The sequence below is a fragment of the Telopea speciosissima genome, chromosome 10, assembly GCF_018873765.1.
Source record: "Telopea speciosissima isolate NSW1024214 ecotype Mountain lineage chromosome 10, Tspe_v1, whole genome shotgun sequence".
In the NCBI taxonomy this organism is placed as follows: domain Eukaryota; kingdom Viridiplantae; phylum Streptophyta; class Magnoliopsida; order Proteales; family Proteaceae; genus Telopea; species Telopea speciosissima.
The window spans coordinates 51981916-52124966 of NC_057925.1; the positions used below are offsets into that span (position 1 = coordinate 51981916).

General features: G+C 40.0%; 11 protein-coding genes, 1 non-coding gene and 1 pseudogene across 12 annotated transcripts; 6 read left to right on the forward strand and 7 right to left on the reverse strand.

Moving 5' to 3' along the window:
- Window positions 1–2887: 2887 nt before the first annotated feature.
- On the reverse strand, window positions 2888–4773 carry LOC122644012 (mogroside IE synthase-like). The gene is made up of 2 exons (XM_043837604.1): window positions 4114–4773; window positions 2888–3641 (listed from the first exon to the last, which is right to left on the reverse strand). The coding sequence occupies exons 1-2, from the start codon at window positions 4771–4773 to the stop codon at window positions 2910–2912; spliced, it is 1392 nt and encodes a 463-aa protein (XP_043693539.1). The 3' UTR covers window positions 2888–2909.
- An 8695-nt stretch (window positions 4774–13468) lies between these two features.
- Window positions 13469–15370, reverse strand: LOC122644008 (mogroside IE synthase-like). The gene is made up of 2 exons (XM_043837601.1): window positions 14704–15370; window positions 13469–14239 (listed from the first exon to the last, which is right to left on the reverse strand). Exons 1-2 carry the CDS (start codon window positions 15361–15363, stop codon window positions 13508–13510), a joined length of 1392 nt encoding a protein of 463 aa, XP_043693536.1. The 5' UTR covers window positions 15364–15370; the 3' UTR covers window positions 13469–13507.
- Window positions 13469–25813, reverse strand: LOC122644013 (mogroside IE synthase-like). The gene is made up of 3 exons (XM_043837605.1): window positions 25143–25813; window positions 23570–24242; window positions 13469–13556 (listed from the first exon to the last, which is right to left on the reverse strand). Exons 1-3 carry the CDS (start codon window positions 25785–25787, stop codon window positions 13528–13530), a joined length of 1347 nt encoding a protein of 448 aa, XP_043693540.1. The 5' UTR covers window positions 25788–25813; the 3' UTR covers window positions 13469–13527.
- A 1943-nt stretch (window positions 25814–27756) lies between these two features.
- LOC122643715 (sister chromatid cohesion 1 protein 1-like) lies at window positions 27757–39198 on the reverse strand. Its single transcript, XM_043837305.1, has 20 exons — window positions 38979–39198; window positions 37396–37474; window positions 33545–33603; window positions 33430–33474; window positions 33314–33333; window positions 33126–33202; window positions 32743–32827; window positions 31653–31728; window positions 31462–31540; window positions 31200–31312; window positions 29943–29998; window positions 29694–29846; window positions 29436–29643; window positions 29269–29360; window positions 28936–29182; window positions 28726–28810; window positions 28481–28620; window positions 28309–28393; window positions 28070–28182; window positions 27757–27959 (listed from the first exon to the last, which is right to left on the reverse strand). The coding sequence occupies exons 1-20, from the start codon at window positions 39196–39198 to the stop codon at window positions 27877–27879; spliced, it is 2115 nt and encodes a 704-aa protein (XP_043693240.1). The 3' UTR covers window positions 27757–27876.
- A 5380-nt stretch (window positions 39199–44578) lies between these two features.
- LOC122642841 (rho-N domain-containing protein 1, chloroplastic-like) lies at window positions 44579–49846 on the reverse strand. The gene is made up of 3 exons (XM_043836443.1): window positions 49706–49846; window positions 44709–45841; window positions 44579–44661 (listed from the first exon to the last, which is right to left on the reverse strand). The coding sequence occupies exons 1-2, from the start codon at window positions 49746–49748 to the stop codon at window positions 44709–44711; spliced, it is 1176 nt and encodes a 391-aa protein (XP_043692378.1). The 5' UTR covers window positions 49749–49846; the 3' UTR covers window positions 44579–44661.
- A 9459-nt stretch (window positions 49847–59305) lies between these two features.
- LOC122643092 lies at window positions 59306–74074 on the reverse strand. The gene is made up of 5 exons (XM_043836727.1): window positions 73948–74074; window positions 66660–66832; window positions 61056–61239; window positions 59826–59932; window positions 59306–59699 (listed from the first exon to the last, which is right to left on the reverse strand). Exons 1-5 carry the CDS (start codon window positions 74017–74019, stop codon window positions 59618–59620), a joined length of 618 nt encoding a protein of 205 aa, XP_043692662.1. The 5' UTR covers window positions 74020–74074; the 3' UTR covers window positions 59306–59617.
- Window positions 74075–80859: 6785 nt separating this feature from the next.
- LOC122642417 (mediator of RNA polymerase II transcription subunit 10b-like) lies at window positions 80860–104687 on the forward strand. Its single transcript, XM_043835876.1, has 5 exons — window positions 80860–81107; window positions 81245–81325; window positions 81467–81569; window positions 95816–95905; window positions 104222–104687. The coding sequence occupies exons 1-5, from the start codon at window positions 80881–80883 to the stop codon at window positions 104291–104293; spliced, it is 573 nt and encodes a 190-aa protein (XP_043691811.1). The 5' UTR covers window positions 80860–80880; the 3' UTR covers window positions 104294–104687.
- A 2599-nt stretch (window positions 104688–107286) lies between these two features.
- Window positions 107287–109376, forward strand: LOC122642416 (TOM1-like protein 2). Its single transcript, XM_043835875.1, has 3 exons — window positions 107287–107802; window positions 107913–108197; window positions 108941–109376. Exons 1-3 carry the CDS (start codon window positions 107317–107319, stop codon window positions 109259–109261), a joined length of 1092 nt encoding a protein of 363 aa, XP_043691810.1. The 5' UTR covers window positions 107287–107316; the 3' UTR covers window positions 109262–109376.
- A 10711-nt stretch (window positions 109377–120087) lies between these two features.
- Window positions 120088–120160, forward strand: TRNAR-CCG. Its single transcript has one exon. It is a non-coding gene; the product is annotated as a tRNA-Arg (tRNA).
- Window positions 120161–120580: 420 nt separating this feature from the next.
- On the forward strand, window positions 120581–122406 carry LOC122643716 (11S globulin seed storage protein Ana o 2.0101-like). The gene is made up of 4 exons (XM_043837306.1): window positions 120581–120929; window positions 121045–121334; window positions 121438–121914; window positions 122011–122406. Exons 1-4 carry the CDS (start codon window positions 120581–120583, stop codon window positions 122404–122406), a joined length of 1512 nt encoding a protein of 503 aa, XP_043693241.1.
- Window positions 122407–127114: 4708 nt separating this feature from the next.
- On the forward strand, window positions 127115–128972 carry LOC122643718 (11S globulin seed storage protein Ana o 2.0101-like). The gene is made up of 4 exons (XM_043837307.1): window positions 127115–127457; window positions 127573–127862; window positions 128002–128478; window positions 128577–128972. The coding sequence occupies exons 1-4, from the start codon at window positions 127115–127117 to the stop codon at window positions 128970–128972; spliced, it is 1506 nt and encodes a 501-aa protein (XP_043693242.1).
- An 11281-nt stretch (window positions 128973–140253) lies between these two features.
- LOC122641909 lies at window positions 140254–141235 on the forward strand. The gene is made up of 2 exons (XM_043835237.1): window positions 140254–140435; window positions 140791–141235. The coding sequence occupies exons 1-2, from the start codon at window positions 140287–140289 to the stop codon at window positions 141113–141115; spliced, it is 474 nt and encodes a 157-aa protein (XP_043691172.1). The 5' UTR covers window positions 140254–140286; the 3' UTR covers window positions 141116–141235.
- A 279-nt stretch (window positions 141236–141514) lies between these two features.
- Window positions 141515–143051, reverse strand: part of LOC122641907 — an 8527-nt pseudogene continuing 6990 nt past the window's right edge.

The window sequence follows — 143051 nt, forward strand, 5'->3', positions numbered from 1 at the left end:
ATCCGCTATTAATTTTTTGTATGAAAGAACTATTTTACTCTTGTACTAAAACATTAGAATTAGATTTACAATACTACCCCCTTCCTTCATCTTCAACATTGGTCAAGGGTAGTTTAGGAATCTAAATTTATTTAATTGGCTGACATCATCACTTAACAACATAAAACTAATGGTAGGGACTAATTTATCATATTGGGGTCTAAACCAGGAGGTGATTTGAGTTTTTTCAAAACCAGGGGGTGATCTGAGTTTTGTTTGAAAACCAAGGGGCGACATGTAATTTACCCTAAATAAATTGACAAACGCTCTCCCAATGTATGTGGAAATTTATAACTACATAGCCTGAAACTATTATGCCAGGTGTCAATTGATCGGGTTAAACTGGTTTCAAGCTAAGTAATAGGCCAAACCGAAACCAAAATGTTAAGCCAAAACGTCGATTCCAATCCGATTTGGATTAGGTTTTTATTGAGTTGAATTAACGGGCTCTTATCGGACATTATCGAGATGCTACCTATTCGGTTTCGGATTTACATATATAGATGCATTAAAAGATACTTGGAAATAATAATTATTATTACTTTTTTTTAAAGTTTATCCATTTTGGTCTAGGTTTTATATCGGTTTCAATCGGACTAGTTTCAGTTTTACTGTTGCATAAAAACCACAAATCAAACCACAAACTGTTCGGTTCAATTCTGTCTGAACCGGTCAGTTTTGATTTGTCCGATTGGTTCGGCCCAGAATTATCACCCCTGTATTATGGTGTACGTAACTGTCAATGCATGGGTGGATCCAGCGCATAGTTATTCATTCCGTTGTCAAATTACACATCATTAAGAAACCATTACCCTTTTTCCGAAACTCCAATTCTATTTTTAGCCTTGTAAAAAAAAGGTTAAAATTAATGTAAAATTCTATTTTTAGCCTTGTAAAAAGGTATTGTTGCATGTGGAAAACCTTCGTCGCCTGGTTCGCCCAAGGATGAGCCTGCAAAAATCGAGTGAGCACAAGGGAGCCGGTGTGACTCCGGCCAAGGACTCTCCGATGCAACAACGTTTCAACTTAGTGAAAAGTAAGATGAGCGTTTGAGCTCCATCCCTAGGTATTTATAGGATGAGTTTTGAGGCGGCCGAATGAGACCTTGTATGGTAAGAGTCCTTTTTTGCTAGGCTCCTCCATGTGGAGCGAAAATGAGAGTTATTCTCAGAGTTGGACTCTTAATAAGGTAAGAGTCCTTATCAGAGCATGATGCGATTCGGTTGCTAGATTGCGGCCCGATTGGTATCCCGTGATTGTTGGAATACAATGACGTGCCTCCGTGATCGTGGGGAGTCGTAGTTACTGCCTCTGGTGGGGCCTCGGCCTCGTACAGTCGTGCCTTTGAAGCTCGGTTTCGCGCTCGGCATGGATGGTGGGTGCGTTGAGCCTCAACGTGACGTTCGGCTCAGCAAGCCCATCGACGTGAGTGAGTTCGGTCAGGTATTCATCCTCGGTGGTCTTCGGCCTTATGGCCGATCGTGGTAGGCCCAACTTGGTTCTCGGTGACCTCAGTATTCGGCCTCGTGCTCGGCCGCTTCGGTGAATGGGGTGATGATCCTCCCCTTCGGTGCGTGGTATCACATGATCTGACTCGGCTCGGTCCTCGGGCTCAGCCTGAGCCAATCCACGTGTCATCTTCCGAATGGAGGGCGATTTTATGGCTAATCAAGTATCATAAGTCTTTTTGTTCTCCTTCTTCATCTTTGACATCATCGTACAAACAAAAGTACTAGAGACAATGATAGGTGAAGGTTGATTTTTTAAGAAAATTAAAAAAACAAAATTCTAAGGCCAAATGTTCTTTGTGTCGGTTGCACTCAGACACATGGGGTGGCCGAAATGACCACCCTACCCCCTGAATGGCAGGCCCATGTGTCTAGGTGCAGGCTGCACTGCGGCACAACGAACATCAACCCAAATTCTAAATAAAAGTGTTTCAGTAATTATAGGGCCAAGTGTAGGAGACTAAAAAAAATAACTTTTACGCAAAAGGTATCTATAGAAGTTATTTTATAGAAAAAACTAATGATTTTATAGTCCATGGTATCAGTCATTTTTAAAACCGATACAATATCGTTACGGTATCAGCACAGATTGGCTGTATCAAACATGTATACCCTTGAATTTTTTTTAAAAATAGATTTTTTTTTAATTACTATTTTAACCCTTGTCCGTACTGTTCGACCTATATGATATTGATCACCTCCAAAACTTTGCAGTAGTGATCCGATTCCGAAAAAATCCATTGACTGGCCGCCAAGTATGTTAGAGAGCGAGTTATAAGGGTCATGCCGTCAAGGTGCTAAAGAGAAGATAATTTTTTTTTTACAAGTTGATGATTAGGAATTTCCCTACTGTGCATGTTTGGTCGTGGTCCAATCCCAACCCACCACGTGTGTTGGGATTGTGGTGGGCTGGGATTGGACAACAACTGGGGAGGTAGAAAATTTTTTTATCCCTATAGAGTTAGTTAGTAATCTTAAATCTCCCTCTAATTGATCCAAATTAGGGTTGGGATTGGTCCAAATTTTCCATTTCAACACTCTCCTTGTAAGAATATTATTATTTTAAGCTTGCCAAAAAAAATAATTTCTACAACACTTTCACAACAGAATATAATAAATGGGAAAAAGTTCTCAGTCCTGGAGTGTGGCCTATGCCATCACTCCCATGAGTCTACCTCTCTCCTCTCCACGTGAAAAGACATCTCTGCCCCCTTATTTTGAGGAGGAGAGAGAAAGATACATGGGAGTGCTGGCGTAGGCCACACTCCTGGACAGAGAACTACTTCCCATAATAAATATTAAACCAATTTGAAAGTTCTAGTAAAAGAAACAACTACAAATTCTTCAATGAGAACAACACAATCAAGTACATAAAAGTGAAGCTACAAATTCTTCAATGTTCTTATCTGAACTTCCCCCTTCATCTACAGCTTCTTTGGCGAGCATCTTCCATCTAAAAGCATGTCTCTTAATCATTTCTCCTCTATCTCCCTGATCCATAACTTCTTTTACACATTTCTCTATTTGTTCCCTCCTAACAATCCCCTTCTCGTCCAATTTAACTCTTACTCCTACTTCCCATACATCCACCAAAAACTTTGCATTCATGGTTTGATCTGTCCATTGTGGCATCGCGATCATCGGCACCCCCAAACTCACAGCCTCGATTGTCGAATTCCATCCACAGTGAGTCATGAAACATCCTACTGCTTTGTGAGCCAACACCTCCAATTGGGAACACCATGCTACCACCAATCCTTTCTCTGAGTACTTATCCTCATCAACCAAACTCTTGGGGAGTTTGTTCTCCTCAGAATTCCTCACTACCCACAAGAAATAGTGGTTGCTAGTCCTCAAACCCCAGACTAGTTCCTCCATCTGCTCCTCTCCAAGTTCAGCAACACTCCCAAAGGATACATAGATGACAGATCCAGCTTGTCTCTTGTTTAGCCAATCCATGCAAGTCTCATTGCTTGACTCAAAAAGACTCAGACCATAATCTCTGTCATTTTCTATCCTTTTATCTAGATAAATTGATGGCACAGTTGGTCCAATTGTTTTGATTGGATATAGCTTTGACATCCATTTCAGTACCTATTGAAATTTCGCCAAGTGTTAAAGATGGAGGAAATTAAGAGAGTAATATGGAAGAGAAGATATTCTTATAAATCATGATCTCTAGCTCTGATAAGTGTAAATAATGATTTTATGTGTGAACTTACTTACAATTATGTATTATTATAGGAGAGATATAAACTGTTCTTAATTACAGGGTTGGTCCCCGCTCCCAGTCTATATAGTGGTAACAATCCCCATTATTTGCTAACCCTAGCAAGTGTTTAGAGAATGGAGCAGACAAGACTAACAAGGAGAGACGAGTATTCGAGGAGTTCTTTAACAAACGATATGAAACCGGGTATGGTTCCCATCGAATCTCTATTATTCTATATTATTTGTATTTAATGATTCATCAGGTTGATCCTACAAAATTATTCTAACATTCTAAGCAAATGAAACTACAAATTAAACATACTGTGTATTATGAGGGATAGCAAGACCTACATACCCCATCTTCCAACTTGTCGAATGTGTTAAGCAAAAGACAATCTGCTTTCTCAACATTTTTGAACTGGTTCAAAACAACATCTAGAAAAGTTGGATATGAACCCCAGTTATAGATAAAGGATGGTAGATCATGGATTCCTAGTATTGGCAATCCAGGAAGGGAAACAGTGGATCCTTCTACAGGGGTTGTCAATAGCCCTTTCTTCACATTGTAGTAGATGGCATCATTGGCACATGACTGAGTGAAGAAGGAAGCTGTGACCAAGCCAAATCGCTTGGCTACTTCTAGTGCCCAAGGTATTACAGAGTCATAGATGAGACACTTGAAAGGGGAACCAGAGCTTTCTTGTTTCTCGATTAGTTCGACTAAGCTTTGTGAACCTACGACCTCGAAACGCTCAAGATAAGCACCTGGGCTTTCAGCTTCCTTAATGCCACCTTCATCAAAGCCATCAGATATAGCTTCAACTCTAACATTATTGCTGACTTCCTTGTGTGCAGACTTGATGGTGAAGAGGGTCATGGCTAAGGTAACTTTGAGTTCCTTTGAGGCTAAACGCTTACAGAATTGCAGCATTGGGTTTATGTGGCCTTGAGCTGGAAATGGGAAAAGTATAACATGGGTTTCATCCCCTGCACCCTCTTCCTTCATTTTCTCCATCTACCTCTCTCTCTGTTAGAGCACAAGTGAAGATAATGTGAAGAAATTGAGTAGTAGCTAAATAGTCTTGACAGGATAAGAGATACTTGGCTATCAAGAAAAAGAGAGTTCTTTTGGAATTCAATTTAATGTAGTCAAAATGGTGTTGTCCCTAATAAGAACCACAAACTGTTTAAAAAACATAATTTTGAACAAGTCTTCTGGAAGGAATTGAGTTTCTTTGATGGGTATATGCATCTATCTATGTTTTTTGCTGAGTTTCTTTGATGGGTTTATGCATCTATCTATGCTTTTTGCTGCTTTAGTGAATTTGACATCACTGCCTACGTTTTCTATTGGAATCACTCACAAGTGTTTGACTATGAACTCACAGTTCCTCCATGGTCAAATAATTCAATAAACAATTCATCGTTGCTCAGTTAGTGGGGATTTTATTTATTTATTTATTTTTTTTTTTTTTGGTGTGGATGGTGAGAATGAGATGTAGGTTTTTCTTGGGGACAAAGTTAAGGAACGTGTTTTGACGAAATTTGGGGTTTGTGGTCCTCTCGCTTTCTTCCTCAGTGAATCAAATAAACAATTCTATCTTTGCTTCTCTGTAAACTCTCCAGTCTGGTCTACTAACATGTCATTTAGGTTAGGTTTGGTTGACAAGAAATGGATAAAAAAGAAAGGAAAAAATTTAATTTATTTTTTTTTTAAATTGAGGAGAGAGATAGACACATGGATCAGGATCTTCTACGGCCTAGCTGTCCGGGCAGCCTGAGCGGCGCAGACATAAGGCAATGCGCAATGACCGCCTTACCCCCACTCGGGCAAGGCGCCCGGGCAAGGGTAAGGCGGACATTGCACAACGCCTTGTGTCTGCGTCGCTCAGGCCGCTACAAGCAGTCAGATCGTAGAAGATCTGAATTGTAGACACATACATTTGGAGTGGCATGGTCCATTTGTTAGAGGATGCAAATTGAACAAAACTTGTAAGGGGTGTGTGACCTCAAAATCTTTTGAGATCACATTTTTCAACCTTACGAATGGATTTCTGTGAAAGGTTTGTGCTGCTCTGTAACATTGCATTCCATCAATTTTACAACAATTCTCATCTCTCCCTCTTGTCATTGTTCTTTCCTCTAACTTTTCGATTCCCCTTTTACAATCAATCTTACAAGGACCGAGTTTCTCTCCACCAATGATGGGATCCCATTCACTGAGGGGTGGGAGAGGACAGGAATAGGTATCGCGAGGGTATTTTGGAACATACAAAAATCCTAGAAGGGGTTTGTGAACTCTAGGATGGTGGGTGAACCGTCCATTGTAGGTGGAAGAAAACTTTGTCCTATCTTACAATGTTTGAACATTCTCAATTAACAATTTTAGGTTATAGATTCCTTTTACATTGTGTTTTCTTGGAAACAAATGTGTAGACACCAATTTTTGTCACCACCTTCGGCGATGATGACAACAGGACACGAACAGACATCGGTATCTCTCTCAAGAAGGACTCTTGTCCCTACATCTGAACCAAATCACCCTAACATCCCTAAAATGACTTATCAGACCCTTTTACTAAATGTTAAAGGAGGTACCGAAGAGTCAGAAGGGAGATAAAAACCCCAAAAGACTAAGCCCATGCGCCCAGACAGAACCCCAATACTAGAGGATCCCATTTCAGGCCCAAAAACAAAGGTAAAAAGGCATTGCGTTCCCATGGGGCCGTGGGGCTCCTTCCCAAGGCACCGTGGAGACGTGTACCTGACTTCCAAGGCGCCATGAGTGGGTGTGACATTAGCTTGCTGACGTCACCCACGACACCGTGAAAAAGTTCCCCATGGCGCCGTGGAAGATTTATCTGGCCAGGAGAGAGAAGGGGCCCCTCCCTAAGGGTGTCAATTGGGAAGGTTCCCGGTATTTGGGACGGGACGGTACCGGTACCGGCACCAAAAGTGCCAATCCCAGTACCGTCCCATTTAGTTAACGAGATCAAACCTGAATCCCAGTCCCGATTACTAGCGGGATGGGACAGTACAGGTTCTTAAACGGTTCTAGGCACTGTAGAAAAAGGGAGAAGAAGTTTGATTGTTTCTAACAAGGCGGGTTTATTAGTGTTGTGGAATTTTTTCACTATCATGAAATCTAAGTTGTCTACAGCTTTTTATAAAGCAACTTAAATTATGAAATCAAAGTTCGTACCAAAAAAAAATTATGAAATCATAGTTTTATTTCTTCAAATTCCCTAAGATCACATGTAATAAGCTTCTCATTTTTTTAAATCTAGGGAAATCCTACAAAATGGAAGAATCCCTTTGTGTTTCCTCTTTGATTTTTCCAAGCAAAACTCTATTTATCACACATGTCACATGGTAGTATGGTATGAAGTACGAAGTGCAAAAAAGAAGAACCTAGTAGATGTAGTTGGTCAAGGGAGGAGGGAGTAGCACTGTAGCAGGTTTTGTAAGGAGAGACTTCAAGCTACTACTGTTGAATTTGTTGTTCATCTTCATATTCAAAAGGCAATTAGTGGAACCCAAATGAGTCGTAATTCTTATACCCTTTCTTTTTTCTTTTCTTTTTAAAAAAAAAAAATTCTTATATACTCTTTCTTTTTAAACAGTACTAGTAGTTTCTGTACCATCCGGTACCTAATTGGTATTTCGGTACTGGTACCATTGGGAATCCCGTCCCAGAACCGTCCCGTCCCATTTATCATTCGGTACCAAAATCAGATACCAGTACTGTCCCCTTTACTAATGGGACGGTCTAGTATCGGGTTTTAGCGGGACGGTATTGGGACGGTTCTTGGTTCCGATCCCAAATTGACACCCTTACCCCTCCCTATAAATAGGAGGGTCCCCCTCCCTCATTTCTCAAGGTTTTTTGAGCCAGGGGACCCTCCACAGGTGATTTCTATCCCTTTTTTGCTCCTTTTTCCCCCTTTTCCTCCCTCTCTCTACCGTGAGTGTGTGAGTGAGTAAAGTCGTTTAGGTGGGGTAGATCCGTCGATTACCCATCCGAATTTAGAACGATTTTGCTCTTTGAATTGGTTATCCCGTCAGTGTACGGATAGCATAAAAACCCCTTTTGCAATCGTTACTCTGTCTGCATACAGATAACAAGAATCCCTTATATAGCCGTTACTCCGCCCGAAGTTTGAGTAGCAAAACCCATCTCATATAGTCCTTACTCTTTCCAACAAAAGAGAGACAAGCCAATCGTCCGTCTCCACCTGAGCCGTGAGACATCACATATTTCGCACTCGGTGCGCTTTCGTTTATTTCGTGTATTTCTTAACAGGTATCTGTATCTTTCCTTCTTATTATTTTTGGCATAATGTAGACAATTAAAGTAACTCGTTTTAGTGTACATAGTAAATGATTTTTCTTTCTTTGTCATGATTAGTGCGTCATAACTTAGCCTTACATGTTAGTATAGGATATATTATTAAGGGAGAATATTCGAAAATCAGCATCTAGTAGAAAGACCGGTTTATCCGGGCAAGGTGGGTGCCTAACACCTTCCCACCCTCGTAATCTGACTACTTACCCTGAATCTCTGATCAAACCATATGGAATCACGTAACCCTTTCCGCTGACCCCGGATGGGGCTACATCCATGGGGTCCTAGGCCCTAACCCTAGGTGGCGACTCCATTTCTTTATAAAGCATGATCCCAATCCCCATGAGGATATATCGGAACGATACACTGCTATTCATCGAAGCCAATCCTTGTCGCCAAGAGGCTGAGGAACCCTCGTCCCGAGGACCATGGTACTTACAAAATGGAAGGAACAATTTCTCTCTTCTGCTTTAAATTTCTCTCTTCATTGGTCTATTTATTTCCCCAACTGTGATTTCCTAGAGGCTAAGATTGGTAATCGTCCTTCCTGGGGGTGGAGAAGCCTGTTAGTGGGTCGTGAGGTTCTTCTTGAAGGGCTCATTTGGAGTGTAGGTGATGGATCAAATATAAAAATTTGGAAAGATAAATGGGTTCCTTCTCTTCCTCATTTCAAGCTCCAAGGTCCTAGGCCGGATGGGTGTAGAGAGGTAATGGTGGCTGATCTTATTGATCAGGCAAACAGGTGTTGGAATGTGGATCTTATCCAATCTATTTTTCAGCCAGTGGATAGGGATGCAATTCTGAAAATTTCCTTAAGTCTTTTTCAAGGTGAAGATAAGAGAAGGTGGGGGGTTACTAAAGATGGTCTAGCTCTTCTCAGTAAAATCGGCATATAAGCTGCTTTCAAAGTTGGAAGAGGAAGGTCAATCGGCTAGGGCGTCTTCGTCGAGATCTAGGCCTTGGGAGAGTATTCCTGATGCTGTTTGGAATCGTGTTTGGTCCATTCAGACGCTCCCAAAGATTAAGGCCTTTCTCTGGCGTGTTTGCAATGAAGCTATTGCCTCTGGTGTGGGTTTAAGTCATAGGAATGTTAATATTGACCCAATCTGTGTTAGATGTGGAGTCCATCAGGAGACGGGGGATCATATTCTCTTGGGTTGCTCCTTTGCCCGTTATGTGTGGTTTGGTAGTTCTCTTCAATTTTCTCCTCCGGATAACCCTTCTTTGATTGATTGGATTCGCAGTTGGGAGGTGTGGTTTAGACATGACAAGAGGCTTGCTCGTGAAGCTCTCTCTAAGGCTGCGTTCATTTGCTGGTATCTCTGGCATGCGAGGAATGAGTTATCTCTCAAATGAATTATTTGGACTCCTTCTGAAGTTCTGCAGCTTGTGGAGAAGGCCTACTTGGAGTTTTCAGGTGCAGTTAATGGTCTTGTCGTTTGTCCTCAGGATGGTGAGATTAGGATCTCTCGTAATTGTTCTCAGTGGCACACCCCTCCGATTGGTCTGATTGTGGTTAACTGTGATGCAGCTCTTATCAAGGATTCTGATAAAGGGGGGTTGGGTATTATTTTTCGAGATCACACTGGGAGGTGCCTCAAGGCTCGTTCCATCCCCCATATTCTTGGTTCGGTTATTCAGGGGGAACTGTTGGCCATTCGCCATGCCCTCAATCTTGCTCTAGATTTGGGTGTTGATAACCTTCCAGTGCAATCGGATTGCAAGGATGCTATTTTGTTCATTGAGGAGAAGAAATCACCAGATTGGGAAGTGGAAGGCCTAGTTACTGATGTTGTTAGGCTGAAATCTTCTTTTGTTTCCATTTCCTTCTCTTTCGTTTCTAGGGCTATGAATAATGTTTCGGTTGCCCTAGTCAGGAAGACCCTGTCTCTTGAGTACTTGACAGATTGGCCAAACTCCATAAGGTGGCTTCAGGAGCTTTGTGATTCTGAAGTGACTGGTTGTACTCACCCCCGTCCTCAATAAATTTCCCATTTACCAAAAAAAAAAAAAATCAAAATTTTCATTTTATGGGGGGTGGGCTGGTTAATTCGCTCTTCCCGTGTCGCGACGCCACCCAGACCTAGTTGGCAGCCTTCTTTTTCCCATTCGTTAATTAATGGCCTTAGGCCCCATTTGACAACATTTTGCGAGAATAATCCATAGTTGATCCATAGAATTATAGGTATAAATTTCTTTAAAAGTATTAATTTTTTCTATATCACTATTTATAAAAACAATTTCATTATTGATAAAGAATCTAATGGTCGAAATAGACACATCATTTGTCCATGTGATAAAAAATATGGATGTGAAAGAATGAGTTCCTGCAATAGGCATATAGGAACAATTTTACCTATGGCTCCTACCATGGGAATGTAATAACCATTCTACCTGCTGATGGTGGACTATAATAAATAAATGGGTAAATTACATGTTACCCCCTGATTTTCAAATGAAACTCTAATCACCCCCTGATTTTTAAAAAACTCAAATCACCCCCCTCTACAATAACGGTGTTAATCCGCTGTTAATTTTTTGTATGAAAGAACTATTTTACTCTTGTACTAAAACATTAGAATTAGATTTACAATACTACCCCCTTCCTTCATCTTCAACATTGGTCAAGGGTAGTTTAGGAATTTAAATTTATTTAATTGGCTGACATCATCACTTAACAACATAAAACTAATGGTAGGGACTAATTTATCATATTGGGGTCTAAACCAGGAGGTGATTTGAGTTTTTTCAAAACCAGGGGGTGATCTGAGTTTTGTTTGAAAACCAGGGGGTGACATGTAATTTACCCTAAATAAATTGACAAATGCTCTCCCAATGTATGTGGAAATTTATAACTACATAGCCTGCAACTATTATGCCAGGTGTCAATTGGTCGGGTTAAACTGGTTTCAAGCTAAGTAATAGGCCAAACCGAAACCAATTTTATTGAGTTGAATTAACGGGCTCTTATCGGACATTATCGAGATGCTACCTATTCGGTTTCGGATTTACATATAAAGTTGCATTAAAAAATACTTGGAAATAATAATTATTATTACTTTTTTTTAAAGTTTATCCATTCTGGTCTAGGTTTTATATCGGTTTCAATCGGACTAGTTTCAGTTTTACTGTTGCATAAAAACCACAAATCAAACCAAAAACTGATCGGTTCAATTCTGTCTGAACCGGTCAGTTTTGATTTGTCCGATTGGTTTAGCCCAGAATTATCACCCCTGTATTATGGTGTACGTAACTGGCAATGCATGGGTGGATCCAGCGCATAGTTATTCATTCCGTTGTCAAATTACACATCATTAAGAAACCATTACCCTTTTTCCGAAACTCCAATTCTATTTTTAGCCTTGTAAAAAAAAGGTTAAAATTAATGTGAAATTCTATTTTTAGCCTTGTAAAAAGGTATTGTTGCGTGTGGAAAACCTTCGTCGTCTGGTTCGCCCAAGGATGAGCCTGCAAAAATCGAGTGAGCACAAGGGAGCCAGTGTGACTCCGGTCAAGGACTCTCCGATGCTTAAGTTAGGTCTCCGGTGCAACAGCATTTCAACTTAGTGAAAAGTAAGATGAGCGTTTGAGCTCCATACCTAGGTATTTATAGGATGAGTTTTGAGGCAGCCGGATGAGTCCTTGTATGGTAAGAGTCCTTTTTGGCTAGGCTCCTCCATGTGAAGCGAAAATGAGAGTTATTCTCGGAGTCGGACTCTTAATAAGGTCAGAGTCCTTATCAGAGCATGATGCGATTCCGTTGCTAGATTGCAGCCCGGTTCGTATCCCATGATTGTCGGAATACAATGACGTGGCTCCGTGATCATGGGGAGTCGTAGTCACTGCCTTTGGTGGGGCCTAGGCCTCAGACGGTCGTGCCTTTGATGCTCGGCTTCGCGCTCGGCTTGGATGGTGGGTGCGTTGAGCCTCGGCATGACGTTCGGCTCGGCAAGCCCATCAGCGTGAGTGAGTTCGGTCAGGTATTCATCCTCAGTGGTCTTCGGTTGTATGGCCCATCGTGGTAGGCCCAGCTTGGTGCTTGGTCACCTCAGTATTTGGCCTCGTGCTCTGCCGCTTCGGCGAATGGGGTGATGATCCTCCCCTTCGGTGCGTGGTATCACATGATCTAACTCGGCTCGGTCCTCGGGTTCAGCCTGAGCCAATCCATGTGTCATCTTCCGAATGGAGGGTGATGTTATGGCTTATCAAGTATCATAAGTCTTTTTGTTCTCCTTCATCTTTGACATCATCGTACAAACAAAAGTACCAGAGACAATGATAGGTGAAGTTTGATTTTTTAAGAAAATTAAAAAAACAAAATTCTAAGGCCAAATGTTCTTTGTGTCGGTTGCACTCAGACACATGGGGTGGGCGAAATGACCGCCCTACCCCCTGAATGGCAGGCCCATGTGTCTAGGTGCAGGCTACACTGCGGCATAGAGAACATCAAACCAAATTCCAAATAAAAGTGTTTCAGTAATTATAAGGCCAAGTGTAGGAGACTAAAAAAAATAACTCTTATGCAAAAGGTATCTATAGAAGTTATTTTATAGGAAAAACTAATGATTTTATAGTCCATGGTATCAGTCATTTTTAAAACCGATACAATATCGTTACGGTATCAGCACAGATTGGCTGTATCAAACATGTATACCCTTGAATTTTTTTTTAAAATAGATTTTTTTTTATTACTATTTTAACCCTTGCCCGTACTGTTTGACCTATATGGTATTGATCACCTCCAAAACTTTGCAGTAGTGATCCGATTCCGATAAAATCCATTGAATGGCCGCCAAGTATAATAGAGAGCGAGTCATAAGGGTCATGCCGTCAAGGTGTTAAAGAGCAGATAATTTTTTTTTTCACAAGTTGACTATTAGGAATTTTCCTACTATGCATGTTTGGTTGTGGTCCAATCCCAACCCACCACGTGTGTTGGGATTGTGGTGGGCTGGGATTGGACAACAACTGGGTAGGCAGAAATTTTTTTTTATCCCTATAGAGTTAGTTAGTAATCTTAAATCTCCCTCTAATTGATCCAAATTAGGGTTGGGATTGGTCCAAATTTTCCATTTCACCACTCTCCTTGAAAGAATATTATTATTTTAACCTTGCCAAAAAAAAAATTTCTACAAAACTTTCACAACAGAATATAATAAATGGGAAAAAGTTCTCAGTCCTGGAGTGTGGCCTATGCCATCACTCCCATGAGTCTATCTCTCTCCTCTCCATGTGAAAAGACATCTCTGCCCCTTTATTTTGAGGAGGAGAGAGATAGACACATGGGAATGCTGGCGTAGGCCACACTCCTGGACAGAGAACTACTTCCCATAATAAATTTTAAACCAATTTGAAAGTTCTAGTAAAAGAAACAACTACAAATTCTTCAATGAGAACAACACAATCAAGCACATAAAAGTGAAGCTACAAATTCTTCAATGTTCTTATCTGAACTTCCCCCTTCATCTACAGCTTCTTTGGCGAGCATCTTCCATCTAAAAGCATTTCTCTTAATCATTTCTCCTCTTTCTCCCTGATCCATAACTTGCTTTACACATTTCTCTATCTCTTCCCTCCTAACAATCCCCTTCTCATCCAATTTAACTCTTACTCCTACTTCCCATACATCCACCAAAAACTTTGCATTCATGGTTTGATCTGTCCATTGTGGCATCGTGATCATCGGCACCCCCAAACTCACAGCCTCGATTGTCGAATTCCATCCACAGTGAGTCATGAAGCATCCTACTGCTTTGTGAGCCAACACCTCCAATTGGGAACACCATGCTACCACCAACCCTTTCTCTGAGTACTTATCCTCATCAACCAAACTCTTGGGGAGTTTGTTCTCCTCAGATTTCCTCACTATCCACAAGAAATAGTGGTTGCTACTCCTCAAACCCCAGACTAGTTCCTCCATCTGCTCCTCTCCAAGTTCAGCAACACTCCCAAAGGATACATAGATGACAGATCCGGCTTGTCTCATGTTTAGCCAATCCATGCAAGTTTCATTGCTTGACTCAAAAAGACTTAGATCATAATCTCTGTCGTCTTCTATCCTTTTATCTAGATAAATTGATGGCACAGTTGGTCCAATTGTTTTGATTGGATATAGCTTTGACATCCATTTCAGTACCTATTGAAATTTCGCCAAGTGTTAATGATGGAGGAAATTAAGAGAGTAATGTGGAAGAGAAGATATGCTTATAAATCATGATCTCTAGCTCTAATAAGTGTAAATAATGATTTTATGTGTGAACTTACTTACAATTATGTATTATTATAAGAGAGATATAAACTGTTCTTAATTACAGGGTTGGTCCCCGCTCCCAGTCTATATAGTGGTACATTATTTGCTAACCCTAGCAAATGTTTAGAGAATGGAGCAGACAAGACTAACAAGGAGAGAAGAGTATTTGAGGAGTTCTTCAACAAACGATATGAATCCGGGTATGTTTCCCATCGAATCTCTATTATTGTATATTATTTGTATTTAATGATTCATCATGTTGATCCTACAAAATTATTCTAACATTCTAAGCAAATGAAACTACAAATTAAACATACTGTGTATTATGACGGATAGCAAGACCTACATACCTCATCTTCCAACTTGTCGAATGTGTTAAGCAAAAGACAATCTGCTTTCTCAACATTTTTGAACTGGTTCAAAACAGAATCTAGAATAGTTGGATATGAACCCCAGTTATAGATGAAAGATGGTAGATCATGGATTCCTAGTATTGGCAATCCAGGTAGGGAAACAGTGGGTCCTTCTACAGGAATACTCAACAACCCTTTCTTCACATTGTAGTAGATGGCATCATTGGCACATGACTGAGTGAAGAAGGAAGCTGTGACCAAGCCAAATCGCTTGGCTACTTCTAGTGCCCAAGGTATTACAGAGTCATAGATGAGACACTTGAAAGGGGAACCAGAGCTTTCTTGTTTCTCGATTAGTTCGGCTAAGCTTTGTGAACCTACGACCTCGAAACGCTCAAGATAAGCATCTGGGCTTTCAGCTTCCTTAAAGCCACCTTCATCAAAGCCATCAGATATACCTTCAACTCTAACATTATTGCTGACTTCATTGTGTGCAGACTTGATGATGAAGAGGGTCATGGCTATGGTAACTTTGAGTCCCTTTGAGGCTAAACGTTTACAGAATTGCAGCATTGGGTTTATGTGACCTTGAGCAGGAAATGGGAAAACTAGAATATGGGTTTCATCCCCTGCACCTTCTTCCTTCATTTTCTCCATCTACCTCTCTCTCTGTTAGAGCACAAGTGAAGATAATGTGAAGAAATTGAGTGGTAGCTAAACAGTCTTGGCAGGACAAGAGATGTGCTCACTTTGGCTTTCAAGAAAAAGAGAGTTGTTTTGGAATTCAATTTTAATGTAGTCAAAATGAGTACGTTCATTGGTATCAATAAGAACCACATACTGGTTAAAGACATAATTTTGAATGGTACAAGTCTTTTGGAAGAACATGGAATTATTCCATGTTCAATGTTCAATTCCAACAAAAAAACAAAGAAAACTCTGCTTGTGAACAAAGATCATGTGCGAGGAATTCAGTTTTTTTGAGAGTCCGGGTCAGGCTCTTGTACGTGAACCTAATCTTGGGTTCTCCAGACGAATGGATTTCCACTATGATCTATTTACCGGATTACCTACATCAATTTGGATCCTCTACTGTGCGCTGCTTGTCCTGTCATCTCACACAGGCAGCACGCATTGATCGCCCTATCCACTGCCCGTGCACCCTATCTGGGTGGGGTATGACGGTCATTGCACACCTGCCTGCGTAAAGAAGCACGGCGTTGCCTTTTACCTTTTTCTTCTTTCTTCTATTCATTTTCTCTCTCTCTCTTGATTTTAGTTGTCAACATAGGCCACCTGGATTACCCAAATTGCCTTTTTCCTCTTTCTTCTCTCTCTCTTTTTTCCGATTTTGATGCATTCCGATACTGATTCTATATCAATATCAAACGTATTGGTATCGGAATCATCATTGTACCCAATATCGATCTGTATAGGTGTATCAAAAAAATTTGGAAGAGAGTCAGTATTGTCCCCAATTGAATCGTCATATTATCATGGCACTATATCGTCAAATTGCTATGGTGCTATATTTTTAAATCGCCACCATGACATCATAGCGCCAAAATTTCCACTATCGTGCTATATTGTTAAATCGCCACCATGACGCCATATGGTCAAATCGAGAGAAGGTAACCTGTTGTTGTTTGGGCATCTGGCCATGTTTTTTTCCCGCTTTAGAATGTAAAATAATTCTTGTTTTACATCTATCCATGTTTTTTTTTTGCTATTTTAGTGAGGTCAAAGAATTTGACATCACTGCCTACAATATCAATTGGAAACGCTCACAAGCGTTTGACTATGAACTCATAGCTGATATATTCATGGTTTCGCCATTTATATGAGGCTTGATAGTGTTAAGAGCAGGTAAAAAAAGAAAGAGTAAACATCTAGTACACCTCCTGAGGTTTGTTCACCTATCTTGTAATCCCCCCATTATTTAAAATCTTACTTACGGACCCATGGGACTGATGGAATACCCATTCTGTTAGGGTGAACCTATTAAGTGATAATGTCAGCAGACTATAAATTCTTAAAAGGCCAAAATAACCTTATGGTGATAGGAGTTTACCATAATACCCTTTTGGATAAATTAGAATTTATTGAAAGAAAAAATCGAGTTTGAGAGTGTTTGGCAGAGGACGGTTGCAGAGAAACCGAAAAAGAGGGCGGCAATGCCTTCAGTCTGGACGATCTTGACGCTGACAGTGATGAAGCCCATTCTTGGTGGTGAAGGTGGCGGTGGAACGTTTATGACGCCTGGAGCGGCGGTTGTAGATGAGGCGTTGAGGGTTTATTTTAAAAATGAAAATAAAAAATGCGAAGAAGAATAAGAAGGGAAAATCTATTTTGGTTCTTCTAGAGGTCAACGGCCATGGCTGGAATACGGGAGAATTGAAATGGGTTTTTTTGGTTTTTGGGTTCAGAAATGGAGATGGATTTAGGTGGTTTGGGTGGTGCTGGTGTCTCGGTGGAGGTGGGATAAGAAAAGAAAAGAAAAAAAAAAATGGATGGGAAGAGAAATGGGTTTAGATGGTTTCGGCCAAGGTAGGGAAATGGGAGATGGAAAGAAGAAATGGAGCTCACAATGGAGGAGAATCAAAAAATATATATATAAGGGAGAAGGTAGAAGAACAGGATGGTTACGGTTGGAACGGAAAAAAGGAAAATGAGATGGAATGGATCAGTCAATAGGAGAGGGTTAGGGGGTTACTAAAGAGAAAAAAGAAGTTATAGCTCATCTGCAAATCTTCCTAATAAGCAGAGAATACACAAAGTTAATAGGTGGGTATTTCGTTGGCATCTATCGTTTCATTGTCATGTAATCGTTAGAACCAACAGAGATTGGGCATTCATGCTGATTTGACTTGATTGTTGGAATACAATTTTGGGAAATATTCGATATCTCACCAGGGATTACAACTCTGCAATCAGGTTTTGATTATTGGAGTACAATTTTGCAAAATTACAGTTGATGGTTAAAACAAGGTTTGGTAATACCCCACTGCAACCCATCTCCGGTTACTTCTCATCTTTGGGCTCATCGATTTGATTGGGGGGCTTGGGAATGTTGTCCTCAAGGCACTGCGATGCGTGGGAGAAGGGGAGATAGGGCCATGCGTCCCACTGACCAACAATATGTACGCTTGCAGATTGGTCCAGAGTTCAGTGGTGGGAGAGGGCGAGGGATGGGGGGAGTGGATATCGGAGACGAAGAAGAAGGGGACAGAGGGGAATAGGGAGGAGAAAAGGAAATTACAAAATAAACCCTTATTTTAAGTAATTTATAAGTAATGTGGGAGGGTAATTAAGTCCGGTTACAATATTTTTTTATAACCGTGTTGGTTACAAACAAATTATGAAAGAAGATGTACAAAGGCTATTTTGGTCTTTTACATTGTAAAACTAATACCTAACTAACACTGTGAAGTTTATGGGTCTGTAAGTAAAGTTTTAAATAATTGAGGGACTATAAGATAGGTGAACAAACCAGGAGGTGTAGTGGATGTTTTTTTTTTTTGGTAGAAAACAAGGCTATTCATTCATGCGCGCCCAACACCAAACAAAAGAAAAGGAAATACATAAAACATATAGATGGCATGATGAACACAAGGTATGGATATACAGTATCCAAAACCAAGGAATGGAAACTGACCCAGTCGCACATGCTATTGACTGGGTTATCCAGGCTAGGGGTTGGGTCACTACCGCATCCCTAGGTAACAAGCTATAGCCTAAGATAAATTTAAACCCATGCACGAACGTGCCAAAAGGAGGGGCCCCAAATGTGCCAAATAGTCCAACATCATACTGCCCACGCGTGCCGACACACTGCCACAGTTTACTTTCAAACAAACTTGCCGAATCAGCAAAATGATGAATAATGACCGATGGCCGTAGCAGCAAGGCTGACGTTAACCTCGGTGCCACAAGCACCAGGGTGGGCAACACCTGCAAACACACAAAAAAAGAAAAAAGAAAGACCACCCATGACAAAGAGACTAGCCACTGAAACGTATACATGGAGCACAATTTTAGGCCGACAAAAAGCCTTAAACACCCACAGATTGGGCCCACCACTCCTCAAAACCAGCAAGATGGAGCCTTTGGAGACCACATTGACCTCAGCCGAGAACAAATTGCACTCAGCTGAGACCAAATTGAACTTAGCCTCATAGGACTGGTTCAACGTCAACACCAACGTCAGATTGAACTCAGCCAAGAACAAATTGCACTCAGCTGAGACCAAATTGAACTCAGTCTCATAGGGCTGGTTCAACGTCAACACCAACATCAGATTGAACTCAGCCGAGAACAAATTGCACTCAGCCAAGACCAAATTGAACTTAGCCTCATAGGGTTGGTTCAACGTCAACACCAACATCAGATTGAACTCAGCCGAGAACAAATTGCACTCAGCTGAGACCAAATTGAACTCAGTCTCATAGGGCTAGTTTCATAGGGCTGGTTCAACGTCAACACCAACATCAGATTGAACTCAGCCGAGAACAAATTGCACTCAGCTGAGACCAAATTGAACTCAGCCTCATAGGGCTGGTTCAACGTCAACACCAACATCAGATTGAACTCAGCGGAGTTCAAGCACAGGTCAATATCATCTACCAGAGCCAGGATCGAAGACTGAAACGCAGGCGCCAGCGTCATCCCAGGCGAAGTCATAAGACTCGCTGTGGTTTTCCACGGCTCTACGGTTGAAGAACCCGAGAGCGCAGGCGGAGTCGTTGCCAGAGGTCCCGATGCACAAGAGCTCGACTTCATTCTAAACGAAAGAGGTGCCTTGCACTTGATGTCCCAGAAGGTGAGGTCGCGCAGCTGGAGGTGTCGATAGGCTTGGCCTCGCTGTTCTTGTTGCCTTTGAGAAGTATGTTGTGTTTCACCCTTCGTTGTCGTCAGAGCAGATCTCGCCAATGGGATAGACGGCAGCATCATCGTCGGCGGCATCGTCTTCATCTGTGTCTTTTTCGGTGGAGGTTCCGATGATCATGGTGGAAGAGATGAACAGGGAAAAAGGGAAAAAGAAAATAACACGCACAAGGCGGAGAGTATAACACACACGGTGGCGGAGATAGGTTAACACGCACAGAGGCAGAGATTGGTTGAAGCACGGCGGCGGATCTGGAATAACCAAGCGAAACTAGCCGAGCGAAAAACAAAAAAAAAATTCTTATTGTCTTCTCATTCTCTTCTTCTTCGTCTTCTGTTTCTTCTGTTCTTCTTCAGAAAACCCTATATCTGAGAGAACATTCCCTAACCTCGAGTCGATTTGTTGAAGAAAGGGTTCTTTACATCATGGTGTAGTAGATGTTTACTAAAAAAGAAAACCATAAGAATCAAAAAGGACAAATGCCAATACTCGAAAAGTCTGGAAAACTAGGTTTCTGGGGCCCCACATTGATATGGCTCTAGGCTCTAGCTTCATAAATTCATAGACAACTTTGTAAAGTAATCATTACACTGACCAATCCAATATGATTCCCTTTGAAGAAATTGGAAGCCAATTTTCACTGCCTGAGGTCTTAAGAGAGTAGAATCATAGACAAAACCTTAATCAGATTACTATAGACACCAAATATCATCTTGAATAATGGAAGAGACTTTTGCTATTCTATCAAATCTAGCATTATACTTTTTTTTATTTTTTTTTAGTGAAAATCATTATACCGTATACGATCACCATATTGGGAGATTAGCTCAAGCCAAAGATATGTGTCACAACTATCGTCAATGTTAGAATGAATGACATCACTAATGAAATGTTTATACTTAAGAATTTTCTTTCAGGCCAAAGATGCATCATTAATTAGGGCAAGTGGCAATCCAAATGGAATCCAACTTTAATGGTCTTTTTGGTATCATTTTTGTCAATTTTTCGTTGAACTTAAGTAGGAGGTGCTTCTAACGGTACTTTTTTAGGGTAAAATGGTAAAACAATCTTTATTTTAGAAAACCTACCTGTTACCTCCATCATCCCACGGTTTTTTGCCTTTAAACTCATTCCGCCAATCTGTACTCACAAACTGTCATCCAACGGCACTCTCCCTCTCTTGTTCCCTCATCTCGCGGCTCATTATTTCGGTGATCTGCGACCTGCAACTCACTTCAAGCCTAATATCCAGATTGTTTGCATATACCAGGATGCTATTTAGTGTATTTCTATTAAGTCAATCTGCAATGGAAGGCTAAAAAAATTCTTCTTCCACACTGAAATCCTTCTCCCCATTCTTCTGGATTTTGGGTTCCAAACATTAGAAACCCTATGCCACTTCCTTTGTTAAGTTACACCTCCCTCTACTTCTCAAGGGAGGGTGGAATGTAGGGGTGCAAGTTTGGCAATATTGGCCGAATCTGCTCTGAGCCCAAATAGGCTATGGGTCAAGATATTTGGCCTTGAGGACGGATCAGGACTGAAAATTTCTAAACTTGAGTCAGGGTCAGGCCGGGCCAGGGTTGAGGCCAGCCCGATCCTATTTTAAGTTATACTTTAAAATGTATATTGATATAATATATATTATAAACTTTAAACATCACCTACATTTTGTTACATAATATATTATATATGAAGATAATAAGTCATATAATACATTTTATTATAGTATTAATTTACGAAAAATTGTCAACTTTCTCCCTAGCCCATTCCAACCCATGCATTTCCTTCCCCCTCCCCATGATCAGAGCCAATTAGGGTCAGCCTGGCCCGACTCTAAGGGCGGGTTAGAGTTGGATGTTTCAGACCCTGAGTTAGGGATGGTTCGGGCCTGGGCCCAGTTAAGGAGACTCAGGGTTAGGCTAGGGTTCTATAAAGCTCGGCCCAATCCGACCCTATTGCAGCCTTAGTGGAATGTGTCCCTAACCCATACGAGGGAAAAAAAGGAAGCTATCTTCTGAGTTCCTTTTGCCTTCTCCCACTCCTATGCAGACTCCCAAATCTGGCTTGGAAAACCTTTAAAAGAATCCCACATACGAATGAAGATTAACATAAAACAATGATCAAAACCAGGTAGGCATTCCCTTTTCCTCAACTTGAGAAACACACCCCTAATAAAAGAAAGCACAAAACAAGGGAAGAAATTAATAGCATTATCTTTGACAATTCTCATGTTCAAGGTTTAAAACCTAGTTCAATCCCTTTTCTATTCCTCAATCATCAATCTTCTTTTTCTTAAGGCTTTATCTGTACTTCTCTTCAGGTTTTCTACCACAAAAAATATCAGATTCAAAAGTTTCAGCCTGGACAAAAGCAATAGATGCAGAACTATCTTCGTTTTGGTTTTTTTCTTTTTTTTTTTTATCAATTTAAAACTCTGCCCTCCAAACTGTCCCCATTGCTCTCCTTTTCAGGGACTATCCTCATGGGGCTCAAGACACCTGTAAGGAAGGGAAACAGTATAGAGGATTAGAGTTGATTTTGGGAAAGAAGATGGGTGATGGGAGAATTTTTTTCACCCACCGGTAAAAAATATATGGGTTTTGGGCCATGACTTGGTTCCATTTGTTCAAAATTGTTATAAAAATTATGGTCAAATGTTCTTCGTGTTGGAGGTGCAGGCCGTGTCCAGACACATGGGGGTAGGCAAAATGACCACTCTACCCTCCTGAATGGTAGACCCATGTGTGGGCACAGTTTGCGCTACGACATAGAGAGCATCAACCCAAAAATTATTTACACATAGGTAATTACCGAACTTATTTTCATTCTACAATCTATTTTGTTTAGTAATTATCAAACAGTTTTTATTTTTTGATCAAAATGGTTTTCAGTAATGGATTTTTTTAAATAGGCAAAAATACAAAATGAAAAATGATACCAAAATGACCCTAAGTATCTTGAATATACCCAGTCAATTCAAATACTTTTCTTTCTAGATACTATTTTCTAGATAGGTTTGATGATACCAGCAAGGTTAGATTCCTTTACTTTGCAAAATCCTATCTGACCTTCAACTTTCAGGATATAAAATTTTGCCCAAATAAAATGAAGAAAATTAGGGTTTCCCTAAACTTTCCAAAGAAAGGAAGACATAATGGATTCTATCTTAGAAATAATAGAGATCAGAAGCTCATAAACACCAGACCAATCGATATATGAATTTTGCTTTTGTGATTTAATGAGTTCAAGCCAACCTGCAAAAGTCCCTTTTTTCCAACCTCAATCAAGATTGCGAATCAAGGATGATGATTCTCGAAAAATCCTTTCTTTAGAACTAAATTGTTTGGTCTTGTTGCTGATTTGTAAATTCCATATTTCCTTTGGTTTTGTATTTGGATTGGGTATTGGGTTTTATTTTCTAATTTTGTTTAGTCAAATCCTTTGGATGTCAAGTTCGGGGTAAGGTAGGTTATGTGCCCCTATTGTTTTTCTCATTATTTATCTTCTATCAATAAAATTTTAGGATTCGACTGGGGTACCCAGATAAGTTCCTGGTTAAATTTTTTTTTTTTTGTTAAAAAAATCTTACTCTTCCATAATTATAATATCTTTCATAGCTTATCTAAAATAGGCCAATGACATTTAAGCACCAAGTCGATCTCCCACCATCAATGGGGTGTGGTCCCCACACCATATGAATGGTGTGAGATCGACTATGGTGATTAAATGTCATTGGAGAGGATCCCATCTCAAAAAAGCTTTGGCAAAAATCATGAGGTCATTGCATAATAAATAAATAAAAAAGGCTTTTACAACAAAGTTCAGAACATAATAAATATCATGTATTTTCAATTGCCTATAAATATGAAACAACTACAAATTATTGAATGAGAACAACACAAATTATTGAATGAGAACAACACAATCAAGCACATAAAAGTGAAGCAACAAATTCTTCAATATTTTGCTCTGAACTTCCCCCTTCATCTACAGCCTCTTTGGCCAACACCTTCCATCTAAAAGCATTTTTCTTAATTTGTTCTCTTCTATCTCCCTCCATAACTTCCTTTACACATTGCTCTATCTCTTCCCTCCTTGCAATTCCCTTTTCATCCAATTTAACTCTAACTCCTACTTCCCATACATCCTCCACAAACTTTGCATTAGTGGTTTGATCTGCCAATTGCGGCATCGCGATCATCGGCACTCCCAAGCTCACAGCCTCTATTGTCGAGTTCCATCCACAGTGAGTCATGAAGCATCCTACTGCATTGTGAGCCAAAACCTCCAATTGGGAACACCATGCTACCACCAACCCCTTCTCTGACTTAGCCTCAACCAAACTCTTGGGGATCTTGTTCTCCTCAGATTTCCTTACTACCCACAAGAAATAGTGGTTGCTACTCTTCAAACCCAATGCTAGTTCCTCCATCTGCTCATCTCCAAGCTCAGCAAAACTCCCAAAGGATACATAGATGACAGATCCAGCTTCTCTCATGTTTAGCCAATCCATGTAGGTTTCCTTGCTTGGCTGAAAAAGACTTAGACCATAGTCTTTATCATCTTCTACCCGGTTGTCCAGATAAATTAATGGCATAGTTGGTCCAATTGTCTTGATTGGATATAGCTTTGACATCCATTTCAGTACCTATTCAAATTTTACCAAATAATTAGCGAAATTGAAAGCAATATTTGAGAATTCAAAGTTCCAAAACATTGATCAAAACAAAATTGGACCGAGCTTTTCTTCAATCAGGTGATTCTACGGGCTTCAGATGGCACAAGAGAGGATTAGGAGGGTATTTTTGGACTTATACTAAAACCCTATAAGGGTTTGTGAACCCTAGGATGGTGGGATGAAATTTCACCACACGAAAACTTTGTCCAACAAAATATATGTCAAACTGGATGTGAAACTGTTTGATGGTTTACCATCATAAAAATGAATATGTACTGAGAAAAAAAATTGTGCAGCCATAGATAGTTGAAAATTATTTCTTACATGACTGGAAGAAATGTAAGAAAAAAATAGAGACTTTTCCTTCATCAAGCAGTGGGAGTTCACCACATCATTCTAGGGTTCACGAACCCCTATAGTGTTTTAGTATGTTCCCAAAATACCCTCTTGATACCTTACCGCACATCTGAAGCCCCATCCCGTTGCTCAATGAAAACCCGATCCAAAAATAAATATGGAAAAGAAGATATACCGATCATATCTCTCTCATTTTACATAGTGTTTGAAAAAGGAAGGTATTCATACAAGGGAGATTCTCCCATTAATTCCGTCATCTAGCTATAGGGGGCAGGGGTGTTTATGGCATTTATGCCAATCTAACTACATTTAATGCCGATCATGCACATGCACGTAAAATTTTTTGCCTTTTTGAAATCACAGTTTTTCCTTTGAAAATTATTTTTTGGGTGATTAAAAATATATTCAGCGAAGCTCACAAATCCCCCCCCCCCCCCCCAAAAAAAAAAAAATAAGAGGAATGAAACGGGAAAACAAATTAAACCAATTATGTAGAGGGATAGCAAGACCTACCTCATCTTCCAACTTGTCGAATGTGTTAATGAGAAGACAATCTGCTTTCTCAACATTTTGGAATTGGTTCAAAACAAGTTCTAGAAAAGGTGGATATGATTCCCAATTATAGATGAAGGCTGGTAGATCATGGATTCCTAGTATTGGCAATCCAGGTAGGGAAACAGTGGGTCCTTCTACAGGAATACTCAACAACCCTTTCTTCACATTGTAGTAGATGGCATCATTGGCACATGACTGAGTGAAGAAGGAAGCTGTGACCAAGCCAAACCGCTTGGCTATTTCTAGTGCCCAAGGCATCATAGAGTCATAGATGAGGCACCTGAAAGGATAGCCAGAGCTTTCTTGTTTCTCGATTAGTTCGGCTAAGCTTTGTGGAGCCACGATTTGGAAACGTTCAAGATAAGCATATGGGCTTTCAGCTTCCTTCATGCCACCTTCATCAAAGCCATCAGATATACCCTCAACTCTAATATTGCTGACTTCATTGTGAGCAATCTTGGTGATGAAGAGAGTTGTTGCTAGGGTGACTTTAAGTCCCTTGGAGGCTAACCTCTTACAGAATTGGAGCATTGGGTTTATGTGGCCTTGAGCAGGAAATGGGAAAACTAGAACATGGGTTCCCCTGGCACCTTCTTCCTTCATTTTCGATACAGAACACACACACTCTCTCTCTCTGGTTTGCTTGTTTGTTCTTTGTTAGACTTACAAAGTATTTATAGAAGTGAAGAAAATGTGAAGAAATTGAGTTTATTTGAAGGGTATACGCTTGGTTCTACATCTTTGCATGCTTTTTGCTGCTTTAGAATGTGAAAGAAAGCATGTTGTTACATATATCCATGTTTGTTGCTGCTTTAGAATGTCAGAATTTGACATCATTGCCTACGTTATATATCAACTGGAAAAGCTCACAAGCGTTGATTTGGCATATGAGCTCACATCTGATAGATTTAAGGTTTTGCCATAGCATAAGAGCAAAAGAAAACAGTAAGTAAAATGCATTATTGATCTTAGAATGTTCAGACATTTCATCAAACACCTTGTGAGTTTGATAAATAATCATCACCATTCAGGCTCTTCCCAAATATTCTTTAATGGAGTAGTCGTGATTACTACCATGTATTTTATAGATTCAATACAGTAATTTGAGTCTCTTAATATCCAGGTGATATCTCTCTCTTCTTATTCCTCTTCTTTGAACATCTCATTTTTTTCCCCTCTTCTACTTATTTTCAAAACCGATTCCATAGTTATGATTAATTCTTGCTGGTTACTATATTTGAACTACAAATCTGAAATTCTACAGTTTATTAGATAAAATCCCAAATATGTTCCTTAGATGTGATTATCAGTTTCTGCAGAGTTTTCTAAAATTAGTAGTTCTTTAGCTTGAAATATAACAAACCTGGAAATCATCTATTAAAACCTAAACTGGTTTCCTAGATTACTTAATTCTCCTATCGTTCTTCTAAACCAATTGATAGATCTATTAATCCTCTATACTCAACCTGAAGTACTTCATTGCATGTTAACTGCTGGATTATGATTTGACTAAATTCTCTTATCATTCGTCTAATTTTTCTAAATATTGTGTCCTACACTACTGTTCCTGGTTATACTATGTTCTTTCTTCTAGAGTCGTTCTATGTCTTCAGTTTTTGATTTTTTTTTTTTTTTCAATCATATAGTAGACCTTCAGAGTTCTTAGTTTTTTGGTGTGTATTCAATTTACATCCTAGTTAAACCAATCCAGGGCAACAGCTATCTATCATGATGGTTGTGGTACACTATATCGTCTCTATAATAACCAACTAGTGGTGCAAGTTTGATAGGCGAGCCCAAGCCCACCCAAAAGCTTCAGAGCCAAGGCTAGGATAGGGTTGGGATTTCTAGACCCGGGTGCACTAGACTAGGTCAGTCCTGGGCTGAGACAGGGATTGCTCCTATGCCAAGAAAATGTAAGCACAAAAGGCGGCCCAGCACGGATCATATACACGAGGCCCGCATGTCAAGGAGGAGAGAGGGAGAGGGTACATGACACCAACAGCATGGCAATAATTTTCCTATATACAATATGGGAGGTAGTTTTTTGTCTGGGAGTATGGCCTACGCCAATGCAGAGAACGGTTCCCCATTAAACATATACATGTTTAGATTATATTTTTTTTTAATATATATATTTTGTATAGAAAATAACATGAAAATGTGGCCGAGCCTGGACCTGGTTTTAAAAAGTCCAGCCCAACCGGTTCCAGTTGTACCCTTATAGCCAATCATATCCTTTGTCCAATAACTTTCCCACATTTGTTGTAAGAACCTATCTATAACATGAAAATACAACAGTAAGATCCTGAGGTTTAAACTAAACAATGGCTTTTGGTAAATACAGTAAAAATACATGCTTGGCGAGCAAAACTTCAGTTATTGTGATTATACTCTGTTAAACATCCAAAAGAGTAATTTTGGAACAATGGAATAACCAGAGAACAGAGCACAAGCTACCCCTCTTTTAAAACTTCAACTCGTTTTGTAATGTTTACAAAATTAAGAATTTAAGACTACCCTCTCTCTCTCTCTCTCTCTCTCTCTCTCTCTCTCTCTCTCTCTCTCTCTCTCCAGTATAACTTGAATAAGTACCCCTTCTAATTTGCCGAGTAACAGAACCCAAGTGATGGAATTGTGAAAAGAAACATTGGAAGGTGATCATCTTTCACCTCTACTCTCTACTCTCTACTCACATCTTTGATCCTCTAGATATTAGGATGTCCCCATACGGTATGGTCTGCTCAACCCTAAGGAAGTCACGTGTAGCAAGAACTGCAAACAGTCATCCAACCATGTTAGTTTTATTGGTTTCTTGCAATGCATCAACACATTGCTTCTATGGATGTAATTGTAAAGGACAGAGATAGGAAGTATGTCAATACCGCATGTTTGGTAGAATAGCTGGGCAGCCTTACGTCTTTCCATTTCAAAGGCCAGGTGATTGAGAGATTCAACTTGAGGAACCCCTGGCATGTCAAAATGTGTCTTCAGATACCTGTAAACCAAATACATGACAGGCCACATATACAGTCAAATCTCCCTGATCATCATGTTCCAAACCCAAATACATCAGATATGCATAAGAAAAATCGTAAGAACAATAAAGAAGTGATCGATTTACTTCCGCATCGAATCAGTGATTTTGTCGACAGGGTGATTGACAATACGATGTTGGCTTGGAGTAGGCCCAGTTTCCACCAACAGTTCTGCAACAATAATCATTTAAGTACTCTTATCACCATTAGTCCATTACTAGTATCTGTTGCAGATATTATTGGATGAGTTAAGAGTACCATGATCTGGGGTGGGCCCATTTTCATATACTCCTGGTAGCTTGAATCCTTGTTCATCGAATGGTGCTGATGGCTCCTCTGCCACTGATTCAAGATTGCTATGGCCGTGTGATGATGAATAAGGCCTTTTTCTGCTGGACCTGTTTTTCATGAAACAAAGGTGACTAAACTAAATCTTTCTATGATCAACTTAAATCTTTGGTGGTCACACATCAAGCTGCAGGAAAGAAAATTTCTAACAAAACCTTCCAGAATGCAGTTTGAGTTCTTGGATATGTATCTGGAAATCATTTCCAGATCCAGAGCTGGGAATGGTTCCTGCATTGTTTCCTGTAATTTCATAGCATTTTCTCAATTAATCATGAGAGGACACGGGAGAAAAAAAAATTCAATGCCGTATTTGTTCTTGTAATCATGTGAAAATTTGACTTCTCTGTGGGTAGCTGAGAGAATACCAGAATTTCCTGGTGTAACGAACAGGTTGGCCTCATTTACGGGCATTTCAAAGTCCACAAGATTGATCCCTGGTGTTCCAGTACTGGAGACTTTCCATGGGAATTCATTGTTGATATGATTGGGCATTAGTTTCTCTGCGGAGACATCCCATGGCATTTTACTGTTGTTAAGGTTGCCACCTGGATTCTCCATGGGGACTTCAAATGGCTCAAAACCATCTCCACTGGGAAGATCCTTCTCCAAAGGCTTCAGAATCAAACATTATGAGAAACAGATCATTTTATATGATAAACAACCAGCCACAAAAACGAAGAATCGAATGGAGAACTTACAAATTCCATGGGGATTTGATCATCATGCGTCCTACTTGAAGGTAAAAATTGTTCTGGCAGTTGGGTTGCAGAAGTTCTTCCTGCAGGCAAGACTAGATTTTTATCATTTCGTCTGTTTCAGATCTCTAACTAATGTACTTTGAAAAGAAAATATTTGGTAGACTGACCAGAATCTGAAGCATTGGTGGTTCGAAGCTGGGTGCATCTCAGCCACAGCTCCATAAGAGGTGGAGGGTAGTGGGCTTCTTTGTTTCTCTGTCCTAATAACCCACAAAGTGCCACTGGTGGGAGGTCCATAAGGTGGGTTGTCTTCATGGTAGACCTAAGATTGACATGCTGTGACAGCATGATAACCTTGAGATCAACAGCATTTGACTATACTGCATAGAGAAGTCAAAATAACATCAGAAAGATAAGAACTGGACCTTCCTTGTTGAGATGATGTCAGAAGGGTTCTCTAGCCAAGATTGGTAAGTGTGGCCTGGGATGATGGTTTGCTCATAATCCATAACAAAGCACTTTGGTTCTTTTCTTGGTTTTCTTTTTGTTGGACCACGCTTCTGTTCATTCTGCTGGGGCTGTAACAGAATGCATATGCATTTGTAGGTTAGTAGACATTCTTCATTTTCTCATGTAATGGATACAGTGCTCAACAATGTTTCAAATCAATCAACCTGAAGAGCGTCTTCAGTACCATGAGGTTCTGGATGCTGCTCTTGGACACAAGTAGCTGCAAAAGGACTTAAAAGAAAATTACTCACACCAATCTTTACATAAAAAAGAGATGGGAATGATACAGGGATCGAGTTATTCATTAGGCTGTGATAAAGCCCTAAAGAACCAGGGTCCAGATTTCAGAGCCATTGGAGTTATTTTGGTCTAGTTTCTTTAATTTTTCCCTCAAATCCTTCTCCTCAAAAATTTTGTTTGGGAAATTTCTTTCAGGATTCCCTCGAACTCGTTTCCCGCTAGCCAAGTTGGATCTCCCCAAAATCCTTCTCTGCATGCCAAGTTGGTACTGTCTCTCCCTTAGGCAATCTCACATTCCTGCTCTCAGTTTGCAAACTTTGGCCCATCTCTTTTGGAAGGACAAGGACAATAAGGGTTGTAATTTCGGTTCTATTTTATTTTCATATGTTGTTTCAATCTAACAGACTGAATTTTAAATTTTCCATGACCTTAGATATGCTTTTTTCCTTCACTGTGGTGTAATATCTTCTATTCAATTTTCTTGGTTGGCTAAATGTGGTGTTACCTGTTTATGATAAATTGCAGCAACAATCTTCTTTTTTTTTTTTCTTTTTTCTTTTTTCTGTTAATTTATTTTCTAATTATAGTTGGTGTTATTCTACAACTTAAGAGTAAATCTATGGAAGGATGACGTAGCACAATCCACCTTTTTTTTTTTTTTTTTTTTTGGGAGGGGGGGATGTTTTCTGTGCATAAGAAAATGATTTTTTGCACTTTGGTTTCCTTTTTGTCTTTAATTTTCATACATCAGTGTCATTTAAAAATAAAAATAAAAACTGCAACAGGGAAAATTTATCTGTAAGATGAGATTTAGACCAAACATCTGCTTTCATTCTGATTTATAACTATTCAATTGGATACATCCACATCATTCTTCAGTCTTCTTCCATGCCCCTTGATTCTTTACAAGTCATGGATGAAAAAAACAAGACACCCTCTTAACAGACATAGAGCTGATCATCGCAGGATAAATTTTAAGAATTTTTCCTAAGGGAATCGAATATCAATAAGGCTATCTGCATATGAGTTCCCCATGAAAATCAGCAATTTGCAAAAGGTATGTTTCATGCCTATAGGCCTAACACAAAATTAGGTGAGTGTTAAGTGGATTAAGATCTTGATCTTTCAAAGGAAGCTGCAAACAGGGAAGGCATTGAATTTCTTATATATATATTGCTAACCTGGTTGAGGCTCCTCTTGAGGAAGTGGTGAGGAGACTAGAGTCATCGGGACTGGTGAGTGCTCTTGAGGACTTGAGTTCAATTGTGTGCATTCATCTTCTTCAATATCAAACCTGAAAAGGTTCAGCCCTGTATGGTTAATTGAAAAATAGGAATGCTCTCTAGCTGAGCAAAGAACAGAGTATATACAGAACTTGAATATGAACACCATGCATCTTTAAAAGTTGGTACTAAAACTGCACGCAGCTTATTGGTGTCCTACCGCTGAAAGTGATTATATAGATTTGCATCCATCCGGTATGAATCAAAAGGATCCAATAATGTGATGTTAATAGCATCAGCTGAAAAAGAGAATCAATGATATAGAACTTAGTATTTGAAAAAAAAAATTTGTGATGGTAATAACTTTAAAGAAAGAAAAAACACCCAGGAATGAGAAAGTATAGTAGAAACCTTGATGGTTATGTTTGGAGAGATCATCACCTTCAGCACAGTTGCTAATGTCGGGAATGTCAACTTCATCCAGTCGCTGCATGGTATGGACAAAATAACTAAATCAATAGTGGTCATTCCTAAATTGGCTTAATACGACTGGAAAAAAAAATGATCAAAATAGAAATCATTTTTCTTATTCCATAGTGATTCAAGGGGAGTTTCATTTGTGAATGAAGTTACATGACACAATTCTTATTGAAACAGAAGCAACTACAGAAGATTTCATCACAAATGTCGCAAATATAAGGAAAAGAATGACAAATACTTATCCTAGAAAAGATTTCATCACAAATATCGCAAAACAGTTCTTATTGTTATTACTTTATTCGAAAGTTGTGCAATGAATCTCTTGGTTTGGAATCACTGGATGAGTAGATGTTATAGATGATTAATCAATTTTTTTCCTATTTCTGGAGAGTTGTTAGTGTTGTCTATGATTTAAATGAAAAAGGGGTCAACAACCACAGAATCACCTTAAGGATTTCAACAAAACCCTAACTTAAATTGAGACTGTTTAATTAAATGGTTTAAGCCGAACCTGATCATTTAACCGAATAAATCGTGTAACGCTCTCAAATGTACATAAATGTGTCTATATCAAACAAAAATCGTTTACCAAAATCGAACCGCACCGAACCGTTTAAAATCGAAACATGAAACTATTCAATAAATGGTTCGATTATGGTTTCAAAATAAGATCATTTAATTAAGCGGTTTAAACCGAACCAAACCATTTAACACCCTTACTTTTTAACTATATAATCTGAGCTTTGGCAGCTAATATGGTATAACAAAATGGCATTTTAGGTGTGCAGGGAATGTTCAAGTATGTGAACAACTCACAGTCGTTCAGAAGGAATCTATTCTGTGGGATTGTTCCATCTGAATGGCTGTGAATCGTTCACGTACGTGAACATTTACCCCCTCGCATTTTAGTGGCATTCCATAAAAACACTTAAACAAAAATGAAATTAAAAATGAGTTAGATATAAAAGCAGACCATGGCATACCATATTTATCACAAAAAAAAAAAAGACACATGGCATACCATGGAAAAATGCCTATAATCCGATGGATCACCAACGCCGAGCTCCATTTCTTCGTGATGATCTGGCAGGGTGACAGCTTCGTACCTGTAAGAACAAGTAGACAGCATCTTCGTAATAATGACAGCTTAGCCGAACATTAAGCTCTATAGAAAAAGAAGACTCAAGAGATACCCTGCACAAGGTGCGCAGTCCGCATATTCGATCACCAATAACACGCTTGCTTACAGTTACTGTGAAGATTAATTGGCTAAAATACGCTGTGTGTGAAATACTGACATAAACAAAACTAAACATTGACAGGTTACGTTCTAACATGCGCCGTTCTGTAATAGACGATACTCATAACTTTTAACAGAGGAGAAGCTTAAAGCCTAAGACTTACTTGGCCTGACATTTTCCTTTGGGAAGGACGTTACGATCCGAAACGGATTTCACTTTCCATGCTTCGTTGATCTCAACCTGAGAATTTCAATTTCAGAGAGCAAATGGATTACCGGAGGTGAATAAAAGAGTAGTTCATAAAAAACTAGAGGAAGAAGAAGAAAGGAATCGGAAATCTCATGGACGTACCAGTAGACGTTGAACATCGTCTGAGAAGAACAAGATATGGAAAATCAACACTAATAAGATAAGTATGAACAGAGAAATTTAAATGCGAAATGTAAAATTAAGGAAACAAAGCTTACCGTAGAGTATCTTCACCTTCCGCTCGTAGACGATCACCACTCCACCTAAAATCACGCAGAGAAATCAAAATTGATTATAAGCCAATCATGCAAAGGTTGCCGGATAAATGCCTACCCATGAGTATGCCAGAGAGTCGGAGAGCCATCGGAACTGCCGGATTCAATATTTCTTCGCTGCAAATTGATGAAACGAAGCGAAGAGGGACAAGAAATCAAAATTGATCGATTCTAAGCAATTAAAGTCATTAAGGTGGAAATTGCAAATTAATAACACCGAGGCGAAGAGGAAAACCGAACCAGATCTTAACTAAATTGAGCTTATTAAGCTTCCTCCTGTTGATCTTGGCATGCAACGTCGCAGCCATCCTTCATTACAGAAAAAATGAAAATTCAGACCAAATCGGATCGGAGTTCCATTTTATCCAAAGAATAAAAAAGGGAAATACGAAATCAACAGAAATTACTAACCAGATCTGCCCCAGAGGAGCTTTTCTCGCTAGAAGCTGGTGAGAGTAGAACATTTTTTCGTCAGTTTCTTCTTCGTTTCTTCAAGTCAAGACAAGAACACTGAAACTAAGACTGAATCGAGCAATCGATCGAAACGTTACTTAAAAACGAAGAAACAGAGAGAGCGAGCGAGCGAGCGAAAGAGAGAGAATTGTGTTTGAAACACACCGACAGAGACAACGAAAGTGCGGAATGCGTGGGAGAAGAAAGTTCTCTGCTACTAATACTGAAAGATGTGAGCGAGTGAATAAAGTGAGAGTGAGAGACGAGATTGAGAAGTGAGGAAGCAGTGAGCACAACCAACGTGCATGGTCTATAGGACAAACGTCTCTTTCTAACAACTTCTTTCTTTCTTTCTTTCTTTTTTTTTTTTTTTTTTTTTGGGAAGAAGAAAAGAATTTAATTAATTATTAGAGGACAACGTGCATGGTGTATGGCCTCCTACATCTTTGGAAACAAGATGGAACAGGGGTTGGGGGAGGAAGTCTATACAAAAGACAATCTCTGCTGGAGATTGGGCAAAATTGGCGAGCCAGTTCGCACAGTGGTTCTCCTTCCTGTGGCAAAAATGGAAGGAGGTAGACCAAGTGGTGTCAGCTATAAACTTTATGTGATGAAGGGTATCCCAGACTTGCCAATGAGAAGAAATGGAGCTGAGAATGCCCTCGATGGCTGATTTGGAGTCTGAAAAGACGATCAGATTAGAGTATCCCAACTCAACAGTTTTCCGAAGACCGCACAGAATAGCCTGGAATTCAGCTTGGTAGATGTTGATAGACGAAATAGCCTCAGCGACTGCAAAAATAGGGGCACTAGTAAACGATCTGCCGGTGCATCCATAGCCTCCTAGGTCATCTCGCAGAGATCCATCGCAGTTTATAGCTATTGTGCCTAAAGGGGGATGCTGCCATCTATGGAAGGAAACTCTCTTCCACGAGAGATTGACCGGAATGCCCCAAGAATTGAAAAAATTCCTGTTATAGGGGTTGTTTATAACCTTTCCTTGGTAGCTAGAGAATCGAAGCTATGTGTCATGGATGATCCGGCTTTTGATCGTTTGAATTGTCTCTGTGCAATTGGAATAAATTCTAGCATTGCGCTCTCTCCAAATCATGTATACAGTAGCACATAAGCTAAATTTCTTGACAAGGCTGAGGCAGCTACTTTCCTTTAAAATGTTGAATGATCCACGAAAGCTCGTCAACCTAGAAGTTAAATGGCGCTCTAGAATATCCATTGATGCGAAGAACAGCCTTCCAGATGGAGGATCCAAAGGGGCAGTTGCATAGGAGGTGTTCAAAAGATTCATTAGCTATTCCACATAAGGGGCAAGATTGGTCTTGGGTGACTCCCCAAGCAAACAGTTTATCCTTGGTTGTTAGAGCATGCCGAAGACCGAGCCAAGTGACAAAGCTGAATCGAGGCATCTGACATTTAAACCACACTAGATCATACCATCGAACCTAAGTGGAGCGGGATCTAAGAGTATTCCAGTAGGAGGCTTTAGAGAAGACACCCTTGGGATTGGGATTCCAAATGACAGTGTCCCGAGGTAGCCTAGGATATATATATATATATATATATATATATATATATATATATATATATATATCTTGCACCTTTTGATCTCACCCCAAGAAGAACAGAGCAGGGTATCAAAGGGGGGATCCGGGAGCCATTTGGAGTTTGAGATTAGAGTGGAAACTCTATTAGTAGAAGCTCTTTCGAGAGCAGCCGAGATGAGGATTCCAGGTTGGCCAAGGGCTTGATGGTTAAGCCAAGGATCGTACCAGAGGGAAATTTCAGAGCCATCGTGGATCAAGTACGAGATATTTTTTAGTAACAAAGGGCGAAGGTGAAGAATGCTCCGAAGGGTTGGGGAGGCATTAGTTGGAGCAGCAATGTCCCAGATGGAATTTTGTCTAAGCCACCTCTACCTGACCCAGGTAACCCATAGAGAGGGCTTGTTGGAGATGATCGCCCAGAGATGCTTAGCCAAGGTTGCAGAGTTACTCTCGGCAACTCTTTGGACCCCTAGACCGCCTTCTTTGAAAGGAATGCAAACATCTTTCCACGCCACTTTCCTAATTCCCTTGTCGTTGTGGCCATACCACAAAAATTTAGTCAGGGTACTCTCAATCTCTGAAACATTCATGGTTGGAAGCTTGAGCACTTGAATCCAATAGGAGACCACCCCATCAGGACAGACTTGATCAGCTGAAGCCTGCCAGTGAAGGAGAGCAGCTCTCCCTGCCAAGGGTAAGCTGGCGGGATAGGTGGGATAGAAGAGGAGAGTAGTCAAAGTGGCTTAACCGCTTGGAGCAGAAGGAGATGCCAAGGTACCTTATGGGAAAGGAGCTTTTACCAATGTGGAAGACGTGACAAATGGAAGATTGGGTGAGGTTGTCACAATTGGAGAAGAAGAGATCAGATTTCTAATGGTTGATGCAGAACCCCAAAATGGAAGCGAAGTGCTGAAGGGTATCATGGACTCCCTTGTCAGAGGCAAGGGTTGCTTTGCTGAAAATGAACAAGTCGTTTGCGAAGCACAAATTAACCAGCCTAGAGTTGTGACAGTCTTTGTGTGGCTTAATCAGGTTGGAATCAACAGCTACATCGAGAAGATCAGTAAGGTGCTGCATCGCAATGAGAAAGATGAGGGGGGAGGGGGCACCCTTGGCGCAATCCTCGATTTCCCCATAATTGCTCCGATTGGGTGCCATTAATAATGACCACAAAGCTAGGCCAGGTAATGCATCCAACAAGCCAGGCGATGAAGCGAGGGTGGAAACCAAGGCCCTGGAGAAGGGTAAAGATGAAACTCCACTGGATTGAGTCGAAAGCTTTCCTGATATCAAGTTTGGCGGCAAATCTAGGCATCCCCTTGTGAGGTGGTACTGATGAAGGAGCTGCTAACAAAGAAGAATGTTATCAGTGATATTACGACCTTTGATGAATGCCACTTGGTTTGGTTGGACCAGCTTATCCAAGGACTCTTGAAGGCGATTGCTGAGGATTTTAGCTATGAATCGATAAATAATGGGGCTGATGAAGATGAGACGGTAATCACTAAAGTGATTCGTCGATTCAGATTTCAGAATGAGGACGATCCTGGAGATTTTGATCTCTTGCAATAGGTTTTGATTTTAGAAGTAATCAAGCATACTTTACATAGGTCTAGACCTGTGATTTCCCATGTAGATTTGAAGAATCTAGGCCCGAAGCCATCCGTGCCAAAGGTCATGTCATTACCATACTTAAAAATGATGTTCTTAATCTCAGCAGTAGTGATAGGCCTGACCATGTGATCCGATTAATAATGTATGGTTAATTAAAAAATAGGAATACTCTCTAGCTGCTAACCAAGCAAAGAACAGAGTATATACAGAACTTGAATATGAACACCATGCATCTTCAAAAGTTGGTACTAAAACTGCACGCAGCTTATTGGTGTCCTACCTCTGAAAGCGATTATATAGATTTGCATCCATCCGGTATGAATCAAAAGGATCCAATAATATGATGTTAACAACATCAGCTGAAAAAGAGAATCAATGATATAGAACTTAGTATTTGGAAGAAAAAAATTTGTGATGGTGATAACTATAAAAAAAAAAAAAACACCCAAGAATGGAGAAGTATAGTAGAAATCTTGATGGTGATGTTTGGAGAGATCATCACCTTCAGCACAGTTGCTAATGTCGGGAATGTCAACTTCATCCAGTCATTGCATGGTATGGACAAAATAACTAAATAAATAGTGGTCATTCCAAAATTGGTTTCATACGACTAAAAAAAGAAAAAAAAATTGATCAAAATTGAAATCATTTTCATTATTCTATAGTGATTCCAGGGTTGTCTAGTAGGAGAAAGACGATGGCTTCTCCTGGCCGGACTTCTGTCATGATGACGGCTACCAGACTCATTACTCGTGATCTCATCCGAGAGGTCTTCAAGCGTGGCGAAAGGGTTATCCAAGTGTATTCCCGATGATGACGAATTAGCCAGAGAGGTATCACCGATGGTGGACGAGGTTAAGGGAGGTGAACCAGAGGAGGTGGGGGCAAGTTGGGGGTTATCGATGGGTTTATGGACATATGTGGGTTTCTGGCTGAGGAGGTTTGAGCCTTTTTGGGGTGCCTTGGGCTAGATGGATGGGCTTAAAGGAGCTTTGCTAAGATAGGTTAATACTGGCTAGGCTCATATTGGGCCTGTCTTTTGGTTAATGGTTGCGTTGGTTGGGCATGGGCCTAGGTAGAGTGGGTAGGGTTGTTTAGGGTTGGTTCTTGGTGGATTTGGGTTTGGTTTTGGTTATTCAGGACTTGGATTGATTGGACTTGGTTCAGAGAGGGTGGTTCGAAGGGGCCAAGGTTAGGGTTTCCGAAAAGCTCCAAAGGGGCTCCTCCCATTGTCGCTTTTCTCCCGAGAGAGTTGGCACCGCCATGGCAAGGTCAGTCGGAGGCTCACCCATGCTCTCATCGACTATCTCATCTCTATTGACTGCATCAGCTTGAGGATTCCTCATCGTTGCATTCTTTCATCCTTTATGCTTCCTGGCCACGTCCTGCCATTCACCCGTGGTTCTCTAGACCTCCGACGCCTTGGTGCTGACCAAGAGAGGGCAGTTCTGGTCGGAGTGTTCAAATATTTTGCACTTTGGATAAAAGGGGGCTTCCATTCGTATTCTAGAGGCTGCGTTATGTGCATACCGTCATCCATGATGGTGATAGAGTCTGGTAATCCCTCCACCTCCTTGATGAGGATGCACATCAGGGCATAGGAGAGGCGCTCGCGATTTATGGTCGTGATGTCGGCAAAGAGGGGCTTCCCTGCCACAGAGGCAATTTTTCCCAGGCTTTCCCATAGGTGCAAGCTAAGCCCTCTTAGTCTAACCTAGATGGGGAGTTCAGAGACTTCAAGCCTGGTAAGGGAGCACTCTGGCGACCACTGTCAGATGAGGGGTCTAGGGCTGAAGTTCCAGGGCCCCTCCTTAAGGATTTGATGGCTAAACTCCGGTCCTTGGAAGTCAAAAATGAACACACCTCTGTCCAAGTTGTAGACTTCCATCGTGCCAACGTGCTTCCATCTGCTGGTGACGAACTTCTTCATGGCTGCATAGGATGGTTTTGGCCCAAGGATGAACCCAACCAAAGCTCCTTCCCATCTGTCTCGTTCGGATTCAGTTTCCTTGAATAAGCAGTGGGCAATTTTTTCACCATCAATGATTTCATTCATTTCAAGCGGAGTATAGTCTAACTCCATTCCTTGGGATCTGGGGTTGGGCCAGGAGAAGAGACTCACTTAGAGTTTATGGGGGATGGCAGTATGATTAGAGGAGGGGACCCCCAAATCTGGGGATTTGTCGGAATCCATGGTTAGAGAAAAAGAGAAGGTTTGTTAAACCCGAAATGAAGCTATCTCTTGTTGTTGCCCCATCTCTTTCTAACATTCCTAAAACGGATTTTGGAGGGGAAAAAGGTCTTTTTTTTCTTTTTAATTTTAGTTTTGAGGGAATAACCAGATCTTCTGCAAATAGAATATGGATGAAATCATTGAAATGATAGGGTGATCGCAACTAACTTACAAAATGGAAAACTGATGAAATTCGACTGGTATACCACGTCATCTCACACAACACCATATGGTTTGAGGTATCGGTATTGTATCGGGTGATACGTATTAGTTTTGCAAGTTAGCAATCCTGTTATCGTATCGATGGCATGACAAGGACAAAGGGTAAAATAGTCACAAATTTATTTATTTTTTAATTTAGGGATAACAATTTGTCTGATACGACCAATCCAAGCCGTTATTGTATCAATATCGTTCAATATTTTAGGTGACTGGTACCAGATCCAATACCATACACTAAAATCATACACCACAATGTAACTGATTACATCGTGCATTAAAAAAAAATCCTCTCCAATTTCCTAAAAATGCAGTGCGGTCTGGTGGAGTGGGTAGGGTCGTTTAGAGTTGGTTCTTGGTGGATTTGGGTTTGGTTTTGGTTATTCAGGACTTGGATTGATTGGACTTGGTTTAGAGAAGCCGGTTCGAAGGGGCTAGGGTTAGGGTTTCCTAAAAGCTCTAGAGGGGGCTCCTCCCGTTGTTGCTTTTCTCCCGAGAGAGTTAGCACCACCATGGCAAGGTCGGTCAGAGGCTTACCCATGCTCTCATCGGCTATCTCATCTCTATTGACTGCATCAGCTTGAGGATTCTTCGTCGTGGCATTCTTTCATCCTTTATGCTTCCTGGCCACGTCATGCTATTCACCCGTGGTTCTCTGGACCTCCGACGCCTTGGTGCTGACTAGGAGAGGGCAATTCTGGTCGGAGTGTCCAAATATTTTGCAGTTTGGACAACAGGGGGCTTCGATTCGTATTCCAGAGGTTGCGTTATGTCCATACCGTCATTCATGATGGTGATAGAGTCTGGTAATCCCTCCGCCGCCTCGATGAGGATGCATATCCGGGCATAGGAGAGGCGTTCGATGTTTGTGGTCATGGCGTCGAAAAAGAGGGGCTTCCCTGCCACAGAGGTAATTTTTCCCAGGCTTCCCCATAGGTGCAGGCTAAGCCCTCTTAGTCTAACCCAGATGAGGAGTTCAGAGACTTCGCGCCTGATAAAGGGAGCACTCTGGTGACCACTGTCGAAGGATGAGGGGTCTAGGGCCGAAGTTCCAAGGCCCCTCCTCAAGGATTTGATGGCTAAACTCCGATCCTTGGAAGTCGAAAATGAACACACCTTTGTCTAGGCTTCAGACTTTTACCGCGCCAACGTGCTTCCATCTGTTGGTGACGAACTTCTTCATGGCTGTATAGGATGGTTTTGGCCTAAGGATGTAGCCAACCAAAGCTCCTTCCCATCTGTCTCACTCGGATTCAGTTTCCTCGAATGAGCAGCGAGCAATTTTTTCGCCATTAATGATTTCAGGCGGAGTATAGTCTAACTCCATTCCTTGGGATCTGGGGTTGGGCTTGGAGAAAAGACTCGCCCAGTGTTTCTAGGGGATGGCAGTATGATTAGAGGAGGGGACCCCCGAATCTAGGGGTTTACCGGAATCCATGGTCGGAGAAAAATGGAAGGTTTGTTAAACCCGAAACGAAGCTCTCTCTTGTTGTTGCCCCCTCTCTTTCTAACATTCCTAAAACGGATTTTGGAGGGGGAAAATGTTTTTGTTTTTCTTTTTAATTTTAATTTTTCGAGGGAATAACCAGATCTTCTGCAAAGAGAATATAGATGAAATCATTGAAATGACAGGGTGATTGCAACTAACTTGCAAAATGAAAAACTGATGAAGTTCAACTGGTATGTCACGTCCTCTCACACAGCACCACATGGTTTGAGGTATCGGTATTGTATTGGGTGATACGTATCAATTTTGCAAGTTAGCAATTATGTTACCATATCGATGGCATGGCACAGACAAAGGGTAAAACAGTCAAAAATTTATTTATTTTTTAATTTAGGGGTAACAATTTGTCAGATACGACCAATCCAGGTCGTCACTGTATCAATATCGTTCGGTATTTTAAGTGACTGGTACCCGATCCAATACCATACACTAAACTCATGCACCACGATACAACTGATTACATCTTGCACAGAAAAAAAAATCCTCTCCAATTTCCTAAAAATGCAATGCGGTGCAGTTCTGCTCTGAGAGCTGGACACGTGGAAGATGGTTAAATCCAACGGTGCCATGCTCGAGAAAGAAAACAAAATAGCAGGTCAATCGAGCTCGGCACCGTTAGATTTAGCATCTTCCATGTGTCGAGGTTTCTACCCCCGAACGGCATCGCCACTACACTTTTAGGGAATTGGAAAAGATTTTAATCCATCTTGCATGGGATGGAATTTTAGTTGTTGGGCACGTGTTTGAGCTTAGCAAAATTTTCTCTTGCTCATACATTCATTTATTGTAATTTTAGATTTTTGTAGGCCCATCATTTTATCACCTTGGTGGTGAGCTTAGCGATGATTAGGAGTGAAACAGGGTCGGGCTGGGCTGGGTTTTTAAAAACCCTAGCTCAACCCTGAGTCCTCTTAGCTCAATCCAAGCCTAACCCGGTCCTAGGTTGGGTTGAGATAACTCAGCCCAAGCCCAACCCTATCGGGCTCAGTCTAGCCCAGTCCAACCTTGATTGACCCTGATTAGGTCGGGCTAGGCTAGGTTGGCCCTGATTGACCCTAATTTTTTGCCATTTACTTCGTCCTACGCATTAAAAAAATGAGATACATGTCATTGGGTATTGGTTTGTTTCATACTGAATTGACTATTAGACTTTTCTTTGGGTTAAAAAACTTAGCCCAATCTTAACATTGTAAATATTTGTGTTCAACAGATAATTAGTCTTTTTTTAATAAACCAATAGATAATTAGATACTAAGCAAAAATTGCAAAATGTAAACAATAAATTATAAAGCATAACCTAACAAAGTAGCCGGGCCGGGCTGCGCTTAGCCCGAGCCTCAACCTTGGCCCAACCCGATCCTGACCCAGGATCTAAAAATTTCAACACTAACCCACTCTTAAAGTTGAAAATTCCAGCCCAAGCCCTGTTCAAACTCAGGGCGGCCTCGGACCAATAGAGCCAAACTTACACCCCTAGCGATTATGAAATGTGTTTCAAGACAGTGTGGGACCCATTTTTATGACTCTCGAGGTCCTCAATGAGCCCAGTAATATCTTGAATTATTATAAGGAAATTAAGAGAAATTGATTGAAAAATTATCAAAATACCATTGTAGGTTCGGTCGGGGCAACAATTTTGAAATTGGCCTAGGCTTCATGATTTAATTATTAATCTCAAGTATTTAATCTACCAAAAAAAAAGAAATCTCAAGTATTTAAAGATGGTTTGAAAAGGTTAATTTGTTCATTACTTTACAAAACACTCTATTTCTTGTCTCGTGGGACCTATTGTTCAAATAATTTTCGACAAACATGGTTTATATTTTTCATCCCTTTTAAAAATACTCAAACAAGCTTTCAAATGTTCATCAAAAAAAACAAGCTTTCAAATGAATTTAGAATCATGAAAATCATATTTTTAGTGAAAACTTGTGTGTTTCAAGGAAATTCTTAGATAGACCTAACCCAAACTCGACCTGGTCCAGACCTAGACTCGGACTAGGACCCAGATCAAATCAGACCCTGACGCAAGCCTATGACTAGCCCAAATTATAAGTAAAAAACTAGCTTGAGCATACATGTAACGAGGATTGCCAACATGCGGATCAGAGGAATCACCGGATCCGTATCGGTATTGGTGGTCCCCGATCCTGATCCAATAGCAATCTAGGCCCAAAGAACGGTATCGGTCGGTAGATCGATTTTCTAACCCGGATCACCTGATCTGATCCCCTATAAGTTGTTTTTCCAGCCCAGTACAGTTCCTACAGTCCTCTAATAAGAGGGGGGTGGACCCCACCCAGGTAGAGTGTTCAGTCAAAGGGTGGAATGGTTATTTCGCCCCCCTTGTTAGAGAATTGTAGGAACTGTACCAGGCAGACGATAAAGATCCGTTTGACACTATCTTCTTCCAACCTCAATTTCTCCCAAACTAGAGCTCATACATGCATGAAATTCAAAAACACATCCCCCCCCCCCCCTCCAATTCTAATATGGGCATGAATAGGTCCAAAATTGGAGGGAAAAAAATGTAAATTTAATTTTCAAGTGAAATATTGGATAAAGTACATAAAAACGTACAATAAATGTGCAAAATATTTGCAAAAAATGGATAAAAACAGAAAGATTTATTAATTAAAATAATATTAAAATTTTTACAATATTTTATTCATAACTAAAATGTAAAGGAAATATAAGTAAAATTACAAAAAAAAAATTTATAGAAAATATTCTAAAATATATATATATATATATATATATATATATATATATATATGTATCCATAGAAAATAAATAAAAACTATATGCAGAGTTACCTAATCACAATCTCTCGTGCATTATGCAATGGAACATAAAAGGATTTGAAAAATATTGCAAAAAGCTAAAAAAATTGATGCAATCAAGATTCAAGAGTATAGTATAGTTTTACATTTCTGTACTTGTAGAAATTATGATATTACAAATTATCCCCAGCTACTGTCATCATCAATAAGTCCACAGTAATGTAAAGCGCCAGCGCGGAATCTACAGTAACAAATATGATAGGAATTTATTATTTTCGCTTAAATTGAGTAGAGGAAGTAGCAACAATTACAAAGTTTCCATTTTATATTTTGGTAATTTTACTTAAAGTTTGAATCATAGTTTAAGCAACTTTCATTTCTTACTTTGAACTAAAATTTGGCTTGAACTAAAATTTGGCTATTGAGATGTATTTGAGATACTCTATCGCATGGATTAACTCATGTAATGTCAAGCAACAAATAGTGAAGGTTACTTTATTAGGCATACTGACACCTAGAAGAACCCTATTAATTTTATATTTTAAGGTAAAATTTTCTTTTCCAGCTATTTTACACCGAAACAAACAGAACCTTCAAGAACAAAATGGAAAAGAAATTCAAAAAATATAAAGGATAAAAAATACAGAAGATCGAAAATTCCTAATAATGATAAATGTTTAGTTAATTTGCTTATTGCTCCCCGAGAATGCAGAATGCAGAATGCAAGAAACTTCAAGAAACAGAAAACTCACATGAATACAAACACTGGGTGTGGAGAAAAAGATCAAAAATCATGTGAACTTCTCGATATGTAATGGTGATCTATTCATTTGCTTCCTCGCATTTCACAGTCAAGTCGAGACTCCACTTAGAAGCTCAATGAGATCAACCTTCTTCAGCTTAGAGTATCCTTTCACACCACGAGACTTTGCAAGTGACCTCAACTCTGACAGCTTTAATGCACTCAAGTCTGTGTTTTCATTCGTTGGCTCCTCCGAAATCTCATTTTCATAAGCTTCATCAGCATCAGAAGGCTCAGATTCAGATATTACATCAAGTACTTCCTCTTGCCCATCCAAAAATACTGTTTCTTCCACGGGATGAGAAAGCTCAGGTTCAATCACAATCTCAGGCTCAGGCTCAAGCTCGGGCTCAGGCTCAGAGTCGGGCTCAACAGAGCTTTTCCTTCCCTTCCCCTGTGACTTTGAAGACCACTCCAATCCAATTCCAGCTTTGGCTGAATAAACAGGTTGGTACTTTATTCTAGGAACAGGAGATCTACGCTGGAAGTTTGAAGCCGGACGAGTTGAATGAGGGACACTGGACTCTCCCTCTCTATCCCCAGCAATCCTATTTGAATCAAAAAGGCTTGTCTGCTCTTCATCATACAAGCTATTATGTTCTGGTTGCTCCAAATTAAAGTCCTTCGTGCCACCACTACTTTTCTTTCCCTGTTCAACTGAGTGCTTCCGTAAGAGCTTCAGAAGTGAATCAACTGTATCATTCTCCCTACCTTGTCCTCGAGAGGTTTCATTCTTCTGTTCCTCTTTGACTGCTGCTCGTTCTCGAAGCTGAGCCTGGACCTTCCTGAACAATTCTACAATCTCCTTCTCTCTTGGGCCCGGGGTAGCAGTAGCCTGAAATCTTGGGCTGCTGGAGAGGGAGAGCAATGGCCCATTTTTGGAAGAAAACAGCTCGGATTCTTCTATATTGTCAACATTTTCTCTCTCTTGGTTTTGCCTGTTACGGCCTCTGGAGAACCCATGTTTGTTCTGCCTTGAGAAGTCGGGGTTTCTTCGACTGCTAGAGCTTGCATTACATGAAAGAGCTGTTCCTTTGGAAACAAAGGCTGGGATTTTTATTCGTAGGACCTTGAACTGTATAGAACATTTGTAATCACCAAGACAAGAGTAAGATGATGCACTGGTGGCTCGACCAGAAACTCCGGAGCAGGGAAGACAATTGGCTTCATACAGTCCATATCCTGCATGAAAGCCAAGATCCATCCTTTTAAGTCAAAATACATCATCTTGAACTCAGAATGTACACTACATGCATACAATGTTCCTCCAACTTTAGACAGCGGTTGTTTTTTTTTTCTCTTCTTTTGTGTGTGGGGTGGGGGGGAGGGGTTGATTTACTTAACATATTTGCTTGACAAGTGACTCAAGCTTTGTTCATTGGACTTGATCCTTTAACAAGATAATTTTTTAAACTGATATTTGCCAGAAATCCATGACAGTATACTACTCCTGTTCTGTAAACAGGTAAATTGGTGCCCTGACTCTAGGTTTACTGATGCTGAACATTAGGTTCACTACTAATAAACTTAAGGCTCACCAAAAAAAATGGTAAATTTTTTGGCTGAAAACAAAAGGAATAAGAAAATGAGATAGAATTATGTCGAAGGCATAAAAAAATTGTTGAGGAGGAAATAGGTGATGGAGCTGATTGGTTGGTTTGGATTTCACAAGTTTACAGAGACGAGACGATATGATTAGACTGGTTGTACAAAATAGAGGTATGTGATGGGGTTTGGTATCTGTGGACGTGAAAGTATGGGAAGTGTTTATCTAGGGTTTAGGGATTAGACGAAGGTTGAGGGGCTCGGGTAAATATAGGTTTCTAGTAGAAAGATTCATATGCAGCACAAGGGGCACAGAAAAATGTAGTAGAGGAGAAACAATGTATAAGTAAAAGTAAATACTAGAACACGAGACCAAGAGCGAGTGAGAAATACTCCTAGTTCTACGAAGCCCCCAAGGTTTCACCTCGCTGGTAAAATTAAACTAGAACTAAATATATTGATTCAAAATCTATCCCATAATAAGTAGCTAAGCAAGACAGGGAGAGATAAGGGTGTCAAAATCAAACCGAAACAGTTTACTGAAACCGTTTAAGAAATGATTTGTTTTGGTTTTAAAATTGAGACCGTTTAGTTTAGTAGTTTAAACCGATGGTAGACCATTTAAACCGAAACAAATATTAGTAATAATATGTAATGGCACGATAACAATAAATAATTAGTAAATATGTAATGGTACATATAAATAATTATTTAAAAAAAAAACATATAAGAATTCAATTCATACATGCATTTCAATAAAAAAAAATTAAAGATATGTAATGGAAACTAGCTACTTGAAAGAAGAAAAAAAAAAACATTTATAAATGGTTTTGGTTTCAACATATGAAACCATTTATTAAACGGTTAGGTTTCGGTTTTACCTAAAAAAATTTGAACCGAACCATTTAACACCCTTAGGGAGAGACCCCTCTTACACTTGGAAAATCCAAAAAACACCCACCACTGGGTTCTTAAAAAATGGCAGAGAAAGGAAGCGGCAAACCGGGAGAGGAGTGGGCATTTCAATCACCCACCCCACAATTGGCATAAAACTCAATTCTGAAGAATTATTTTCTTGGCCAAAGCTAAATGGAGTTTAGATAATAAACCATGGATAATTTGATCAATGAGAAAGTTGTTCTTGAACCTCCCTGTCAACCAAAGATGGTAAACGATGAATAACCTACATTGTAGAGATCCTAAGCCACAAGAGGGTAAGGGTATCAATCTGGGACCAGAACCATCCCACCATTAGTATATTGGGAAACTGATTAGTTAATTGGGACCGTCCTAGTCCTGGCCCCAAAAAGGTGGAACCTATCAGGATCCGTCCAGATTAGGACCCGTTTTAACTTTACCTAAGAGGGTTAGAGGATAGATGCTTTGGTTCTTTAATTTTTTTTATTAGGGATTTCAATTGAAGCCCTAATGATGAAGCACAGGAGTTGTCCGGGCTTGATGCAATCCCCATGACGTCTGAACAGCCATGGCTGATGGAACCACCTTAAGGCTTGGACTCATCATTTTCGGATTGGAATCTTTTAACTTTTGGCATTAATATTGATAGTAACCAACTAGGAACCGGACCCGGACTGTTCCATTATTATTTGTTATTGGTCCCAACTGGCACCCCTACAAGAGCATATGCCTGCTTCAGAAGGTTAGATCAATCTTGCAAAAGACATCAAGCCATTACTGTTCTTCCTAAAATCAAGGTATCTTTGGTAATAAACACAATAAGAATTTATTATCATCTCTGCATACAATGGAATAACACAAACTTGAGGGAGACTCTTTCAAGAGTTACTCATTTAAAGAGACTAACAGGCCAAAAGAATTTTTTTTTTTTAAATTGAAATTCAGCATTTAAATGGATAAGATTTTCTACTATCTAAATAATTATTTGAAGCAGATATTCCGGCAAATTATAATCTAACCTGAGTTTATTGGCCGATGGACCATCTACTCATATTAATCCTATAGAAAAGCGGTTTCGGAGCCCTCAAAAACATTTTGAAGATAGAGCTCTCTTCAATTTGCAGTTCTAAAAAACAAACAATCCTAGGTTGTAACATAGCAGGTTCATATTCCACAAGCTTTTTAATCCCTCTTTCCCCGAAAACACAACAAAAATTCTATAATTTCAGCACTAAGATCACTTCCACTCAATTAATATATCACGCAGACAAGAGGAGATGACACAATTTTAACCCAAGTTGAACATGCTAAATTCTCAGGTTATTGCTGTATTAAATACAGAAAATAAATATATACTTGAATAAAAATGATTGAAGAGTTAATGCATTTTCGGTTGGGAGAGTGGGGAAGGGGAATTTCAATCTATAAGAAGCTCACTAGTCACCTCTACAAGATAAATGGATGCCATCATTCTAGAATATAGACTGAACCATTTGCCACCAGAAATATGAGTAAGGGTAATTAACATTCAAAGATAATATTTTTTCTATGCCATATTACACTGAAATACCATGATTCTAGAAGTTCCGATAGCTCACACATGGGGATCATGAGGCTTCCAACAAAACCTTATCTTCATAGATCTTAATTTTCTTGAATCACAAGTATCTAAGAAGAATTTAACAAATGAGCAAAGAGATTAAATGTTACAACCTCAATAGCATACAGACATGCTTGTGTGATTATTCAAGTTACGATTTAGTTTCCAACCTAAATACCAGTGTAACACATAAAAATGGTTATCATGTCAGGCACAAACCATCAAACATTAGTATACCGCCATATAAGCAGTCTTTGAGTATGTTACACAAATCAAATGGGAGAAGGTTGTACATGTAAAATGCGCGTCGGTGTGTATCATGAGCGTATCACAGAGAGAGGACCAAGGGATTACTAAGGCCTATCAACAATTAGCTCTTGAAGTGAGCCATGAATTCCAGAACTGAGAACAAGAGTGTCACTACCCCTATGGAAGAAGAAGGGAACTAAGATTCAAGCCAAGCAGCACCATAGAAAGACAAGTTCATAAATTCCCAAAAATAGAACACAAATTGAAAATCATAATAAAACCTCTTTTTTGGGGGGACCTAAAGAACCAGCTGCATAGTTAATATACCACTCGCAACAGAACTTCACAATCCCCCCTTTCCCAAAATCCTCCCATTGAAAAAGTGAGAACTTATGAAGACACCAAGTAAACCAAACACCATCAGAACAAAAAAAAACATCCATAGCCCATTTAGAGAAAAACATAGAAATCAGAAGTAAACAGAAAGAAACAATGAGAAATTCTACTTAACATTAACCAAGCATATAAGCTCCATCAATAAAAATTCTTAGGTTAAATAGAAAAAATAAATGGAAATTAAACCACGGAATCTATATATGACCCTCCCAGACAATAAACAGGCAAAAAATTGCATGTTCGAATGTACAGTTCATATATAGGAATTGAGATACAAAACCCTAAGATGTCTTTAAGTAAGCAGCAAGCCCAGTAACAACGAAATGAAGAACCCATACCTGGAATATTGTTAGAAACGATATGAAGTCCTCCTGGAGACATCACTCGGAAAACAGAGCGAGTTCCGGAGGCGGTTCTGCATTTTATGGTGTTTTTGCTCTCAGAAATCGCTTACTACTTCACCATCTTGACAGAAATACCCCCCAAGAAAGTTCCAAATTTGTCCTATGAGAGACCTTCGCGGCTCTGCCCCAACGGTTAGCCGGTTTAGAGTTTAGTTACCAGTTAAACCCAGTAAAGGATTTTCACCAAACAAAAACCCCTTGAAAGGGTCCAACGGTTGTGCACGAGTTGCAATCTGCGCCGACACATGGGGTGGGACTGGGCGATCATTTCGGTCATAAAGGGGGTGGAGTGGGCGGTCACTTTCCCCAACCCCATGTGTTTGGGGGTATCCTACGTCCTAGTATAGAGAACATTTTCCCATATATATATATGGGCAAGAGATCTCTATTTGGTCGCATGATCACTACCATAGAATCAAAATTCAACCGAAATCCATCTTGTTTCGACCGTTTCAACAAGGTTTTGATCGTAACTGATGGTTTTGATTGAAACCTGGTCGAATCGGTTGAAACAAAGGACATAAAGTGACCTGTTGAATGGGCAGAAGCTTAAAACACTTCATTTTTCTTCAAAACTGGACAGAGGCTTCTCCAATTTGCTAGTTTCGACTCAAAGATCCATTTTTTAGGTGGGTTATTTCATTTTGGCTGCAATTTCTCCACAATCTTGCTACATTATGTTGGGTATGGACCGTATGGGGGTGGATATGATGGTGGACCATCCTTTGAGAGCACTGTTATATATGGATATGAGGATGGATCAGGTACTGGGTCATCTCTTGTTGACAATATCTTCGGGTATCCATCTCAGCCATGTGCTGGCTCCACCTCACACTCTCGGTGAACTCTTCCCTAAATTGGGATATCTTGGACAAGTTGATGATGGGCTTATCATTGGGTAGTAATGAACTATGAGAACAATTGGTCCCATAACATGTCATGGGATACATATGTAGTGCATTTGGAGGAACGGCTTCGCAATTTTTAATGGTACGCTGCTCATAGATTAGACCCACCAAGAAACTCCACATGGAATTGAGAAAGAAGCAGTTTGATGTTTTGTTTGGATAATATGTATTATTCAGAGTTCATGAACTTTAAAATTATGTGAACTAAGTATTTATAATACCACTTTAGTGTCTGTATCAGTGCATACATTAGTAAACTTGGGTCAATAACCATAAGTACCATTTTGAGTGATTTTTTGATAAAATTAATTCATGGATTGTGTTTAAAATATCCAAAATATGCAACCTGCAAAAAATTAGACCTAAAAAACCTTTTTTTAGGGTTGAAATCAGGTTTCTCCATCAATGGGAATAAATCTCTGGTTTCGATCAAGTTTCGACCGAAACCCACCCAAACTCGATTTTGGCCAAGTCAAAACCCGAGTTTTTTTTCCTTGATCTCTACACAAGCGTCTAGGCCAATGGGGGAGCACCCCTAGGTATCTACCCAAGGGAAAGAGTCGTCATCTCACGATGCCCTATGAGAGGGCGTAGGAAACACCAAGTAGAGATCTTTTTCTGTATATATATATAGGGGCATTGTTCTCTGTGCCGCAGCGCAGCCTGTGCCCAAGCACATGGGGATGGGTGCAATGACCACCCTGCCCCCCTGCACAGGCTACCCATGTGCCTCGGTGTAGGCTGCACTGCAGCACAGAGAACTTTCTCCTATATATATATATATATATATATATATATATATATATATATATATATATATATATATTGTTTTATGCACTATGATACATGGAATCACGGATTTATTAAATTAAATACAAGATAAAATCAAAAGTAAAAAACATAAGAAAATCAAAGACTAAAAAGAGTAGAAGAAAGGGTAGTTGTTGAACTCTCAAGTCTCAACTCTAACCCTCATCAACGAAACGGTAAAGAAACAGATAGTTGAAAATTCGTATTCGATCTGCGTTGATATCCATTTAGGAGAATCCATATTCAAAAAAACACTATCCGAAAACTATCCAAATTCGTTCAAATGTAATCGGATACGAATATGATAATGCCACTATCCGACCGAATTCTATCCGTTTACATTCTTATTTGTGAGTAGTAGCATTTATCTTAACTTCATTGCCCTTTCTCATGAGCTATATGGGCTTAATGGGCTATATGGGATTTTCATTCTCTCGAGTGAGTGCGGTGCACCGCCATGTGCACCTTTAAAAAACCAATGCAGAAATGAGATGCAACATCCGATGCACTTTAAATGTGCATTGGGTGGTGCACCGCAGGGTTTCGAATGGGCTATATGGGCTTAACATTTTAAAATAACTGGTTTGGCTGGATGGGATGAGTTATTATGTATATTGATTGGGGCAGGGCTTTTCTCCATGGCCCACAAACTTTTGCTACAAGGCAACGTGAAATTTGGATTTCTACCATTGTATAAATTACAACAATTCTACCATTGTATAAATTACAACAACATCAACTGAAGTTAAAAAATGTAGTTGGCTTCATTTTGAATTAAAATTGAAGAGACTGTTGAAGTTTCAGTGATGAATTCTGTCAAGTAAGATACTAATTTATCCTAGAATCTTGTTTCAATTTTTACCGTCTGGTTTTAAACCTTTAAGAATGGTGGCCCAAGCATGACCAATTTATTTTGAAACATGTTTTAGGCTAACATGGCACCCAGGCCACTACTCCAGACATGCATGGCCAAATTACTTTGAGTTATGGTCTAAGGTAACATAGCATCCCCTTTGAGCAAATCCTATCTATTAGAAATAATGAAGGTTTAGAAACTAGAGACTCACCTTTTTTTTAAATAATTCTGATAGAAATGCTTACGGTCCCTAATCCTTCCCCCTCCCCCCCCGAGTTGGGCTCACGTTCACGTAGGTGAATGTATGAGAATGGAAGAGTTAAAATTAATGTGGATGGGGCAAGTAAAGGTAATCCTGGTCCGGCAGGGATTGGAGGTGTTTGCCGAGATAATCAGGGCAAGGTCTTGTTCTGTTTCATTGAAGGCTTGGGAACTACATCTGCTGCAGTTGCGGAGGCTATTGCTGTTCGAAAAGCTATGATGTTAACGGTGCAGCATAATTTCAGGACAGTATACATTGAAAATGATAATCTAATGATCATGAACATCCTTAATGGTAAAGCTCTTTCAATTCCCTGGCGAATTTCTTTGATTTTAAAGGATTCTGAGCTTCTTCTTTGACATTTCGAATTCATTGCCTTTCAACATACATATAGAGAAGGGAATTTTGTAGTGAACACCCTTGCTGAAACGGGTGCTATCACACTACAGTCCTCCTTCTGGTTCAACTCTTCCCCTTCCTTTCTTTTTCATTGGCTTTTGTATGATTCTCGTTCTATTTGTTACTGAAGGGGTTTTCAATAAAAGTTTTATTTACCACAAAAAAAAAAGAATGTACAAGAATGGTTCACAGCCATTCAGATGGAATCCACCCTGTGGGTCCCACATGAAGTGGATTCCATCTGAACAGCTGTGAGCCGTTCTTGTATGTTCACGTGCGTAAATATGAACCTGACTCCTCATCTTCCAAAATTTTTGGCTTAATACTGATTGTGCTTTATTTGATACTAACACCAAGAAGATGAAGATTATATTTGTAAGAACTGTCTAAATGACCCTGTAACCATGATGATTTTCCGAAACTTATACTCAACTATAATGCGATGGGCTTGGGTTAGACCCTCCTTGGTATTCTAATTCGGTTTGGTTTGAAACAAAAATACACATCACCCCTTATAACTGAGAGATAAACCTGACCATATAAATAATCAGTCCAATAAGTCTTTCCGGTCTTCTAAAGATATGTCCAATTTAGGCTGTCTTTGGTATCCATTCTTGAATAGATTATGGATCTAAAGTGATTTTTGAAGCAAGAAAATAGATCGAGAGGAATCAAGTTTCAAAATGGGGATTTTTACAATTACCATCCCAAAAACTTTCATATCTACTATTATCCCCCCCAAAAAACTTTCAAACAACTGCTACCCCCTGCTGTTGCATACTAATCACTAAGAGACCCCCCCTATTACAGACCCGTAACGGAGGGGGTTAGTAGTGATACTGTGCCATTGTCATGGAATTTTTAGGACCAAAATACCCTTCATCCAAAGTGAAATATAATCCGGTATATTTCACCACAAATAGAATTACAATGACACCCTTTTGCATCATCTTCAACCTAAATCACCCATTTCTATCTTTCCTCCACCACTACCACCGCTGCCACCGCCTTTGTTCTCAAATCGATTAAAACACTGTAAAATCCAATGGCCTGAAAACCCCTCAAGCATATAACTAAAATTCCCTCACCACGGCTGCCCTGCTCACCCTGCTTCGAAGCCTCAACGACATCGCCTCTCTTCTTTCTACTCTCATTGTTTGGGTTTATTATTGGATTTGAGTCATTCTTTGTCACAGGCATTAATACTTCACAGCAAACGTACACCAACCCACCACCTGCAACCCAGCAATCTGATAGGATTACTCTTCTCCCAGGCAGCCCTCAAACCCACCCATCTCACACTTCTCAGGCTACATCACCGTCCATCCAGGTAGGGCTCTGTTCTACTGGGTTTTTGAAGCTCAATCTCAACCATCCAAGAGGCCTCTCCTTCTCGGGCTTAATAGAGGGAGGGCTTAGCAATCAATCAATCAATCACCAACCCCCATTTCCTCTTATTTTTCTTCTTCTCCTTCTCCTTCCTTTTTAATTCATTAATTCATCCATTCCTGTTTCCTTCTACTATTTAATACCCTTTTCTTTCCTCTGTATTTCTACTTTTATGTATTAGGTCCTGGTTGTTCATCAATAGGATATGGTGTTGTTGTTGAATTGGGCCCTATTCGTGTTAAAAGAATCGGAGTTGGACTTGAGTTCATTTTGTCCTTGCAGAAGTATAGATTCCCTCATTAGGGTTTTTTCTTCCAAATCTTGTATTTCTTTTATAATGGACATTTATCAGACTAGAATCTTCAGATTATTTTCCATTTTTTGATGTTGTAGAAGCAAATTTGTTATTCGTTGAATCTCCAGTGGGAGTTGGGATCTCACTTGCAAAACAACCTAAAAGATTACCGCACTGCAATTTCCTCAAAGTTGCAAAGGCAAGCGGTAAAACCACTATGGATATGGGTTTCTGTTAACCATTCACAATTCTAACGTTGGGTTTGGCAGCAAAGTCAGCGATATTATCGACAATGAGGCGAGATTGCAGAGAAGAAGAAGAAGAAGAAGAAGAGAAGAAGAGAAGAAGAAAGAAGAATCCTTTTAATCAAAAGGGTAAAAGGGTCTATTTACATAGACCCAGGGTTATATTTCACTTTAGACAAAGGGCATTTTGGTCCTAGAAATTCCGTGACAACGGCACAGTATCACTACTAATCCCCTCCGTTACGGGTCTGTAACGGTGGGGGTCACTTAGTGATTAGTATGCAACAGGGGAGGGTAGCAGTTGTTTGAAAGTTTTTGGGGGGGGTAATAGTAGATATGAAAGTTTGATTAGTATGCAACAGGGGAGGGTAGCAGTTGTTTGAAAGTTTTTGGGAGGGTAATAGTAGATATGAAAGTTTTTGGGGTGGTAATTTTAAAAAACCCTTCAGAATGAACTCTAAACCTAGAAATTATTTTAAGAATGTATACCAAACACAACCCAAGTACAGGAAATCTCTAGAACCTTTTTATTTTTTATTTTTTGGAGACAGGAGGGGCATCCGACTTTAGGCCGACTAATTCCCCCTGGGCTCGTACATGACCCCCGCGCCACACACGAATCGGGAGCTTCTGGGCCCTAATGAGCCTCAGGCGGGTGGCCCCAAGAAATTATGCAGCGACGAAGGTTTGATCACGAGACCTCGCTTCCTGAGGCGGAACCTCATGTCCCCTTCAAGCCAGCTGCGCTAACCACTTGAGGTTTAATCTCTAGGACCATGATTTCCCTCGAGTCAAAAGAGCTAATGCAATGATGACACATGAAGTGATCCTAATAAAAGTGATAGACCAACTTAAGATCATCTTCCATAGATCCAAGATAATAAAGAAAAAAAAAACCCCGGGTCACGTAGAAATTATAGTAGGAAACACAAAAATCACTCATATTCTTAGCATTTTAAAATACCACTAATGATGTATATAAATTAATTTCATCCAATCAACTCAAAGGTTGATAATACACTTTATACCTGATTATACGTTCAAGTTCTTTTATATATTGTTTCCTCTACAACACACCAATAGTAAAGTACTACTATACCCATCCATGAATGCTTAGTTTCTCTTCCCAAAGACATGTGATGAGGGTGGGGGTAAACATCAATTGAATGAATAGGGGAAGTTCCACCAAAGCATATATAGTGACTGGGATATTTGCAATAAATATAATTGGAAAGGAGAACCACAGACGAACATCATAGCAAAGCATAAATAAGATAACTGCCACAAAGGCTATCATCATCCCTCGTAATTAGAGATGAAGAGAAATAAAAGGCCCAACATCAACATCCGAGACAAAGTTGAAAAGAAGTTTTCTTCTGCATATTGTAAAGTAATAATGGCCAGAAACATCAACATTGAAGCAACCAAAGAGCAAAGTGATAATATAATTGATATGACAAATGTAAAACGGACTTGGGCCTTAGGCCCGGTCCATGCGCGCTCAATCTCCCCCCTCTTGTGTTTGATTTCTAGTGTGAGTCTAAAAAGGGGGATTAGAATTACCCTGACATAAAATCTAGGCAGGTTAGGTGAGAGTTGGGATCAACTCCCCACCCCACATGGATCTCAGCGTCTATGGGATGTGGGTCCCACACACAAGAGGTGGGTCCACACCCCATGGATGGTGAGATCCGGCCATGTGGGTAGAGAATCTGGACTTGTAAGGTGATAAGGGTGTTCACTTTAATTTAAATACTACATATTATGTAATTGTCACTTCTTTGAACTCAAAAACAAAGTTTACTCTAAAAATCCATTGGGAATTATTTGTATTGATTAATCATTAAACTAATGGATGGTCGTGGTCAATTTACCCACGTTATGAGTTGAGTCATGAAGTATGAGGAGTTCTCTCTTTTAGGGAAAATTATAGGATTACTGAAAATCAGGTTTTAGTTTACCAAATTACCCGTAGAAACTTTAGTTTGACCTAAGTAATCAAACTAAGTTTTGGGATTACAAAACTAGCAAGCACAATGTCCTCCTTCACCGATCTCTCTCTCACTCTCTCTCTGCATCTCTTTGTCCCTCTCCAGCGCAGTCTGCGTACAGTTCATTTGGTTAAACGAAAAATTAAAAAGGGTAAAGTACACATACCCCCTAGAATGCACCCAATATTTCGTGTACCCCCCTATGCCGCTCAATATTCCGCGTACCACCCCTCAATATTCCACGTACCACCTCTCAATATTCCACGTACCACCCTTGCTTTACACCCCAAATGCCACATAGGTCCAATCCGTTAAATACCACCGTTAGATGACAATATTTTGACCATTTTACCTTTTGCTTCGTTTTCTTAAATCTGAAAAGACTTAAATACCCTCACTTATTTGTTGCCCAAAACTAATTGAAAATGACCAATTTACCCTTTGTTTTATTTTCATAAATGAAAAGACCTAATTGCCCTCACTTAATTTATTACCCTAACCTAATTTGAAAAGACTATTTTACCCCTAAATATTTGTTCTTAAAAACCCCAAAATACCCTCATCTTCCCCAAATCATCATATTCTTTTACATACCCACCACCACCACCCACCATTGCCGCAGCCACCATCACCACCACCACCACCCACCATTCCAGAAATCGAATCCTGATTTGGGGGTAAGAAAAAACACAATTTTTTTTTTTATTTTATTTGTAGATGCAACAAAGTAGCACCACCTCTGTTCGCTTAGTTCTTTCCTTGTCAATGCATTTAACTTAATTTTCAGTCTACAACCAACACAATATCTTCTAAAGTAACAATACTAATCTGTTACACCTGTAAACAAATTCTCATAGTGTCACAGTAGGAAACAAATTCTTCTCTTTACTCTGTTTTTCTCCCAATTTCAATTTTTCTTTTTCACATTGTTTCCCTTTCTCACTTTTGGAGTTTGGCCTTTGAATAAAGGGAATTAGAGAGGTTAGGACACAAACAGAGAGAAAGAGAGAGGAGCAGAGCCTTCCACTAAAAACCAGAGATGGAAGTATTAGAAACTCTGGTTTTATCTGGTAACAGAACTTCCAAATCTTTCCATTTTGTGAAAGACTCATCGCAAATCGCAATTTTTTGTTTTCTTCTCTTGATCAATCATTATCTTTTTAGCTGTTTTCTTGCATTGGACATCAAGATTAGTTCAGAAAAGTTGAATTTTAAGTATATAAGTTTCATCATTGGGTTAGGGTTTCTTCGAATTGGTTGATAAGAGGGTTAGGGTTTCATCGAATTGGTTGATAAGAGAAACCTGTACGGAAATTGATTTGTTTCCAGAGAATTTACCTCGCATTTGTCTTAGAACCCAAAGCCAATGGTGGGTGGTGGTGGTGGTGGTGGTGGTGGCGGTGGCGGTGGCGGTGGTGGTGGTGGTGGGTATGTAAAAGAAGACGATGATTTGGGGAAGATGATGGCATTTTGAGGTTTTTAGGAATCAATATTTAGGGGTAAAATAGTCTTTTCAAATTAGGTTAGGGTAATACATAAATGAAGGCAATTAGGTCTTTTCATTTATGAAAATAAAACAAAGGGTAAATTGATCATTTTCAATTAGTTTTGGGCAACAAATAAATGAGGGTATTTAAGTCTTCTCAAATTTAAGAAAATGAAACAAAAGGTAAAATGGTCAAAATATTATCATCTAACGGTAGTATTTAGCTGATTGGACCTATGTGGCATTTGGGGTGTAAAACAAAGGTGGTACGTGGAATATTGAGGGGTGATACGCGAAATATTGAGCCGCTTAGGGGGGGTTACACGGAATATTGGGTGCATTCTAGGGGTGTACGTGTACTTTACCCAATTAAAACAGATTGAAAGGATAATTTAGTATATTGAAACACATTTTTAAGTAACTCGTAATTTTCCCTGAATTTTTTGCACTCGGTTTTCTAATTGGACCGCCTAAGAAGGGTTCTCTGTGCAACCCAAATATCTATCCCCTGGGCCATGGTAGATCATCCGTTAGAGCCCAAATTCTGTGGATAGGTTAACCGTTAACCCCATTCCGCTTCCGTAAGTTTCAGAACAAATGGAGTTTGCCAAATGTCCAAATAGAAACTTGGAAAAATTAGGATTATAGGAGAAGTGTGCACACATGCCAGAATTTTTATCCTCTCCTGTTACTGCACGGTGCAGTACTGCATCGTGCGGCGCTGCAGAGGCCATGTGGCACAGCAGGCCCCACATGGTGCACATGGCCTCTGCAACGTGCAGTAACGAGAGAGGATAATGATTCTGCCATGCCAATACACGAGATTGTATTTGAAATTATGGAACTTTGATTCATTTGGTTTGGTTTCCTTACTACACAGTTGCAACAAAGAGTGGAGAGCAAAATTCATTACAAGCTGCCTCAAAATTCTCAAGCAACACTACCAAAAAGAAAAAGCAAACAGGAAGATCTAAGAAAGGAAAAGGATCAGTTCCCAATTGCCACATTAGGTGTCAGGAATAGTATATAATTACTCAGTCCTCCATACCAACAAACTGAGAAGAAAGCTCTCATTTTTATTAATTTTTCTCTCTCCAGCAGCAGGTACACAGAACACATCTCTGTTAAATGAATTGGCCAGGGATAAATAAACACATAAGATCAAGTGAGAGCTCACACCATTTTTTTATAAATCCATGAAGAGCCTATGATCTGGCACTCTTAGCCATCTCATCAACATCCAATTCAACTTCCAACACTGGTGAATCCTTTCGCATACCGAAATAACTGGTAGAGAAGAGAACCACATAAATGAGCAACAAAAATTTGAGCATAGCCACCAAATTTACCATATATTGAATAAGTACTATGAGAAATGGACCATGATATTTGGTATCAGTTTCGGTAACTAACCTGTTTTGTATAGGGCCATGATCAACAGCTGTTCGCATCTCATATATGACTCTACCAACAATGTTTGTCATAGGAACAGGGCCGAATGTTCTACTGTCCTTGGCTTCCTGTCCAAAGAATTAAGTAGAAAAGCCATCAGGACCTGACCAAAGATTAAACCATATATACTTAAAACAATAGTTGAGCCTAAGGATGGATATGGACAACTAAAGATAGGAACTAGCAGTGGAAACACTCTGAAAGTTTATCTGCAACCGATATTTGAAGTTTTCGGAGTGGCTTCTTGTCTGAGATATGGATAACAGATCAAGAGAACAGTGAACCAAATTCCAAGATTCTAGACAGCCACAGTGTGCAAGGAAAAGGTTATTTCATTGTTACTGGCAATCCAAGGAAAAGTTTCAACTCAAGTTTGATGGCTGTTGCCTTAGGGAAGCTGGCCCGTAATGGATGGGGGGTATTACTCGAATTATACTGCTTCCATTTGCTGCCTATTTTTTCAAGATATGGTTTAAAATATATTTCTTGTTTGTATTGTCGGCGTATAATATTACAGTTCACACATATTACCTTGAAAAAATTCATGTGAAGTTTTTAGTTAAAATACAGAGAAATAATTATCTTAAAAACTGAGAAATGAAAAAAAAATACTTCTTAAATAAAAATAAAAAACTGAAAGTTAAAGCATATCAAGGACTTGGGGAAATGGCAATCCTGATCGATATACTAGCAGCCGCATCCATATTTTAGCAACTTAAATGTGCACAGCATTGTAGAACTACCTAGGAGACATCCAAGGAAAATTTAATGAGATTGGACAGTAGTGGCCCATCTAACCAGGAGATAAAACTAGAACTTCCAAGGAAATACGACACCATTGGAAGGGTAAGGGGAGACTAAATGGCTGAGAACATTCAATTCAATTGGTTTCTGGTCCCATTGGATCTCCTTGGTTGCAGATCCCTAAATATGCTGTGCAATCTTCTCACAAGCTTGCTGCATATCAACATATGCATATATTCATGTCTTGATGCTCAAGGATGTCTGAGTGGCCAAGTCTCTATATTGCCCCTTTAACAAAATTATTAATAGACAACTGAAACTTCCCTATTTTTCACTTTCTTAAGATCCAAACGATGCATAGACATTTGTAAATTGTAGGAGCTGAGATGCTCAATAGATCATGCAATCAATCCCATTAAGAACAACCAAATAAGAAATGACCCATACCTTGGGCTTCAAAGATTCATTGTCAGAAGTTACCCAACACTCATCCTTTTCAAGAACAAAAGGCTCATCTTTCTCATCAGTAGACGCCATCTCATATCCTTCGACGGCAGCCAACCTTCTGACCAAATAACTATCTGAATTTTCAGGGTCCTTCAAGACAACTACATCTCCAACAAAAACACGCCTAGGATAGAAATTAAATTTGCAGTCAGAAGCTGTGCATAATGTATTCACGGAGCAAATAAAATAAGCATGAAAGAGTCTCAAAAGACCATCAAGGTTTTATAATGCTGCACTATGTCCTAGTCTAATGGAAATCCATTAAACTCAATGCATAAGTTTACTTAGACATGAACCAAGATACGTGCCAAGATCTCATCAGTGCATCTCTGTTAAAAGTACGCATAAACTGGCTTCCTAATATTAAGTTATGAACCATGTCATTTTATTTTTGTGTCACTATGAGGACGATGTAGTTGACACCAAACTGACCAACTACCTGCAACCAATTTTCTCATTTCCCCATCTGGGGGGAGTGGGGGAGGAGCAGAATGGAGAAAAGAACTGCAACAGCTACCATCTCCACTGCCACTACCACTACCAAAGGAAGGAGAAAGAACTGCAGCAGCCAATATCGTCACTGCCACCAAAAGATCCTCTCTTTTCCTTTCTCCAACCTCTGTTTTTAAATCAGTCCAATTCATCCTTTAAATCCTACATTCAGTAGGATTCTATGCCACCCAATTCAGTCATCTGCAGAGTCACATTCTGATTGGAAACGGTTACAACTCGGCCACACTGAGTCAGAATCACTTACAACTTGAACGAGTCTCAAAGATAGAGACCAAGCTAACTTGGTGGAAATTAGTCAAACTCAGCACACAACTTTTTTTTGGGTTTATTTTTATGCTTCTTTCGATTCTTTCCTTTCGGGGAAAGGTAAAAGATCGATCTTTCCTTTTCTTTAACCCCTATAACACTTGTCTGAGGGTTTTAAAGACCCTCTTTTTCTGTTTTGAGTTCCTTAGAGCAAGAATTGGAGATTTCCAAGCCTTTTCATCCCTCAAACCCAAAACTCAGATATCTCTCCTTCAATATTTAATGTAGTTTCATTCCGTTTGTATTTCTCCAACTTAGCAGTTTCAGATGGAGGCGATCTGAGGAGGTTTTGGTGGAGACTTGAGATTTCTTGGTTTTCTGAATAGTTTCTGGTTGTTACTCTTCCTTATTTATGGATGTTTGTAGGAATGCAATGTGAATCCAGTAACAATATCAGTATTGATTTTTTATGAGCTTCCAAACCCCATTGGTTTTCAGTTCACGGTTATGCACTAAATTATATGGATAATTAATCATTTCATTGTTTCAGATTTTTCTACAAATTTCCTGTATTTTTTCCAATTGTTTTGGGGAATCATTTCAAATCTTGTGATAAGAATCCTGATTTGATTCAATAATACATCATTGGAATTATACGATTCAATTCAATGTAAACTACACTCCAACAGCTATTTCTGCTCCTCTACCTTCTTCCCTTCTGTCTTTCTTCTTCTTCTCCTTCTCAAGGAGGTATCCAGGGAAGAGGCTTATCTGCATAGTGCATGGTGAAGGAGTTGATTGAGGGAGTTGACTTACACCTATGTTTCTTCTGTTATCATGCTGAAGAGGGAACTCGTATGGGTGCTGGTTGCTGGAGACAGTTGAAATAGAAGTGGCTTGAGGTAGTGAAGAAAGGACTTCAAAGCCCCAAACCAAACAGCATAAGAAGTATTGAGCATAACCAAAGTCCCAAACCACCTAGTTAGGCTTGGATTATGATACTGACAACGATGAGACAATATGCAAAGACACTGCAGATTTCCTTGTTGAGCTAGATTCTGTTCCACAAGGTAAAGATTTTAAACAAATTTGGAATGACACGACTGAGAAGCATTCAAGAAAGAGTCAATCTCACAATTTTACTAGAATTGTCAAAACAAAAAGAGTCATGTTAAATATTTACTTCATAAGTGATACAGAAACTAAAATATGCCTTCTTGCCACTATCAATAAAACAAGATACAGACATAGTCATCTGGTACTGAATATTCACTTCGTACCTTTCTAATTTCCAATTGTGATATGGGTCATTTTCTCAACTCCTAAACAAATGCTACATCTATGTTCTGTGAATGGTAAAAAGTAACTATATGCTACCAATTCATTAAATTATATAGGACATTACAACTTTTAAATTATAAAAAGCTTGGGTGGGGAGATTGAGGGGCTTGATAATACATTGGCAGGACACCCACACCTAACTTGGTCCCGGGATGGACGGACTATGAGATGTATATGCATTTTGCCTCACCAATATTCACATCTGCATCCATATCCGGACATCTTATAGTTTCAGCATAGCAATATTTTGATGTATTTGCATGATCAGATAGGGTTTTTCTTATTTAGGGCTATTTGGTAATAATTTTATTTTTTTTGTTATTATTATTATTTTTTTTTGGGGGGGGGGGGGGAAAGTAAGAGATTTGATTAAGTTTCTATTTCTTATTGCCATTTTTATGTTTTTGGAGTCCTATAAGAAGTTGTAATCATCCATCGATGGGATAGTATTGAGAATGAAATGAATAGTGGATAAAAGGTGAGACTGGATTACTATATAGCAGTGCAGTTGCGTGTGATCAGGCGGATCGGCCATCTCCTCCTCCTTATTCTATCCTTTCTTTCACTTCTCTTCTTCATTATCTCAGGTATGACTCCTCTTTCATCTCCCTTGGCATGGTTTCACAAATGGTGCATATCCCATTCACTCTTTCTTCGGTTAAACACCAAGATCACCTTACACCTAAATACCCCAGAGCCCCCACAGGCCACAGGGCAAGCACTTCTTTCTGATTCCGCAAGCCCACCTACCGCTAACTCCATTTGAATTGATAAATCAATGTTGGGGTTCCGCCCCTCCCCAGCCGAGGAGCATCCAGGACAAGGGGGGCAGCGGCGATTAAAAAAATAAGGAGTATATCCCTCTCCCTTAGTGTCTTTCCACTTCCGTCGTTCAGGAACAAACACAACAAACACTTCGCTTCTTTGTTTTCTATACTGTTATTGTTGTACCTACCATGTTGGATGATACTCTACAGCCCTAAACCTTGATTCGATCTCCTTGATGCTCAATCGGTATACCCTTTGGGCATAAGTTTCTCTTTTATAGGCGGCCCTATTCCTAGGATCTTGTTTCCGAAGACCACTCCTACATTAAGAAACACAAACTGCAACTAGAGCAGGTTTTGAATTACCGACCCACCTGACTTCAGAGAATTTTATAAATTTTTATTTCTTGGGTCTGTGGCTGGGTGTTCAAGAGAGTTGAGAGTTGCCATCTTCACACTAAATTCATAATCGAATAGAAGCCTTGGGCAAGGGGCTGCTGCAATCGCAACCTGGTTCCCTCTTCCGCCTAGCTGTTTTAAGTTATTCCTGTCCTTTCTCCCTTTACTCTAATTCCAAATAAGTCCCTCCTCCTCAGGTTTATTTAACATTATACCCAAATTAAGATTGTCTTCTTCTTATTCAAGAACTCTGAACTTAACTTCAAATTAATTACAGAATTGATATTGTCATCTTAAATTTGGAATTCTTATTTCTTTGGTGGGTCCGCAGAGACCAAATTTAGGGTTACTGAACCCTAGGTTTGAAGTGGATCCGGGGTTCCAAAACCCGATTCAGATCGCTTATGGGCCCACACGATCAATAATAACTCAAATCTAATGACCAGTGGTGATCTCGTAGGGGTTGTTAGGCATGTAAATAAGAAGGGACACAAAGGGGATTACTATTTATTGTTTTGGACAAACTAGAAAGCAAAGTTAAGGTATGGGACTAAACAGAAATATTGAAGGAGGGAGGGGCACTTTAGGGAAAACAAAAAGTAAGGTGTTTTTGACAACCCACAATAAAGGTTGTCTTCAACCTTGAGCACAGAACAGGGAGGAAGACCAGACTTTTTCAAATTGAGAGAGCTTTCCCAATACAACTCCAATCCAAGCGAGATTTCAGGAAAAGGTTTCTGACCCGTGACCCTATTGAATCCAACAGCTATCACTCCAACTAGAATTCGAAGTTTAAATAAATGAACCTGCAACTCAGATCTGGCGATGGAAGAAGGACCAGACTTGAAGTCTTGCTTAAATCTCACAAACCAGATTGAGTTCCAGTGACCCAGTCTTAGATTTGGCAGCCCGAGTCGCCTAAGGATCTGTGAACATCCCACAAAATACCAGGGTGAAAGGGTAGGTACGAAGGAAATCAACTTCAGACTCTGGGGGGCTGCCAGTACCGCCAGATCAGAATATCAATCTAACGAGAAAAAATAGAGAATAAACAAGAAGAAAAGAAGAAGTAGAACTGAAGAGAATAGAAGACATAAGAAGAAGTTCAGAAACGAGGGGAGGAAGAGAGAGGAGAGCACGATGAAGAAAAAAGGTCACACGACCTGCTGTGTAGTGTGTACCACGTGGTAACAGTAAACAAAACCAAATTTCTTATTCCAATCTGAGTATCATTTGATTACACTGGTATTTACAGAATTAATTAAAGACTCCACTAAAACTGAAACAACCTTACTCCTAATCTAAAACCGAAATTAAACTCTAAACCAAACTCTAAATAGACTTTGAAACCAAACAGGCAAATACTACTAACTTTATCTAATTCAATTAAAGAAAGAAATTGCAAAATTACAAAAATACCTCAAAGTCCCTATATCCTACTGGACCACAATTGGACCCGGTTCATTCCCATCTAGGCTCCCCAATGGGTTTGAACTGGTCCAAGGAATTGCTCCTGCATCAAGTTTGCATCATATTTGCATGCTAAGACAGGCATTATGTTTTTCGCATCTACAAATTACAGTTCCAAAAGACAATATCAAGCCAATAACTTCTTGCTTCATTCCTGGTAAATCATGAAAAGAATTTCTCCAAAAATAAGCAATTACAATCCTACAGGATTGTTATAAGTAGGAAAGGGAAATGCTTAATGACAGAAGTTCGATTTTCATGCACCAAAATCTTCATTAATTTGAGAAAGTTCACATCCTAAAACAAAATAATAAATTTTATGTCAAAGTTGCTCCAGTTTGCCATTTAACTCGAGCAAACAGCCAAACATACAGGGCAAGCATACGGAAAAAATCTCAAACTTGCCTTAAACATTCATCAATTCAATTCATGCACAAATTTCCTGGCCAGATACTTCGGTTTATTAATATTTAGTTCTATGTAGCGTCACAGTAAGACAAGGGAAATTAACAAGTTGAATCCAACTTTAAATATCACAAAACTATAATTTCAAGAGATCATCTAAATGGCCAAGACCATAAATAAATTAGAGAATAAAATTAAGTATCCCCCAACAGGAGAGCTAACAGATTTCAGCAGAAAAGAGTATTTACACGCAAGTTTTCTTTAAAATCAATGGTATGAGATTATTTATGACATGAGCATCCATTTGATATTATCAAAAACACCAACCTTGAACTAGGAATAATCAGAAGAAAATCAACTATTTAAAACTGTTAAAATAAATGGAATTAATAAGTAGAATTACGTTGGATCTGTGGTTGCCAGTTTACGAACAAGAAGAGTTCCTCCTTGGCCCCCTATCGTCGGGGCCATCTCTTCTCCCTTACTCCAATGCAAGTATGTTAACTTGCCCTGAAATAAATTTTTCCATATGGTGTCACCTACTTCACTATCTGTTATTTGACCTATCTTATAGCTCTGCATGACAATTGAGAATCTGTCAGACCACTTCACAGGGGAATAGATCAAATCATCAAAGACCCTCCAACTTTGATTATAACTAAACAGAATGCAAAAGCAACAAATGATTTACAAACAACAGCAGAAGGATCAACTTTTTACAAGTAGCAACAGACGAATATTTGTAATGCATATTGCAAAGTAGGATGATGAAATAAAATTTGATCCATCAATGAGGATGAAGGAGCAATTATCAAATTCAATTTGATCTTTTTTGAGATAAATCAACACATTTGTTCAATATGGATTGCCATGTCTGGTCTTCCAGCCATATGATTGATCTCATCCAGACAAATTGGTAAGTCAGGACACTGTCACTTCAAAACTGTTGTAGATGTTCCCACCTTGATGGGCACAGACATTATCTTCCTATTATCTGCGCATCAACCTATGAAGTTAGTTTCTTCTTAGATTTTTATTAATTAACTTTAGTTAACTATGTTTAATTGTTTAAAAAAAATATGAAGTTCTGGTAACTGGAAGGAGGAGATGAATTAATAACCTTAACTGAACATAAAACAACTCCTAGCAAAAGGAAAGGGGGAAAATTCCAGGGGAGGCGGGGGAGAGGCGGAGTTGTGATCAACATCTAGGCAACAGTAGATAAATTCCAAATTTAAATTGATGAAGATTATGCAGGTTACTCTCAGCCGGTGGAGGAGATACAGCTGCCTGCCTTGGAAGAGTATCAAGGGCTAACTTCCCTAGTTCCGTCGTTGAGGTTATGAACAGATGTCTGGTGAGTAAAATTCCCATAGACAGTAGATTTCCTTACTTTTACTCTATCCTAAGAACCAGAGGACAAGTTGTGTAGCAGACTGTAGGTTGGCATCTAGAGAAGGGTTAAATGGGGGCCTCGATTTTCAAATGGAGTTGAAAGACATTTAGGTCAAGATCACCCACTAAATAGAGATCATCCAAGTTTTTTTGGCTGTATGAAAAATGTTTTTCTCATCAATAACCAAACAAAATAGATGGTTTCCAGTAATGAAAGCATATGACATGGTCCAAAGGCCAAGGAAAAACTAGACTCTTGATGCAGTATCTAGGCATCAATAGCAATGCCAGGAGAAGAAGAAAAGCCTGCGTTTCAGGAATTTCAGAATTCCTAGTTTCTCTGAAAATCCAAGTCTCACTCGGAATCCTATTCCTAATCTACTATAGAGTTCTATTAAAGTAGAGTTATGTTTTTACTTTTAGTTCCTTTCCTATTTTGACTAGGTTTATTTGTCCTAGTTCAGGCTGTATAACGATTCTATAAGTCCAGTCTTGTTTAGTTTGGTTTTCTTTATTAATTCAATTCCTAGATTTGTTAGGAATTTGAGTCCATAGTATATTCTAAGTCTCTGTTCTGTTATTTCATCTCTTGTTCTGCCGTTAACAAGTAATTTCAAGTTCAGAATTTTCCTACACTTCCTACTCTATCGTAGATTGATATGCATGAATTCTGTATAGAACAACCTGACCGTTAAAATTGCATCATCTTTTGACCTAATGTTCTTCAGTCCAACAGAAGAACTTGATTCAAATTTGACAGGATTCTAACCCGTCGATCTGTAAATATTTTAGATTTGCTATTCTGCCCCTACCCACATTCTAGCTACTGTTTTATGACTTGTCAAGCTACTGTTTATGACCTGTTAAATAATTAAATTCTGATACATAAACAAAATTGCTTGACAGAATTGAACCATAATTCTGACTTCAGTTTTGATCCCGAAATTACCATTTTGTCTTTATCCTGGTCTAACTAGGTTTGGTCCACATTTTCTGAACCAGACATCCAACTAAAAAGGGTGTACCCAATGCACAAGGCTCCCGCTACTGTGGGGTCTGGGGAAGGTCATAATATACGCAGTCTTACCCCAGCTTTCGCAGAGTGGCTGTTTCCAGACTCGAACCCGTGACCACTTGGTCACAATGGAGCAACCTTACCGTTGCACCAAGGCCCGCCCACAGATCCAGACATCCACTGCTCTCAGATTTTCAGCAAGTGTTCTAATCCCCTATTACTAAATTTGATTAGAGTTGTAGCCTATTCTAACTATCTGATTTTGTGCTATCTATTATCTCCCTAACATGAACTCCTCTTTGATTAAAAGATCTTGTTTATTGGCACTGTTTTGAGTTTTCAAACTCAGTTCTACATTAGATTCTTTTGAAATATGGATTCTAAACCTGTCACTACAATTCTGATTTCATTAGATTTCTGAACCTATTCACTTTAGGCTTCTATTCCTTTCAAAAAACCTCACAAAGTGCTTTGCTGAATTAGCAAAACATATTTTCATCCATTATGCCTCAGTGGGGGTAAGAAAGAGTATCGATCTCAAGACAAAAGGAAGCCTGTACAGTCAGGATGCTGTACAATTGTGACCAGCCCATATCTTGGACTCAAACCTCCAATTTACAATTGTGCACAACACAAAAATTCATTCCCCAATTACAATCTCATCTGAAATTTTATTTTAAAACCTCAAAAGTATTAACACCCTTAATTCTGGTAACACAGTCAACCAACCTGAGACTTGTTTTTAGCCTTCCTCGCTGTCCCAGGGCTGTTTCTTCCTAGCCTATGAAAATCCGGGCAGTAGCAAAGGAAAAAAATCTTCCCTAGAATTGTAGACCTTCCTCCATTGGACCTCCCTCCCATTCAATCATTACCGACAACAAGGTTGCTGAAAAAGTCCAATTAATCCCTACAACAGACAGAAACTCCCCCGTATAAAATGTAATTAACAACTTCCTCAACCTGAGAACAAAGCCAGCATATAATCCTCATTCTCCAGCCTCTCCTAATGAGGTTGCCCATTGTTAACATCTCTTCAAAGCATGCAGTCCACATGAAAAAAGCAATCCCTGGAGGAACCTTATGGTTCCAAATTATTTCATACGGAGAAGTGTCACCTCTACTAATTAGCATCTTGGAAAAAGACTTCACCGAAAACCTTCCAGTCCCACTTGCACTCCAAGCCCATGCATTCCACCCATTAGTGTTTGTAGATTCCAGTGCCCATCATTAAATCCACCTCCCAATCCTTTTAACATTTCATCTCAAAGTAAAAAAGCCATACCCTTTTATTTCCCTTCCTCTCCATTTGTTCTTCCACCAATGCAAAAGCTTACCAAAACGATCCAAGAATTCCTTTAAGGGCCCTTCACCACATCAATGGTCATGCCAAAACCTCACCCATTTCCAATCCCCTTCTTGAATATTTGGGATTGATTATAAATCCCCTTCCAAACAATCCCACCAATATGAGACATTCACCCTACCCGACTGCTTCAGCTCCTTAAAACAATATCCTTGGATTTTTAAAGGCCTGGAGTTCCACCTCACTTGACTAATGAAAGAAGCTTCTATTATGGTAAGCTTTTGGGTTTGGAAGGAGCACACCACTATACTTTTTAGGACAAGTCCTTGGCATCGTAAAAAGCGACAGTAGCAAGTTGTTGGCATCAATGGACATGTGCATAGGTACTTCTTTTCATCTCATATTGAGAGACTGGAACAAAGTGATCAGATTAGAGCCATTCACCCAACCAATGAAGACTCCTGGACTCCATATCTTGTCATCTTTCAAGCTCATCTTCTATGGTAGCTCCTTTGGCTCTCTAGGCCCACCTGACATAGGAGGGGAAATCAGGGATCAAAAAGAGGACACTGTCAATGTCTATCTGGACCTCATTGGTGTGGCCAACTTGAATACAACAGAACTGTTGCTACTTATCTTGGATTTTTGTCAAACCAATTCAATAAAGTGTGACCTCAATTGAAGGTAAATAGAGATTCGATCTCAGTCATTAGTTGGGTTTCCTTAATGAATTTGGCCCCTCGAGACTAGCTGATCGTACTCAGAGAGCTTGATCTATCTTAGATCTACTACCTTCAGAAGATGAATTAACAAAGGAGGAACATGCTTCGGAAGTTGATGCCTACTGTACATATGTACAGATAGTTCTTGTTTTTGTTAGCATCCTCGAATAAAGAGTTTTTATATTGTATGTTTACTCCGATCCAGCCCCCTGCATTCATGAAATACATTACATGCATTGCACTCTCAGCATTTACAGCTCGCATGTTTTCTCTGCACAGTTCACAAATTTGAGGCACACACCACACCTGAGGTGGTCAAGAGTATCACCCAGGTTTACACTTTTTCCCCTGTGGTAGTCTTCTGAGGTATCACCCAAGGTTTTTTGTTTTTGCCTGGGATTATTAGAAAGTATCAGTCAGTTTTTCTCTAGCACCCTAAAGTAAGGTGTGGGAAGTACCCAGCTGACCCTGATAAATATGGGGTCACTTCTTTGACTTTCGCTACCAGGTAGCCTCAGTCAAAGAGGGGAATTTTGTAGACAACCCATTTTGTCATCCTCAGATGCATGGAACAATAATGATATTTTGTCTTAAAATTGTGAGTGGGGCCTAATTTTAAGTGGAAAGACCCCTGATCTTAAACCTAACAAACTGTTACCCCTCCCCCAAAGTGATTTTGAAAACCTTCCCTAGAAGGGTTTGTCGAACTAAACAACCTTGGAACTGGCCTAAACTTCACAAGTAGGTTTTTTTTTTTTATCATTAAAGCTCTAGCGCTAAAAGACGGGACAAGAACGGTAAATTTTCCTCACTGTTTTATGCAAATTACATTCAGGAGGGTCAAAAACCCAAAAACATTTTTCAAAACTGTTTTCGATCAAACCAACACCCAATTCTTGTTCCATAGGATGAAGAGCAACCCAGCGCATGAGGCTCCCGCTACTGCAGGGTCTGGGAGAGGCAAATGTATGCAGCCTTACCCCCTGCTTGGCAGGAGAGGCTGTTTCCAAGTTTTGAACCCGCAATATCTTTCCACCGACACCAACACCGAATTTATAAAATTTTGACTTCCGGATCAAAAGTTAAGAAATTTTGAAGTTTCTTATGTTTTAACCAAATCTGACAAACCGGTCAAACCCCAGCCAAACCCTACTAAACCAACCTTGGCCCAGCCTAGGAGAGGACTGAATCTTTTCTTAAGTAATTTCACTAAAATAAAAAGGCCATTTTTTACCCTTGGATCCCCACCCAACCCATCCCAGAGCTTAAATTGTTCACTCCATTTTCCTTGTGGGAGGTTGCCATCCATGGTTGTTTACATCCCAATGCTTAAAGACTAAAACTCTAAATCTATGGGCTACGAATTGTTACTACCATTATGCTACTTTCCCCTTTGTAGCCGCCAAATATTGACTTCTCCCCCTTGATTGAGTGTATACTCACCTTCCAAAGGGGGAATTACCATCCTTAGGTGGATAGATCTAGACCATTGAATCTAAAGCAAAAACCCTAGATCCAATGGTTGGGGTGGTTGCTAGCAACCTTCCCCCCCCCCCCCCAATTATGGCTTATGAATCTTACCATTCTTCCCCTTGATCCACCTTCCAAAGGGGAGTTGGTTTAATCCTAACCCTACAAACCAAAGAACCCTAAATCCAATGGTGGAAGTGGGTTACTATCATTGGCTTTTTCTCTTTTATTTTGTACCTAGAAAATCTTACCTCTTTGGCGTACACCACATTCCAAAGGAGGAGTTGCCTTCCATGGGTAAGATACTCCTAGCCCTTGGATCTAAGACCCTACATCTAATGGTGGTAGTTGATTACTACCATTAAGTTACCATACTTATAGAAGGGGGGCCTCAACAGTCAACACTAAAAATAAGAGGCCCTACCCCCCATTCCAAGAAGAATTTTAGACACACTAGAAAGCCACCAATTGATCTCCCAAGTAAAGCTAATAAGAGTTGCACAACATTGAAGAGGGAGAAGCATGGAGCAAGATGGATGAAGACCCCTATACACTTGACTACCTCCCTTTTCCCGGTTCTAGTTGCCTGAGTTTCAGGTGTCCCCCAATTCCCTAAAAGGTTGCATAGACCTCCTACACATCCCCTTATATTTCAATAGCTTTATGTGTCTTTAGTTTATGTCTGATTTTTGGAGGGTTTCCTCCTCATTAACGTAGACACTGCAGGGTTTCTCATTATTGATTTGGAACCTGTTATACTATATTATGTTCCCACTTTTTGAGTTTTAGTTTCCCTTGAAGAGAAAAGTACTGAGCTAGACTACTATAGCCCTTCAAAAACGCAGTAAGTAAACATGCAGAAAAACAAAACTTCATTTTTTGCATTCTTTAGATTCCACCCAGGAGGGGGGTTGCGACCGAGGCAACCCAGCACAGTCTTAAGAAAATGATATAATAAGCCAACGTACATACTCAAAAGAACAAAAAAGATAAGAAGGTAATTATTTTTTTTTTTTTTAAAACAATAAGCATGCAAATCAGAAAAATCCCAAAACAATTCTAACAGTTACCAGAAATCCCGCTTGATGTGCATACAGAAAGAGAAAGGCACGAATCAATGAAACGCAAAACCCAAGTTAGGTACACAAGTCTGTTCAGGCACTCAAAGTTCAGAAAAGTTCAAAACTTGAAGAACAACCAAATGACACAACTCGTATAATTTTCAGATTTTTTGAAAGAGAGGGGGAGGAGGTATATGTAGTAGTCCATAAGAGCCAATAAAACTCCTAAAGATCAACAAGATCCAGCCTTGGTACAGAGGAAAATCGATCCAATAAATTTACGAAGACCATGGCAAAACCAATCTTTAATCCACCCCAAATACATACATAAACGCCAACAACAACAACAACAACAGAGAAAAAATCATCAACAACTCAAACTACTGAAAATCACTGCAATATCCCCTTTTGTAACACATCAAGAATTTAAGGAGAATAAAAAAGAAATCTTTTTTTTTTTTCTAAGAACAAATCAGCCGTTCACACAAACACGATAAATTAAGAAACCCGTCCAAATCCACAAACCAACAGGCCACAGGCCCACGCACGACAAATAGGGGGAAAAATATATTAATTACGCATCCATCGATCAGGGAGAGAGACTATAATAATATGGAATGAGAGAGCTTGGATTCATTCATAAAACAACTAGGAGAGCATAAAATCAAAGAAGACAATAATCCACCGAAATACAGAGAAGAGATAGGGGAGAGAGAGAGAGAGACCTTCCAACTGAGAGATACAGAGTACTCAAACTTGTGTGCTATGTATCGAAACCACGTCGACAGGGAAACCATCGCAAGCTCTATCTGTCACAATGAAGCATTCCCCCCTCTCCACCGAAGCCTCCCTTCCTCCGAAGTCCCAATATATCACTACTGCTCTTACCAGTCATCGTTTACAAATAATCTCTCTCCTAAATCCCTACTCAGTCTTTTTTTTCTTTTCTTTTTTTTTTTTTTTTTTTTTTTTTAGGTAGAATAGAAGACTATTCATTTATGCGCACCCAACACCAAACAATGGAAAACAAAATACATAAGTAAAATAGAGAGCGTGATAAACACAAGGGTATCCAGAACTAGGGAGTGGAAATTGACCTGGTCTGAGATGCCATTGACCAAGTCATCCAGAGTAGGGGATAGATTACAACCATATCCCTAGAGAAAAGTTGTAGACACATCTAAAGATAAGCGCATGCACATACGTGCCAATAGAGGGGGGCCCATAAGTGCCAAACAGATCAACGCCAAACTTCCCATATGTGTCGACATACTACCACAGTCTACTTTCAAATAGACCTGCTAGAACGGCAAAGGTCTGCTAGATTGACGACTGGAGTTTCGATAGACAGCAAAAAAACCATCTGAAACACTGTCACCGCCTACTTTCTAATAGATCTGCAAGGATCTGTTGGATCGGCGAGTGGAGATTCAATCGGCGACAGGAGAGGTATGGTAAAGGTTTAACGGCAGCTAGAGCTTTTAAGTCAACAATAATCTCAGTGCCACCACCATCAAGGTCAACATCACCTGTAAACAGACAAACAAAGAAAACGAAAAAGACGGGGCAGTGATGATCCTTGAACAGAGTGGTGGATTTGTCGTCGGCATCGATGCTGACATTTCCAAGGATCATGGTGGACGGAGCAGAAAAGGAGAAGAGAAGTATTACACGCACAAACGGCGGAGAAATGGCACGCCAAACGACGGAGAAGAACACGCACAAACGACGGAGAAGGGTTTCTTTGAAATCAGATGATGCAAACTTAGTAAACCGGAGAAGGGGTTTCATTCGAGAAACTAGAAACTCGTCTGAAGACAAAATCAATCAAAACCCTAGGAAATGCTTCAATTTCCGTGAGACGAAACTAGCAAACAGCGACTGCTCCCGCACCGGAAGGCATCATTGGAGAGAATCTGAGAGCGAGCGAGCGGGGGCTTCGTCTCCACGCGATCGTGTCAGGGAGCAAAGAACTTCATTGCAACAGCGCTAGTCTTCTCTCGGTATCTTTACCGATTCTATTACTTATTGCTTAGTACTTACGAGTAATTTACCAAAGGGGATTTTTACATGCGCGCGTAAAACACGCGCCACAACCACGGGCCCACTCTTCAGCGGGATTTCACGTGGCCTGCCTATCATCACGAGTTCACAGGTCATAGTATTATTGTCACTTGCAGCAAGTTATATTGTACCATCGCAGGACTTCCCGCTTGATCATGACCGTTGGACTTTCACATCACGAATCATAGACTACAGTCTCATTGTCTAGAACCTCTCTTTTTTTTTTTTGTTGGATAATGTAGAACCTCTTATGCTTGCGAAACATAATATCAGAGGCCCTCATTTGCCAGTCATGTGTAGTGAGGGGTTGGCTGCATGATACATGGATTATACTTTACCAAAAAAAATGATACGTGGATTATTTCAAATCCAACGGCTGGCTCTCACTCCACCTTATTGGCAGATGAGAGCATTGGAACAAATTAAAATTAGGGATATAAATGTATATTTGAAAATCTAAATTCGATTCGCATCCGTATAGGGGCATTCGTAACCATTTAAAAATATCCAGAAAAAAAAAAATTATCTTGATCCAAATAGATATCCAACCAATAATTTAAAAAATAAATAAATTTAACTAATGATTTTGAGGGTTTTCGAAGATTTAACAAGTTTTAAGGAATGAGGAAATGAGAATCATGAAGGTAAGAGACATGGATTGAGAGTGAATAGTATTTGCCGAGTGAGGAAAGTCTAGGTTACACAAGTTAAAGATGTAAATAGATAGTAGAAAATTCGAATTCAATTTGCATTCGTATCCATTTAGGGATATTTGTATCTGATTTGTATCCGTTTACATCTCTAATTAAAATCGAATATCAGATGGTAGGTACTATTTGTCGAGATGCAAATTGAGCTGTGATTGTGTACTTCTAACTTCTACGGTGCACACTCGCTTTATTAATACAAGGATGAGTAATGCCTTGTTCCGTTGCTCATATTTTATTTTATTTTTTTTAACAAAATATGCCTTGATCTAATGGTACTCGGTATAGAATTATAGATACATCATCTATTAAGAGGGGTTATTTTGACGAGTTAGAGGTAGGGTTTAGTAATCGGTATTGGTATGGATCGGTTCATATCGGTATGGACTATATCGATCATGTTTCCATAAAAAGCTTGATTATTTTTACATTTTACCATTGTCCATACCAATCCATTGATATGGGATCAACCAAGAATCGATATCAGTCTCCACTGATACTGATACGAATTGGCCGATCCATTATCGATTCCTCAAGCCATGGTTAGGGGATGTCAAACGGTCTGTTTGGTCCAATTCAAGTCGGTCCAAATCAGGTATTTACATGTTTCAATTCAAATCGAAATCAAACCGTTAAATTAATATTTGATTTTGGTTCGGTATTAGCTTTTCCAAACGATTCGATTCAGTTTACTAGTTACATTACAACAAATAAAATCAGGGGGCCGGTTCAAGGGGGGGGAAACAGATCATGAGTTGATGCAATTCAGTCAGTTTTGGTTCGATTTTGGGGTTTACCCGAGGAAGCCAATAAAAATTAGGGGCCAATCCCATGAGGTTTCATGGTTCTGATGGACTTCGATCTCGATTCATATCAGTTGCATGATCATTGTAGGCCCGGAGTTTTTATCCATTTCTACCCATAAAATTAAGATGGTTCTTCATTATTTAAAAAATAATAAAAATGTACTCTCATGTTTGAGAGGTGGAATATGATTATAAATTTATGAGAAAAAGAATGTTACCTGATCGTGTGTGACATATGACCCTTGCACCTAGACATAGGGGACTTATTTATACACAAAATTTGGACCCTCACGATTTGCGACAGGGCAGAATGGCAGATTTTGTTTTCAACCACCTAATGTCATATGGTTGGATAAACCACCAAAATAGCTCCTTAAAACATAAAATTTGGCTCCATGGATATCAAGGCAAAATCCATTCCAATGCAAATTTTAAATCCTAGTGAAAAGGGATTCTTTAAAGGGTGGATCTCCTCAACCCAAGGTGAAGCCCTCGCAATAAGGTGTGCACTATCCCAGGCTGCTGCTTCAGGCTATGTTGATCTCCAGGTTGAATCTGACAGCAAAGAGGTCATCGAGTTGATCCAAGATGCATCTTGCATTCCACCAGTGGAAGTTGCTCCTATAGTAAGGGATATTCAAATCCTTATTACTTCTTTTGGGTCCCTATCTTTTGTTTCTATTCTAAAGATGGCAAATGTTGTTGTCGATATTCTTGCCAGGAAGGCCCGATCTATCATGAATTTGATGGATTGGTCATGTTCCATTCCTTGGCTAAACAGGCTTTGGCTTGTTGTTACTATGGGTTGTACACATGCTTATCATCAATAAATTCTCTTTCAACCAAAAAAAAGGTGGATCTCAACGCAACGATAAGGCTGCTCTATTGCAGCTTGATGGTCACACAAATTTTTTTTTTTTTTTGGGTAAAGATGGTCACAAAGTTCAAATCATGAAACAATCTCCAAAGCGGGAGTAAGATTGCATATTGGTTGGTGCATAAATAATTCTGTAGTAGCTGGAGCTTAGTAGCCATTCTTAGATTTTTCATCTATATAGACTTAAGGATAGTTATTTGTAAGCATTATTGTCATAATTAGATAGTTTTTCCAAAATATTTACTCTAGAAAATCAAAAGTGATTCCAACAGCTACAAGTGACAGTGATTGTCAAGTTAGGGGTGCAACTTGTGCTATGCCGACGCAAGCCCAAAATGGGTGTAAAAATCCTCTCCAGTGTGCTAGTGTGTCCAGCGTGCATCGGACGACTGAGTGCTAGCCTGCCAAATTGTCTGATGCACGTTAGAGAGAATCCAGACTCCCAAAAGAGGGCTTGTCGAAATTTCTTTTTAGACATTGGCTAGGATTTGAAGCCCATGGTTTAGGCTTGGGCTAAAAAATGTTGGCCCAAAGATACTTGAGTAGGATTTATCAATTTTACAAGGCAACAAAGGCAAACACCCCCCCCCCCGCCCCCCTCCACGGTTGAGATAGGGCAGGGTGAGTTTCCTTAGCTTTTTATCTAAAACCCTAACCTGCCCCAAACCCTATCTGTAGTCATATTAAACCCGGGGGCGGGGGCAGGGGCAGGGCTCCTGTTTAACCCAGTCCATTGCAATCCTTATATCTGAGTACTTCTAATTTACCTTGTGATTGTACTTGTACATGCCTTTATATGCTTAAATGGCTCGCACTTCTTTGCGATGCATTCGATCCCAACCACATAGAAATGGTTGTTGTATTGAGGATGATCTAAATCATCCATTAAATAGGGAAACCTCTAACCAACCACTTCTAAAGAAAAGAAAAGGATTCATGGAGGGGTTTGAACTATCAAATAAAAGATTTTTTTTAATAGAGAAGAGAAAATGTGGATAAGGAATCTGAAAGATGGCATCGTGCGATTCCTTTTCCCTTAATTTTATTAGTTATACGCTTTTAAATTTGAAAAGTTGGCTTTTGAAAGCCGATAAACATAAGCACGGCAAGCTTACCAGCCTAAGCCCTAAGGGCCTAGCTTCTCAACCACTTATCTTGCCCAATGGCGCCTCCATTTTGAGTTACAAGTTTGAATTGACACCATGAGCAAATAGTGATTTAAAAGGCCGGATCATCTCTATGTACATGCAATGTAACACTATAACAATTATTCATATATAATTTCATGACGACAAGTGTCTTTCTTTTCTAACAAAATGTTCCTCTAAAACATTCTTAACAACATGAAGGGATATTTGTAAAAGCAAAAAGACACATGTCATCACAAAATCATATGTGAAGCCTTAAGTGATTCGAAGTCTTGCAGGTTATGGCCCACAAAATAAAATAGAATAAAGTGGCTACTAATGTGCCACATGGTTTACTTTGATCAATTTATTATTTTCATATTTTACATATAAAAAAATAAAATTTAAGGGTTTGTTTGGGCAAGTTTACCAATGGTTTGTCCAATAATGGCTACATCGAGTGCTTCTCTATTTATATATTGGGTATTGTTATGACAAATTCCGACTCGGGTCGTGGTTCAGCAGATCGAGCCGATCTGCACAAGCAAAACCACAAAAACAAGCAAAGAAGTGCCGATCTAAGTCGGTTGGTTCATTCCGATGCTTAAGTTAGAGTTTGCAACAAATAAATCTCAAACTAAGGAGCTTGAGTCAGTAAAAAGTTAAGTGCCTATTCCTAAGCCTGGCATGACTATTTATAGCTTTGAGGTACTAAACGGTACTCGAACTTTACCTGTTTATAGATAATAACTTCGGTTCCATGTAATCCTTGGTGGTAAGATCTTTAGCTGACACGTGTATAACCTAGGGTCATGCTTAACGTGTGACTCTAAGGTCATGCAAAATGCATGACCCTCAACTGACCGGGGTCAATTGAGGTGAGTTATCGTTAACTTGGGTTAATCTGGATCGTCCCGATGTGGATTGCCGACCCGATCTGTGTGTTAGCCGAGCCGGAGTTGGTTTTCTTCCTCCACGTGTTATGAGATGATTGATCGTGGTCAGTTATGACTTATCAGGTAGGGTATTAAAACACATGTGGTATTGGATGAAATCTAACACACCAAGGCACCAAGCCAATGGAAGCATGGGAGTAGGTGTCTCACCATTTGGTTTGTACACAAATGACCTCGTGTTAGAAGGAGAGAGAGAGAGAGAGAGAGAGAGCTACAATGTTTCAAGAATCAAGAACAGATCAATCGATTCCAATCCGACCAGTCCTACTTGTCCGATCCTTACGTAGACACTATGGTTAGGGCATATTTTGGCCTATCCAACTGATTTATCGCAAATACTCCTAGCCTATAGAAGAAGGTAGAAGGCTGGACAGATTCCACTGAGTTTTTTTTTTTGATGAAAGTTTAATCACACAAACCACACACCAATCCTAAAAGGTTAACTCAGATTCCACGGAGTTGGTGCAATGGTTATTATATCTGGAAGTCCATTAATCGCCATGGGTGATTTTTTCTCTGTTTTATGATATTTAGTCTCTCTTAAAAACGGCCAACTTGTTCTATATAAAAAAGATGGATAAAGACTACATTTCTATTGCTCATAATCTAACTTATAAGGTTAGGTGTGATCGTACCCCTGATGTTATTAACAACAATGTGGTTATTTATTGCTTTTCCTAATTTATGAAGTTTTTCTTCTCTTACAAAGAAACGATGCGGAGCTAAGAATGGTCGACGCCTTAGATCAAGTTTTTGTCGATGTTGTATGTCTCCCTTCATTTTACTTCTTTAATTTTATTCTATTGAGAGGCCACTCCATTGAGTTGGGATATACGCTTAGATGTTGGTGTTGTTCTTTTTCTCACACAGAGGCAGGTTTGCTGTTTGCTGACCGACGATTTTTTATTTATTTATTGGGTAATGGCCGATTAACGAGTTTCGTTTATTGCATGAGAAGATTAGGAAGTAAAAAGTAGTTGAAAATGTGAAGCTTGCATGTCAGATTGTCCTATCATTAAAAAGCAAAAGGCATCATAGGGACAATATTGGAAAAAGTGTTTTCCATAAAATACGATCCAAAAGAAAACCATATCAATTTTAGCGATCTGATTCAACAATAGATGAACAGAACGAATCGAGTTGAAGGGATGGATTCTTCACAAAATACGTCTTCTGCTGCTGCAACTGGGAATGGCGCTATCACCCAAACCAACGTTGCTGACGATCCAAAGCAGAACCTCAACCAAGTCATCTTCTCTATACAGAAGACTCTTGGTCTTCTCCATCAGCTCCACCTCACTGTTTCCTCTTTCAACATCGCTTCTCAACTCCCTCTCCTGCAACGCCTGTAAACAAATATACCTCAGATCTAGCCAACTTAACTTCTTTTATTTTTTCTTCCAAATCTTTGATTCATTTTCTTCGTATGCATTCACATGCCTTCGGTTGTTCCCTGATTCTATGTTGTACCTTTTACTGTTGCAGGAATGCTTTGGTTTCGGAGCTTGACACAATGCAGAGATTGGCAGAAAATTGCAACATTCAGGTTCCTATGGAGGTGATTAAGTGAGTCTTTGCTCTTAACCATCGTGTTTTATTTCGAAGCAGTGGTTTATTGTTCTTTATTAATTCGTCGTTTTTATATAATTTGATGGTATTTGTAAGCTGATGTGTAGAAGAAAATATTTGCAATTGTTGGTGTTTTAGTTTAATCGATGACGGGAAGAACCCGGATGAATTCACGAGGGATATTATCAATAGCTGCATCTCTAGAAATCAAATCACCAAAGGCAAAACTGACGCGTTCAAGGTAATTGTTTCTTGCTGTCCATGTCTGGAGAATTCAGAGATGCATTTTTGTTTTCTTGGGTAAGGTCACTGGCTCATTGCTATGTGTTCGTGCATGCTTGTGGAAAAGTTGTACGATTTTGGATGGTGGCAATATTGTTTAAAATCTTGTCCTATTGCTTACTCTTTATTCTGCTGTACTAATTTGGGTACTGGTGCCCTAAAACTTGGTAGAGGTAAGATTTCCTGCTGCACCATAAGTTGATGCTTTGGATTCCATTTCTTGTGAAAGCAAGGTAATGTATATCAAATTTCAATAAGAATTCATTTGAGAATGAAATAGGATTGGGATTAATAGAAGCTGCCTGAGGTTTAGATCTACCCATAGATTTAGAGATTTTTTACTATGGAGGCATGTGAGTGCAGAAAACTGATGGTTTAATATCAGAGATTAGTCACCTAAACTGATTCTAGTATGTGGAATTGGTCTTCCAGGTTCTCATTGTCTGTTGGCCCGTTGCTTTCACATGTATATCTTTATCTCTAGCTTGTTTGCCTAATAGACTCTGTACTATAAGCTTCTGGTTGTTGAGGAACTGTAGATGCATAGGGTCTCCTTTCGTGTTAAAGCTTATGTGGTCTTAGAAATTTTATTTTTTATCATAAAAAAATCCATGTGATTCCTTTTCTGTTATGTCTATGAAATAATCATCTAAGGCTGCATTTGTTTCTCTGTAAAATATTTTCCTGGGAAATGGTTATTTTGAATTTTTTTAGTTTATATTTTCCTGCCATTTGACCTTTTTGTTTTGGTTGGATATTATCCCGAAGCACATTTGAACATGATTAGAGGAATGATCCAGCTGTATGATGTGGGTGGAGTCCTCAATAATCAAGATACCATCATTATTTTGGGAAAACAGCATCTTGGATTTTCAAATGGATGTTTTCTTCCAACCTTCGTACTGCATTTCAGAAAACCTTCCCCCACCCTTTCTAATCCTTATTATACAAATTTGTATTAGATTTCAACAAATCTTGTAAAATATTTTACAGAAAAACAAACGTAACCTTAGGGAAAGACAGAATCTTGGTAAATAATCATTATAAACTTGTGCTACTTTTGCTTAGAGGATGGGGAGTTCAACTGTTAATATTTGTCCTGGCCAAAAAATTTGATGCTGTTTTCCTTTAGAGTCTATTAGGTTGTGCCTATTACCTAAAACAGTTTTCTTGATCTTATTGGGGCTGGCAGCATGATGCCATGGACAAGAAAGGGCATATCTCGTGGACTTGGAGCGTAATCCCATTTATGGTGGCATAGAAGTTATTGGGATTAAATGGTTATTAGACTGTGTGAAGACCAGTTCAAGCCCTTTCACATTGTCAGTGGATAGAATTTGGTGTGTTCTCCCTTCTTTTTTGTGAAAACTAAACCAGTAATGAGGTTTAAATCCCCCTAACACTAGGTTTCAGAAAACCTTCAATAAACAAGAATTGCAGATTTAGATAATTCCAGAGTTAATAAAAAAGTTAACAACCACCAATCCACAGGTCAATGCAAGTTATATTGTGGTTGAAGTCTAGTTTTATATAGGAGAACAGAACCCCAGAATCTCAGATTAATCCAGGGTTGATCAAGTAGTTTCCTACTGCCGCAAGGAATCTCAAAACAGGGTTGCAGGTTCAGAATAGGAGAATTAATGTATTTCAGGAGGCTAGACTCAGAACAGCATGAAAATCTGGTCAATTGGTTATTAAAGAAAGGGAACAAGCTGTCGAAATCTAAGCCGAACCTAATTGAGGGATTAGGAGATATTGAAGAGTTCCACTTGAACAAGGAAGTTCAAGAACCGGAACAGCAGATCTTGCAGGAGGATGAAAAGATGATTAAATAATGATGAACAGCCAGTTAAACCATCAGAATTTAAGTACTCAAACATTCAAATCAATAACTGGAACTTAAAGATAGAAGTATACGCAGGGAAGAAGAAACAAAGATAGAAGAGAGGGAAGAGATATTAATCACGACCCAAGGCCTAGGTTTGAATCTGTCGATGTATACATTGACGCTGCCCTTCCCTAACAGTTCGAGCTTTTAGGTGAAACGGTACGGACATGGTATCAGAGCAGGGAGGTCAAGTGTTCCACTCCTGGGAAGTGCATCGGAAGAGTTTTCCCGACATTTCTTCTCCCTCGATGCCGTGCGAAGGAAATATCACTTGAGCTCCATGTGCAAGGACCATGGGATCTTGGTTTGCACGTGTGGGGGAGTGTTGATGTATACAATGACCAAAAATAAATGAGAGGAGGGGCAGGGAAGGGATAGATTCTATCATCAAGGATGCATATCTAGAGTACTGTGTTGAAGAGCAAGAGGATGATGAGGTCTCAAGGATGCTCAAATTTCAAATTTCAAAATTTCATGCACGGATTAGTGCGTAAAATGCTTGCCTTGGAAGAATTGAGCCGCACTTGATGAGAGAGAATGAAGGATCCTCAACAGTGCTTGGAATTTTGGCGATGAAGTCACTATGATCTATGAATGCCATTTCATGGCGAAGATGGTCACTCCAGTTCCAAAGTATGAGAATTCTGACATAATTTTCCTAGATCAATCATGGGTGTCAAAACCACACAATGGCATTAGATTGCTTGAACCCACTTCACGGGGAAGATAATAAGAAGGTAAAAGCATGCATGCAGTGTGAAAGAGTCCTTGAACGCGGATCATTTCATGGAGGCAATGGGAAGAGAGGTATGAAATTTTAGTCAAACTGGCACATTTTCTCCACTAATAAACAGAATTGAATGGAGAAACAGGATTCATGAAGTGAGAATAACACCATTTAGTTGGGGTAAGGTAATGGGTCAATGCTCATTAAACAGTAAAAAAATTCCCAACCACAAGTAGGACTGTCGGTTACTATTGTACAGCAATAGGAGGTTTGATAACCACAGTAATAGGGATGCAGATCGACCAGCATGTACCTGGTCCAAATTCTGGGTTTATTCAAACCCATTGATTTCTGCCCCAAAGAGAGGTGTCGACCAGCAGCATAAAAGGGGATTTATTTCCAGAATTAAAGTAGTAGATTGAACAGTTATTTAAGGAGATATTTTCTGTCCTATTTCCTATTATATCGAGCAGTCTATTTCCAGCACCCGCAGGGGTAAGACAGTTGGAAATGGTGTAAGGATCGATTCAAGAGAGGAGAGGAGAAGGTAGGAGGTGAGAAGAGTAGAAGAGAAGATGAGGAGGGAAGAGAGGAGAAGAAGAGAGAAGAAGATGTGCAGCAAACGTTAGGGAGAGAAGATTCCTCTCCCCTATTTGATTTACTAACATGAAGTGAGAATTACATACACCTCCCTAGGGACGTAAAAGATGAAAAAGTAAAATTACAACAGAAGACAATAAGATACTAAACTAGTGCCCAAACTACCCTTATTACATAAACTCTAAGAAAGGCTGCGTACTTTATGACCCTCCCCAGACCCCACAGTGGTGGGAGCCTTGTGCACTGGGTACGTCCTTTTTAGTCTATTTCCAGCACATTATGAGGCAATTGAATAATTTTATTTGGAGACTTACATTAGATATCGGGCAGCCTGCCATGAAGGGGTTATTTTCCAGAATAGAGCAGATATCAATCAGCTCTATTGGGAGGATATTTCGTGATCAAGTGGGCTCCACAGCCAGCTAGTGAATGCAAATTGAAGACTCAATTGCCAATACATGGAGGACTCCTACAGCTGTTATAATTAGTTTTATTAGATAGCTTTATATTGGGATTTGTTTCTGTTTTGGTTTTATTAGTTAACTTATATATAATCTTAAATGAGAAGGTTAGTTCGGATTTAATTTCCTAGATAGATTATGACTTTTATTGGTTTTTTTTTTTTTTAAATATAGTTGTAATAGCCATTAGCTGGAGACTTTTGAAACAATGAATATTTGAAGTTTTTTTCGTGAAGCTGTGCAACTCAGTTGAGAGGTGAGATGCCTTGAGAGGGTGAGATACCTATGAGTGAGAGGCCTGGGAGAGAGTGAGAGACTCAATCCAGTTATCCTATTTGTATCTTCTGTCTTCTCTCTTTTCTGTTTCTTTGGTCCATTTCTGAGTGTGTGGAGTTGATTTTGAGATTTGAAGTTGTATTCAAGCGCTGACCCTGCCACTCAATTGGGTTTTGGTGCTGGTCCAAGGTCTGGCTCTGGTTCTTTGATTGATCTTCAAACTTCAATTCTGTACCCAGATTAAAGACCTGATTGAGAATATTTTAAGGCACACCCACAAGTATCGAAATATCAATTACCTCCCCTGCTTTAGAAAACAAATTACACACACACCCTCTACTGTTAGTCAAGGGCTGTTAAGTAGTGATGTCAGCAGGTTAATTTTTTTAAAAGACAATTCTGCCCTTCTTAGTGTATGAAGTACATATTCTACCCTTTCAAATAAAAGAACCAAATACATCCTTTCTTCTTCCTCAACCGATACCTCAGAGAGAAACACCTCTACTACCGTTCGTGCAACTGCAGACTCTCACTCCGGCCACCAAAGAAGGCCGGCGTCAACTGATGAAGGTCGAGAAGAGCCCGACGTCAACTGACAAAGGTCGAGAAACACCTCTGCTTGTTATCCGACATTGGGAGATGCAATGTTCACTCAGCCGTTCCATTTGGAGTACAAATGGGAGAAGAAGGGATGGGAAGACCTGCTCAGGCTTGCCCATCCTCTCCATTTAAAAAAAAAGGGATTGGAAGATGTGAATCCAGAATCAGACTCCATACTTGTTCATTACAAAATTAACTGTTCCTTGAGCACCGCGGTTGAGAAGCACTTCTCTGGCCTCAATTGAAATGCCTTCAGGCTATATGGAGAATGTAAAAAGGGTTCAGAACAGCTTGCGTATGAGTGTGTGTGTGTGTGACCTGTTATACATACTTCTTCTGGAAACCAAACACCAGGTTTTGTATTTCCTTCAAGAACAGCCAATACAAATGCAGCCGTTGCAGTTCCCACTGATCTGTGAATCATCACTCCGGTGAAAATGTCTAGCTTAAAATCATAGCATGCACCTACTACCTCCAGTTGTCCTAGAAAATGACACAAATAGAAAAGAAAAAAAGGAAACAACGGAACAAGAAATTTTATGAACCATTTGTTATTTCAACAGCATGCCTAGTAAGATGGTAAAACCATTATCCTCTGCTAAAAGCTTTGAAAAGTATGACTTAAACAGACAGTCGTCTATGACTGAATATTCCAACAGTATTGCGCCCATTTGAGCACTCCAAATCAACCTGTGCACAGTGATGAAAAGAAGAAAATAGAGGGATGCATGAAACGAGGGGGGAACTATTGCTGGAAGTACGTCGGTTCAAACTATTCCAACAGTAAGAAAGAAGTGTTGGGCTGGTTTTTTAATTTTAGTGTAGATGGTAATTTAGTAAAATGCATTTCAGAGGTTATTACAATTCAAAAATGGGTAACGGTTGATATTTGAATACTATGTGGGTGTGCCTTAAAATATTGGCAAACCTCAGGGGGTGGCACTGATAATTTCCCGACCTGATTTATGAATATGGCTGTGATTCATTAACCAGATTTGATTGTGTACAAGATCCTGCCTGGGGTTAGGTCCTTTGTGATCCAACCTTACATTAAATAGGGCTTGGATTAGACCTAAAATCAGATCAATAGTAGGGCTACAGAAACAGTACTTTTATCCCAAAAGAAGACAGCAACCCGACAGTGGGATTGATAGTTACAGCAGATGAAAGTAATTAGTAACTTACCGTTCAGAAATAGTAATGAAGAATAACACATAGATCTTAGGGTAGAATACCCTCAAACTGAGATCAATTGTAGGTCTTTGGCACAATAGAGGACCCTTGAATTACCACAGCCAACTGATGGTTGGATCACAAGTTATAAGCCCAAACTATAATTAGCAAGTAGTTACTAAATATTAAAATCTACAGTACCAGCTGGTGGAAACAATAGATGGAACACAATTCACATTGATGGATGGGGCTTATATGTAACCTATGACTTCAGAAGATCATCAAGGTTTGATGGCTAGATGTGGCACAATTGCCTGAGGATGAAATTAGAAACTAGAGAGGAAAATAGCCACTTACAGACCATAGAAAATCCAGCCATTGGATGTGGCTGAGACTAGTATTGAGGGAGGGTTCCAATGGGGAGACTTTGCTCTCAAAACATCAAGCAAACCTGTCAGCCAGATCAGGAGTTAGGAGAATTTGCAGCTGGCTGCAGTAGACGTCCAGCAGGCAGTGCCGCAGGTATGACAGTGGCCTTCAATCTCTATCCTTGGTACTGGATTGATGGGAGCACCTCTTCAGCTTGTTAAACAACAGCAACGGCAGTGGTGCATGGATGAATCGATGCTTCACTGGTCATGCTCTTGTAGCAGTATTGAAAATAGAAACTAAGAAGAGGATGAGAGAAGGAAGGAAGAAAGGGGGATATGACCAAGGCCTTTCACGTATGGTCTTGTTCAGTCTCTCACTAACCACCAGGGCATCTCACCTCTCAACTGCATCTCACATCAAACAATGGCACAAAACGAAGCTTCATTCATCTATTCAAAATTGTGGATGTAGGCACTCGGGCCTTTACATTATATAGATGCTTGTAGCAACTCTAGGAAGGAAAAACAGAAAATAGAAAGTGAATAAAAGAGGCCCACACATGTAGTGGAATCCTTGTACAATAAGAAACTAAAATAAAAGGAAAGATATCATAAGATCAAAGTAGTATCTACTAAAGACTCAAAATAGAAACTACATAAACTATCCCACGATTCTGGTCTTTATTGAACCAGCTAACACCCCACCCAGACCATGGGCTTGGTCTGGCCTGAACCAAAGGTCCAGTTGAAGAAGCATGAGCCTAAGTATGGGCCTGGTTCTTCTTAGGTCGGCGGCTGTAATGTTTATTGTAGTGCTTGTCTACATCATAAGGTTTAGTTGAGTTGAGTCTACACAAACTCTCTACAACCGTTGAAGAAGTTAAGGTCCTACTACCATTAGGAAGAAGTGAGCAGGTAACAGTATGCTTCATGTGCGAGAGATTTAATGATATCTGTTATATATGTGGCCAGTTCACCTCTGAGACAATGCCCTAAAGTACCACCAAGTAAGTATCTGTCATGCACCAGTTAAGAAGGAAAGCAACAATGCTGTAGAGGTTTGAAGCAAATGAACAAAATTGTGCTGGATGTAACAAGTTCACATAGAACCCAACATCACAGATAGGGAACTGTTTGAGTAAGAATGTGAAGGTGACAACTGTCCAACTCAGTGCCACTTCTCACTTATTTTGTCATCGAGCAGGAACCAATTGTGGAGGAGAAAACAACAGCAAATGCCCTGAAACAGGAGTATGGAAGAAGGCATGTAACAATCTGCATTTCTTAAACGAATACTTATACTATTTAATATTTTGCCGACAGGCACATTACGGGGAAGGTTTTGGTGGACACTGGAGATGGATGTATTGCTACCTAAGGGTAAATACATAAATTTGATTTTTGGCAACCTCTTCTTTGGAGGGTATTGTCTTAAGTGGAGCATGAGGTAACTTTGGAGGTTATTTCCTATGTTCTGGTTAATGGGATTATTTGGCCGGTTAAAATGGGAGACTAATTTCTAATTTATGTTGTCACTAAGGTGGGTTGTCAATTGGCTGATTTTAATTGGAAGTTAGTATGGTACACTTTGAGTTTTAAGATTTCATGATCATGTGTTTATCTAATCAATTTAATTGGGTTTGAGTCATTCTATGCAAGGGATATGAATGGGACTATGATTAGTGTAGGAATCACGTCGGGATTTATTTATGTGGTGCCAGGGTGTAGCAATTCACTGTGGAATTAGTCTATGATTGGAATTAGGGACAAAACCCATTTTCATTCAAGATTAATTTAATTAGAATTAAGGGTGGAAGCTTTAAATTTGAGAATTTTAATTATGGGATATTGGTTTAATTGGGTTTTTAATTAAGACTGGTTTTATTGGTGGGCTTTGGTCCAACCCATTCTACTTTTAAATGAGCCATGGGTGAACCATTTAAATTGGGTTTTATGCCGGGCATTTTTGGTAGCTGAAATGTAAGAATGTGTAGTAGGATGCCATTTGGCATGAGAAGAGAAACTTTTTGAGGGAGGTGCCCCAAAAGCAAGCTGGTGTAGACAAAGAAAGATTCTACTGCCAAGATCGATCCTGGTTGTTTGAGGTTAGAGGAAAGAGGGCTATGGATGGGATTTTATGGGCAGAAAGGGTTGCAAATGAAAGAAGGGTGCAGGGACAGATTATAAGATAGTTTGATGAACTTACTTGGAGATTGGCTGCTGTGATTGATAGTCTAAACTTGAAATGGTAGAAGGATAGATAATTCAGACAACTAGAGTCTCACTAGTATCCCACCATAGGAATCGCACCTAGGCCTGCTGTAGGAGTCTCACCTAAGCATACTTGAGTTCCACAAGTAGTCTCACAAGAGAGTAGAGGTTTTTTTTAAAATTTTCTAGCTGCTGAAACAGCCTCCACAATTTCAATATATAGAGAAGGAAGAGGCTAAATAACCTCTTGGATACATGAATTTGCAATAATGAGACTGTTGGAATTCCAAAGTCAAATGTAATTCCCAACACCTAGAAACTAAAACCAAGACATAGATAACAACCCCAAGACATAGGGAGCTACGACCAAGAAAGTGACCTAGAAAAACTAAAAGACTCTTAATAACTAATAACTAATACCTAGGAGCATGAACAACCTCATAACTCCATGTAGGAAACTGAAAAGACACTTAGTAAGAGTAAATACTAGCCTAGGAAAATGAAGACACAAGAAAATGCTAGTTCTTGTGGGGCCAGATTTAGACTGTCCCAAGGAGTCCACGAAATTGCTGGGCTTGAGCTGGACTGATCTTGAACCTGCTGGAACTGATCTGAACTTGAACCTAGGCTGTTGAACCAGCCGGATGCTCTGGCATGAACTCTCCCTTTCTTCAAAAAAACTCTACCTCGAGTTTTGGAATGCTTTGAGGAAATCTTCAGGTGATGCGAATCAAACTTCACACCAAAGAAAAATTCTGGCAACTCACGGTAGTTAGGGATGTAGTCGATCAATTGTGGTCCATTCTCCTAAAAAAGCTTAGGTGGAAAGATAAAAACCACATGCTCCACCTTTGAATCAATGTTTGGTCAAAGGGAATAACCACAGGATTTGCAGAAATTGTGACATCCACCACTTCGACTGTAGTGACGCACTCATCTACCACGGTCTCACTGGAAAGTACATCAACCGCTGCAATGCAATTTTCTACAATAGAATCTTGAGGCATGAATTTTTCAATGCAATCGTCGGTTCGTAGTTCATCAATAGACACAATCTCTTCATTTCCTTCCATGGTGACATCTACAGTGGATCTTCAAGTACTTTCTCCACTTGTCATCAGAATTTTTTAGAGATTCTGTACGCTGGATCATCTGCTTAAGTTGTTGTCCTATGTTGTTACACATAGCTTTGGTCTCTTGCAATTGTGAACGAAAATAATCCATGGTTGTAGAAGCAGTTTCCTTTTCGACTTGAAATGCTGGCTGGTGGTAATCTTGTCTATGGGAGAGCTTGTTGTTGGCACATTCTGGAAGATACTTATTCTTCAACTTGTACTTCATCTCTTCCCAAGTGTGAGGCCCACGTCGTCTGATTCTGAGCTTCTCTTCATGGGAGCTCCACCAAGCTTTAGCATGATCAATCAATTGCTAATAAGCAAATCTGATCTTCCGTGCTTCTGTCAAACCATGCCGATAAACATATTCTTCCAAAGAATCTATCCAATCAAGGAATAGATATGGATTTCTTTGTTCGGCAAAGTAAAAAACATCTAGATTCATTCTCTTTACCAGTCTGAGCTCTGATACCAAAATGGTGTAGACAAAGAAAGAGTCTACTGCCAAGATCAATTCTGGTTGTTTGAGGTTAGAGGAAAGAGGGCTATGGATGGGATTTTATGGGCAGAAAGGGTTGTAAATGAAAGAAGGGTGCAGGGACAGATTATAGGAGAGTTTGATGAACTTACTTGCAGATTGGCTGCTGTGATTGATAGTCTAAACTTGAAATGGTAGAAGGATAGATAATTCAGACAACTAGAGTCTCACTAGTGTCCCACCATAGGTGTCACACCTAGGCCCGTTGTAGGAGTCTCATCTAAGCATACTTGAATTCCACAAGTAGTCTCACAAGAGAGTAGAGTTTTTTTTTTAAATTTTCTAGCTGCTGAAACGGCCTCCACTATTTCAATATATAGAAAAGAAAGAGGCTAAATCACCTCTAGGATACATGAATTTGCAATAATGAGACTGTTGGATTTCCAAAGTCAAATGGAATTCCCCACACCTAGAAACTAAAACCAAGACATAGATAACAACCCCAAGACATAGGGAACTACAACCAAGAAAGTGACTTAGAAAAACTAAAAGACTCTTAATGACTAATAACTAATACCTAGGAGCATGAACAGCCTCATAACTCCACCTAGGAAACTGAAAAGACACTTAGTAAGAGTATGAAAATGAAAAGACACAAGAAAATGCTAGTTCTTGTGGGTCCAGACTTAGACTGTCCCAAGGAGTCCACGAAATTGCTGGGCTTGAGCTGTACTGATCTTGAACCTGCTGGAACTGGTCTGAACTTGAACCTGGGCTGTTGAACTAGCCGGATGCTCTGCATCACAAGCAAGTGTAGGGAGGTCTTTCCTTGTAGGTGTATGCATGTGCATGGTGGAAATGGGAGTTGCCTAAGGACTTATTGGTAAAGGTGGTTTCTAAAAGAAAGGGCAACCATGGGCTATAATAGAGGTGCAATTCTATTGGCTATTGAAGTTGTATTTTGACTAAGGCCCTGTTTGTTTGACAGAGAAAAGTTGAAAAGAAAAGAAGGGGTGGGAAACTTGTACTTGTTTCTCACAAACTACCAAAAATGTGACTTTTTGGTTAGATGGGGATGGGAAACTTACAAACAAGCTCATTAAATGCATTTATTCTTGTCTGGTGAGGTGGCACCCCTCATTTTCCCATCCCATTCACTTTCAAAGTCGTACCAAATTGGTAGGACTTTGGCACTATTCATGGAACAGTTACTTTTGAGTCTATCTCTCTCCTCTTCCTATTTCCTTTCTTCCCCATGGAATCCCACCCCATGTCCATTTCCTCTCTCTCCCACTAAATCCCATCCCACTACAAACTGCATATTCCATTATTTCCTTCCCTTTCCTTTTCTTGTCAACCCAACCCACAACATGTGGGTCCCACCCTCACAAGTTTCCCACCCCTTTTTATCTGTCAAACAAACGGGGCGTAAAGGAAAGAAAGAAAGGAAGTTTCTCTATTTGTGCAATAGCTTGGGGGCCAAGTTTTGGAAGGGGAGAGGTGTTATACGTAAGAGGCATTCCCATTGCGTTTTGGTGCTTTGAGAGGTAGAGTGCTTAGAGAAGGGGAAAGAAAAGAAAGGGAGAAGGGAAAAACAGAGGAGAGAGGAGAAATCAGTAGTTAGGGAAGTTATCTTCCCATCTTTGTGTGTGCCTTGTGAGATAGGGAGCAAGAGAGAAAGGAAGTGAGAAAGCAAAAGGGGTTTTGAGAGAGTTGAGGCTGCAATCAAAGGAGTGAAGGCTGGAATTTTGGGATTGCAAATCAAAGGAACAAAGGAAGGAGAAGCAAGGATCTAGAAGGGCCAAAGCTAGAAGGGGAGGTTAGGCTTTAAGAGGTAAGTCACCATCTCAGATTTTGGTTTTGGAAATAAATTTTAGAAAGGAAAATGGGGGTTTTGGATAGAAAACTCAAAAGAGGGGAGGGGGAGAGATGCACCTTACTGTTGGGGATTCCATTATGCTTCAAAATTGCAGAAAAAGGAGAGATTCACAACTTACTCTTGGGGATGAGAGAGGATTGTTGCTGCAACTTACTCTTGAGGATTTCACTGTGCTTCAAAATTTAAGAAGAGGAAGAAAAGGAGGCTTTGAGAACTTAGTGTTGCGTTTGCGATACGCGTTTGGCTTAATCGAATCTAGCTAGGGAGGTAAGTGGATTTAATTCTTATATTTGACTTATATTATCATGTTGGGGATTTCTAGGATTTAGGGATCAGATTTATGGCTTTGGTATTTCTAGTTGGAACTCTAAGCTCGGATACAATCATGGGGGTAAATTTGTGTTTCAGTCAGGGATAGAATCTGAATCTGGGAAAGAGGAGGATAGAAACCTGACCTAGGGTTTGAATTTCGACATGAAATTTTTTGAGTATGGTCCTTATTATGTCTATTTTAATCCTGGAAAGTTTGGTCTTTAACTGATGCTGTTTGATATGTCCATAAATTAAAAACTCAGTGCTGGTCTGCTGACAGGGTGGAAACATTAGCGGTGTAACGAGGGGTTAATAATCCGACCTTTTCTTTGAGACGAAACATAAAATTTGATATGAATGAATATTTTTGAGTCTAGAATCATTCTGGAAAATTTTGGGGCATTTTGAATTTGAGAGATGGTGTTTATGTAATGTTTAATTTTGGTACGCAGATTTCGGGCAGAATCTGTGTGCACTGGGATTGAATAATGTGAAATCAATATGAAAACTTTGAGTTGGTTTTGATTTTTGGTGAGTAACACTATTACTAAGTTTAGGTTAAGTCTGAAAAAGTTTGGACTCATTGGGATTCTAGAAGTATTAATTTTGTAATTTTTAATATCAGTGCGGCCGATTTTTAATAGAATCTGGACACTGAGATTTTGGTTTAAAGAATACTGTGGAAGGTACTGATTTCGGACTTGGGATTTTTAGGAGACCTTGGTTGAGGGATAAGGTACCTACTTGTGAATTTTGGTGATCCTAGGAGATGTTTAAGTGAGTGAAATCCTAGATTTTTCCGGGCCGTTACTGGTGTATCTATTGGCTGAATTTTGACAGGATTATATAGGATGAATTTTAAGTGGGGAATAAGTGTTTAATTGATGAGAAACCGTGATAGGAATGGTATTGAGGTCGGATATATGTTTGTATATAGGGAGAAATTGATTGGTGTTGACGTCAACAAAGTCGTCGTTTTAAGTGACGTCCACTTGGACTGTAGTTACTGCTGGAGTTCTTCATACCCTCGAAGGTTAATCCATCAAGGTCCAATAGAGACAAGACTTGAAGACGAACTTTCCATACTTGCGGCTCTCTGGTGTTGGAATTTTTCTGCAGAGAACTTTATGGTCCTGAAACTCCAGATCCAACCATCATCTCCAGCCCACCTTTTGACAAAGTAATTTCCTCTTTAGGGCCTCCTTTGACAGTGGTATAAGCCTGATTCAAAGGATAGATTGATATTGTCAGCGAGTTTCTATTTTTGAGTTTTACTTTCTATTTTGGAGTTCACATATCTCTTGATCTAGCCATCAATTGTGGCTTGTATTTTGAAGTGTCAACCCTCACCAAGTCTGCTACATCAAGAATACTGTTTTCCCCATCCAAGTAGTGACTTGCTAATTCTGGAACATATTGCTTTTCTGAGTTGTTAACACCTATTCTGACCTGCCGACAGTGATGAATGTCCTGTTGTTATATTCTGCGACTGGTGGTTTTGTCAGTAATATTCAGACCTGTGGTTGCCTTAAATGTTAAAAGCTTGGTTATTAAAGTTTTGATTAGGTTTGCTACCTAATGGTCTGTTGTTGGTTAGCATAACGTTAACGGCCCTTGTGACCCTACTGCTGGACATCAAGTTAGTGATCCTGGTGTAGGCTGGTCTACATTAGTTGGATTTTTGAGTAGTGCATTCTATCAATAAAATTTACTTTACAAAAAAGAAGAAGACAATGAAGAAGATCATATGGAGTTGGTTTATTAATATGTTTGGGGATATTTCTGGAAGAATTTGTCACTTTCCTGATCATTGAGATAAATTCTGGGGATAAGCAGCTGACAAAAACGTTGAATGGGATACATCAAAATCAAACATGAACTCACAAAACTGTTGAAAGTATGCCCGTGCCCTTCAATGTGAATCAAATGATTGGCAACAAATATGCCTGTGCTCTTCAATGCGAATTGAATGAGCTACAAGTTCAAATCCTACAATCATGTGAAAAAAGAATAGGTTGTTTTTTGTTTGACATGCCAACATTGTTCATCTTATGTTATCCTGTTTGTCTTTCCAGTTATATGAACTGTCTTTACTTGTGTTGTTCTGTATGCAGGGTTTGCGTAAGCATCTATTGGAGGAGCTTGAACAGACATTTCCTGATGAAGTGGAAGCTTATAGGGAGATACGTGCAACTTCTGCTGCTGTAAGTTGCATGAAAATAACATCCTTATTGTCGTGCCTCTTATTTGAGAGAATTTTCATCCATCTTAATAAGCATCTTCAGTTTGCAATATAAACTCAGTAATGGTAAAAACCATTTACAGTTTATGTGGAGTAGGGGGGAAATTGAAAATGGTGTTCCTTCCACAAATCCTGAGCAAGAACTAAATTTACATGTGTTGATCCCAGGTTGACACTGAGAGGGGGGGGGTGAATCAGTGTTCTTCAAAAATAATCCCTAAATTCCAACCCTGTGTTGACGTTGATACAGAAGACTTCAAGCAAACCTGATTGGCCGGGGTAATCCCGTAATTACCAATTCCACAACATAAATGCACGTCCACCTCGCAACCACTGTGCGGCCAGGTCTACCAGACAGTACACCCCACTCTGCAGATCAAACACACTCCAATATATGCAATGGAAAGTAAAGTAGACAAGACACCAAATTTACGTGGTTCGGCCAAACTGCCTACGTCCACTGAGCAATTCCCTACCTAGGGTTTCGTATATTGCTCAATACGCTACTCAAATTTTTGACTGCAACAACAGCCCAGGAACTACAATCCTTGCTTCGGTTTGTGCAACAACACAAACGAGGGCAACTACCCCAATCTCTGTACAAGCCCCCACTTGACAGAGTTACAATAATTAATTGCAAATAACATAACCAAATTCCCCAATTCAATGGCCAATATTGGCTTACAATCAAACTAGGTTTTTTTCAACTAAACATGCAACCTAGAAATTCACAATGGGGATTTACAATTGGGGATTACCTCTTGTAGAGTAATCCAACAATCATGAAGCCTCTGACGCATAGAAATCGTGTCTATGTACGCTCCACTGCTCAAACCATCTTCAATACGGAGTCATCGAGCATAAAACAGTAATATCGTCGACTTTTTGTGCTCAAACAATGCTGCAACTCCTTCCAATGGCTTCCTCTCGAAAAAATACCCAATTTAAAAAAAAACTTCATCCCATTTGGACATCGGATGGCCAAGATACGGCCTTCCAAAGTTGAATGCTCCAAAAATTGGTAACTAGTGGTAAATCCGTAAATAAAGAGATTCTTTGTGACAAACCGTGCACAAAAGGAAAAACGCGTCAGAGATTTTCACACTCTCTTCCTTCGTAAGAAATTGGGGTGATGTCATGCCAACATCACACTTCACTACACATTAGTTATTTCCTTTATTTCCTCCTTTTTTCTTTTCTTTTAATGAACCAAATCTGATGCAAGATACCGATCCGATGCTCGAGGAGATTCTGGAGTTTTAACAAAACAATGGAGAACGTTTGCCTATAGTATAACACTTAAAGATAAGCCAAAAATTTTGGCTAAGTATAAAACTTTTGCCTATTCCAGATTTGCTCCGTTTTCGCGCATCGACATGAAAATGTCTGTAACTTTCTCTTCCAATACTTAAATGATGCGAGACCAGTTGCGTTGGAACCACGACTCGACGAACTTCATTTCTCGTGAAGACCACTTCACCCATAATTGTCATTAAGCCTTCCAAAAATGACCTTAAAGTCACTACCATTGCATGAACCTATGAAATTACAACTTTAACAGTATGAAACCTTCACCTGTTGCTTCGCCCCTTTGCCAAACACTATATAAGGACTTAATATGCTGTTAAATGGTGTTCTTCAAGTGCGGGTACCCTTGTAACCCTGCCAAATGACCAAAATACCCTTATAGCTGTGTAGGTGACTATTTGACCATTTCAGCTCTTCCAAACCACCAATAGCTACTGCCACAACACCACTATGACCAAATACGTTGCCAACAATGACAACAACATTCCACACACTCCAATGGACTAACAATCTCCCCCTTTGGAATTGTTGGCAACTCACTGCACAAAGTCATCCTGACTGTGTGATGCACTTCTCTCCCCCTTTGACAACAACTACAAAGGGTATCGATGCTCCCCCTGCACGGAAGCTCCCCCTACTCTCCCTGCACATGTATCATCATCTATTGTGCTCGTGGAGTAATAACTTCAGGTTTGTCTTTGAGTGCTTCAAGGTTGTCATCGAGAAGTACCCCTTTCTTGCTTATCATGCACATTTCTTCAAGACCTTCAGAAAGTGCATAGAGATTACAAGCTGTCCTTGATCCTTGGCCCACAATCTTCCCATTCTTTGTCTTCTTGATCACACACCCATCTTTGGTGAATAGAACTTCATTGCTACTATCACATATCTGACTGACACTCAAGATGTTGGGTTTCAGTTCACTAACATATAAAGCATTATTAGAAGAAATATGTCCATTGTATAATCTGATTTTTCATTTCCATTCAACTCTAGCGCCATCATTATTTCCAAATCTAATCGAGCCTTTTCCAACATGTTCTAGATTAAAAAATTTATCTTTATCACCTGTCATATGAGTAGAGCATTTGCTATCAAGAATCCATGGTGATGGTTTATTGTGTGCCTGGAAAGCAGTTTGAACAATAAGTGAACTGTTACTGTCCCCTTTCTTCTTTTTCTCAACCCAAACTGCCTTCTTTGCCACTGTGATGTGTTTCCTTCTTTTCTCTTCAACATCCACTTTCTATTTTTGACCTTCCTTCTTTGGAGGACTCTTCTTCAGGTTTCTTCTAGACTGCCTCTGTGAGGGAAGTATGGTTTTGCAGTTCCTTGCCATGTGTCCTAACCTGTAACACCTGTAGCATTCCACACTCTCCTCTCTAAGTGGAGCATACCTGTTCCTGCTTATGAAATTTGTAGGCTTGACCTGTCTTTTGCATTCTGCCAACCTGTGCCCATAAACATTACACCCATAGCAGTAACCATTAAAGTAGCTATGTCCCTGTCTTGAATATCTCCCAAAGTTCTTGGGCTTCTGATGATTGACTGTGGTGAATCCATCTCTGTCAACTTTCTTCTTAGTAAACCTTTCAACATTAGAGTTCTTTGGTTTTTCACTAACGAATCTCGCCGGATTCCCAGTAGTGCCCTTACCTTTAGTCTTCTCACTTCCAGATGAACTTCCTTCAAAACCAAGACCAAACTTTAGCTGTGGTGACCTTTGAAAGCTAAGGATCTCATCAAGTATATTATCCTGTCCTTTGTTAGATGGTGGATGGTCTGTCTCAATCACCTGTGTGCTCACTTCCTTGTCTTTTCTCTTCAATATAGTAACTGATGGGATTGTAGGAGTTGGATCAGCATTCTTCATTAGCTTCTCAATCTCTGTCCTCAACATAACAATCTGTTCCTCCAATTTGTTGCATTCTTCTATCTTCAACGAAAGACTGCTATTAATATCATCAGTTATCTTCTCTGTCTCTACAATGGTAAGCTTTAGTTGACTGATCAATTCATCTTGCTCTTCAAGCTGTCTTTCAAACTTCTTGCTCTTCTTTCTCTCTACTTTAAGTTCTTTTAATGCAGAGTATAATTCAGCTTCAAGGTCATATTCACCCTCAGACTCTTCCTCTTCATCAGATTTTTCAACTGTTTTATTTTGACTTTTGCTTCCAAATGCCATGAAAAGTGTCTCATATTCTTCATTATCTGAATTTTCACCTTCTGATGTTTCTTCTGAAGAGGTGTTGCTCCTTTTTGAAATTAAGCTTCTTTTCCTGTAGTTGCCTTTTCTAGGAACAACCTTCTCCTTACCTTTCTTGGTTTTACTTTCATGGATATCTTCATCTGAATCATCTGTCTTACCTTTCTCTGGACACTTTGATGCAAAATGACTAATGCCTCCACAGTTGAAGCATTTTAAGGGAAGTTTTCCCTTGTATTTTCCTCTTCCTTGCTTGAACTTCCTTGCAAGATAGGCTATCAACTCATCGTCAGAATCATCTGAGTTACTTTCTTGCTTAATTTTCAGCTTCTTCATGGCCTTGAATGCAACTTCCTTTTCGGTAGGTTTTACCTTCACCATCATCATCTCATATGCTGTCAGTGTGCCGTGCAATTCGTCTAAACTCATGGAATTCAAATCTTTTGATTCTTCTATTGCAGACACTTTGGCATTGTAGAGATCTGGTAAAGACCTTAAAATTTTCTTCACCACCACTGCATCAATGACTCGCTCACCTAACCCTCTGATAGAGTTAATAATTTCATTTACTCTGTTCATATAAAATTCAACTGTCTCTTCTTCTGACATTTTCAGGCTTTCAAATTGATATCTGAAATGCTGGAGTTTGGCCTCTTTAATCTTTTCATCTCCCTCATGGATGCCTTTCAATTTGTCCCAAACTTGTTTAGCTGTCTCACATCCAGACACTCTTGCCAATTCCTGGTCTGTCAAGGCACTCAACAGTGCACTTCTGGCCTTATTCTCATGTTCATACTTTTTTAACTCTGTCGCATCTGTAATGTCCTCTGTAGAAATGATGTAACATGTCTGCACAGTCTTCCACACATGATATCCCTGTGATTTCAAGTACGCCTCCATCCGAATTTTTCAAAAGCTATAATTGGAGCCATAAAAAATCGGAATCGTCCCGTACATGCTTTTTCTTTCACTGATGTTTGCCATCACTATCAAATCTCAATGTCCAACCCACAACTGTTAAGTTTTCTTCCTTGGGAACCTAGCTTTGATACCACTTGTTGATCCCAGGTTGACACTAAGAGGGGGGGGGGTGAATCAGTGTTCTTCAAAAATAATCCCTAAATTCCAACCCTGTGTTGACGTTGATGCAAAAGACTTCAAGCAAACCTGATTGGCCGGGGTAATCCCGTAATTACCAATTCCATAACACACATGCACGTCCACCAGGTCTACCAGACAGTGCACCCCACTCTGCAGATCAAACACACTCCAATATATGCAATGAAAAGTAAAGTAGACAAGACACCAAATTTACGTGGTTCGGCCAAACTGCCTACGTCCACTGAGCAATACCCTACCCAGGGTTTCGTATATTGCTCAATACGCTACTCAAATTTTTGATTGCAACAACAGCCCAGGAACTACAATCCCTGCTTCGGTTTGTGCAACAATACAAACGAGGGCAACTACCCCAATCTCTGTACAAGCCCCCACTTGACAGAGTTACAATAATTAATTGCAAATAACATAACCAAATTCTCCAATACAATGGCCAATATTGGCTTCCAATCAAACTAGGTTTTTTTCAACTAAACATGCAACCTAGAAACTCACAATGAGGATTTACAATTTGGGATTACCTCTTGTAGAGTAATCCAACAATCATGAAGCCTCTGACGCATAGAAATCGTGTCTATGTATGCTCTGCTGCTCAAACCATCTTCAATACAAAGTAATCGAGCATAAAACATTAATATCGTCGACTTTCTGTGCTCAAACGATGCTGCAACTCCTTCCAATGGCTTCCTCTCGAAAAAATACTCAATTTCAAAAAAAATTTCATCCCATTTGGACATCGGATGGCCAAGATACGGCCTTTCAAAGTTGAATGCTCCAAAAATTGGTAACCAGTGGCAAATCCGTAAATAAAGAGATTCTTCGTGACAAACCGTGCACCATAGGAAAAACGCGTCAAATATTTTCACACTCTCTTCCTTCATAAGAAATAGGGGTGATGTCATGCCAACATCACACTTCACTACACATTAGTTGTTTCCTTTATTTCCTCCTTTCTTCTTTTTCTTTCTTTTTCTTTTAATGAACCAAATCTGATGCAAGATACCGATCCGACGCTCGAGGAGATTCTGAAGTTTTAACAAAACAATGGAGAACGTCTGTCTACAGTATAACACTTAAAGATAAGCCAAATTTTTTGGCTAAGTATATAAACTTTTGCCTATTCCAGATTTGCTCCGTTTTCACGCATCGACATGAAAATATCTGTAACTTTCTCTTCCAATACTCAAATTATGCGAGACCAGTTGCGTTGGAACCACGACTCGACGAACTTCATTTCTCGTGAAGACTACTTCACCCATAATTGTCATTAAGCCTTCCAAAAATGACCTTAAAGTCACTACCATTGCATGAACCTATGAAATTACAACTTTAACAGTATGAAACCTTCACCTGTTGCTTCGCCCCTTTGCCAAACACTATACAAGGACTTAATATGCTGTTAAATGGTGTTCTTCAAGTGCGGGTACCCTTGTAACCCTGCCAAATGACCAAAATACCCTTATAGCTGTGTAGGTGACTGTTTGACCATTTCAGCTCTTCCAAACCACCAATAGCTACTGCCACAACACCACTATGACCAAATGCGTTGCCAACAATGACAACAACATTCCACACACTCCAATGGACTAACAACATGTATCATTCAGTAATTAAAAAAAAAGGAGACATAAGCATATAAATACCTGATATAGGGTCCTTTCATGGTGAATTGGGGTATTCAACTTTTTTTTTGGGGTAAATTTCACGGACACCCCCTGTAAGTATTCAATATGTCACAGATATCCCATACTTGGTCAAAATATCAACCTTCCCCCTGACGTTAAGCAGAGATACCACCCAAAGTTAAAATGTCCATTTTACCCTCTTAGTAATTTGAATAAAAATTACTAAGATTCCATCATCTTCCCTATTCTTCCCGTTGGATGAGGCATGTTCTTACCGTAGGAGAACTCAACCACCGTGGGCGACCATCACCTGCACCAGCTCCAGCTCCGTCGACAATCAAGTGCGGCAATTTCTTCTCTGGTGACCATTAGTTGCAGTAACGAGTACCCGGGTTTGGATCACTCTAAGAGGGTAAACTAGCTCCCAAAGTTTCAGTCAAAACTGTGAAGTCTCAAGTGACTTCTAACTGTTTCTGTTCAGTCCAAGAAAACTGTAAGTAGCAGGGAAAATAAGGAACAAGAATAGCAATAAGGGAAATAAGGAGTGGAAGAAGAAAATAGAGGGGAAGAACAAAATCAGAGGGCAGGTTCAAGGAAGATTGATCCAAGCACATCCTCAGGAGAGAGAGAGAGAGAGAGAGTTTTAGTGGACAACATCAATGCACCCTTTCCCTTTCTTTCTTCTTCTTCCTCCTGCAAACCTTGAACCCAGATGGGATGCAACAGCACTTTTCTCTCCAATACCTACCTCCTCATCCTTCTCGTTTTGCTTCCACAGCTTCAGATGCAACAATGCTCTTCTCTCTAAAACCCTAGAGGCCGAACCAGAACCAGTCCTCAAAGCTGTCAAAACCTTCGCACCTGCAACGATCGCTAACCTCGGCCCGGGCTTCAACTTCCTTGGTTGTGCCGTCGATGGAGTAGGCGATTTCGTTTCTTTAAGAGCTGATCCAGATGTTCGTCCAGGTGAGTTTCCAAGGGAAAAGAAGAGAATCAAAGAGACTTAAAATTGGTAAAACTTCCTTTTATTAGAAATTTTATCAGTTTGGGAGGTTTACCTGCAAAGAATTGATTTATAGAAAAGTCAAGAACCCCCAGGAAATCTCTCGACTGAATGTTTCAACACAACCAAGGAGAAATCAAACAATTTCTCTGTTAATGAGTTTTCTTGTCCATGTTCACTGTTCTTGCGTCTTCTTCCTTCAGCCCAGCGAAATATTGAAGGAGGTGAAAACGATGGATGTGTTGTTTGTTTTTGGGTAAATTGGGGGTTTTACCCTTGAGGGTATTATGGTAAGTTTAACCTTTTTTAAGGGTAATTGGGCCATTATCAAAAAACTAACAGCAACTTAACTGCAAAAGCCTAACAGAGTGGAGTAAGTTGAAATATGACCATAAAATAAGGGCAGTGATATTTTTTCAAAGTTTGGGGTGTCTTTGACATATTGAATACTTACAAGGGGTGTCCGTGAAATTTACCCTTTTTTTGTTTAATTAATTGGTAGATTGATGCACTGAGATGATGTGGGAGAAAGAAGAGAACATGGAGGATGGAAGATATGAAAGGAGGAGTGGGATGTTAATATATTCTGAAAAAAAAAAATACTGTTTTAAAAAGGCTTATGCAACTTTAGTTCAAGGGTGCCTTGGAATCATTTGCAAAGTCTGGTTAATTTGGAATTTAGGGGTAAATTAGACAGAAAGAAGTGTTGAAAATTTGTCCATGGCTGAGATGATGTCCATCATCTTTCAGTTTAGATTATTATTTTTTTCTTAAGCTGTCACAGTTGGTGACTGAAGGGGACTCGGCTTCAGTTATTGGCTGGTTATCCTCTGGTTCAACTAAATGTAGATATATTTCTTAAAACAAGTAAACTATCTAGTAAGCAATGATATTTTCAACCAAAAAAAAAAAAAAAAAAAAGTAAGCAATGATATTTCCTGGGCGAGCTATCTTCTCTTTCTTCCCCAGTACTATTCTTGTTACATATTGTGTTGAGTCTCCTGGCATATGCTGCAGGAATCAAAACGGCTTGCACAATCACAGAGTATTTTACCAAATGGAGATGTGAAGGTTAAGACTGAGCATTAAGCGGAAGTTTGTTTGGAATCAGGTTCCCATAGTTGTATCTGTTTCACCATGGCCGTACTTGATATCAGTTTTCACTCGTGGATATGTTGATCCTCTGTAGAAGCGGTGGAGACTTGAAATTCCTTCTGATTGTATTGTAACAATAAGTTTTAGGATATTGCTGAGAGACTGGTGTCAACCAATATCTCTATGGGTACTTCTTGTACATATATTCATTGGTAATTTTTTTTTTCTTTGAATTTGAATAGTTATGCCCCAAGGATAGTTGAACTCATGACCTCTTTATTGTGAGATGTTGGTGCTTGCCAACTGAGTTACCCCTTGGGGTTGCATATATCAATTGTTGTAATTTGTTGGAAATTCAATTTTAGATGATACTTCCATGTTAGCTTTTGCACATACTAAGGCAATATCTGTTTGACATGAAAAGAGATGAAAAGAACAGAAAAATGGATTCTCTTTTTTGGCAAGAGAAGAAAAGATCATGGAAGTTGTAGACTGCCAAATTAAGGTTGCTGGAATCCAAAACTAAGTAGCTTAATTAGTTGAAGAAGAAGGAAAAAAGAAAGAGGGGGGCGGGGAGGGCAACTGTATTCCTTTCTATGGTATTCTCCATTCGCCTTAGTATTATTCGGTTTTCAATTTTAAACTTTTTCATTGTATTATCTAATCTAGTCAACAAGTGGTAGATTTTCAATTTTATCTTGGGCAAACACTTTTACATCATTGTATTATAATTCTACATAATGTGTATTTAAGCCATATGGTCAAATACTAGATGAGGAAGTCATGTACATGTGGTCAAATACATTAAGTGTATTTTAGACTTGGTCAAATAATGTGCAATTTCATTTTTAAGCTAGCGTTGTGCAAATATTTTTCCTTTATTTTAATATATATAATATTAATAAACCTATAATACATGTGTTTTTTTTTTTTAATCAGAAAAAAAAACCTACAATACGGAAGAGTGATTTAATTCAGATTGAAAGAACTAAAAGACCTAGGGGCAGACCTAAAATGATCTTATGCAAAGTGGTGAAAAAAGACATGCATAGCTTAGGTCTTATATCAAGTATGATCTCGAATATAGTTGATTGAAGGGTAAGGATTCATGTAGCTGACCCTATTTAGTTGAGATAAGGCTAAGTTGTTGTCGTTGTTGTTATTGAAAATGTGTACTCTGTACTACTATAGACTGTAGATGACTAGATGGGCATGTATCATTTTCTATCCGAGATTCAGTGTTGATTTCTCAAAAACCAAACTACAATTTTCCCATCAAAAAATGGTTATGGCAGCAGCGGTTGTGTTCTGCGTGGTTCATTCGAATGGAGTGATAGAAAACAACGGGGAAGGGAGGAGTAGTGGCTGGGGGGGGGGGGGGGAGACCTGCGCGGCTTGTGCCCCACGATGTCTCAGTCTCTCTACCCCTCGACTGGGGGGGGGGGGGAGACCTGCGCGGCTTGTGCCCCACGATGTCTCAGTCTCTCTACCCCTCGACTGGGGGGGGGGGAGACCTGCGCGGCTTGTGCCCCACGATGTCTCAGTCTCTCTACCCCTCGACAATTCTGCCACTCACTTTTTTGCTTCTACAAATAAAACCTATTGACACCCATCAATTGGTGCTTTGTGGAAAACCCTTCCCACGTCGGCATCATGGGAAATCTTCTCTCATTAAGTTTTATATTTTATTAAAAAAAAAATTATTTTCAATAAGAGAAAAAGATATACATATTATAGTATTCTTACATTCTCTCTCCTCCCTGACAAATGGAGAAGGTTGACACAGTGTGTGATTCCCTTTCCTATGCTCGATATGGAAATCCATGCCTACATGTAGATCCCTCCCCATTTGATACATATTTTAAAAATAATTTTGAAAATGAGTTTACTGATCTTACAAGAACAATTGAAACCTCTTCATCACATGGGATCCTTCAGAGTACCGTATCCGGATATATTTGATAGTATAGGAGCTTTCGTAGGTCTCCATGCCTATCAATTAGCCTCCCATTGCCCTACCGTGTGCATCAGATCTAGTGTGACCCCTCTCACTAACAACATTTTAATACATGTTTAAACAAATTATTAATTATTACTTAAACTAAAATGAAAATTTGTAAGACTCTAGACAAACAAGTTTTCTTTTTACTATGGAACACTTAAGGATTAAAATCCTCTGTAATTTTTTCATCTTGCGGTGTCTTACAGTTTGGACCTGAGAGCTCGACATGTAGAAGATGCTTCATCCAACGGTGTGAATTCGATTGACCCAGTTTTTTTTTTTCCTTTCTTCTCAAGCTCGACTCCATTGGATATTACATCTTCTACATGTCGAACTCTCATATCTGAATCCGAACGGCAAGGAAGTGCAAAGGATTTTTTTTTCCCGGAGTGAGGTGATCATATGTACAAAGTCGAAACTACCCTCCCCTTGGATTTTACGGGATTGGACTGTGACACGACAGAAGCCAAATATGTTTTTGGATAGTGACGCCACGAAACTTTGACATTTGTATTTGCGTTTCCAGACCGAAATCCATTTTCGGTCGAATAAAAATAATAATTCGTTAAGGTCTGCTGCTGCTTTGTCTGACCTATCCGAACATTTGGGCCCACCAATGACACCTACGCACGCGTTTCTTTGGTTTCCCATACTCGTCGACACGTACCCAATAGATTGGCCAATTCAATATTTCAGAGCCGCAAAAACAAAAGAAAAGTAAGCAACAACAAAAGCAAAATTAGATTGAAATCAACAACAATTTGGCCTGAGCAATTCGTCATCAAACAGTGAAAAATCCGATTCTTTCTTGGGTTTCCAACTGATAATGACTTCTTGTAATTAGATTCTCGTTGAGATATTAATCGATACTTTCATTGCTAGGGTTTCGAAACTAGAGATATAATTAGGGTTTACTTTGTTTCTGCTCTGCTCTGTTCTTGCCGTTCGATGCAAACCAGGTTTGTATTTGTTTGATTCTTGCTATTTTGCTTTCGTAGAATCTGTCTGGTAAGGGATGGATAGGTTGAAACTAGCGGCGTTGGGTGAGAGATTAAAGACTGGAGGTGCTCAAATGAGTAGAATGGTTAGTGGGAAAATGAAGGAAATTTTACAAGCTCCGACACCTGAATCGAAGATGGTTGATGAAGCAACATCAGATAGTTTGGAAGGACCGAATTGGGGTTTGAATTTACGGATATGTGCTTTGATCAACAGTGAAGAGTTTAGCGGTCAGGAAGTTGTGAGAGCCATAAAGAAGAAGTTTGCTAGCAAGAACATGGTGAATCAAAGGTTGAGTCTTGATCTGTTAGAGGCTTGTGCCATGAATTGTGATAAAGTTTTCTCAGAGGTGGCTTCTGAGAAGGTCTTGGATGAGATGGTTAAGATGATTAATAATCCTCAGACCTATTACAGTAATACACAAAGAGCTTTGGATTTGATCCACGCTTGGGGCGGATCTGAAGATCTTGCGTATCTGCCTGTGTTTCGCCAGACTTCCATGGTAAGCTCTGCTGGTTTCTCAATCTTGCCAGTTCTGGTTTCATCTATGTAAGCTGTTAGCAGAACTGTAATTAATATTCCCCACTTTTTTCATGAAATTGTTGTTTGCAGAACTTGAAGAGCAAAAACATCCCACGATCAAAGCAGAGTTATAGGAATTCGATTCCCCTTTATGATCCTTTGGCTCCAGATGTTCATCAACAACCATTTTCTCCTCCTGAAATATATCCCATGGCTCCTCACTTTGATCCACATGGTATAGATCATACTGATATTGCATATCATGGTGGTGGTTTTCCGGTGGAAGAAAAGAAAGAATTTCTTGTTGTAACTCGAAATAGCATTGATATTCTGTCTAGCATTTTGAACTCTCAAGCAGAACCGAAATCCCTCAAGGTAAATTACATAACCCATGATTTATGCTGCTTGTGTTCATATCAGACTTTTACTTTGATCAGGTATCAAACAAATAAAGAATTTTTTGTAATTTGAAATGCTAAAAAGGGTAGTGTAATGTGTCTGATGGAGCTCAATCTAGTGTATGGGCTTTAGATTGGGCCACCCTTGTATGGGATACATTACAGAGCTTGATTTAACGCGTTCCACCAACTCTGGAGCTTTGGTATTCGTTAAAAGCTCCAGAGCTGACGGAACATGTTAAATCAAGCCCTTTAACTTATCCTATACTAGGTTGACCCAATCTAATGCCCATACACTAGATCGAGCCTCATTAGGCACATAACAGGAGGATTTTGTATACTTGGACAATTCTGATCCAGTCCACCCCGAGTTTACAGAAACTGTTTAGATGCTTTCTCCAATTCATCTCATACATTGTCAATTCTGTTCCATCTGTTTAGGTGCTTTCATTTTCACCTCTTTGAGATATTTGTTTGACATCAATCATTTCCTGCCCTTTATGCTTCTCTCAATTTCATGAGCACTTGGTTTAATGTAACTCTCTATAGAACTCATGGAACCATTAAGTATGCATGGTAATGGCTGTACTAGCAATTCTACAAATGTCTTCTTGTTATTTTATCTTGTAACAATCTTAAGAGGCAAAATGATGGAATAAGAGCACAAAGGTTAGAAGATACTAATGATGATTAAGATGGGAAATTTCACATTGGTTGCAGGATGATCTGACGTTGAGCATGGTGGAAAAGTGCAAGGAGTCACAGCCTGTTTTACAGAGGATCATAGAAAGCACTAGTGATGATGATGGAATGCTCTTTGAGGCTCTAAATCTTCATGAGGAGCTCCAACAAGTCATTTCCAAGTATGAGGAGATGACAGCAATACCAGTTGTGACATGGGCACAACCCAAAAGTCCTGGCACAAAAGGCAGTGGTTCAGCCACTCTGGATGAAATCCCAAACAGGGCAGAAAAGCCACATCCCCTGAAAGATGGAGAGAGCAGTGAAACCGACCATGAGAGGAAATTTTTACTGGAGTGAAGAGTTGAGGGGGGAGCCAACATTTGTTGTTTCTATTTATGGAGTATAGGAGGAATGGTAGGTGATAGTTTATGATGAAGGGTGTGGTTGTAATGTAGGATCAGCCATTGAACTCTTGCTGATACCAAAATATCTGGTATGATCTATGTATATTTTATGTCTGTCCCTCTTTCTTTCTTTCTTTCGTTTTTTTTTTTTATAATACAACAACATATGTTTCCATTATGGGTCTTTTTAGGCATCACTATGCTTAGTGATGTATAATGCTTCACTATTTATCACTTGGTAGTATATAAGTTGATCCGTGTGATAGAGGACATCACATGCATCTCAATAGGCAAAATTTAGTTTGAAGTAAATAGGGAAAATTGTTCAAACTCTTATTTAAAAATTACTAGAATGCCATTAGATGCATATGAAGATAAAATACAAAATAACATCTTTTGTAATATATGTTACTTCCTCTACTCATTTTAAGCTGAAATTATATTAATGACATGTTTTTCTAGTCCTCTATCACATGGACTAACCCATGTACTACTATGTGATGAATAGTAAAGAATTGTTCTTCATTAGGCATAGTGAATTAGTGACCGGAAGGGAACCCTTCCATTATTATATTGTCTCAAATTTCAGCAGCTATTTTGGGGGTAGACTGCTTCCCCTCTCCCCCTCCCCCCTCTTTTCTTAGAGGGTTCTCTCTCTCGGACCCACGGTGGGAGATTAATATTTTGGACTATATGTATATAATAAATTGCACGGTAGTTCCTCCGTGATCCATTGAATTTTACCGTGGAAAGTTGATGTGGCAATATATTCATACACGAATATTTATAATATTTTTATAGGGAAGTAATTCTCTGTCCAAGAGTGTAGTTTATGCTAGCATTTCTCTATCTTCTCCTCCCCCAAATAAGGTGCAAATATGTCTTTTTACATACATTGAAGCACTAACGTACGCCAAGCTCTTGGAAAGAGTATTTTTTTTCTTATTTTATATGATTCTATTTCCATGTAAAAAAGTAGAAAGAAATAATGTCCTATAAAGTAGGATTCTCCGTTAGAGGTAAATAACCTCTCCACGAAGGAGGGGGGGGGGTTAAGACTGGATACATTATGAACCTCTCTAGACTCCATAGTGGTGGGAGCCTCGTGCAATAGATATGCCCTTAAAATAGGATTTATAGCTGAAATGACAATGAAAAGGACCCAATTTTCATGCACGATCATGTATGTACATGATCATGCCTTTCAATCGTTGGATAGATTGGGGGGCAAACCAATGAAAAATAAGAAAGGTCTGGCAAGAAAACTATTACAACGATACATATATGGGGCTTATTTATCAAACGAAAAGGCAGAGAATTCAGGATGATAAATTAGTATCAAAGGTCCATATTGGTCCAACAAAATATCCTAAATAGATGGTTAACTAATGGTGTACTATGGCCCCAAACAATCAACCTCTAATTTACAAAAACTTTTCTATCCAAAAAAAAATAATGGAAGTAGTTTTCTATCCAAGAGTGTGGCCTATGCTAGCACTCCCATGTGTCTATCTCTCTCCTCTTCAAAACAAGGGGGGCAGAGGTGTCTTTTCATATGGGGAGGAGAGAGAGATAGACTGATGGGAGTGCTGGCATAGGCCACACTCCCGGACAGAGAACTTTCTCCCAAAAATAATTTACAAAAAACTTGTCATCACGTATTGAGGCCACACCGACTTCTTATGACTTACACGGACTGAATTTTCCCACACCGGGTGTGGATGGTGTTGAGAGTATCGTGCACAGGTGAGGAGAAATTATCGACTTCATCTTATAGAGACATTAATGACCTAGGATGGTGGCTGACCCTTCACTGTACGTCTGTGAAGGAATATTTACCCCTACTTGCACAGAAATAATTAAATTTAGCAATCTATTGCATAATAATGGATACTTCATGTATTTCATAAAATAAAAAATAAATATTTCATGTAGACATAAGGTTTCAAAACTGGCAAGGAGAGGTAACCAAAATCTTCGCAAGGAGAAAATGTTTCGTAGAATAAGAAAGAAGATTCTCATGAAATTTCAGAATAGAATAAAAAGAGAAGCAGAGTGAGAGCTCTCACCCGAAAAGCAAGTATCAATTTGAGGAGGGCTATCACACTGAAAAGGCTATGGCAGGCACCTCCGGCGCTTTGATTTTCACCAAAACTAATATTTGGACGCACATCTTTTTTTCTTCTGTATATCAGACGGGCGCTCAACTCTTTAATCAATCAAAATCAAATCGAAAAGATAACTGAATTAGGTACAAATTAGACCATGATCACTCAATCGATTGTTGAGTCTTTGTATCTGAATATATTCCAAGTATCCATCATGATTTTAGGTGGGAAAGGAATAAAGGATGCTCTGTTGTTACAAACGCATCGATGCTTTTTGGATGTTCTCAATATCCATCTTGATTTCAAAAAGTTTCACCAAAGATTGCACTACTCACAAATGGAGGTCCCAAGTAGGGTTCTAGTAATTGGTATCAGTATTGATGATGTTTTCTTCAAAAAACTCAGTTTTTTTTTTTTTAATTTTAATTTCTTTACCCTTGTCTGTACTGATCTACCGATACGGGATCGGCCAGGAAATGGTATCGGTCTCCACCAATACCGATTCCTCAAAGTATGGTCCAAAGTAAATCCAAGGGTGACCTCAAAGGTATTGGGCATGTCTGTTTGCCAGCTGAATAAAGAGTTCTGTTGCTTCCTGAACCTAAGAAAAAGAAACGGTTAGAGTAAGCTCTCATTGCTTAGGAGTTTTCTCAAAATCACACCTAAAATCAATTTCAAGTTCAGTCCAAACATCCCCTCCCCCAAAACACACACACACACACATTTAATTTAATTTTGAGGGAAAAATGTCTAGGTACTATAGTGCAAGAAAGAACATCCTGACACACAAATAGAGCAATGACACCACTAATCACCAACTCCAAAGCAAGACCATTCAACAATTCAACCACCTCTCTCATGTTGCAACTTCTAAAGCTAAAAATAAGACCAACCAGAGGATCTAAGCATTTTAATCTAGAACTAGAACTTGGATAGGAAGAAAGGATAAGCTTAACAATCAGAAACATCACTTGAAAGGTGGTCTGCCAACTGAAATCTACAGATTGACAGTCAGTGGGACATGCCAAAATGTAAAGTGGCACATAATCAATGCATACTAGTTGAGGCTTCTTTCACTTCCTCTATTGGCACACAGCCATTTACTAATCTTTGATACATGTTTACTGCAAGTAATTATAAATCTCTTCACGTGTCTCTACCATGAAGTCATGGCATTTTGTGTCCATTTTAGATTAGCTCTGAAACTTTCCGTATAATTCAAATATCTAGCATCTAGATGCAGATCAAAGTTAGCAGAAAACATACCTAGGCAATGTATTTATTATTTCTCTCCATGTATCCAGGGAAGAGGTTCAGCTTCACAGCTTCAGAATCAATATTTAAACATTTTCTGGTTTGAGATCCACCGCCCAAAGGAGATTAAGCATATAAGCCAAATTTGCAATTGTTTGGGTGGCATACTTCAACCAAATCAATTGCTAAGAATCAACTGAACACAAGTTTGCAATTCCTTAAAGCTGTCAAGTGATCATCTGAAACTAGCACCAGTTAAAATGTGAGGGAGAAAAACTATACCTTATTCCAAAACAGAAATGAGAATCTGCTCTTGCAGGTTCTTAGTTTTGGCTTACATGCATAATCATTAATGCTTTAAGAAAAATAATAACTAAATCACCACTAGCACTCTCCTTCCTCAACCAGACATGAGATAACCATTTAAGTCCATCACAAGAAGCACTAAAAGGGGATAAGGTAACTTAACTAATAGCAGTCACTGAAGACTTCTAATATAGTACCTCTTGGCTTTTACTGTTGAAAACTAAGAAAGATATGCCTTAGGATTGATTACTCTATGAGAAAAATACTACCAATCAAATAGAGGTCACTAGTTTGTGCAAAATATCTGGACTTGTTCTCAGGCCTTTGAAATTGATGCAGTACTCCTTGGAGAATGGAACCCATTGATTAGCTAAGAAGGTTCAGGAAGGAACCAAAAAATAATGAAAGGAGTGAAATTATTAAAGATATGGATGTCTATTAGGTATTTGACTCTACTATATTGCAAGGGAAGGGAAGGTTTAATATTATTTTGCTAGGAATTAAATCTTGGAGAATTGTTGAATAAAAATAAACACTATGTAGTAGTGATGGGGATCTAAGTCACCGAAGGATTAGGGATCAGAATTTCTAGTAAACCTGAAACGCAGAGGAGGTTAGAAGCCAGCAAGAAGAGAACTCCAATAACAGAAAGAAGGCAAGTCAGATTTGACTACAAGACTGGTAGAAGGTTTTAATTAGGGAAATAAACAATCCCTTAAAGTTTGACAGACATCAACTGGTCAGATTGAAAGATCTGAAACAATCCTACCACTGAACAAGTAAATCAATTTCAGCAATTTGAAGGCCTTAAATCAGTATTCAGTGAATGATATATTATCAATATTAACCAGAGAACAACAACTCACCCTTATCCCAACTAAATGGGGTCGGCTACATGGATCGTTGCCCTCCAATCAGCTCTATTCAAGGTCATACTTGATAAAGGCCTAAGCTATGCACGTCAATATTAACCAGAGAACAAGTTTGAAAAATAAGATGAAAACAGAAACCAGAAACTGAAATTTTAGAAAACTCAAGATAGCAGTAGGAATCTACCACTCGATGACAAGGTCTGATTTTGAAGACATATCTGAGAACAGAATCAGTATTAGAAATCAGGACCATAAATTTGAAATTGAAAAGAGATTCAGATTCCACAGAACTGAAGATCCTACTTGCAATATGTTTTCAAGAATCGATTGAAAAGGCCGGATTTTGAAATCAGAAAATATAATGCTAACTAAGGAATAACAGAAGAATGGACCAAACAAACAGAATAGATAAGCAGAATTTAAAGAATGGAAGAACTAGAAGTAGACAGGGTCTACAGTTTCAGAACTGATCTGTTATTGATTGAAGAACATGAAAAAAAAGAAAAAAGAATTTGAATCCGGAATCGTCACCTAATTTTCAGACTGACAAAGCCACCAATCTAATCTGGAATCACCACCAGGGGTCATACTGAATCACCACAGAACCCAAAAAGGCAAAATCCAAACTTTCATTAATCAAATCATGTGCAGGGCTGTAGGCTGTAGCCCCTTAGAAACTTATATAAGATTCAAAATAGCACTCAAACTAAGCCTAAAATTCTTCCAACCAATAGCTTACTTTGGAGGTGGTCTTATCTTAGTACGATGTTATAAAATAATGAAGAAAACAACCTGAAACAAGGCTGGATTCATAGAGACTAATCCAACCCAACTAAAACACTTAAATAAAATTTTTTTTAAAAAAAAAACAAAAAGGACTCTACCCATATTTTCGGCCCATTCCAACTAGAACCCTCAACTTAAAGTAATTAATAAATCCCATATTCATTCCTCTTACCCATATTTTAGGCCATTAAAGTGGTCAATTACAATAAAATCCCATTGGACCAAAGGCCCAACATGTATAGAACCCAACCCAAGGCTTATTTCTACCAAAATAAGTCCATTTTATGTTTTATCTGCATCAATTCTCCTCAGTTGGAAAAAAAACTCGGCCACAACTTTTGAAGCGAAACAGAATTAGATCTGCACGATCAACTTTCAATCTGAAGTTGAATTTTGACTTTCCTCAAACAACTAGAAGGAAATCAACAACCCTCTGGAGTCCTTCCATAATTCTGATACCAATTAATGCGGTTCTAAGTCACTTAAGAGTTAGGGAGCAGAATTCACAGAAAAACAGAATTGCAGAGAAATAAGTTAGAAACCAGCAACAAGAGAAATCCAATAACAGAAAGATGGTAAGTAAGATTTGACTACAAGTCCGATCGAAGGTCTAAATTTGGGAAATAAACAGTCACTAAAAGTTTGACTGAGATAAATTAAAAAATCTGAAACAATCCGAACAGAGGATAGGATTGAACAGTCAATTAATCTGGAAACGTATACGTACATGCACGAGTGCACACACACAAATTAAGCGAATAACTATTGTGAAATTACAAGTAGTTCAAATTTAAAACTTCAGGAATGCTTGACTTCTTGCATTTTCTGCAGACATGTAGTTTTACTGTTTGGCACCAAACAATATAGGTTTTATTAGATAGTCAGAAGCTTTTCTAATTTTTTTTCTTGAGCCACTATTTCAATCCTTAATCATAGGGTCAGAATATAGACTGTCCCCTATGTCATATCTGAGGTTAAATGGAAAAGTGGCGTAACCACTAAGAAGCCTATTATCTTTCCCATAAAGTGCTCAATGCAATGAAATTCGTTAACAGAAAGGTGTCCATTTCATTCTCTTTGCTTCTTTAGCTTTCAAGTATATCAAAGCGAAACCTAGATCCTTAATGTTGGAATGCTTTGAACAAGGATAATGGACAAGAAAACAACAGAATGACAAGTCATTTACTTATGTGCTGTACATTGTTACAATGATGAGACTTTAACCAATTACCAATAACAATGTCTGTTCTTCCTTGTGTGTTGTGACTCCTTCATTGGGATTGGATACAGTGACATGAAATGTGGAACAGTTCATGAAAAGCAGCACCACAATTGATTAGAAATATAAAAGAGGTTGCATTATGATGAAGAAACTAATAATCTCAAACAATCCTCACAAGGACTAATGAATTCCAAAGGGAAAAAGAACAACCAACTTTAAATAGTTTCAAATTTCAATAACTCATACAAGCGAGCAGTAAGACAGATACAATGAGTTTGTGAGATCAGTGCATTTTCATCTGGAATGCCAAATAACTAAGTACATAACTGAAATAAATTAATTCTCCCCCATTTAAAAAGCCTTCACATCAGTGTCACATGCTGGGATTTTTTTTGGGGGGGGGGGGTGTGGAGCTACTGGAGGACAGCTGGGTAACTAAATAAGATTGCATGGCAAACTAACTTCTGTAATTAGCTCTCTCTCATGACATGCTTTGTTCCTTTCTGAAGGAGACAACATTCCATCGTTTAAATGCACTTCTGCCAACACTTACATTGACAGTTCAGCATGGTTTATACTTTACAGGCATCATTCTAGCCTAGTTTAGCAAATGGGTTTTTGATTAAGCCCAACCCATTATTACCTTAACAAGTTAAAATAAAAATTTCAAATCGAAGCTGATCAAAAGTCAAAGCAGACTGAAATAGAGCAACGAAGATCAAAACGACCAAATATTAAACTGATACATCTCATTGAGTGGAATGCATTGTTTTCATAAATCAAGAGAAACATTTCACAACTGAGATAAAAACTATGAACTCTGCAAAGTGCAAAGAACATTAACAGAGTGACAAGATTGCCTCTTGCAGTTATTCTTTTCTGTTATCATCACCAAATACTAATTTGTATGTGTGTTTGAACTCTGGAGATATTTGAATTTCAACAAAAGAAGGTCTTCAACTTTCTCTTTTTTGTTTTTTTTTTTTTTTCGGGGGGTGGGGGGGGGCGATGTGTCATGTGAATTATATTTTCTAATTGCCTTACCTAGACTAGAAGCAAAGAGTACAGAAGTCAAAGTCAACCAACAAGTCCTAGAATTCCTTTTCAATTAAAGCCACCCCTAAAATGGTGAAAATATTAAACAATTCATAAAGAACAATACCAAAATGTACTCATTATGGTTGTCATGGTGCCAATGCGAGGCTGGGTTTCCCAAAGGTGAGCACCATTTTCCACGTATATTTACCATATTCCAGGTATATTTTCCAGATGCTATGCATATCTCGTTCATCTTCTGGGTCTGGACTCTGGGCACCTTGAAACATGAGAGGATTAGTCACCTTGGCATCACCTAAGCAAGCTTTGACAACTATGGCACTCATAGAACTAAAATAATATGAAGGAAGAGATTATAAATGTAACTTCATAACCACAACACTCCCCCACTTCTATTGCATGTGAGAATTGAAGGACCATATCGATGGCAGAGAACCAGATCTATCCATTAGTTTCAAGCTAGTGGAAGCAATTACTTCCCTTTCAGCAGAAAAATATCAAGCAAGAAGGAACAAGAATAATGTTCATTAACATGATGGAACTATTAAACGATTGAAGATGCCGGCACTAGTTACAGACAGATACTAAAGAAAGGGTCAAATATCCAGATGCTTGAATAGAGGGAGAAAACTTACTGCCTTTGCCATATCTAAACTGTTAATAAGTACAATCACTTAATAGTAAGAATGCACACTACATGTATTAAGATTTATAGTGCTCCAAACAGAGATAAACCATGATCAGAAAAATGGCATTTGATCTTTACTCTAAAAAGGCTAAAATAAAAGAGAGAAATTTATAACAACTTTAATCATTTGATGACGAATGCATCATCATATCATACTGATTGACATTTCTATAGCAAACTTCTAACCCAATGTCCAATTAATTAATTTAACTCAGATTTGAATTCTTCCCACTGGATGTTTCTTACTTCGAACTATAACCCAGAGTTGTTACCAATTCGGTTGTTGGAGTTGATGCAGCAGTTTGGTAATTTGAGTTTGATGAAGCAATTCAGTCTTTAAGAGATGTGTTATTGTGATTTTGCCAATAAAATCAAGCCATGGCTCAGAATTAGAAGTGGAGTTAATCATAACTCCAAATAATTTGATATGGATGTTTTATCGCAATTGGTATAATAACTTGTTTCTTCTGTATGAGAAACGAAAATCCGACAAGTGCCATACCAAGACGTTGCAAAGAATACCAGTTAACCAGAAAAGAAATTGGGAATTGAGCACTTTCAGACATTGACATTCACGAATGCAAACCATTTGAGCTTAAAAATCTGGATATCTTCAAATCCTTGTAGAAGTAAACCTAGTTCAAATGCATATATATATAAAATGCAAACCATTTGAGAAGCTGTTACCGTTCCCGTAGTAATTTTTGCATATTTGTACGTCGGAATCCCCAAGCTTTCAAAATTGACAAGCGTTTTCTCCCTGCTACGCTCTAATCACCGATGCCCTCTTCTTAGTACATAGTGTAGCAGAGCGAGTGAATTTTTGGCGCAAATCACTGTTCGCAGTGGCTAGAAGCCATGCCACTTGGGCCGGTGGTGTCAAATGGTCGGTTCGGTCCGGTTTCGAGCTCAGAAAGAGATCAAAATCAAACGGTTAAGAAACTTCAATTTTCGATTGGATTCGATTTTTCAATATTGGATTAATACCATTTAAGATCCATTTATTTTTAAGTTTGAACCACAATGAAATATTACATTCATAACTTATAATGAGGCAAATTCGTTAAAAACACTTTAATTCATATCCCCTAAGTCAAACTAGTAAACAACCATGAATAGAAAAATTGACTTGCTGCGTTCTTATTGTAATTTGTACAACGATGAATAAATTGTAAGTTGAAGATAACTAATAATGAAATCAATGGATAAATAGAATTTATAGCGAAATCATTGTTACAAATCATATACTTATTTATCATTAATTGTAAGGGGAAGATGATGAATATTGAAATCACAAAATGAACCTTACTACCAAATCATTCATTTGACTATCCAACTTTATTCTCATTGATTTATAACAATGCCCCTTGCACACAAAAATTTTCTCACTAATATAATATTGAAATCAATGGATAATCAATTCACCTATGTTTTACTTAAAAAAAAAAAAATCACCTATTCATAACCTTATACTCAATGATTTTTTTTTTAATCGATTCATTTGGTTTGGTTTGAATATCGATCGGTTCGGTGTGATCTGATTTTCATCCGATCTCATCATACCTCAACCCAAACCAATTCGAGAAGGTTCGGTTGGGTTCGGTCCGATTTTTTTTTGTCAATTTCAGTTAGTCTTAATAGTTCGGGCTACGTTTTGATACCCTTACACTTGGCTAAACATTGTTTGAGGTGTTGAGCTCAAAGTTGACATGTAAGAACTGGACCTAGGGTTCATGCATCCATGAAATTTAGCACACCCAATCTGCCACATGACACATATTAATGTAGCATGGTCCAAAGAATCGGAAGGGATTCTTTTTGGGTAAATGAACGCCACCTGGTCTTGTGCTGTGGCGTGTACCTGCGCCCAGACACAATCGGGCTCAAAATGACCGCTATGCTCCCATGAAAAGGCAGGGGTGTGCTGGTCATTTTGCACCCAACTGTGATTGTCCCTGTTTTTTAAACATGACAATCTTTGTGAATGTTTAGGGTATTTCTACCATTATTGTATCCTCTTTTAATTATAGGTTTTCAAAGCTGCTTTATTTTGCCACTTGATATTTTCTAATTAGACTAGTAGTTTAGCTTGAACACGCTCAATATTACTTTAGAAAGCAGTCCTCTTAGACCTACCAAAAGTCGTAGACTCATTTTACAAATCTTGATAACATAGAAATCTCGATTTTAACAGTGAAGGCATAGAGAGTAACCAACATTTATTTAAATTAACCTCTTGTCTTGAAGCAGTGCAGAGACTCATTTATGATTGTCATAATATTCCTATCGCTAGGAGTCTTTGCTTTTGAAAAAACATCATGCAATCATCCACGATAAATAGTAGATGGGAGAATCTTGGCCCAACGGACTCTACTGGAAAAAAATGATGTGATATAACTTCTTGGCACATAGAAAGGGATTGAGAGAGCAGCCTTGCAAACCCTGTTAAAGATTGAATAAAATAATGAGCACAAATTATGTAAATTAGTTCGCGTGGCCTAATGGATAAGGCGCTCGCCTCCGGAGCGGGAGATTGTGGGTTCGAGTCCCATCGTGAACGAGTCAGATTATTTCATTTTACTTTTTTCTTCGTTCGACGATCCATTTCTGTACCAAGACGTTAATACCGATGTCGTGCATTTTCGATTTTTTTAAACATTTCCCCTTAATACGGACAATTCTCTACTAGTATTTTTGCACTTTTTTTTGTAGTATTCCTTTTAAAAAGACATGAACAAAACAAGCCATCAATTAATAATCGAATCTAATGGATGTACAGAGACTCAAATCGTTTATGTGTTAGCAAAGCAAAGCAGAGCAGAGCAGAGTAGCAATGCAAGCTGAAAAATGTCCAACAGATCCTTCCCCAAGTACCTGAAATGTGTCCACCACTGACCCGTCTCTTTCTCCTTTGAATACCAACACACCCCAGTTACCACTTCACTTCAAACCATTAGAAATAGAAATCTTCTTTCTCAACATGGCAGTTAATTCTTCTTTGCTTTCTCTTGGTCTTTCCTTACTTGTCTTCTTTCAGGTGTCGTTAGCTCAGATTGAACATATATCATGGGGAGGCCAACGGCAACAGCAGCAGCAGCAACAGCAACATCACCGGTTCAGAGAACAAAGTGAGTGTAGGATCGAAAACCTCGATGCACTAGAACCCAGTCGAAGTTTGAAATCGGAGGCCGGTCGCATTGAGTTCTGGGATCATAACAACGAGCAATTAGAGTGTGCCGGCGTCGCCTTTGCTCGGCATTCTATCCGGTCCAGAGGCCTTCTCTTACCTTCCTACTCCAATGCACCTAAGCTTATCTACGTTGTCCAAGGCAAGCCTCTACCTATCCCTTCCCTTCTTATAATTAGGCTCTTAATTAATTTCTCGATCTACATTAATATGGATTTGTTTTTCTAATTAATCTATTCGTATTAATTTAATCACAGGTAGTGGATACCAAGGAAACTTGATACCAGGCTGCCCTGAGACATTCCAATCATTCCAACCAAGTCAACGATCCGAGGAAGGTCGGAGCGAAGGAGAACGAGGACAAGACCAGCAGCATCGTCGATTCAGGGATCAGCACCAGAGGATCCGACGGTTCAGACAGGGAGATATCCTCGCTATCCCCAACGGCATCGCACACTGGATCTACAACGATGGCGAGAACCAACTCATCCTTGTCTCTCTTTACGGCACCAGCAACAATAACAACCAGCTCGACGATAGATACAGGGTAATTATGAAACTCATATAATTAAGAAGCAAATTAACCCTACCCTTCTTAATTAGCCTTAATTATCAAATTAATTTTGAGAGTGGTTAATTTTGTAATTAAGAAATTCCACTTGGCCGGCAACCCACAAAGACAAGAAGGCCAACGAGGTGAAACAGGTGAAAGAGGCGAAAGAGGCGAACGTGGAGAGAGGGGATCAGAAGAGGCAGAAACCAACATCTTCAATGGCTTCGACACGCAGTTGTTGTCTGAAGTGTTCGGAGTGGACGAGGAGACGGCAAGGAAGCTACAGAATGAAAACGACGACAGGGGCACAATCGTCCATGTGAAACGTGGGCTACAGGTGATAAGCCCACAACAAAGATTTGAAGAAGAAGAGGAACAGAGAGAGCGACAAGAGAGAGGCGCAAATGGATTGGAGGAAACCTTATGCAGCATCAGGCTGACGGAGAACATAGATGACCCCACACGCGCTGACGTGTACAACCCACATGCCGGACGCATCAGCAGCCTCAACAGTCAGAAGCTCCCCATCCTCAACTACCTCCAACTCAGCGCCGAGCGTGGCGTCCTCTACAGCGTAATTAATTAATTAATTAACTTCCTGTTTACTCCCTCTAATTATAGATTAATGACGAACGAACGGACATGTTCTAATGATATCCTGTATGTGCAGAATGCGGTACTTGCACCACACTGGAACATCAACGCACACAGTGTGATCTACGTGACAAGGGGGAGCGCAAGGGTACAGATTGTAGGGAACAGAGGACAGAGGGTGTACGATGGAGAACAACGAGATGGGCAGGTGCTGGTGGTGCCTCAGGGCTTTGCGGTTGTGAAGCAGGCGAACGAGGAGGGCTTCGAGTGGGTATCGTTCAAGACAAACGACAACGCCATAGCAAGCCATCTCGCTGGGAGGACTTCGGTGTTGCGAGCATTGCCGGAGGAGGTTCTGGCGAATGCGTATCAGATCCGTAGGGAGGACGCTAGGAGGATTAAACACGGCAGAGAGGAAGCTGTGTTGTTGTCTTCCAGGTCTGGGGGTCAAGGTCAAAGGGTTTCTGAGTGATCAACCATCTTCTGGAATGTAATGTAATATTAGGGTTTTAGAGAGAGAATAAAAAAGCACTTTTTTCTGTAGATGTAGGGGCTCCGAATAGTTTACTTTTGGGGTAATATAGGTAAGTAAATCAAGCAATAAAGTACTAATTTCTCCATTTTGGACCATAATTCTACTCCCTTCTCCTTACCGATGTGGGTGAAGCGGTGAACAGGATCATACATTGAAATTAATTATGATAAAGTTTTCCTCCTTGGGGGTGAACAAGGTTTTAGGAAGGATTCAGATCCTTTAGGGTTGCATCTCGTTGGTTTCGGTGCATCGATATCAACACCTGGCCAATACCGGATGGGTGAAATAATGGAACAATACCAGATCGTTGATACGGAGTTGACGGATGGTAAAATGATAAAATATAGAAAATTATACATCAGAAAATTGAGAAAGCAAATGTAACTATTTTGTTTAGGTCCTTTACGGTAGGAAAACTTTCAATCTATCCCTTACATGAAATTTTCATTGATCTATAATAGAAATTGTTAGCTTGCTTGTGCTAAGGAAGGGATTCGTGTACTGATTGCTGCCTATCTCTTTTCTTTACACATTAACACAGCAATCTTCGCTTACCTGATTGGCTTAACACAGGAATGCTTATCGAAGCCACTATCGCCTATGCACCTATCGACTTGAAAAATTTACAAACTTGAAATTGTCCTTAAATCATAGATACTTCCTATAGTGCAAACGAGAGTACTGTGAATCGGTCTCCAAGATTAAAAAACAAAAAAAAAAAGAAGCCCACTGGCTCCCTTAGCAATCGTGCACTTGACTATCATACCCCTTCAAGTACTACATGGTTGTGCTCAAATTAAAATAAAAATACTTATAATTAATAGTATCAAATAAAGAAGAGTAAGAATAACAACACATACACATGGATGACTCAAGAGGGATTTGATTGATTCTCCAAAGGGTAAAGCCCACGTTGATCTATTTTGGTAAGAAGATATTAAGAGGAGAAATTAAGGGTAGAAAAACTGAAGAGAGTAATGTTTTTAGGAGCTTCAAGAAGAGGCTACGTAAACACTCTAGCAACCAAAGAGATTCGCCAGGACGTCTGTGATTGTTCCGTCACTATTACAACTTTTTGATGCGGTTTCCCACAGACGGTGTCAATCCATTGCAACAAGATCCAAACCGTGCTCTCTTGTGACCGAGTTGACCTGTACAACAAAACTAGATAAGGGAGGGCCGGTCTGAACTGGTGAACTCACTCCAATGCCTAGTTAGATCTCTCGCAATAGATAAATCTCTAAGTAGAGAAAATAGAAAATGAATTTGCCCCTTTACCTATGCTAAGGGTGGCAATTATAGGGTTGATGTGGTAGATTGGTATAGGATTTTAGATGATGATAGACCATTCTGAAGCATTTCTGGGGAGACATTAAGGATCTTCAAAAAATGAAGAAACAAGTATTTTTAATCTTCATTTAATTTAAAATTTTATTTAAAAATAATATTTTTTTCAAAAGATTCAAAATACATGTACGTAATTTTTGTTAAAAAATTAGCACATTAGAATGGCAGGGCACCTCGTTGCAGAAGTCTTTCAGAGTTGAATTTATACTAGGTTTGATATGCCACGTTATAGAGTATGGGTGAAGTTAGAGTTTTTAAACCTTTTCTCATTGGTGTAACCAACTGATTTACCATCCATACCCTACCATCTGACGTTGCAGTCACCCTTTTTATATTATGGACATTTTGGCTATGTCTTATCTTGGACTTGAATGTTTATAGAATTTGTCTATAAAATTCTCATTAGATGCGTTCGCACCCCATACATCTACTTAGTTCAGCCCATAGTATGCACCACAATTAACATACCCCATGTAACATTAGCCTTAGCTAATTAAGAGTCTTATAATTCATCCTCTTGCTTGTTGTGATGAGTATTATCTTCTCATCTAATCGGAATAGGCCCATTATGATAGTATTGGAGTCATCCCTAAAGCTCACTTCCTTCTTGGGGATCGACCACGACTCTGATGATGTGTGTAATGTATTTGATATCCCCAAATACATGGAATGGTTAACAGGCAACCACAAAAAATAGAGAGAAGCCCTTAGTACTATATGCCTTTTCTTACTATTACAAATCTTGCTTTAAGCCTTTGCCAGGACTGCCTGACCGACACAATATAGATATATTAGAGGCATCGACATAGACCACAATGGCATATCCTCTAGATTTCTTAGCCATTTGACTTCAGATTCGATTTTTTCCAAAGCTACAAATTCTGCTTCCATGATAAAACCTACATTATAGTTTGTTTAATCGATTTTCAAGCAAAATCGTCCTACCATCTAACATAAGCATATAGCCAACGGTAGTCAAAGATTCTTTTATATCATAAATCCAATTTACAATGTTACTACTATAATTCCTGACATGGTGTCTCTTTAATACCTTAACAACCTGATTAAAATATACTAGTGTTCTTTTCCTCGATTTCTAATACATAGGTTTAGTTTTCCAATAGCAAGTGCAATAGCAATTTAGTGCAATTTACCAAACAAGAGATAGAACCAATAATTTGAGAAAATATATATTTTATAAAAAAATCACGATTCACCCTCATGCAATTTTCAAACAAGCTTAACAATAACAAGTGTCACAGATGTATAGTTACAATGACCATACTTTTTTTTTTATCAGCATGATGGTCTTGATAAATTACCTCATTATGTTCTCCGGAGATTTTGATTTCTAAAATCATATCAGCTTCTCCCATGTCCTTGAGACTTTAGGAGGTTTTCACAACATCCTATCTAATTCCCACCATCAACAATTAAAAACATCTTTGTCATTAAGATACTCGCTATAAAAACACCTATCAACACCATTCACATAAAACCCATAAAATTTATCAAGTTTCATGTCATTGTGTAGGTTCTAACTTTAATTCATACATGAACTTCACAACTTTACGCACCTTGTGATCTTTGTTTGAAAATGACACAACCATCAAGTTGTTAAATTTAGTTTTCCTTTTGCTTGAAGCCTTTGATTATTAGTTTGACTTTAACTTTATCAAGTGATCTATTAAGATTTAATTTCAACCTAAATACCCAGTAAGCGTATAAAACATTAGCACTAGAGGAAAGATAAACTAATTTAATCAATTGTCGAGTTTAATTCACTCTATCTGCTTTCTTCCACAACGTTAGGAGATGTTACACCATCTTAATAAGTCAGAAAAACATTATCAACAAGATAAGTATATAATCTCCTAAATTTTTAGTTGATGTTCACCTTTTAGAAACATCATCACTCGTTTGAAATGGTGTGGATAATGAAAGAAAGACCAAGTTTTGGTCGTTAATAAGTAAAGGTAGTTTGGTCACAACAGGTTTTTTACTAACATCGTTAACGGACTGGGGTTAAGTGCAATGAAGTTTCAAAAGTAGGAAAGATTTGACTAATTATGAGAAACACAGGGGAGGTTTGCGTAGTTGTCAGAAAGGTTAGGGAAGGTCAAAGTAATTTACTCAAAGATTTAACAAGGGTCTATTAACTCATTTTTTGGATTTTTATTGGTTCGAAACCTTTTCTATGTTTGCATTTCTCATTGATTATAGACTAACCCGACCAAAAAAAAAATCCGGCCAAGAAAAACCCCTGCCAGTCTTGGGTAAAAGCCTCGAGCTGATCTATTATTGAGGGTCAGTCAGGGCCGACGACTCGATCTTGGCTAAACCTTAGTAAGGTCGGGTTGGGTTGAGGGTGTGTTGGGCCCTGACAGGATCGGGCTGGACTTGGGCTGACCTTAAGAGCCCTAGGGTTGGGCTAGGTTTAGGGCAAGCCTGGCTCAGCTTGGCCGGAAGACACCCTTAGTGGGGATGGAGCAGCATAGGGTAGAACAACAGAGGTGGGGTGATAGTGTTCGAGAAGAACAAGTAGAGGCAGTTGAATTGAAGAAGATGATGGTTGGTGCCACCATTTTTTTATATTAAAAAACAGGGCAAGAGATCACTGTCTAATCGCATAGCCCCTGAAGTCCTGACCAACACTGGGCCAATGAGAGTGCGTGTATAGGAGAATCAATATGAAGGGATTTTTTGTTTTTTTAATTTCACAAGGACTGCGGTGATTTCGCACACTAATAAAAAAACAGAGGTAACTTTGAACAGAAGTTGACTTTGTTAGATATCGACTTACCACAATTTGTAGATACGACTCGGATATACAAGGCAATTATAAGTCTGTCCGTACAAAATTTCTTATGTATCATTAATAGTGTAATATCATTTAAGCCTCTACATGAACGAATGCAAATTTGATATTGTTATGATCTTACTGTAACTAATGTGGTTACACTGAACAGAAAACACTTTTGTACTATTAGGGAAATGGCCAGCTACCAAGAAAATGTATATAGACCGAAATCAGAGACACATTCGCGTAGTTCTGTAGTATTCTCTTAATTAAACGCATGCATATATGGCCACCTCGATCTCACAACTGAATTGTTTATGTGTTAGCAAAGCAGAGCTGAGTATTCTCAGCCATGCAATGTGTCCCCGACTGAACCCCCCACCCTATCTCTCCCTTAAATACCAACACATCTCAGTCTCCAATTCACCCCGAAGCATTAGTGTCTAGTGAGAGCTACGTACGTACCTCTTCTGCTTCTTCTACTACTACCACATGAACATGCCTAATTCTTCTTTTCTTTCTCTTGCTCTTTGCTTCCTTGTCTTCTTTCATGTCTCCTTAGCTCAGATTCAACATCCATCATGGGGAGGCCACCACTCTCAGCACCACCAACAACAACACCGGTTCAGAGAACAGAGGGAGTGTAGGATCGAGAACCTTGATGCTCTCGAACCCACTCGAAGGTTGGAGTCGGAGGCTGGTCGGATTGAGTTCTGGGACCAGAAGAACAACGAGCAACTCAAGTGTGCCGGTGTCGCCGTTACTCGGCATTCTATCCGGTCCATAGGCCTTCTCTTACCTTCCTACTCCAATGCACCTAAGCTTATCTACGTTGTCCAAGGCAAGCCTCTACCTATCCCTTCCCTTCTTATAATTAGGCTCTTAATTAATTTCTCGATCTACATTAATATGGATTTATTTTTCTAATTAATCTATTTGCATTAATTTAATCACAGGTAGTGGATACCAAGGAAACTTGATACCAGGCTGCCCTGAGACATTCCAATCATTCCAACCAAGTCAACGATCCGAGGAAGGGCGGAGCGAAGGAGAACGAGGACAAGACCATCATCATCGTCGATTCAGGGATCAGCACCAGAGGATCCAACGGTTCAGACAGGGTGATATCCTCGCTATCCCCAACGGCATCGCACACTGGATCTACAACGACGGCGATTCCCAACTCGTCCTCGTCACCCTTCACGACACCAGCAACAACAACAACCAACTCGACGATAGATACAGGGTAATTAATTAAGAAACTCATAATTAAGAAGAAGCAAATAAATTGACCCTACCCTGCTTAATTATCAATTTAATATTTCTTCATTTCATCTTATTAATACCCCAAATTAATTTTGAGAGTGCTTGATTCTGTAATTAAGAAATTCTTCCTGGCCGGCAACCCACAAACACAAGAAGGCCAACGAGGAGAAAGAGGCGAACGAGGTTCGAGTCACGGGAGTGGAGAGAGGGGATCAGAAGAGGAAGGAACCAACATCTTCAATGGCTTCAACACGCAGTTGTTGTCTGAAGTTTTCGGAGTGGACGAGGAGACGGCAAGGAAACTACAGTGTGAAGACGACGACAGAGGTACTATCGTCCATGTGAAACGAGGGCTGCAGCTGATAAGCCCACCACAAAGATGGGAAGAAGAAGAGGAACAGAGAGAGCGACAAGAGAGAGGCGCAAATGGATTGGAGGAAACCTTATGCAGCATCAGGCTCATTGAGAACATAGATGACCCCACACGTGCTGACGTGTACAACCCACATGCCGGACGCATCAGCAGTCTCAACAGTCAGAAGCTCCCCATCCTCAACTACCTCCAACTCAGCGCCGAGCGTGGCGTCCTCTACAGCGTAATTAATTAATTAATTAACTTTCTGTTTACTCCCTCTAATTATAGATTAATGACGAACGAACGGACATGTTCTAATGATATCCTGTGTATGTGCAGAATGCGATACTTGCACCACACTGGAACATCAACGCACACAGTGTGATGTACGTGACAAGGGGGAGCGCAAGGGTACAGATTGTAGGGAACAGAGGACAGAGGGTGTACGATGGGGAACTTCGTGAAGGGCAGGTGCTTGTAGTGCCTCAGGGCTTTGCGGTGGTGAAGCAGGCCAACGAGGAGGGCTTCGAGTGGGTATCGTTCAAGACAAACGACAACGCCATAGCAAGCCATCTGGCTGGGAGGACTTCGGTGTTGCGAGCATTGCCGGAGGAGGTTCTGGCGAATGCGTATCAGATCCGTTGGGAGGAAGCTAGGAGGATTAAACACAGCAGAGAGGAAGCTGTGTTGTTGTCTCCCAGGTCTGGGGGTCAAGGTCAAAGGGTTTCTGAGTGATCACCCTTCTGTAATGTAATATTAGGGTTTTACGAAGAGAATAAAAAAGGACTTTTGTGTTGGGTTTGATAACAATAGTAGTTTACTTTTGGGGTAATATCAGTAAATAAATCAAGCTTTTTAAATAAATAAATAAAGTATTAATTTATCCATTTTGGGCATAATTAATTCTTCGTTCTTCTCTTTTCCTTTTTACGATTCTTTAGGTCAACAGTCATTCTAATCGATCTTACATGGAAATTAATTATGAGAAAGTTTTCAACCGTTGTTGGTGAACAAGGTTTTAAGAGTCAACATCTCGTCCTTATAATTAGCATTATACATATTAGAATGATAAGAATGAAAATCACTAAATTTTCTTTTGATTTATCTTGAGAAGAGGATCAGCAATCTCCCAATTGTGCTAGGACGTCTGGCAATTTGGTTCGTAAAGTTTTAAATTTATCTATCTCTTCCTCTCTCTATTGTTTTTATTTTATTTTCTGATTATCTTGCATGTATGAAATGATAACAGAGCCAGGGACGACGGAGGAAATCGATCGTCCTGAATCTATACAGGAATATCATCCTCTGTTAACGGTAAAAACAAGATGACCATCCAACTGTGCAAGTTGAAGAAGAGGTTCTCCATCCAAAGTCGTAAGTTGTGTTGGATTGTTTTTGGAAATTACTTTACCAAGATTTGGGATCTGGGTGAAGATTATTTAAATTTTATTGGTTCAAGCTTTTGTTTCCTACCATTGATCTTGAGGACAAGATCTTTTTTTAAGGAGGATGGAATGTAATGTATGCGCTTGGAGCGTCCAGATGTGTTTTGGAGTGTGAGTTAGTTATGTGAAATTAGGGGTCTAAGTAGTTATGTGGTTTTAGGAGTCTGTGTCTGTGGTAGTTAGAATTACATGTATGTGTGAATAGTTTATAGTAGTGGGAATTGTGGATGTTGTGTAGTTATCTAATTGTAATACTCCTTATAAATAGCATTATACATAATAGAATGATAAGAATGAAAATCCCTAAATTGTCTATTGATTTATCTTGAGAAGAGGATCAATAGCCACCCAATTGTGTCAGGATGTCATGTGACTTCGTTCGTAAAACCCCAAATTTTCTCTTTCTATTATTTTTTTTTTTCTTTTATTTTTTTTTCAGATTATCTTGCATATATCACACACACACACACAAAAGGAAAAAAGGAGAAAAAAAGCACTTAAATCTAAACCCCATGGGGCTTTGGAGTGGCTGCTCTTGATCTCACACGGAATCCCTAGTTCGTTGTGAATGTTTTCATCGTCTCCCTCTATGCTCCATAAATATTTCTAGAGGGAAATGAGAAAAAGGTGCGATAGCCATAGCCATTCCAAATCCCAAGAATACAATCCACATCCATCTATAAATTATGAGAACACTAGGGCAAGAGTTTCACCTGAAAAACTTTAGAAATGATGTCATCATGAAGGGAAACATAATAACATCACATCTCTGAAAAACAAGAAATGCGCTTAAGGTTTTGAGAACAGATTCAGATGAAAAATGAAGCCTTTAATCTTCAACTTTCATCTATTTTTCATAAGAAGACATGAAATAAAACTGGACTGAGGGATACCATGTATCATCCATACCCCCATACTTAAGAGCATGGAGATCTCCCTCTCCCTTAAGTGGGTAAGCACCATTGAGTAAGGTGGACTTGAATATGGTGATTAGATGGCTTGGTGATGTGTCATAAAATCCCCCAACCAACCAAAAGCTACCACGTAAACGTACTGGGACTGAATCCGAAGCTGAGGCCGAGACCGAGCACTAAAGCCGAGGCCGAGCACTGAAGCCGAGGCCGAGGCCGAGAACTAAAGCCGAGGCCGAGCACTGAAGCCGAGGCCGAGGCCGAGAACTGAAGCCGAGGCCGAGGCCGAGCACTGAAGCCGAAGCCGAAGCCGAGGCCGAGGCCGAGCTCGCACAAGTCAGCCAGGGCCGAGGCCGAGAACTGAAGCCGAGGCCGAGGCCGAGCACTGAAGCCGAGGCCGAGGCCGAGCATTGAAGCTGAGGCCGAGACCGAGCACTAAAGCCGAGACCGAGCACTGAAGCCGAAGCCGAGGCCGAGCTCACACAAGTCAACCGGGGCTGAGGCCGAGCTCACACAAGTCAGCCATAAACTCCTGACCGAGCATACACAGGACATCCTAGGCCGAGCTGACTGCTGAGACCGACCTAACAGGCCGACCTCTCAGGCCGACCTCCCAGGCCGACCTCCTAGGCCGACCTCCGAGGCCGAGCCCTCCTCCACAGAGGCTACCATAGCGCCCCACCGGGGATCGCGGGGCCACGTCAGCACATCCCGAGAATCACGGGATAAGGATCGAGCCACGATCCCAGCGTAATATGAAATCACAATTTACATGGACTCTTACCTTAATAAGAGTCCGACCCCGAAAATAGCTCTCCACTCCGCTCTACGCGAGAGAGCCTTCCAAAAGAAGGACTCCTACCATACTAGGACTCTCCCAACCGCCTCATCTCATCCTCACTCTATAAATACCCAGGTATGGAGCACCATTCATCATCTTGCTTTTGACTACACAGTTACGCTGTCGCGTTGAAGACCTGACTTGAGCATCGGAGAGTCCTAGGCCGGAGCCACACCGGCCCTCTTGCGCTCATTGCTTGGTTTTTGCAGGTTCATCCGCGGGCGAACCAAGTACCGGAGGTTTTCACACGCAACAGATTTGGCGCCGTCTGTGGGAACGACATCAACAAGCCTCGTCGTTTCTGCCCATTCCTAGAACAATAATAATGGTGCATACGAGGTCAGGGCAGCATGGCTCTACTTCCCGTACGGAGGAGCCGCAACCCGTTGTGCCGACGAGACGATCGCCGCCCCCCGAAGCCTCTCGGCAGGGGATAAACAGAAGACCCCCTAGGGCAGGTGGAGCGCAGCCCATCACGGACACCATTCCACCTCCAGAGAGCGGGAATGGGGGAGGTGCACTAACCACGGCCGCGGCTAGCCGGGTACAGGCCGAGCCAAGTTTGGACGGGAATGTCCTACCTGCACCGCCACCCTTGCCGGAGAATTTGGACCCAGAAGCCATGGCAAATAATCGGCAGGTTATGGATTTGCAGCTGCAGATGCTCCACACCAACGAGATGCTGCGCACCTTCATGAACCAGATGGCCCGAGGAGGGCTGATGGGCCAGCCGCTAGCCACGCCCCCCCTCCGGTCAGTGCGGCCGAAAGAAACATGCAAGAAAATGGTGGCGCACGTAGGGCCGAGCCGAGTCGGGCTGCGTCCTCGCATCCGTCTCGTCAGAAGACTCCACCTCCGCGCCCCAGTAGAGGCGCTCGACGGGGTGAACAAGAACATCGCCAAAGCCCGCAAACAGGGCATGAAATCGAACCAGCCGGCTCTGTAGCAAGGAGGTCGGTATTTTCTGGACGGATCGGAGAGGACGAACCGCCAAGGATATTTCGAGAACAAAGGAAAGACCCGGTTGAAAGGCGCGCACCAAGGCATGGAGAGGGATCGCGTCATACTCCCCGGCGTCCGAGCTCACCTCCCCGAGAAGAACAACAGGGGAGTCCCCGAGGGTCCAACTTCCAAGAAGAAAGAAGAACAAGGAAAGATGGTGAGGACCGAGCTGACCAGAATGGCCGACCACAACGGGAGGACCGACCCTATCTTCCACGGGCCGAGGAGCTGGTTGGCCGAGCACCTGAAACCGAGCTGGAGAAACGGCTATGAGACTTGGCCGAGCAGGTGGAGGGATTGAAGAAACAAGCGACCCCGGATGCCTACTCTTTGGTTGGGCGTCACCCTTATCCTCCCGAGATCATGACCGCGCCGCTACCACACGGTTTCAAACCTCCCCCGTTTGACAGGTATGACGGGACGACCGACCCGACAGATCACATCAACTACTTTAATGCGATGATGACCATGTACGGAGGAACCGAGATCGTTTCTTGCCGAGCCTTCCCTGCATCCCTCAAGGGCGCGGCGACCTCATGGTTTTCCTGGTTGCCGCCGAATTCCATAAAAAGCTTCGCTCAACTCTGTCGAGCCTTTGTCACGCGCTTCCAGAGTAGCATGAAACATAAGAAGACCACGGTCAACCTCCTTAGCGTGAAGCAAAGGCCCGACGAGTCGATCCTGAGCATTCGTCTCCCGCTTCAACAAGGAATCCTTAGATATCAAGGATTTGGATGAGGCCACGGCCCATACGGCTATGAGCAACGGATTGGCCGACATGGACCTTATCAAGGACTTGGCCCGTAAGCCGACAAGAAACCTGGCCGAGCTCTTGGAGAGGTGCAACGAGTTCGCGAATATGGCTGAGGTCCTCCAAGCCCGGAAGGGCAACGAAGGTCGTCATCGACGAGAAAAGGCCGACAACGGACGACCAAAGAGAAGACAAAAGGCCAAGGACGGATCGCCGAGCCGACAGGTCGGATCGAGCTCGGAGCCCCGACTACACGCCATTGAATGCATCTCGCAAGGAGATCCTGATGCAAATACAAGATGGGGGGTACATCCGTCGACCCCGACCGATGCAAGCGGGGTCATCTCGGAATCCCAACAAATATTGCCAATTCCACAAGGACATCGGTCACGACACCGAAGATTGTTATCAGCTGAAAAGAGAAATCGAAGAGCTGATAAAAGCGGGCCACTTGAAGCGATATGTCAAAGGAGGCCGAGAAGATCGTGGAGGTCGGCGGCCTGATGACCGAGATCAAAGAAGAGCCGAGCCTAGGGCCGAAAACAGGCGAGTTGAAAGAGATGATGACAAGGTCCGAGCCGAGAATAAGGAGGACGGATCCGGGCCGAGCAATGACAAGGGAGCCCCCATATACACTATCCTCGGAGGGCCCGGGCAAGAAAGTACTCGAAAGGCTAAGGCAAACGCTCGCTTCGTCGGAGTAGCCGAGATGCCCGCCAAGAAACTCAAGCCGGCGGTGACGATCTCCTTCACGGAAGCCGACCTCGAAGGTATAAGTTTACCTCATGACGATGCTTTAGTGGTGCAGGTAGAAATTGCGAACAGACCCGTACACCGTGTATTGGTCGATACCGGCGCATCCGTGGACCTTATGTCACTGGAAGCGTACCGACAATTTGGCTTCGGCGACGAGGCGCTCAAGCCCGAAGGCACCTCGCTTCACGGTTTCTCGGGAGCGGCCGCGACCATCAAGGGCTCGATCGATCTACTAGTCACAATTGGGCAAGCTCCATGCCGGGCGACGATCCAAGTCAAATTCATGGTGGTACGGTCGGTAGTGGCTTTCAACGCCATACTCGGCCGTCCTTCATTGACCGCCCTCCAAGCCATCATCTCCCCGACTCACTTGAAGATGAAGTTCCCCACCGAGAACGGTGTCGGCGAGGTCCGAGGCGACCAAAAGAAGGCACGAGAGTGCTACGCTACTTTCGTCAAGCAAAACAAGGGAAATGTTCGAGGAATGGCCATGTGCGTCGAGCATCTCCCAGAAGATCAGCGGGATGAGCTTATCGAGAGAAGAGGACGACCCGTGGAAGACCCGACCCCACTTCATCTCGGCGCATCCCGTAAAGCAACAAGGAAAATTAGCACCAAATTGGGAAGGCCCGTACATAGTCTCCAAGCAAATTCGCCCTGGAACGTATCGCTTGCAGACTCCGGGGGGCAAGAAGGTGCCGAGACCGTGAAACTCGGAAAATTTGAAGAAGTTTTTTCAATAATTGAGCACGCGTGTATTCGGCTTCAGTTCCGACATTTGATTCAATAAAGTCTTTCTCCACCACTTAACGTATTTGCAAGCTCCCAAGTTAAAGTCGTAAGACCGGTCCTCATAGACCTGGCCGACCTCAAAGACCGACCCTCATATGTCGGCAGCCAAGTCGTAAGACCGGTCCTCATAGACCTGGCCGACCTCAAAGGCCGACCCTCATAGGTCGACAGCAAAGTCGTAAGACCGGTCCTCATAGACCAGGCCGACCTCAAAGACCAACACTCAAAGGATGGACGACAACCAAGTCATCGACAACCAAGTCGTAAGACCGGTCCTCATAGACCTGGCCGACCTCAAAGATCGACCCTCATAGGCCGGCAACCAAGTCGTAAGACCGGTCCTCATAGACCTGGCCGACCTCAAAGACCGACCCTCATAGGTCGGCAACCAAGTCGTAAGACCGGTCCTCATAGACCTGGCCGACCTCAAAGACCGACCCTCATAGGTCGGCAACCAAGTCGTAAGACCGGTCCTCATAGACCTGGCCGACCTCAAAGACCGACCCTCATAGGTCGGCAACCAAGTCATAAGACCAGCCCATAAAGACTGGCCGACGTCTGAACCAACAAGAGCAAACTCTCCCCATGGCCGAGCTGAACAACGTCTAAAACTAAACTAAGGCATTACGCTCAGCTATGGAGGAAGCTCGGCCACAACATCAAATGGAACAACATACACAAGGAAAATAAGGCTAAAATTGCCGAGCTAAAACAGTTGGACAAATTTTGAGAAATGAAATTTTCATTGATTAAAGAGCCGACTGCTCGGCACAGTACATGAAGAGGCAGCTCGGCCCTATACATACCGAAAAAAAAAAAAAAAAAAAAAAGAGAGAAGAAGAGGAAGAGTTCAGTGTGATTCAACGATCCAAATCAAAAGACGGTTCAAAATCCCGAGCATCATCATTACGCCGAGTACTGTGGCACAGACACCCCAACTGATAGACAGTACAACGTCAAATCGCCAAAGGAAAGCGCTCGGACTTAGCCTCAGAACAGAACCATTAAGCGGACCGAAAGATGACACTCATCAAGGACGAGCCGAGCCTTGATGAGTGGGGGGGCCTGTGATGTGTCATAAAATCCCCCAACCAACCAAAAGCTACCACGTAAACGTACTGGGACTGAATCCGAAGCTGAGGCCGAGACCGAGCACTAAAGCCGAGGCCGAGCACTGAAGCCGAGGCCGAGGCCGAGAACTAAAGCCGAGGCCGAGCACTGAAGCCGAGGCCGAGGCCGAGAACTGAAGCCGAGGCCGAGCACTGAAGCCGAAGCCGAAGCCGAGGCCGAGGCCGAGGCCGAGCTCGCACAAGTCAGCCAGGGCCGAGGCCGAGAACTGAAGCCGAGGCCGAGGCCGAGAACTAAAGCCGAGGCCGAGGCCGAGAACTGAAGCCGAGGCCCAGGCCGAGCACTGAAGCCGAAGCCGAGGCCGAGCTCACACAAGTCAACCAGGGCTGAGGCCGAGCTCACACAAGTCAGCCATAAACTCCTGACCGAGCATACACAGGACATCCTAGGCCGAGCTGACTGCTGAGACCGACCTAACGGGCCGACCTCTCAGGCCGACCTCCCAGGCCGACCTCCTAGGCCGACCTCCGAGGCCGAGCCCTCCTCCACAGAGGCTACCATAGCGCCCCACCGGGGATCGCGGGGCCACGTCAGCACATCCCGAGAATCACGGGATAAGGATCGAGCCACGATCCCAGCGTAATATGAAATCACAATTTACATGGACTCTTACCTTAATAAGAGTCCGACCCCGAAAATAGCTCTCCACTCCGCTCTACGCGAGAGAGCCTTCCAAAAGAAGGACTCCTACCATACTAGGACTCTCCCAACCGCCTCATCTCATCCTCACTCTATAAATACCCAGGTATGGAGCACCATTCATCATCTTGCTTTTGACTACACAGTTACGCTGTCGCGTTGAAGACCTGACTTGAGCATCGGAGAGTCCTAGGCCGGAGCCACACCGGCCCTCTTGCGCTCATTGCTTGGTTTTTGCAGGTTCATCCGCGGGCGAACCAAGTACCGGAGGTTTTCACACGCAACACTTGGTTCTTCTAGTGGTGGTTTTTTTGAGATACATGCACTTGGTGGGGGCGTCTACTGTATTCATCGGAGTGTGGAAGATGATCGTCAGGGCCTTATAAAGTTTCGTCGGTTGATGCCGGGCTGCTTTGGTCGTCGGAGTAGGTCTCTTCTTTAGAAGACGATAGGTTGCAGTGGATAGATATCGACTTACCACAAATTTTAAGTCCATCCGTACAAAATTTCTTACTTGTGTATCCGTAAGAGTGTAATACCATTTAATCTCCTACATGAACGAGTTCATATGATATTGTTATGATCTCAAGTGTAACTAACTTGGTTACACCGAGCAGAACACTTTTGTATTCTTCGGGAAATGGGCAGCAACCAAGAAATGTATATAGACCAAAATCAGGGACACATTCGCATAGTTTTGTACTATTCTCTTAGACGCGTGCATGGCCACCTCCCACAACTGAAATCGTTTATTTGTTAGCAAAGCAGAGCTGAGTAGCCCTGCAATGTGTCTCTGACTGTCCCTCCCTATGTTGGATCCGGCTCCTTTACTTCCAAAGCTTGTACTTCCATGAGTTCTTACGTTACTTAGGCTTGACAGCCATCCAACGGTTGGTATTAAAAAAATTCAAAATTATTTGAAAATCACATGAGAGTATGAGACCTGTTTGAACCACTTAAAACCCCAAAACAAACCTGCTTGATCGGTTCAAACTCAGTCAAACCAAATTAGGTTTCAAATCGTTTAGGAAATGAAAAATCCCCAAATCTGAGAGCTGAATCAAACAGACCTTCTCTTCTTCCGAAAACTCAGAGTAGGTGGTGGTGGTGGTAATTGGGCATTTCGGCTTTTCTTTGGGTATGGATCGATCACAATTCTATTTGAAATTTAATGATCGAGGGAGGACACACCATGACATGCTCAAGGAGCAGTACTAATCCCATTATTGATTACTTTGCTGCAACGCAAAACTTGGACCTTCTTTCAGAAGAGTCGTCTGTTGTCCTTTTTGCCTCTGCCTCTGTTTGTGAGGCATCGTTTCTTTCAGAAATGGGATTGGAATCCTGGAACGTAGAATCAAATGATCCAGTAAACAATCAATGAAACTTATCTCATGAAGCAAATCTGTAAGTATTTTGAATTAAAAACTTCAAAAAAAAAAAAAAATCACAGAATTGTGGGAATCAATGGAGATCGATCTCGTGTCCTTTTTCAGGTTTTAAAAAAACCTTTCTGTGACTAGTGAGAGGCTTCTCGTTTCTCATTTATCCAATTTTTTCAAGCAAAAGTGAGTGCGTGATTGAAACTTTACTTTGTAAAGAAGTTTTCTAGTAAAACACAGCAGAAATCAATCATATCAGTCATGTAGTGGTTGAGTGAGTAAAAGATAACATTTCAGAACTTGAATACTTGAACTATATACATTTAGGGCTTGAGGAATCAGATAACTTCTTGTGGCCATTAGTTATTATTAGAATTAGATTTTGCGTTAAGTGGTTTATCTACCTGAACAATTCTATTAGTTTCACTCCATCCATGAAAAGCTCCTTAAAAAAATTTTCAATCACTCCATCCATGAAAAGCTCCTTAAAAAAATTTTCAATCTTGCTGTATTTTCACGGCATAGAGACTGATTTGTTTTATTTTCCTATTGGGAATTCCAAATTTCCAAGACGTAATAGGACCTTGGAAACCCATTACCGCAAGCGTGACTCGCGGGCAAGAGAGAGAAAAATTCAAGATTGTGATTAAGAAATAAATTTTTCCGGTGTTTGTTTTTTTTTTGGGTAATTAATTTTCCGGTGTTATCTCATATGAAAACAACAAAATAGCTTTTTCAATTTCCATCAAATCAAGATGCCAATAATTCTGTAGCATAAACAACTAAAATATCTGTAACACAATAACAAACTTCTAGCAGGGATCACCTATCAAGGGGCAGAATGGTCCATCAATGTTAAAAAATTGAGGGACTATAGTGGTATTTAGTTTGGAAAGCAAAGGTGCACGTGGAATTAGTGAAAATTCAGGGGGACAACTGTAAATTTGGCCATTTTCAGGGGGACATTTGAAAAAACCCCAAAAAAAAAAAACACGCAGAATTCCCTTAGTAACCAATTTTATCCTTGTGTACTGTGTGAACAGAGTTGTATTTTGGGCACTAGGAAACCAGTATATCAGTTTGGACGAGACTAAACCGATAGTTAAGGAAGATAAGAGGTGGGAGATGGGGCGGGACGGGAAGTAATGGGGATGAGAGGCAAGAGATGGAGCAGAAACAAGGGATGAGAAGTAAGAGGAGGGAGATGGGGGTAGGAACAAGGGAGTGTGGGGATTCAAGGCAGGAGATGGGGGCTAGAAGAGGGGATGGGAGAACTGGGAGATGGGAGTCGAAGAAGATGAGAGGTGGGTGATGAAGAGGTTTTTTTTTTGTAACTTTTTTTTTGTGGTAAGTGGGGATTGTGCGTGTGAGGTAGGTTTGATTTGATATATAAGGGTAAAATTAGAAATAATTAAAAACTTGATTAACTAGGTCAATGCTATCTTGGTTTAGGTATCCCAAACATAATGTATTAACGTTGGGAACCTTAGCTGTAATTTCTTGAAACGTTAGATACCTTAGATGTCATTTACCCTAATTAAAATAAAGACATATGTCAAATCCTCAATTTTATAAGAGAGTATGAGAAAGAATCCGCACAATATGTTAATGATCTCTTGTGGTGTGCCCTTTATCACTATCTCATCTTCCATAGTTCCACTTTTATTTATTTTGATTTCGGTAAAGTTAATCTCTTCGGTGGAAGAGTAGGTAGGAATAACTCTAAAACCCTCCCGGATACGATCTTAAGTCAAAAGCTTAATCTTCTATAAAAAAAAAGGGGAAGTAGTTGTCCTTCCGAGAGTGTGGCCTATGCTAGCACTCCCATGTATCTATCTCCCTCTTCCTCGAAACAAGAGGACATGGGTATCTTTTCATATAGGGAGGAGAGAGATAGACTCATGGGAGTGCTGGTATAGGCCACACTTCCGGACAATTCAGAAAGATAATAACCAATAAACAATTTAAGAATAGTTTAAGAAACAGTGATATCACAGACAAAGATCTTTTCCCCATTTGATTTATTAAAAACAGATTCTCCTCTCAAACCCAAACGAATAATTATTTGTGCTTTAAAGTTTAAATCGAGAATCGTAAACAATTTAAGTAAAGTATTTGTTTATTTTTGGTTAAAAGTAAAAGTATTTATTCAACTACCCAATAAGTGTGCGTTTCCATTTTTTGCAGTTACGTTGAGTTCAAAATTTGTAGAAATGTGTTCATATATGATATACCATGGAGGTTGTCTTTTTCAAACTAAAGAGGGCTAAAATTGTAAACTTAACGGGAAGTAGTACACTAGCTCGACTTTCGAAAACCAGAAGCTGAAATCGGCCTTTAAAATGGTTCTGCGGAATCTCTGGGGCTTCAACCTGGAAGTGTGGAGTGGTGGAGGTAGGAAGATGGGTATGGGTAGGTGTGCTCTGCAGATTCGTCTAGTTTTCCTTTTCTTTGTTTCTTGCGTTGCAGCCAGCACTGTAATGGCGGATGGAAAGCGTGCAATAATGCCTGGGTTCATCTACACCAGAAACAGAGGACGGTGTACTCCCCAGTAAGATTCCTCACTCCAACTGTAATGGTTCCTTTCAAAACCCTAACTTTTAATACTTCGAGTCTGTGTTTGATCTAGATTATATCTATACGGGAAACGTAATGCCCTTTTATAGATTCTGGATTTACCACTGTAGTTACTTCAGACACACAGACAGGGATAATGATGAGTTTATCAGGAACACTCGGGGATCGTTTGAATATGATTCGGTCTTGTTCCTCCAAAGATGATGAGTCAGCTCCGAGTTTGATTTAAAATGTGGTCGTCTTTCCAAAATTTCAGTTTAAACATTACATTTGTTTTGAGAATTGGAACAAGATTGCTTAATAATCTCAGAATGGTTGGTGAGTGGCAGGTTTTGGAGCAGCAGAAGGGAGGCATGGCCAAAGATGATCCCACAGACATCGTCAGTGTCAAAGGTGTTTGGATCGAGAGCATTCGAGAGATTCAAATCTGACCTTACACTTTTAGAAGCGACCCAGAGGAATGACGATGGAGGTAATGTTTTCTCGCGGTTGCTGAAGCAATCAAGCGCGGCACTCCTAAACTCATATGCGAGGAAAGGTTACCCTTATTCTGCTTGGGAAGTGAAGACTCTACTCATCCAAGCCCTTGTCTCAGAAGAAGCCGCAGCTCTTCAAGCCCAACGTTTCTCCCTTGCTAATCAAGCTTGCGGTTAGCTGAACAATTTCTTCTTGCTTATTCCTAATGTCACTCTTATCTTCTAGTTTTGAAGTTTTGGATTATGGATCTTTAACTCTCATTATGGTCTTTGAACTCCTAATGTAAATTGTATGAAGGAAAAAAAGAAAAAAAAAAACTTTGTTCCTCATCTGCTCCATTTTTGTATTTAAAATTGTTTCATTGCAACATCACTCGGAATCAATGCGTGAGGCTTGCAGATTGGTGGTCATGGTATATATTAACAGCCATATGCCAATAAAACTTCAAAACAAAACCCTGTTCGTCCATTCAAGGAGAGGACACACAATCAATCGATACTAAGTAAAAAGAAGGTAGAGAGATCTATTCAACCAAATAATTCAATCTGCAAAAATATCACAAAGGAGAGAGTAAAAGAACAAACTAAGAAAATTTTCTATTACAAATATGCAGTCTCAGGATAACCCAGAAACTGGATCTCCCAAGAATAAATTTCTAGCACTAAATATGAGATTAAGCTGGAATGGTTCTGCTTTAGCCAACCTGCTACTCTGTTTCTTGAGCATTCTTGTTTTCTTCCTCAAATTCACCTGACATCTCCTCAAGGGATTTGCCCTTAGACTCGGGCACCAACAGTGTACAAATCATGCCAAAGAAATTGATCACACCCAAAACGATGAGTGCATTCTTGACTCCAATACCAGGTGGGTAGCCTGTTAGAATTTTAGTTCTAATAAAATTCTATATGGACATAATTAAATCCCTAAACCAGGCTAATTAGGGTTTTGGTCTAATAAAGTGAGGTCATTAAGTTATATTAGAAGTCTAATGTGGACTGGCTTAGTGTGGGCCAGATAGATTCCTATTGGGACTGTGATGAGTCAGACCCTATACGGATTACTATATAAGAAGAGCTAGGTCCCTCCTCTACCCATCACAACTTATTATTCTCAATTACTATTGAGGAGTGCATTCTTGAAAGAGAGGGAGATATTCAGTGTTCGTCGTCCCTGCGCATTCGGTATTCTCATCAGGCCAGTTACTTTGGGAATAGAGGGGAAGCACCTAGATCTTTGTTCTTTATTTTCCGCTGCAATCATCATCACTATGGATGCGAAACAAGGTCAGTGGTTCTATTCCTATTTTCTATTATTTATTTAATTGTGTTCTTGAACGCCCTATGGAGATCCTGGCTTTTGGGATTTTGTCCCTATTCTGATCAATTTAATCTAACATGTGGTATCAGAGCCTCCATAGATCCGTTCTTGAACCTATATGGATTCAAAATAATAGAACATAATAAGGGAATCGAAAATTTTTTCGATTCGAATCAAGGTTTTTAGGGTTTTTTCCAGTTTTCCAAAAAACCCGTACGGACACTGGTATTCTGCCGATTTTTTTAGCCGGCGAAAATAGAATCTGATCACATGGGGGCGTAGAGCTCGCAAAATCAGAGTTTTCGGTGGGTGGATCACCGCCGGACGCCCTCCCACGCGCCGGCGGCAGCCGCGGGTGATCTTCACTCCCCGGCAGAAGTTAAAAAAAAAAAAAAAAGAAAAAAAAAAAGAGAAGGGAATCTGGGTTTTGCTATCGTGCGCCTGATGCTAACGTGCGCCTCTCGGGTCGGGTCGACCCGGGTTCTGATCCGAAAACCCGGCCCGCTAACCCGGGTATTGACCCGTTTTGGGTTGACCCTAACCCGATTGGACCGGGTCTGAATCGGTTCACTCGAACCGGGGGTTGAACCAAATTGATTTGGTTTGACTTTTCGGACCGGTTTGACCAGTACAGTCAATCGGATTTTGACTTGAACTTTGACCGGGCTTTACAGGGGCTACGAGACTCGTTTGGGGTCCGTTTTTGCGTTAGCTCTGTTTTTACGTGCTCTACACAGTGGTGCCCTCTGTTTTGATCAGATATGAATATTTTAAATATTTTTGATATTCTTTTAAT

Bases quoted from the DNA above. Each gene is read 5' to 3' on its own strand.
- LOC122643718 (XM_043837307.1), top strand. From the start codon at position 127,115: ATGCCTAATTCTTCTTTTCTTTCTCTTGCTCTTTGCTTCCTTGTCTTC. The intron at 127,458-127,572 runs GCAAGCCTCTAC...ATTTAATCACAG, and splicing joins GCTTATCTACGTTGTCCAAG to GTAGTGGATACCAAGGAAAC. The intron at 128,479-128,576 runs GTAATTAATTAA...GTGTATGTGCAG, and splicing joins AGCGTGGCGTCCTCTACAGC to AATGCGATACTTGCACCACA.
- LOC122644012 (XM_043837604.1), bottom strand. From the start codon at position 4,773: ATGGAGAAAATGAAGGAAGAGGGTGCAGGGGATGAAACCCATGTTATA. The intron at 3,642-4,113 runs GTATGTAGGTCT...AAATTTCAATAG, and splicing joins TCGACAAGTTGGAAGATGGG to GTACTGAAATGGATGTCAAA.
- LOC122641909 (XM_043835237.1), top strand. From the start codon at position 140,287: ATGGGTATGGGTAGGTGTGCTCTGCAGATTCGTCTAGTTTTCCTTTTC. The intron at 140,436-140,790 runs GTAAGATTCCTC...GGTGAGTGGCAG, and splicing joins AGAGGACGGTGTACTCCCCA to GTTTTGGAGCAGCAGAAGGG.
- LOC122643715 (XM_043837305.1), bottom strand. From the start codon at position 39,198: ATGGAGTTAGACTATACTCCGCTTGAAATGAATGAAATCATTGATGGT. The intron at 33,334-33,429 runs GTAAGCTTTGTT...TGTTCTTCTCAG, and splicing joins GAAGGTGAAGATACTCTACG to ACGATGTTCAACGTCTACTG. The intron at 32,828-33,125 runs GTAAGTCTTAGG...TTGTTCTTACAG, and splicing joins AAAGGAAAATGTCAGGCCAA to GTACGAAGCTGTCACCCTGC.
- LOC122643092 (XM_043836727.1), bottom strand. From the start codon at position 74,019: ATGGTTTCCCTGTCGACGTGGTTTCGATACATAGCACACAAGTTTGAG. The intron at 59,933-61,055 runs GTATGGGTCATT...TTCTTTGGACAG, and splicing joins ATGAATCTTTGAAGCCCAAG to GAAGCCAAGGACAGTAGAAC. The intron at 59,700-59,825 runs GTTAGTTACCGA...CTTCTCTACCAG, and splicing joins CATGGCCCTATACAAAACAG to TTATTTCGGTATGCGAAAGG.
- LOC122642416 (XM_043835875.1), top strand. From the start codon at position 107,317: ATGGATAGGTTGAAACTAGCGGCGTTGGGTGAGAGATTAAAGACTGGA. The intron at 107,803-107,912 runs GTAAGCTCTGCT...TGTTGTTTGCAG, and splicing joins TGTTTCGCCAGACTTCCATG to AACTTGAAGAGCAAAAACAT. The intron at 108,198-108,940 runs GTAAATTACATA...CATTGGTTGCAG, and splicing joins CAGAACCGAAATCCCTCAAG to GATGATCTGACGTTGAGCAT.
- LOC122642841 (XM_043836443.1), bottom strand. From the start codon at position 49,748: ATGTCTCCAGGAGGACTTCATATCGTTTCTAACAATATTCCAG. The intron at 45,842-49,705 runs GTATGGGTTCTT...GCTTTCATGCAG, and splicing joins CGTTTCTAACAATATTCCAG to GATATGGACTGTATGAAGCC.
- LOC122642417 (XM_043835876.1), top strand. From the start codon at position 80,881: ATGAACAGAACGAATCGAGTTGAAGGGATGGATTCTTCACAAAATACG. The intron at 81,108-81,244 runs GTAAACAAATAT...TTACTGTTGCAG, and splicing joins CTCCCTCTCCTGCAACGCCT to GAATGCTTTGGTTTCGGAGC. The intron at 81,570-95,815 runs GTAATTGTTTCT...TTCTGTATGCAG, and splicing joins GCAAAACTGACGCGTTCAAG to GGTTTGCGTAAGCATCTATT.
- LOC122644008 (XM_043837601.1), bottom strand. From the start codon at position 15,363: ATGGAGAAAATGAAGGAAGAAGGTGCAGGGGATGAAACCCATATTCTA. The intron at 14,240-14,703 runs GTATGTAGGTCT...AAATTTCAATAG, and splicing joins TCGACAAGTTGGAAGATGAG to GTACTGAAATGGATGTCAAA.
- LOC122643716 (XM_043837306.1), top strand. From the start codon at position 120,581: ATGGCAGTTAATTCTTCTTTGCTTTCTCTTGGTCTTTCCTTACTTGTC. The intron at 120,930-121,044 runs GCAAGCCTCTAC...ATTTAATCACAG, and splicing joins GCTTATCTACGTTGTCCAAG to GTAGTGGATACCAAGGAAAC. The intron at 121,915-122,010 runs GTAATTAATTAA...CTGTATGTGCAG, and splicing joins AGCGTGGCGTCCTCTACAGC to AATGCGGTACTTGCACCACA.
- LOC122644013 (XM_043837605.1), bottom strand. From the start codon at position 25,787: ATGAAGGAAGAAGGTGCCAGGGGAACCCATGTTCTAGTTTTCCCATTT. The intron at 24,243-25,142 runs GTAGGTCTTGCT...AAATTTGAATAG, and splicing joins TCGACAAGTTGGAAGATGAG to GTACTGAAATGGATGTCAAA. The intron at 13,557-23,569 runs GTTCAGAGCAAA...TGAAGGGGGAAG, and splicing joins GGCTGTAGATGAAGGGGGAA to TTCAGATAAGAACATTGAAG.